Source organism: Panthera tigris, chromosome D3, assembly GCF_018350195.1.
Source record: "Panthera tigris isolate Pti1 chromosome D3, P.tigris_Pti1_mat1.1, whole genome shotgun sequence".
Lineage (NCBI taxonomy): Eukaryota > Metazoa > Chordata > Mammalia > Carnivora > Felidae > Panthera > Panthera tigris.
In genome coordinates, this window is record NC_056671.1 from 52,791,312 (window position 1) to 52,935,490 (window position 144,179).

At 36.9% G+C, this 144,179-nt stretch overlaps 2 protein-coding genes across 2 annotated transcripts in view; both read left to right on the top strand.

Annotated features, from left to right (window-relative positions):
- The first annotated feature begins 32,541 nt into the window (after window positions 1-32,541).
- DSG1 (desmoglein 1) lies at window positions 32,542-91,586 on the top strand. Its single transcript, XM_042961569.1, has 16 exons — window positions 32,542-32,662; window positions 33,503-33,651; window positions 66,196-66,231; window positions 66,487-66,618; window positions 68,049-68,204; window positions 70,291-70,435; window positions 72,288-72,454; window positions 74,651-74,785; window positions 75,091-75,276; window positions 77,817-78,076; window positions 79,395-79,534; window positions 82,663-83,010; window positions 84,644-84,777; window positions 85,108-85,180; window positions 88,294-88,502; window positions 90,494-91,586. The coding sequence occupies exons 1-16, from the start codon at window positions 32,542-32,544 to the stop codon at window positions 91,538-91,540; spliced, it is 3,438 nt and encodes a 1,145-aa protein (XP_042817503.1). The 3' UTR covers window positions 91,541-91,586.
- A 25,176-nt stretch (window positions 91,587-116,762) lies between these two features.
- Window positions 116,763-144,179, top strand: part of DSG4 (desmoglein 4) — a 35,240-nt gene continuing 7,823 nt past the window's right edge. The window contains 13 exon segments of the mRNA XM_042961570.1: window positions 116,763-116,775; window positions 122,155-122,303; window positions 122,996-123,031; window positions 124,578-124,709; window positions 126,375-126,530; window positions 126,832-126,976; window positions 129,160-129,326; window positions 129,596-129,730; window positions 130,761-130,946; window positions 136,921-137,192; window positions 138,405-138,544; window positions 140,417-140,635; window positions 143,922-144,179. The exon segment at window positions 143,922-144,179 is cut by the window's right edge and continues 48 nt beyond it. Coding sequence (XP_042817504.1) covers window positions 116,763-116,775; window positions 122,155-122,303; window positions 122,996-123,031; window positions 124,578-124,709; window positions 126,375-126,530; window positions 126,832-126,976; window positions 129,160-129,326; window positions 129,596-129,730; window positions 130,761-130,946; window positions 136,921-137,192; window positions 138,405-138,544; window positions 140,417-140,635; window positions 143,922-144,179 — 2,008 coding nt within the window.

Consider the following 144,179-nt stretch of genomic DNA (forward strand, 5'->3'; position numbering starts at 1 on the left):
ATGAAAATGTAAGAGCAATCTACAGATAATCTTAAAATAAATATGATGAGGATACTCAAAAAGATAAAAGAAAAAATTCCTGGTAGAGTAAGAAATCATGAAACCAAACGTGGCAAAAATAAAACAAGAACAGAAGTATACAAAAAAGAACAAATTAGAGATTCTAAAAATCAAAATATACTCAATGATGAAATTTTTGAAAATGTAACAGATGATAAATCTCTGGACACAAAGGCTGGACACAAAGACAGAGTTTAGCAAATTAAAATATGGGACTGCATGTCTCTACCTGAATGCAACCCAGAGAGATAAAAGAGTTTCAAGATACAAGACAGAACAGTTAAGAATCAAGGAGAATAGTCTGAGAGGCTCCAGTGTTAATTAATAGGAATTCTGGATGAAGAAACAGCTAAGAATTTTTCAGAACCAGAAGAAAATGTGAATTCCTCAGATTGCTGGTGCTTAACTGAATAAATGAAAATAAATCTACATATTCATTCTTAATTTCTAGTTTGTTTTTATTTATTTTTATTTTATTTCAGGGTAAGAGAGAGAGTGTGTGAGCAGGGGAGAGGGACAGAGGGAGAGAGAAAGAATTTCAAGCTGGCTTAGAGATCATTCCCATGACCCTGGAATCATGACCCGAGCCAAAATCAAGAGTCAGACATTCAACTGAGTGAGCCACTCAAGGGTCCCTATTTTTATTCTTTTTTATATCATCAAACTAACTATTTCAAATCACCTTTCAAAATACCATTTTTGTTGTTGATGTTAACTGTTTTAATGGAAGAGATAATTGATTTTGCCTCTGTGAATTTGGCTTCCTAGCCCTGATTTTAGAAATCTGGACTAGTTCTCAGCAATTTCAAATAAGAATTTGTTTTTGAAAATAAAATATGCTTTAACAAAGGCAAGTGTACATTTGAGAGTCTGACATTAAGTAAATAGAGCATGTCTTGAAAAGTATTTATCAGTTTAACCATAGCTGTCCCATGGAATCATTTAAAGTAAGTTTATTTTCCTTGTCATCTTTTATCAAACCCTAATTCATTCCTAAAAAAACAAACAAATGACAAGCAAAACATAGAGTCAATTCTATAAATTGATTTATGGTATTTCTGATTTTACATTTTTACATTAAAATGTGTAGAATTATAGCATCAAATTATTTCTTTTCAGATATTTGAATTTATTATTCAAAATTCAATTCATGTTGTACATGAAATAACATGCATTATGTAGTGGACATAAATGGTAGTTCCATTAAAATGTTTAATTATTGTTTAAGAAGTAAGCATTAATATTTATAAATGAAATATAATACTTATTAATAATATAATGTTGATTCTTGACAATCTCAGATACTATTTTACATAACAAATGCTATGTGATTATACTGTGATCTTATCATGGATAGTTGCATAAATCATATTCATTTCTTCTGTCTTGAAACATGATTTCTTTTCATAACAACACTATAGATTAATTATTTTTTTTTAACATCTATTCATTTTTGAGAGAGAAAGTGCAAGCCGGGAGGGGCAGAGATAGAAGGGGACAGAGGATCCAAAGCAGGCTTAGCACTGATGCAGAGAGCCCCACATGGGGCTCAAACTCACAAGCGATGAGATACTTAACCAATTGAGCCACTCAGGCACCCCTAGATTAATTATTAAGAGCACAGGCTTTGGAGACTCTGAATCTTCAGTTAGAATTTATAGTTGATATCTGAATCTATCCTTATAAAGTCAGGAAACATAAACCACTTTAAGTCTCTTAAATAAAGGACATTAAATAAGAAAGTTGGTTACTCAAATAGGAGTAATGGAAGAGCTGAGATGTTCAATCTACAAGGCTACTGAGAGATTAGCAACAATAGGAAGGAGTTCCCTCCCCCATAACTGGGGGACTGTGGGGAGGTGATGGTGTTTCGAAGGACCCAGAAGCCCGTGGGAGCCAGAACCATGGAAGCTATGCCTGGTAGAGCTGGGATCTTGGAACGAGGCCTTCTGGTGGCAGCCAGAACCGAGGAGAAAAAGAAGTTCTTCCTGCAGATGCCCCAGGAAGCACAAATACAAGAGGAGAAATATCCTAACTACACTCCTTCCCCTAACCTCTAACATTCCACAAAGCCTTCCATTGGCTATACTCCCTAGAAGTCAGACAGCAGAGAAACCTGGGAAATGTAGCCCAAGGAAAGGGCAGGAAATACAGATTTGAGGGAAAACAGGCTACTTAACATCACTGAATGTTTCATTTTTTTCACTTTTGAAATGAATTTTTTTTAATATTTATTTTTGAGAGAGACAGAGAGAGACAGAGTGTGAGATGGGGAGGGGCAGAGAGAGAGGGAGACACAGAATCCAAAGCAGGCTCCAGGCTCTGAGCTGTCAGCACAGAGCCCGACAGAGGGCTCGAACTCACAGACAGCGAGATCATGACCTGAACAGAAGTCAGACACTTAACTGACTGAGCCACCCAGGTGCCCCTCAAAATAAAACATTTTAAATGACCACATTTTAAATAGGCATTGTAATCTAGGGTTACAAACATTAAATTATACATTTAAAGCACTGAGTGGTGGATCTGCCATATTACAAGCTCTCAATAAATGGTAAGTATTCTAATGATAGATTTTAAGTCCCCATATTATTTAAAATGTTAATCTGATCTTTACTATGTTTGGGTTTTTATTTATGCCCTCCTAAATTATGGCTTCATACTCCAGAAGTAGTCTTCAGGGCTACCTCTTTCTAGCAAACATGACTTTCTTTTCTTCAATTCCAAAATCTTTATCAAAATAGTGTTAAAAATTTCATAGGTCAAAAGATATTTAGAATTTATGTATGGATTTGAGAAATAATCTAAAACACAGGCATGTAAGACTTGTCTGATAGCTACAGTTTCTTGATTGTCTATGATATGCCACATTTGAGACTTTAAATACTTAATCTTATTTAACCCTTATCGTGAACTACTTCATATCTGATATAAGTGTTATTATCACCACTTAAGAGATAAGAAGGCAAATGGTCAGAGGTAAAATAGCTTGGAGTCATAATCTAACCAAACCTGGTGTTAAAATCCTTGTTTGCTCAACATGAAGGCCCATAGTTTGGCCACTATGATACATAGTATCTGCTACTACATCGAGCCATTATTGTCTTCTCAGTTTCCATATGCTAAATTATCCTGAGAATCTGGCTGTCATTTAAAATGACACCTACTTCAAAAAGATTCATGCATCCCTATGTTTATTGAAGCATTATCTCCAATAGCCAATATGTGAAAGCAATCCAAGTGTCTATCCGTAACTAAATGGATAAAGAAGATGTGGGATGGGGCACCTGGGTGGCTCAGTCAGTTGAGCATCCGACTTCAGCTCAGTTCATGATCCCATGGTTCATGAGTTTGAGCCCTGCATTGGGCCCACTGCAGTCAGTTTGCCAGGGGGATCTTGTCCCCACCCCCCTGACCCGTCCCCTTCTTGCTCTCTCTCTCTCTCTCAAAAATAAATAAATTAATTAATTAAATTAAAAAAAAAAAAAACAAGATGTGGGAAATGTAGAATATTACTCAGCCATAAAAAGAATGAGATCTTCCCATTTGCTACAACATGGATGGACCTACAGAGTATTACACTAAGTTACATAAGTCAGACAGTAAAAGACAAATACTATACAATTTCATTTATAGATGAAATATAAAAAAACAAAACAGACAACAACAATAACAGCAGAAACAGATCCATAAATATAGAGAGCAAACTGGATGCTGCCAGAGGAGAGGGGCCCAGGAAGAGAGGCAAAATGAGTGAAGGGGAATAAGAGGTACAGACTTCTAGTTATGGCATGAATAGGAACAGCATAAGGAATATAGTCAATGGTATTGTAATGTGTTGTGTGGTGACAGGTGGTAGCTACCCTTGCTGTCGAATCACTATGTTGCACCCCTGAAACTAATGCAACATTGTGTATCAATTATACTTCAATTAAACAGAAATTGGTTTTTTTTTAACGTTTAGTAATCTAATTGTTTTCATTTATTCCCTCAACAAATACTTCTGAAACACTCCGTGGCAGGCACCCTTCCGGACACTGGAGTTTACAATCTGGCTGGAGAGAGATAATACACTGATGTATTTGCTTTTTTCGCTGTCTAACAAATTACCATTAACTTAGCAACTCAAGAGGACACACATTTATTATCTCATAGTGTCTGTGGATCAGAAGTCCAAACAATGGATGCTCTGATTAGGGTGTCCCAAGGCTACAATCAAAGTATAAACCAGGCCTCAGTTCTCATCTGAGGCTCAGGATTTCTCCCAAGCTCGCGTGGCTGTTGGCAGCATTTAGTTCTTGTAAATATAGAACTATCAGCCTCAAAGTTTTGTTTAGCTTCGAGAAGCTACCTGCAGTTCCTTGTCATATGGCTTTCTCCCCGAGGGGCCCTCAAAACTTTATAGCTGGCTTCTCCAAAGCCAGCAAAGGAGAAAGTCTCTACAGCAAGTCTGCTAATGAAATGGAGACTTTTTACAATGTACCTTAATCACACTGATGACATCCCTTCACCTCTGCAATGAAATATAACCTAATTCTAGCCATGACATCCTATCACCTTTGCTGTGTTCTACGGTTTAGAAGCAAGTCAGCGGTCCCGCTGAAACCCAAGGGGAGGAGGTTGTGCAAAGGCATAAATACCAGGAGATAGGGACGATGTGGACTACCGTGAAGTCTTCCTGCCACACCTGTAAATAAATATACAAGGATAATACCAGATGGAAATGAGTACTCTTCAGAGATTCTCGGTGTCTCATGAATTAATGGTCAGAGAAAGCTTCTTTGAGGAGGTGGCATCTGAACTGAGATCCCAGTGATGAGAGGAAGCCAGCTAGCCTGGCTGTAGCAACAGTGAGAGTAGCTGCAGAGAAATGGATGACAAAAGTGATAGGAAATGAAGTCAGACTGAACTTGCAAACATACATATTTCTTCTCCGCGCTATTATTAGAAGTTTTTAAATAGTGTAAGGGTGAGATCTGATGCTGTATTTTATTTTGAGCGTCAACTCCAATTGCATTAATGAAAATAAATCATTGGGATTTAACAGCAGCAGCAAGGAGACGAGCAGAAGGCTACCAGTAGTCCAGGGTTAAGAAGTGGGAGCTTAGCCTGGGGTGAGAGTGCTAGAGATGGAGAGGGGTGACAGGCCTGAGAAATGGTTAAGAGCAATCAGACTTGCTGACATATCAGGTATGGGATATGAGCAATAGAGAAATCCAGGGAAAGTTCCTTGTTCTTTGTTCTCCCTGCCTTGATAAAAACAATTTTCTGCAATCCTGCTTTTCTTCCAGAATATGTTCGCTTTATGTCCTAATAATCACCTCCTTGTGTCAACGGTTGTCGCACAGAGTTCTTTCATCTATTTCTGGGGATGTTGCTTTATTAAGGAGCATCCTCAGATTCCACTGGCCCATATCCAACCTCACTATGTTAGGCAACTCTTAGATAAGAACAGATGTTACCCTCCATAATGTGTAGGGACACTTTCTTATACACATTGCTTATAAATTTAGAAAATGTGTAAAATACAAATTTCAAACAATGCTACATAGTGTGGGAGACTGAATAACTTTTTAAAAAAATTTTTAATGTTCATTTATTTTTGAGAGAATGAGGAGGGGGAGGGGCAGAAAGAGAGAGGGGAAACACAGAATCTGAAGCAAGCTCCAGGCTCTGAGCTGTCAGCACACAGCCCAACACGGGGCTTGATCTCACGAACCGCAAGATCATGACCTGAGCTGAAGTCAGATGCTTAACCGACTGAGCCACCCAGGCACCCCTGAATAATTTTCTCAATTACGATTTCTTGTTAAACTAAATTATTTTAGTTTATTGCCTTAAGGTGAGTCAAAGGACCATGTAGAGGAAAACGAATTAACAGAGTTTTAGTCTGTTTTGTGGTTTAATCAAAATAGGAGTTTAGTTTTCCGTCTCCCACCACCCTTTCAAAATGTATTCATTGGCTGTAATCTTGCCCTGCCTCTAGATAAAGCTGGAGTGGTTCCCAGGAACGTTCTGTTTATTTCTAGATGAGTGGAACTGTAAGTCACAAGGCCGCAAAATGCATAGTTCTAATTCAGAAATCAAAATGTCCAGAAGAAAGTATATACACGGCAAATAGGAGAATAAATTCTTCAATATTCATTCAAAGGTAAAGTCTTCTCCCCTTTCCAGGCTAAGTCTTCTCTAGTTGGCCGAGTAGATGCTGCTGGCTTCTGCTCTGACATCCTTCATCCATCCCTCATTTTCTGCAGGATGTTTTCACCCCCATCAGAGATGAAGCGGAGGAAAAGAGCGATGAGAACTTGAACTTGGTTGGGTTGGTTGAACTGGGGGTTCCCACAGTCCCCTTTCACTATGATACTGAGGACACAAGCAAAAGCCTGTTTTCATGGGTGGCACACCCACCCAGGCACACATTGCTGGTGCCCTCCCCTCTCCCAGGGGCTTCAGCCCAATTACCACACATGTTGTTCTTCACAGGAAACACGCAGGCAATCTTGGGCAGGACACCTCTGAACTGCTACAGCCCAGCTGACCTGGCTATTCAACCAAGCAGTTAGTGTTTCTCTGCCCTCCAGTGTCCTAGGTGAACGTCAGACCCCAGACCCCAGGACTGGCACTGAAGAGCAACACAAATACATCACTTAAGAAGTATAAATCATCTATGGGGCGCCTGGGTGGTTCAGTAGGTTAAGTGTACAGCTCTTGGTTTCAACTCAGGTAACGATCTCATGGTTTGTGAGTTCGAGCCTCACATGGGGCTCTGTGATGACCACGGAGCCTGATTGGGATTCTCTCTCTCTCTCTCTCTCTCTCTCTCTCTCTCTCTCTCTCTTTCTCTCTCCCCCTCGCCTATTCACTCTCTTTCTCTCTCAAAATAAATAAATGAACTTGAAAAAAAATTTTTTAAGTATAAATCACCCTTATTATTAACTTGTCCAAAAAATTTCTCCCTGCTATTAGTAATCCAAAATTATAAATATTTTGATATAAATGAGGACATATGCACCTAAATTAAATTAAAGACTCTCTTTCTTTTTCTCTCTCCCTCCCTCTCCTCACCTCCCTCTCTCTCTCCCCACACTGTTTGAATCAGAGTTGCTACAGAGTTAAGGCTCACAGCAACAACAGGTAGGATCTTGTCTTTAGCCTAAGGGCAACCACATTCCTTGTGTTGCCAGCACCACTGATTAAAAGTGGAACCCCCAGATTAAAGTCAGAAAACACTCTCAGCTATTAAAAACATCAAAATGAGCAATGGAATGTTCTTTTAGTCATTGCTTTCTTAAATCAAAATGAATTTCTGTTCTTTTTCTCTCTGATTTCTAAAAAATACATAAATATTTTTATCAAGAAGGACAATGGAAATATGTAGCCAACAGAAATATATATAAAATATAAAATGCAACTTACCATGCACCATTTACAGACAGAGAAGTGAAGGTGCCAACCCCCACCCACCACCTGTAGCCCATGTTCACTATTTCACAACTGTGTTCTCCAGAACTTGTCTATACTTGCTGATTACATTTTCAGGGGATGGTCCATTTCTTATAGTTTTCACTTCTTGTCATATTGCTTTAAGAAGTCGGTAGAATTCTAGTTATACTATTCTCAGATAATGTACAAAATTATTTCCCTCCTTTTCCCAGATTTGTATAAACGACAAATACCTCCAAATACGGAGAAGAAGGGGAAGAAGCAGATTACCTGCCATGGATAGAACTCCAAAGAGACTGAACTGACATTGACCCTAGAGTATACTTTTTACCCTTTAACCGTGTTAGTAATCATGTTTATTGGGATTTGCTCACTCAGGTGTGAGGGGAACATACCACACATCTTCAGAGCTTGCAGTTCAGATTCTGAGATTCGCCCAAGGAGAAGAATATAATTTATTTCATTAGTCATCCTGAGTTCTACTGCACAAATGACTTCTCTTTAATTGTGTGAAGCCCCCAAAGGTTTAAAAATAATTTTTATTATTTTTTTAATTTTAAGAGAGGGGCTCCTGGGTGGCTCAGTCACGTAAGTGTCCAACTCTTGATTTTGTCTTGGGTCCTGATCTCACAGTTCATGAGATTGAGCCCCACATTGGGTTCTGTGTTGACAGTGCTTGGGATTCTCTCTCTCTCTCTTTCTCTCTCTCTCTCTCTCTCTCTCTGCCTCTCCCTGCTCGGGCTCCTTCTCTTTCTCAAAATGAGTAAATAAACGACCACCCACCCTAAGCGGACAGAACATAGATCATAAAGTCTAAACAACGGAAAACCATGGACTGTTTCCTTTAAAGCTTGACTACACTTTTAAGCTCATATGAACAATTTCCAACTTTGTTATGTTCAAATTTAAGCCAGCTTGCCATTAGATAACATTATACACAGTCAACACTAATACATGTTTTATACACAAAGTTTGAAGTTTGTGCCACTTCGTGCCTTGTGTTTTTCTCTGCTTGTTTATTTGCTTGCTTAGATTTGTATGTACCTATCACGCCCAAAATCTCTAGGAGAAATGCAAATCATTCAAACATATCAGCAGTCTACAATTCTTTCTTAGAGACAAATCGCCCGGAGTCTTTGTTCTCCTCTGATTTGTATAGTTGCTCTCTAGGCAGGACTCAGTTATCATACTGGGTCTTTCTTTCACCAGTATCCTGAGCATTTTTTATCTCTTATCTATTGGATTTTCTGATTTCTGATCCATGTCATCCTCTTTCTTAGATTAAGTTTTCATTTTAATGAATAATATCCTCTACTAGCTTTGAAAGGGCACATGAGAGAAAAAGTTTAAGACATTGAATATCTGAAGATTTCTTTATTTTTTAAATTTTTTCTTTATTTTTGAGAGAGAGAAAGACAGAGCATGAGCAGGGAAGGAGTACAGGGAGTTGGAGACACAGAATCTGAAGCAGGCTCCAGGCTCTGAGCTGTCAACACAGAGTCTGAGGTGGGGCTCGAACTCGTGAATGGTGCGATCATGACCTGAGCAGAAGTCGGACACTTAATTGAATGGCTAAGTTTGATGTCATTCATATTTAAGAACAAGGCAATGAGAAACTGAATAGAAGTTCAGTGTGCATGGATAGTATTTATCATTTAAAGACATTGTTACAGGATAATCTCTTTAGTAAATTAAGTTTGAGTACTGACCCTCAATGTCTGTAAGTCTTTGGAGAGGGGATAGAGCTTGTAAATTTCCAGAGAGGAATTTTCTTCCATTTTCCTACCCTGGAGAAATAATCCTGGCAGTCAACATCTCTGAGCTAATGGAGGAAAGAAGTTAGGATCTTACCATTCAAAATGTAGAAATTTAAGCCCTATTTCATCACAGGGGTGGCTGTAAGTCCAGAGTCTCTCTACTTGACCTCTCCAGAGAGTAACCTTCTAATCTTCTACTTGAGTAAAGGAGGGACTTCCAACAGCTGTGCAAGATTTGGAAGGTGGAGTATTAACTACTCTGAATACTGACCCTTCACTTTGTTTTCCTCTCCATCTGTATCTGTCTCCAGTCCATGAGGCCTCTGGTCTTGAGGCATGAATCCATCTATTTCTAGTTTCAACTCTCAAAGATCTACTGATTCAAATACCACATACCCATCTGATATCTCTGTTTTAAAGCATAGTTGCAAATGTCTGCTTACTCTCTATCTTTATCCCTGGGCATTAACAGTTGTTTTAATTCCACTGGGTTGATAAAACAGTTGGCTTAATCATTTAGATTTGATTTTTGGTGTATTTAACCTATAGTATCTAACTAGAAACTCTCCTGAATTGTTTTTCCCTACAATCCAATTACTTTCCCCAACGAATGTCTTGTAAGTTGAATTTTCTTCATCTCATCTCATCATTGTGCAAAGTAAATGAAAATTATGAAAAGAAAAGTGCTAATACTAGAGATAAGGAGCCTAAGTTTTATAAACTTAATACATTAGAGATAAAGATGGAGATAGATAGGCCTACCAGAAGCTGTATCTCTTTAAGTTCAATCTGATACTTATTGTATTGAAGTCAGTTGAATATGTGAACAGATAATAAGGTATAAGAATAAACCTAAAGAGTTTGTTTGTTTGTTTTATTTATTTATTTATTTATTTATTTATTTATTTATTTATAAATGTTTCTTTATTTTGAGAGAGACAGAGCCTGTGCATGAGCAGGGGAGGGGCAGAGAAAGAGTGGGAGGGAGGATCGTAAGCAGGCTCCGAGCTGTCAGCGCAGAGCCTGACATAGGGCTCAAACTCCTGATGAGATCATGACCTGAGCCAAAATCAAGAATCGGTCACTTAACCCACTGGGCCACTGAGGCTCCCCAAGGATATGCTTTAAATGCTGAAAATATATTACTAAAAATGGGTGTTTCACAGGTAAAATGTAATTAAGGAATTTACAAGGGAAACCTTTCTATAATAATAAGTCTATCACTAGTCTTCAGGGAATTTGAATTCCAAAAATTCCAGTACCATAGGCACAAAACTATAGAACACTCCAAACAATGTTTAGGTTACCATCTTAAATTTAAGAGCCATAAAGAAATAAATAACTATTCAATTAGAAAGGTAATGGGGCGCCTGGGTGGCTCAGTCGGTTGAGCGTCCGACTTCGGCTCAGGTCACGATCTCGTGGTCCGTGAGTTCGAGCCCCGCGTCGGGCTCTGGGCTGATAGCTCAGAGCCTGAAGCCTGCTTCCGATTCTGTGTCTCCCTCTCTCTCTGCCCCTCCCCCGTTCATGCTCTGTCTCTCTCTGTCCCAAAAATAAATAAACATTAAAAAAAAAAAAAAAGAAAGGTAATAAAGTCCTTGGTAATTGCAGAGTTCTCTGATATTTTCTGGTACTGTCTTGACCTATTTACTTTCTTTTTTAACTGTAGTATGACTCCTTTCTATCAAAGCTTGTTCTTATTTTTTCTTAAATTATTATTCATGTTATACCTCACTGAAAGCACAAATCAGTGCTCTATCTCCTGACCTTTTTGAAAACCAGTCGGATGTATATGACACAAGCAGATGGCTGTATGTGCCCAAAGCAAGGAGGACCAGAGGTTACACTCCCTTCTAGTGCAGTGTGTACTAAGGACAGAAGAGTGTGATTTCTTCTTAATTCGAATTTATATCAGTGTATCTAACAAATGTTTTTACAAAAATTTTAAAACCTTTTTTCACACTTTAAAAGACTGAATATACTTGTCTATTTAACTCTTCTTAAAGCTAGTACTTTTGGAAATTTGCATATAAATTAAATAGAAGTAGAAGGTTGTTTGAAGTAAATGGTGACTGGCATTGTGTTTGAGCTATCTGTTTTTCTGTGTCTCACCACAGTTGCTATTTACAAAGCAAACTGCACCTCCTTAACATTTCTCACTCTGAGAACCAGATCCACATTTTTCTCTTATCAGCGGCTGGTCCCCTGCCCTCAACTTAATGTTCAACTAAAGCAACTCAGACTCATTTCACTCATTTAATATGCTTTCCTTCTCTGAGGAAAGAATTTGTATATTGAGCTGTGCTGAATACAGATTTTATTTAGCTGTGTATAGATGTTTTATATTTATAAACACATGTAATTACAGACTGTCTCCAGCCTATTTGAATTACCTACAAATGGATATAGCAATTGCCTGCATATCACCTTACAGTTTTAAAGTAAGTAATCTCCTATTAACTCAAGTTACCAAAAAGATATATATTATATATCATATATATATATATATTTACTTATTATATATATATAATAAGTAAATATATATATATAATAAGTCCTAAATTTTAAAAGTATTAATTGAATCTTTTATTCTCATTAGCACCTTGATACTGGGCAAGATTTAAAATGAAAAGAGCTCAACTCCTGTTATCCCAATGGAGGTGATCATTTTCTCTCTTCAGCTGGTTATTGGGTTTTTAATTATCTAAAATTTTAATGTAAACCTTTGGCTGTAGTGGCCTACAAAAGTTTCATGTTTAGATTTAGGGCTGTTACTCCTGGTCTGTCAAGGGTAGAGTTCTGAGCCAAATGCAACTATGTGGAGGCCTGTAATGTAAATCTTTAGTCATTAATTCGATTATCTCCCCATACCAAAAATAAAATGAAATGAAATGAAAAATGAAAGTGTTTTTATTCTGAGGTAGAATTTACATAGAGAAGAATGTACAAAGCTTAGTTGTATATACATCAGTGAGTTCTGACATATGTATATACCACTGTAACCCATACCCACATCAAGGTATAGAACATATCTATCCTTCTAGAAAATTTCTCCATGTCTCTTTCCAATAAGAAGCCCTCTTTTACCCCAGAACTAATTGCTTTTCTGACTTCTATCACCAAAATTCGTTTTCCATACTCTTGGCATGAATTTGATGCAAATAAAATTATAAAGTCTATATTCTTTGATACCTGGCTTGTTTTGATCAATATAACACTTTTGAGAGAAACATACAGCCTGACGTTTGGAAAAGGGGAAGTAAAAATGGACTTTCTTTAAAGATGGTATAATTCTGTATGTAAAAATCTTGAGGCATGAGGTAAAAATGCCTATAACTACTAAAAAATTGAGCAAGTTTAAGGGCTGCAAAGCCACTATATGAAAATGGTTGTGTGGTTTTTTTTAAACCAGTATTTTATTTTACTAAGTAATCTCTTTGCCCAATGTGGGGCAAAAATTCACAACCCCCAAGATCAAGAATCACATGCTCCAATAAGCCAGCCAGGCATTCCCTAAAAATCACTGTGTCTTACTATGCCTTTTGAATAACTTTACAGGTGATTGATTAAGAAATTGTTGCTGGAATGGAAGTATTCTTGAGCAAATACAGGTCCAGAGACACACACAAACATAACTCCAAAACAAACATAATCAATGAAGTGAAAAAAAGACCTAAAATATCCCTAAAACCTAGCAAACAATCAAGATTTTAAAAAAAGAAAAGAAAAGAAACTACTAGGCAATACATAAGAGAAAAGCATTAGCTTTTGTGCTCATCATTTGTCCTTCCCTTAGGGAACTTCTCATTTGTATAAATCCTTATTTCTCTGGGAATACAGTTTTTAAAAATCTTGTTGCAAAGTATCTTGCAAAGTACAACCAACTGGAAATGGGACTTTGTGCTTCTGTTATATATGAAAACATTTAGGGATGCCGGGCTGGCTCAGTCAGAAGAGCGCGAGACTCTTAATCTCAGGGTCATGAGTTCGAGCCCCATGTTGGGTGTGGAGATTGTTTAAATAAATAAAAAACTTTTTTGAATTTTTAAAAAATAAATAAATGAAAACATTTAAATTGCCTTAACAAAACCTGAGCTACCTCTGCATACTCTGTGAGTGTATGTGCGTGCACGTACGCACATGTTCTATGTCTTTAGAAAGCATTAACGCTTACAAAGAATAGCTGGCCAAATAAAGAAGGGCAGGCTTTAAATAGATGTAATCAATTAAGTAAAGTTTAAAGGCTGGTTGTAGACCGTTGTACCAAACAAGGTTACCAGACAATTTGCTCATCTACACCTAAGTGAATGAAAGTAGAAGATGATTGCAAACATGTTTATTTTGAGATTTCCATATTCTAGACACTGTGCTAAAGACTTCACATTCCTTGTCTCATTAAACTCCACAAAAAGTGAAGCAGGTAATATTTTCCCCATTTTATAGATGAGAAATCAAGGTTTAGAGTTTAGATAACTTCCCCAAGGTTACACAATAAGTTAAGAAACCAAGATTCAAACCAAGAGCTCACATCCATGCCCTGACACCCCTTTGCTTTTTCCTATATGTAAGCCAATATTCTCTACTTCCTTTCTGATCATCCCCTAAGTGCAAGGATAAATTGTTATATATAAGAAAAGTTCTTAAGTATCTTAATTGCAATTAAATGCTCCAACCATGTAAGAGCAGTGTGAGGTAGAAACTAAATTTTCTTTAAAAATGTATACATGCAGGGCACCTGGGTGGCTCAGTTGGTTAAGCATCTGACTTCCGCTCAGGTCATGATCTCACAGTCTGTGAGTTCGAGCCCCGTGTAGGGCTCTGTGCTGACAGCTCAGAACCTGGAGCCCGTTTCAGATTCTGTGTCTCCCTCTCTCTGACCATCCCCCATTCATGCTCTGTCTCTCTCTGTCTCAAAAAGAAATAAACATTAAAAAAATGTTTTTAATGTATACATGCATGCGTACATAATGTGTGTGTGCACAGGTGTATGTGTGTGTAGCTGTGTGTATTATGTTTCTGTAGGTACTACTATACAGAAAGATACTTAAAAGAGAGGTAGGGGTTTAGAGGTGGAGTGGAAAACAATGACTAACTCTATGTAATTATTGTGTAATTTCAGTGAGTACGGTAAATGTTTATTCTTTTTGTTTAAAAAAAAATCTAATAAACATGAGGTGCCTGGGTGGTTCAGTCAGTTGAGCCTCTGACTCTTGGTTTCATCTTAGGTCATGATCTCACGATTCATGGGTTCAAGCCCCTCGTCGGGCTCCATGCTGACAGAGTGGGGCCTGCTTAGGATTCTCTCTCCCTCTCTCTCTGCCCCTCTCCTGCTCATGCTCTCTCTCTCTCAAAAACAAATAAATAAACTTAAAAAAAAAAAGTCTAATAAGCTAAAACCTTTTACATTGGCATGTATGTTTTGGAATGTTACTTCCACAGAAACATAAATATAAATGTTCTTGCACACAGAAATATGTTTAAAGAAATGCTTTTTAATTATTATTCATCTGTGATTTTATTCTTCAGGACATGATAAGAATTGAGGAAATTTGAGGAATTTATTGTCAATTGAAAAATTCTACAAATCCTTAGTTTTAGGTAGATTTACACTTGTAATGAGCTATGACCTTGGGCAAACTTCAAAATAATTAGCAATATTTCAACCCAATATGGTGTGAAAGATGATTTTTTTATAAACAGAAGCGTAAGTTCCTTCAGTATGTCTTATAGAATTAATGAAGAATGACTGTATTAGTCACATAATTAAAAGGCCTAAGAAGTTGTAAGTGAATTGCTTTATCATTTAATACCTCTTAAAAAGGAATAATATTTAGTTATTTATCCCACCACTTGTAGTGATGTATGTATTTTGCTAAGTCAGAGATAATATTTTAAATATAAAATTCACATCATATCTCCATTAATAAAAATGATGTTCTTTTTCTTAATGGAATAACACAACCCATTTTAAATGCTTTCCAAAATAGAATTTTAAAAATATCAACAGTGCCATTCAACTCTCTGTTATTGGGTAAAAGAAAATCATAATTTGAGTACAGGGAATTTTAATGCTTTCTAAACAGAAATGGATTCTCCAAAACAACAGATAAAAATTATCATAAAATAAAGTTTCCTGAAGGTGGCAGCATCCTAAGCAAATCTTTTCTCAACATTTGTAGTCAGCTGTACTCACTCATGAAGTATTACTAAATTCCGTGGTGAAGATGGCTAGGAATGTTACAAACCATCATTCATTATGAAAACAATGTAACTATCATCATCACAATGATGTGATCTCTAAGGGATTCCTACCTAAAGTGTAGCCTATGCTTTCAAATACATTTTATACTCAATACAAAAATCTTTGTGAAGGCTTTTTATATGTATAAAGATTTCTGTTTCTTGATTCATTATATTATTTTTTTTACTAATAAATGTCAGCAGAGTGACAGGGCGACAGATACATTTCAAAAGTCCAATTTCCAACTTTGGGTCATTTTCTTATCAGAAAAAAAGCATTTTTAATTCCAATTCTTTTTTTGCATTTCTTGAAGTAGAAGCAAATAATCATGATGAATATTATGACAATGATTCTTGAAACTAAGCATGGCTGCATACATCAGGAGGGAAATTCTAATTTAAACACTGGGTTTTAAGGTACTTGTTCAATTCGATTGAGTTTTAAATGAAAACCCATAAAGTTTTTTTGCCTGCCAATAAAATATAATTTGATGACATACTTTTGAAGCTATAATGTTTTCTCTACACAGATGGTTATGGCTGTTATCGTTATTATTAAAATGCCAGTTTCCTGACCAAACTTTGTGATTAGAGACTCTTCTAGGAAGAGATAGTTCATTATCATGACCAATCATGCCATCCCTGATTAAATACCCCATCAAAGATCAAAGTCCCCTCAAGGGGAAGGTTAGCCTGTAGGAAAAGCTGAAAGATACAGTTCATTAATAAGAATCACATAATATCTGGATCTTTCCATTTACCCCAGTCAGGTGCACCTAAATTCTTCCACACTCATGCAATACTGAAAAGGACCCCGGGTGGCTCAGTCATTTAAGTGTCTGACTCCAATTCGGCTCAGGTCCTGATCTCACGGTTTGAGCCCTGCACCAGTCTCCATGCTGACAGCGTGGAGCCTACTTGGGATTCCCTCTCACTCTCTCTCTCTCTGCCCCTCCCCTACTTGTGCTATCTCTGTCTCTTTCAAAATAAATTTTAAAAAAAGAAAGAAAAAGAGGGAACAAGCATTTTCTCAGTACTGAAAGCTATTAATCTTTTGCCATATCATTCATCAACAGAGTTTCTCTGGATAGATATAGGTATTTTTCCTTCAAAATGAGATGTGTTTCTCCATTCCTAAAAATTTATTGGTTGATTTCCAGTCACTTGGTATTCCATATCTAAACATGTGGATAAATGTTCAAATTCTACAGTGTTTGTCAGTCACCTGCTATCTAAAATTTAATGCCCGTTTACCATGTTTCCTAAATTAGATTACCATATAATCAAATGTTATTTTAGCAAACTAGTGAAGCCTTGTGTGTCACAGGTACAAAGATGTGGTGTTTCTTTGCAAATCGTAATTTGCAAGCCAGCTGACCCATATGGAACTACATGATTCAGCAAAGAGAAAGTTCCTGGCAGTCCCATACAACCTCAGCAACTTTCCTTCTTTAGACCTTCCCCAACCAGAGTTTCCCGCTCTGCCCCTGTTGCATTTTCACACCTTCCTTCATCTTGTTTCTTTCCTTTATTCTCCTGCATATCATTGTTCTTTCTTCCATTTTTTTTTTCTTTCTTCATCTTTGTTCCTTCCCTCTTCATTTTCAGAGTCTTTGAGCCTGTGGATATTAGGGATTTTCCTGAGGTATTTCCCAAAGGTTGAGGAAAAGCACCAGAACTGGACTTAAAGTCACACAAGCAACAATAGCAAGACCCTGGGTGCTGACGGGCCATGGTTGGAGTGATGATTTATCTGGATGTTATTGAGTACAGGACAAATAGAAAATGGAGACAAAGAAGGGTCTATGCAGTCTACTTATAAATTGAAAGCCAAAAATTTCCAACATATTCATCCTATAAATCTGATTTTTTTGTGTATTTAAGACTAGCAAGTTAAAAATTCTTGGAAGATTTGGTCTAAATGTCTCGCTAGTATTATACACTATAACACCCAGCAAGCACATTATACATATAGATGAAGAAATATAGAGAGAAAAACTGGGCTCCTTTATTTCACACTTTGCTAAATAGGCTTGAAAACGAAAATTTACGAACAAGAATGGGAAAGCCATTTTAACTGAAATTGGATCACTTAAGCATGAGTGATGTAATAGAAGATAGAAAGAGGTATATAGAAGAGAAAATGGCATGATCGTATCATGGGGAACTTGAAAGAAATAGGAAAAAACCTAAAGTTGAAATATTAAGAAACAATAGAAGTGTTCATCTACGCAATTCACAACGGCCTTGGAAGGCCTTTGGAGGACAGAGGCAAGAAAAATAATAATAGTCAGGATTATAAGGTTTGGCAATAACAGAGAGAAAGAGAAATGATGTAGAGGCCAGAAAAAAATTGCATTGATCAAAGTAGTAAAAGAGAAAATAAATTTGGAAAGTCACATAGAGGAAGAAGCAGTAAGATTTGGCCATGAATAAAAAAAGAGCTGGTCACATCATGTGTCAGGTAGAGAAGATTTGGACATTTGGGAAGGACAAAAGAAGTTCAGTAACTGTTTTGTGAGGAGTCAGTCTTGCCACAAACCAAGTAGAGTTAAAACACTGGTTCTAGCCAACAAGCTGATTTCACACTTGCATAAAAGGGCAGCCAATACATAATTTAATTGTCACTGAAAGCAGAGATGACACTAATTGTATTTTAAACTCTTCCTAATCTCATGGAATGTGATAGTAAGTGAACTGTGGACAGCATCAAGCTCATTTCTGGCACTCAACTGAAGTCATACAATTAAAAAACAAAGTTAGTAGGAAGGAATGTGTGTTATTATTCCACATTAGCTACCTAGAAATTTTAGGTACTCTGCATCTGAGACACACTTGTCTCCTGATCCCTCCTGCAGAATAAAAGTATATATGCAGTTCTTTGCCAAAGTGAACAAGGAAAAGAAGAGGCAGGACAGAGTCACTCTACAAAAGTACTTCCCTCCTCCTTTGCCCATGGGTAGAACAGGCTAATCACACCAAAGATGCAGCACCCATACCCCCATCTAGTTTCAAATTTCCCATTAAAAATTGACTTTCCTCTATGGACTTTCAGTACAAGGAAATTAGAACCCAAAAATATAACATAAACTCTTAGTTTCTGTGATTGATGAATAATAGTTAGTGTTAATTATTATTTATGGAGCCAGGATGCTTGACTTCTTCAGGTATAGCTGTGGTGCCAGAGGAATTCCATTTACATAAAGGCCCCTATGTTTTTAGATAGGGGGGGTAAACATCGGAGCTTATTGCCAGGTTTTCCTGTGGCTGAGTCAGAAGATAAGGGAAGGGGGTGGGTATTTTTGTGTGCTTTTTTTGTTTGTTTTTCCCTTGAAACTCTAGAAAAGCAGTATTAGGGTTATCCTTCTAGACAGAGAAGAGTAATGTAGATGCCTCTGGACACACAAAAGTGGAGTCTTGGCTTTAGGAGATGGACTTTGCAGTGTGTTTTGCTTTCCTGCTTCCCTTAGGCAGGACCCAAAAGTTCTTTATAAAAGCAAATTTATAAGAAGCTCTGTTCAGATTCATAGGGAAAGTTCAATTACTTTTTAAATTAACATATAATATAAATATGGTGTAGCTATGATACCTGTGAAAAGTACATCTATCATGGGCACATGGCTCAATGAATTTTTTACAGGTGGCTATATCCGTGTCACTAGCTCTCTCTGATCTAGAACATGAAGGCCCTTCATCACTTACTTCAAATGAAACTACTAGCTTGAATTCTAACAGCATGGTTTTTTGTCTGCCTTTTGTTTTTAAGATTTTGTCTTTTTACTTCATTTTTATTTTTTCAAAAAATTCTTAATGTGTGAGAGAGAGAGAAAGAAAGAGAGAGCATGAGAAGGGGAGGGGCAGAGAGACAGAGGGAGACACAGAATCTGAAACAGGTTCCAGGCTCTGAGCTGTCAGGACAGAGCCCGACTCGGGGCTCAGACTCGGGAATGTGAGATCATGACCAGAGCCCAAGTCGGACACTTAACAGGTTGAGCCACCCAGGCACCTCTGTCTTTATACTTTAAATAAATGAAATAATGCTGTATGTTCTTTTCTGTACAGGCTACTTCCACCCAATACTATGTTTGTATGATTCATTCATGTATTTGGGAGTGTTATTGATCAGTTATCCTCACTGCAGTATAGTACTTAATTTATATGAATACACTGTAATATATTACCCATTCTATTGATGGACTTTTGAGCCATTTCTAGCTTGGGCCTATTATGCATAGCACTTCTTCCACAAACATTCCCATATGTCTTGCAGTGCATATATTCATTCATTTATGACAGGCATATATCAAGCAGGTGGAATCACTAAACCATAGGGTAGGTACATATTCATTTGTTTTAGTGGATAGCACCAATTTCCAAAGTGTTTCTACCAATTCATATTCCAACCACAACATGTGAAAATTCCAATTGCTCTATATTTTTGACAACCCTCAGTATTTTCTGTCTTTTTATTTTATCCTTTCTGATGGGTGACCATGGAGTTTAGAGCTGCACTCTAATGCCGGTTGAGGAGACTGGGACAAGATCTTGCTACTTAGGGTTGTAATGGGTCTTATAACCCACCTTGGTATATACCATCTGTTTGGTAACTGAAAATAAATAGATTTCTGGGGCGTCTGGGTGGCTTAGTCAGTTGAGCATCCGACTCTTGGTTTCGGCTCAGGTCATGATCTCACAATTTCGTGAGTTCGAGCCCCGCTTCAGGCTCCGCACTGGTGACATGGAGCCTGCTTGGAATACTCTCTCTGCCCTTCCCCCATTCAGCCTGTCTCTGTCTCTCTCAAATAAAATAAAATAAAACTTTTAAAAAATTAAAAAAAAAGAAAGATACAGATTTCTTTAGAAATCTACCAAGCAAGCCAAATTTACCCATCAGCCAAGGATCTGAAAAAGTTGAGGGGTCAATTCTTTAATTCAATCACACTGAATAAACTTGAGGTTTCTTTTTTCTTTTCTTTTTTTTTTTTTTTGATTATTTCCTCCTCTTTATTTTTTTTTATTTTTTAACACTTATTTATTTTTTTTCAATATATGAAATTTATTGTCAAATTGGTTTCCATACAACACCCAGTGCTCATCCCAAAAGGTGCCCTCCTCAATACCCATCACCCACCCTCCCTTCCCTCCCACCCCCCATCAACCTTCTAAACTTGAGGTTTCAAGGATATATATTTTTTCAAGCAATTTCATTTTTCTACCTAATTGTTTTACTTTTAATCAGTCTAATTATTTGCTTTTTTAGAGATTTATCCAAAATGCTTTGGTGATTTTCAAAGCTGAAAAATGACCGATTAAAAAACTTGTTCTAGATTAAAATGTTACTCATTATTACTACCTGATATTCACTGTGATAATTATCAGCAAGGCAAAAACTAATAAAATAGAGTACTTTTTCCAGCAATTCACAAACTAAAGAGAAAGATAGATAGCAATAGCTAATATTCTTTTAGTGCATGTACTTCACACATATCTCATTTCATCCTTACAACAAACATTGGAGTAGGTTCTAGCACTGTTGTAGACGAGGAAACTGAGGCACAAAGATGTGAACAAACTTCCTGAGATAGCAGTGATACAGAAATGGGACCAAACCCAAGAAGTCTGACTCCAGAGTATTCTTCAAACCATTACACCATCCTATAACAAAAGACAGAATAGGATATGTGCTTAAAAATAGGGCTAACAACAAAGTTATCTGACAGATACAAGTGGGAGGGATAAATTCTGACTGTGAGTGTTGGGAACTTCAGCAAAATGGCATCGAATGACCTGGGTTTTTAAGATTAGGTAGTATTTTTAAGGGAAAAACGTGAGAAGAAATGGAACTTTCTGTAGCAAGAAAAACACAGATTCTAAATTCCTTGGAGAAAGGAAATGTGTTATGTTACTGTAACCTAATAGCCTAGAAAAGGGTCTGTAAACTAACAATGTTGAATGAATGCAAAAATTTAGGGTAACCAGTTACTGTATACATCCTGTAGTCCTGTTTAAGTGGCCAATGGATGATAAAGTGACAAACACATAAATGAATGGAAGAGCACATTCAGGAGAGCCGTACTTTTGGGTCAGCGTAATGAATGTATAGCAACTCAGCCTAAGATTTAAAATTTATCACGTCATGCAATTTATTTTCTACCATAATGTTGGGATCTTTCATTGAAGGAACTTCTTTCAAAATTCTGGGAGTGGTTTTGTTAATGGATCATTAATTTTAACTGCATATAAACTAGGCCAAATTTTAAATCCCTTTCAATAGTGTTATCTTCACATAATAATTTTAAAAATTATTTTCTTTAAAATGATTAAGAAATCATTGATCTAAAATATTACTTTAGGGGACTTCTGGGTGGCTCAGTACTTTAAGTGTCTGACTTCGGCTCAGGGGGTGATCTCGTGGTTCATGAGTTCAAGCCTCGTTTATTTTCTGGGTCAAAAAGAGCTCAGAGCCTGGACCCTGCTTCGGATTCTGTGTCTCCCTCTCTCTCTACCCTTCCCCCATTCATGCTCTGTCTCTCTCTCTCTCTCTCAAAAATAAATAAACATTAAAAAAAATTTTTTTTAAAAGAAGCTAATATATTAATTGAGGTCAGACTTGGGGGAAACAATAAAATACTACCTTTTAGTTTAATAATGGCTTCTATAAAGTATAGTACAGGTCAGGGAAAGAGAAAGCTAAATATGGATTATCCTAAGGAAAGCATTTGAAACAGCAAAGAGAAATTCATGGAGATGTAATGGAACACTTATAATAACAATAACAAAATTAAAGGGGAAAAAAGGTCAAAAACCCAAAATATATCGGTTTAATGAAACAGGTTAGAGAATTCTGATAAAACAAGATAGACTATGGTAGTACCTTCAAAAATACAAAGTCATATTCACTGATAATATTATGATGTAAACAATGTATACAATATGGTTATGATGTATAAGAATACATAGAAATATAAGATAATGGATAAAAATGATCAGCTCAACTAAAATAGCATTTTAATTAAAAATAGTACCTTATGTTATAATTTCTTTCTAATAAAAGGTAAACTACTTGATACTTTCAGCAAAATTGAAGAGAAAAACTCTTCAGATTATAGAATTAGGGAGATTCTTCCTAAATATTAAAGCAAAACTCTCATGTGTTAAATTACAGAATGTTATGGCAACTTAAAATTGTCTTTTGCACCATATCTTCCAAGTTCAAAATTCTTCTCAGTTGTGATCACTATAAACAAAATATTCCTGTTAAATAAGTGGATGTTGGTTGTGGCTATCTCCATATTTTTCAGGTGAGAAAAACAAAACCGATTACTTCAGTGACGTGTTATTTGCCGGATACTGGAGCAGGGCCTCTTTATCTTGAGTCAATAACGATTTCCAATGGTCTCACTAGTCTCTAATCAAAACTGTTAAATGTAACTTTTCCTTTATCTGCCCAACTTTGAACATGAAGCACTGTTTTTTCCAGGACAGATTATTTTAGAGCACTCTAAAGCCACTCTGGAAGTCTAACTATGACTCTGTTTTGTAGAAAGTGGAAGGATACAAAATTCTGAAAATAAATTTGAGCCAGTAAGTCTTCTCAATAAGACAAAAATCCCATGAGATTTTATTTTCGATCCATATGCACACAACATATTTTCATTATCAAAGCAAGTTAACTCTCAGAATTAAGGTATAATAGGATCAACTTTTCAGCATTGACCTCTGCTGTTATTAGCCAGAATAATACACTAAGACCTGACAAAATTATGCCTGAAAATGTTTGCAACTAATTGCACTTGTGAATTAAATAATGATGTTTGGGTGGTGCCTTTTTTTTCCTCCAAAGCTATTTGTACTTGTACCAACACACTTGATGGGTCCAACTTGACCTCTTACTCATAACTTTGAAAGCAAATGTCCCATGCACATGTTAGGCAACTATTTATAACAATTATGTTGTCCTCCACTCTTAAGCAAATATTGTATACAAGAAAGTTAATACATACTGTAATGTTTCCATAAAAAATCTTTAACTCTGTAAAATTTGGAAAAGAAAGTTCTATTTTCAAATAAGCACTATTTTTCATTTCTCAAAGAAAACTACCTCACGTGGTTAGTAACTTGACTTTGTATAGTCCTATCAAAAACTGAAACAAATCTTTTTATTTAAAAAGAATTATGAATTCTAAGTATTGAGAATATCTAATTTTTAAGAATTATATCTATCTATGCTTTCATAAAACCAAATTTGTGAGATAGAAATTCTAACACTAATACTTTTCTCATTCTTTAAAAATAATGACTAATAAAAAAAGTAATGATGGTACTAATTATATTTCTTATTAGTGTTCATTCTTATGATCTCAGAATATTTAAATATTTAGTTGCCCCTGACTGTCTTTTTCCCTGTTCACTTGTTTACCCACTCCCAAGTCTATGTTTTAATTAATTTTAATCAGGGCAGATTAATAAATCCCAGCTTGTTCATGGGAACCAACTGATTCAGAATGAGTCTTTCCTAATTGTTTTGTGTTCACATGGGTGTTCACTTTGGCTCCCCTTCAAGCTTCCTGCCAAGGGGGAAAATTACCTTTCCACGCCCAACTAAAAACAGAGTCAAAGAATAATTCCTTTGGTGAGCAGCGTCACTGAATAAGCAGTTTTAGCGTGATGTGTGTGTGTGTGTGTGTGTGTGAGTGTGTGTTTAATGAAGATCTGTGTGTAGATTGTCTACAAAGTAGTTTTCATATAGAAGAATACCAGATATGTTGTTGCTTTTTTTTTTTTTTTTTTTTTTTAGAAATCACATTCTGAAATTTATAATCTTTATTACTAAGTTTTTTAAATCCCAAAGAACATGTTTTCCTCCTGGATGAAACAGTTTTCTTACAAAAAACTGGAATACTTTTCCCAGCCCATGTTTTGTGTCTTTCATCTCTAACCTTTCCAAAATAACATTTTCTTTTGATATCAGCCTCTTTGATGCTGTTCTAAATGAAAATGTTTTTGAGTTCATTTTTTTCAGAAGGTAAATATTAGTCAGTTAAAAAACAAATCCTGACTGTATTATGACACAGAACTTCTTACATAATTTCTTGCCCTTCTCATAACAGAAGTCCAGAATCAGTACTCGTCTGGTTTGACCTGGGAAATGTATCCAAACCCTCCAGGGAGGCCCAAGCTTCCTATGTCAGGGATCGCTTTGCTTTAGGAAACCAACACAGATTGAGTGCCCACAAAGAAGAAAAGAAAAAGATCCCTATGAGCTGAATTGATATATTAGAGGAGGACAAAGAAGTTTTCACAGAATAATGAGGACATGTTGGTGAGGTTTTAGAGCCTCAGGTTTCTCTCCAAACCCACCTCCAGAAGTAGCACCGCCTCCCTCTTTCCAAGGTGATGAATCACAATCCTCTCAACTCGGGAGTGGCCTCCAGAGTGATGGCTGTCAAAACACTCCACTTGAGGGCTGATAAACACTTCTTGAAAATGGCGGTGATGACAGACTGGGTAGGTTTTTGAGATATAGTTTATGAGAGTAGGATTTTAGATGCAGGATTTTTAATGAATGCCCCTCCGAGAAGAGCTGAAGAAAATCAATATCGTGTGTGGATGTAGGCATACAAACAATTTTTTTTTATTTTTTTAATGTTTATTTATTTTTGAGACAGAGAGAGACAGAGCATGAACGGGGGAGGGGCAGAGAGAGAGGGAGACACAGAATCCGAAGCAGGCTCCAGGCTCCCAGCTGTCAGCACAGAGCCCGACTCGGGGCTCAAACTCACAAACCGTGAGATGACCTGAGCCAGTCGGACGCTTAGCAGACTGAGCCACCCAGGCGCCCCAAACAGAAATTTTAAAACAGTTCTCTCTTCCACAAGGTCATTAGAATTTGCTTTTGACCCAGAAAATAAACGATTTCCTTTCATATTAATTCTGACTTAACATAAACATATAAACATCAGATAAGTATGTGATTATATTCTTTCAGAGCTTGGAGGAGATGCATAATTCTGCAACATAAATGTTGCGGTGGCATTTACCAACTGGTCTCTGGTTTGGAAAAATATAAAATTGGTCCAACTCCTTATTTTCTGAGAATTCCTCCATTTTATAATGTTAGCTATCTAAGAAAACTGGGTCTCTTTAACTTTCTTTAGGCTATGCCAAGACCTCAATCAAACTAGGTAGGCTTCTGTTTTATTTTTCAACATACAATAAGTGCAGGCTTGCATGTGCAAGGTTGCAGAATCTACACTGCGGCATGAATGAATCTCAGGGAACATTTTAAAAACAGCAGATTACATCTCTCCATTTTCCTTCACCACATTTTTTCTTCCCTTATCTCATGTCCTTTTACAGCATATTCTTTATTAAAAGAGAGACACAAAAATATTCTATCCTACTACTCCAAATTCAAGGGTATATAAATGGTGCCTTCTAATTGCATTTTTCAGTACATCATACACTTTGTGCCCAAATATCTCTGCCTGCCTTCCTTCCTTTTTTTCTTCCTTTCACGCTTACTTGTTTTCTTTCCTTTATTTAGGAAAACCATCCACAAGCATTAACTAAGCACTTCCCATTCATTTACTCTCCATTATTAACTTCTTCCTACTTTGAAGACATATTACGTTACAATATGAAAGACTCTGTGAAAGACAAGTAAGCCCCCATCTTTTTCTTCTAAGGAAAGAAGACGCATATTTGAGAGAGAATGTGTGTGTGTGTGTGTAAGAGAGGGATGAGTACGTATGGGGAAATGTGTAAACAGTCAACTGCAATTCAGGTCAGAATGAAATCAGCCATAGAGGTATTTTAGATGTGTTCTTCTGATTTTAAGATATATCCAAAAAGTCAATGGAAGGAGGCAGCCTCTGTGCCTGGAGGTGGAAGCCAGGTGCTAAAGTGATGGGCAGAGGATGAGGATGAGGCATTCTTTGCTGAGGCAGCAACACTAGGGAAGGCTGGGAGGTGGCCAGTGCCTATTAGGGAGCTGAGTTGCCCCTCAGTAACTTAGCACATTCCCATTTGCTTTTATCTTTAGAGAACTGAATGTCTCCAAGAGATGACCTTGCTGGCCACGGATAATGTCGAGTTAATCCATGTACCCATTAGTCCTGAGTGAATTGGATTTCATTTGTCTCAGAAAGTAACCTCTCATCCAAGCTGTTTCCTTTTGTAGTTTAAAGTTTCGCATTTAGTTTAGACTTTGAGAAGATAATGTTTTGGAAATGGTTGGAGCTTTTAATTTCATGTACTTTTAAATCCTTATTTAAAAAAAAAGAAAAATGGGCACCTGGGTGGCTCAGTAAGATAAGCATCCAACTTCGGCTCAGGTCATGATCTCAGTTTGTGAGTTCAAGTCCCACATCGGGCTTTCTGCTGTCAGCACAGAGCCCACTTCAGATCCTCTATTCCCCTCTCTCTTTAACCCTCCCCACCTCCTCAAAAATAAACATTAAAAAAAAAAAAAACTCAGTCAAAGCTAAAAGTGTTTAATAATAAATGGAGAAAATTTCAAGTGGATTTCCCAGGATTACTTTTGGGGGATCTGAAAGAGATTTCCATGAACCTCTGTGGATTCCCAGCATCACTTTCTCCATATTATCTTCCTTATTCTTTGATCATGTTTTTTTCTGAAAGGATTAAAAATCATTTATTTCACTGCTTTACTCATTTACACAGCATTTATGAATGCATACTGTGTTCTGAGCACTGTGTGAAAACTCAAGGAATTTGAAGAGTTTTGTTGTTTTATTGTTGTTTTGTATTGTTTTTCTTTTTTAGGGAAAACTAAAGCCTAAAACCTAAGAGGGATAAATGCTCTGTTAGAAGTTCTGGAATACTACTCAGCAATGAAAAAGAATGAAATCTTGCCATTTGCAACGACATTGATGGAATGGGAGGGTATTATGCTAAGCGAAATTGGTCAGAGAAAGAAGATATCATATGTTCTCACTCACATGTGGGATCTGAGAAACTTAACAGAAGACCAAGGGGGAAGGGAAAGAAAAAATACATATAGTTACAAACTGAGAGAGAGTCCAACCATAAGAGACTCTTAAATACAGAGAACAAACTGAGGGTTGATGAGGGGGGAGGGGAAAATGGAAGATGGGCATTGAGGAGGTCACTTGTTGGGATAAGCACTGGGTATTGTATGGAAGCAATTAATCATAGGCATCTACTCCCAAAGCCAAGAGCACACTGATACTTTATATGTTACCTAACTTGAAAATAATTATATATAAAACAGAAATTAAACAGAAATTTGTAATATTAAAAAAAAAAAGTCCAGAGCACTCTAGGAGCCTGTAGAAAGAGTATTTACTGCCTGTTTAGAGAGTCAGAAAGGATTCCAGAGCTCAGCCCCAGGTGACTCTTTGAAGATGAGAAGTAGTCAGGCAGAGGGAGTGAAAGGTAAAAGCATATAAACTTGAGAGAGAATATTAAAAACTATGAGAAACTGAAGATGAAAAAATTCAACCATTTTTAAATAATAAATGTTTGTTGACTGAATAGACGTAAAAATGACTACCCTTTCCAAGCTTTAGCTACCTAGAATGAATACAAACATTTTATTCTATCAAGCCTACTTTCCAACATCAATAATTTTTATGATTCTATTCTGCATTTTCTCAATATTCTTAGACTATTTGTCCATGTTATGCATCCAGTGGAACTCAATACTGCAATAAAGTCTGTATCGTTTGAGAGTAGAAGAATATTCACACTGAAATTCTCCAAACATTCTTGCAAATTTGTCATGCGCTTGCCAAGTGATTTCTGATGTTATTCCAGAAATTAGGAACAAATTTATCCTAGACGAAGACACAATAAACCCGAGCTTTTATTCAATGACTAATATGCCTGACCTCTGATGACCATATGATGTGGGCAGCAGATTATCTGCTCAGTGGTATATCATCTCCCTCACCTCCCTCTAGACTCTTTCTGCTAAGCTATGAAATCGTCTGCTTTCATAGACTATAAAACCTTAAGTAATTATCTACTGGTTTCATGTACCATTCCACATTAGTAGAATCTGTGATTGTAAGAGGACAGGTGACTCTTTCCTTTGGTCTTTTCTTGTACCCAGCAATGGCTGGATTACTCTAGAAGATTTACAAGGGTCTTATATGTTATTTGAAAGTAAGTATAATCCAGTGTTAAAGAACTGAATGTGACCAAACTATAGAGTTAACATGAGCTAACAAACAAAATGCATCCCTGAATCTAGCATGACTTTTACATTGAAGCCAAATTAACATCATTGTCTATCAAAGTTTTTAAAACGTGGGTTTTTTATTTGGTGAACAGATGGGTAGAGTTTGTGGCAAGGTTTGTTTCTTGTTTTGTTTTGGTGTTTTGATGTATTGTAGAGCTAGGTGCCTTAGCAGGGGAAATTTGACAAAGTTCTGTTTACCTGGTTTAAGGTACATATTAGTCTTTCTGTTAAGATTTTACAAATGATCGGGGAGCCTATGTGGCTCAGTCGGTTAAGCATCTGACTTCAGCTCAGGTCTGATCTCACTGTTGGTGAGTTTGAGCCCCACATTGGTCTCTGCGCTGACAGCTCAGAGCCTGGAGCCTGCTTCAGATTCTGTGTCTCCCTCTCTCTCTGCCCCTCCCCCACTTGCACTCTGTGTCTTTCTCTCTCAAAATAAACACTGAAAAAAAATTAAAAAAAATAAAAAAGATTTTACAAACGATCTTTTCAGAGATAGGAGCTAAAGCACAACTCCTTTCATGATCAGTTAGCTCTGTTCACACCAGAGCCTGGGAGTCAATAGGTCATCCTGGAATCAACATGGGCTTTGTAGTCACTTGGCATTTTATTTGAATACCATCTGTCTCATTTCACTCATTCAGCAGGTATCTAGTGAGTATCCATTTTATGCCGATTCTCATTTGGATGCTGGGTACAGATAGTTTGAAAAGAACACAAGTCCTGTTCTCATGGAGCTTAAACCCTGCAATTTTAACCTCTCTGTTTCAACAGAACAGAGTGATTGGAAGTTTAATTAAGATATGTTTCATATAGAACTGAAACAACTTATGTCAAGTGCGTAGATAGTACTTCAGTTTCTACATGCCCTATCTAACATGTTGGTGATGCCCAACAACAATTTCACAAAGCAATTTCAATGTGGTGTTCACTCCTTGAGAGTCTTATCAGAGGCTATGTTGATAAATTGTTGATCTTTATGACATCAGCTTCAAAGATTAGGGGCTTACACACAGAGCTGGTTTACCTGAAAAACGCCTCATTATTAATTTGTTATTAATGTATTTATTTAAGCATTTTTGTAATAAGCTAAGTGTCTAGCCACACATCAGCCCATGGAGGTAATTTCCTTTTGAAGGGCTCTGTTGTATAATGAATAAGCTTGGCACAATCCCAAATTTGGGGGAGAAAATGGGCCAGTCACTTCGATTGTCTGGGTCCACCTCATAGAGAGGATAAGAGAATAGCACCTATTGAATGACACCAAAGTTCCTTTATATTTGCAAGACTTTATGGTTCTACTTCCGTTAACTTTCTAAAACATGCTTTTTAAGCTGCGAAGAATATCCCTCACTTGGAATGCTATACTCATTCATATATTTTACAATTTTATAAATTTATGTTTTTTAAATTGACTGCTTTTAAATAAATGGACAAAAATTTAGAGAGTTCTTTACTTCGGTTTCCTATTGTCATAATTTCTTCCATTCCGTGTATCTGTGTACATACATGTCAGTGTATGTATATGTGTGTGGCAGCAAGTACAGGCTCAGTTGAAAATTTTTAAGGGAAATTTGTGTGGGAAAGACACAGTAGTAAGAGAAAACTATTATTGTTCTTTTTTCTTGCTCTCTGATCCCAAGGAAAATTTCCATCTCTTCATATATTTACTGTCAGTCTTCAGACTATACGATTCCTGACTCTCATCTCCATCTTGAACTCCTAAACCTAAATAGGTACAAAAACTTTGGTTCTGCTACAACTCAAATTAGTTCAAATGCAACTCAAATTACTTAAGCCAATTTTATTGGCTCATAAAATGCTAAAACATATAGGAGTTGATTCGTCTTGGATCCAGGGACTCCAGTGACACCACCAGTGCTCTGTTAACCCCTTTCTTCTCTTTTCTTTTCCTTTCCCTTCCCTTCCCTTTATCCCCTTCTTATCACCCCCCCCCACCTTTTTTCTGCGTTGTCCTGCTGTTAGCGTCATTTTCAAGCAAGCACTTCCCATGTAGCCCCACACTGAACCAGGAAGATGGGAAGCCCCATCTGAACAACATGTGCAACAAATACAGAACGAGCAGATCTTCTAGAAGATGTCTGGAAAGAAAAAAATAAAACTCTTCATTATTCTAATTCCCTAAACCATTTACTTACAATCCTTTTGTAGACACATTTGATAAGAGAAAGCAAAATGTTAGCTGAAAAGACTCATGCCCTACTCCCTAAAGAGATAAATACATCATTTCAGAAAAAATATATATAATTTATATTTACGCATTTAGCCAAGAATCTATTTTCAATAGACTGTTCCTCAAAGGTTTGGAATTACAAAGCAGAGAAGAAATCCCCTTCTTTAAAAAAAAATCACCATTTGAAATAAAAATGCTTAATCAGATTTTTCTGTCAAATCATCTCAGTCCCAAAATGAAATGTTATAAAAACAAACAAACACACAACAATAACAAAAACCAGGCAGGATTTAAAGAATACAGATCTTCAAATTATTATATTTCTTATTTCAATTGGTCAATAAGTCATTGAATATTCATGAGCTTTATTAGCCTATCTCTCTGCTAGTCACCATTCTATGTGAATAGAATACAGACCTTGCGTTTATGAGTTAACATGGAAACAAACAGATTAACAGGTAATTACATAACAGAATGTGTTATACACAGAAATGGGTATTGGAACACTAGCTCTTCCTAGGAAGTCAGGAAAGTCTGCAAAGAGAAACCATTTGAGATGCATTTTAAAGAATAAGAAAGAATATTTCAGGCTGAGGAGACAGGGGCTAAGGGAAGATGTCCCAAGAAGATAAAGCCATTTGAGCAAAATAGCATGAGCAAAAGGGCCTAGCATTTGGAGAAAGGATAAGTACTTCAGTGGAGTACACACTGGAAACTGGAAGTGATGAGAGCTGAAAGGAAGGTTTCAATCAGATCTGAAGACTTTAAGATTTTATTTTAATTCCAGTATAGTTAACATACAGTGTTATATTAGTTTCAGGTGGACAATATACTGATTCAACAGCTCCACACATCACCCAATGCTCATCAGGACAAGTGCACTCCTTACTCCCCATCACCTATTTCACCCTCCCCCGGCTCACTTCCTCTCTGGTAACCACCAGTCTGTTCTCTATCATCATGAGTCTGTTTCTTGCAGATCTGAAGACTTTAGACAGTAAATGAAGAAGAGTATTCTCCTAGCTAGGAATCTTCCCTTCACTATTTTAGAGAAATGCAGCCTCACTTAAGCATGCATATAGGCAGCACACTGGGCACTCTACTAAAGATTAAAATCCCTAGTTGTCACTCTTGACTCATTTTTCTCAGGGTAGAAGAGCAGGACAGCCTAGAAGGGGTTTTGGTGCAGATGTCATCACTAGCTCTGTCATACAGGGACCCTATGTCTGTCTTCATAGAAAACCATCTTTCTCAGTCATACTATGTATTCTTTCTTATAGATGGACGTGTGGTTTTAGTTGACGTACAGAACACATTTAAACCCTATTCAACTAATCTAATAGAGTAAATGGCCTGAGCATTCCTGTACACAATTTTTGGTGTACTTGTTTTGTTGGTTCTTTTTTCCCAGCTGTTGTGAGAGGACCTCACGTACTACAAAATCTATCCTGTATCCCAGCTATGTCTAGACCAAGCAGAAACCGCAGGATGTCTCTTGCATGCTCATGAACATCTTCCCTCAAACATTTCATGTCATCTGCCATTTGCTTCCTCTCCTCAATTCTGGTGATATTTGCTCCAATGGGCTGCACTGCTCAGAGATGAGCTGCTTTTACATGATGAGGGTTATCATCATCATCGGCCACACACCACCATCTCCTCCTGGAATCCTCAAAACACTACAAAGAAGGGTTATTAGACCTTTTATTTCCAGTTGGGAACCATGTATCAGTGCTGCTGGTAATCAGTGTTTGTAGGCTTTAGTGAAAAGAAAGAAAGAAAAATATCATTTCAGTTTTACATGAGCACCTCTTTTTCCAATGTAATCAGGCATACGTTGAAGACAAGAGACTAATTGATACGATGGGCAAAATGGTGTAGTCATGACTGAGCCTTCCCTTCTGACAATCATATTTTGTTTCCTGGACAAGACTTTCCTTTCAGGTGACATTCTCTCCTAGGCTGCTTGCCAATCCCTCATTATAACTCATTTTCAGGAGGGCCTAACTTATACATACTGAACCCAGGGGCACACAGGTGAACGAGAGAAAGCAAGTCTTTCTTGCTCTTCAGTTCATGCTTTCCATGTGTTGGCAGCCCTTGACTTTTGGGAAGAGCCACAGAAACAAAGGACATATTTTATGTAGCTATATATTCACTGCAATGACCAAATGCTTAAAGTGCTATATGAAAAAAAAATGCTTTAGAGGCTCTAAAATGAGAAAAACAATTATTTATTATTATTATTATCCTGTGAAACTTTTTAAAAATAATCAAGGAAAGTTATTAACAAAAGGTTACACTGATAATCAATAGGGGGTGAGGAGGGAGGCAGAGACTTCATGTACTTGAAAAAAACAAGGATAGTTTGGCCCAGGAGCAAAGCCTTGGTTCTGGTGGAGTGAAACACCACTGAGAACAGTATGGTATGTGTCACTCAGAATTCCTCCTGGCCTGCCCATGCCTGAGATTTAGGAAGACAGTGATACAAAAATCCTCATGTTTGAAAGATACAGGGCATCATTAGTTTGATACCCCCTGTAAATGAAAGAGAATGACATTGCCTTTTGTTCTCCCTAGATGGCTGTGTTGTGGGATCCAGCTCTTCCCAGTGGGAGAGTGGGCATTGTCTGGGCAAGGGCAGTGGTACACCCAGCATCACCAGATCTGCTTATGAACACTTTGATGAAATCCTCCAAGAAACCTCAGAAATGCTTGGGAGTTGGGAGGTTAGTCTTTTTTGTGACCTAGGTGCATGAATTATCCAGTAGGAGATCAATTACCATGAAAAAACCCCCACAACTATGTATCCACTCCCTTTCCCCACAGACTGTCCTTATTGACTATCTACAGTTGGCTTACCCGTGTTAGTGTACATCTATAACCTCTGGCTCATTCCTTTGGTGGTTCACTACCTCCTTAGAAAAATCCCTATGTAGATCACACCGAAAACCACACCATCACCCTTTGCGCTTCTTAAATTCATGATGAATTTGACAATTAGACAAAACTCCTCATCAGCTACAGAAACCAAATTTCGGATTTCACTGATGCAGCAACAGCTCTTTATTCTCACGCACTGCGTCCGGTACAATCTTTGAGTCTCATTGTGCGATTCAGCTCTTAATTGGCCTAAGAGCACTAAGCTGTCACCTTGAGTCATAAGGAGTCCCATGAGATGAGATTCTCACTCAACCGCCTCCATCCTTTCCTTATCTCTTCCTCCCAACTTCTTTCACTGCCTTACCCCCTGCCCCATCTATCCCTCTCTCTTCTCCCTGCCAAGTTTTCAATAGTGCTGTGCTCCTCAGAACTGTATCTCGTGCCACGCAGCTGTGAGCATACTGAAACCTCTTCTCTCCCTTCTCCCAACCTGCATCCTGTCCTTTCAAGGACCAGCATGTCTCATCTCAGCAGAGCTCTCCACCCCTCACAGCCCAGCCCAGAGTCTGAGCACAGGTTGTTGCATGCTCTGGGGCTTCTCCACCTCCACCCTGTTCTACCTCTCCACCCACCTCCTCCATCCCTGCCCAGTCTACACCTGGAGGCAATTGCCTGCTCTCCCAAGCTACTTAGACCTTTATCTTCACTCCCCATCCCTAGAGCCAGTTTTACTGCTATTCACCTGCAGGGAGGGGAGAAAAAAAAAACAACAACAACAAAACAGAATGGAGGCAGCACTCCCATAGCTTTCAGGAGGCAGCTGCAGAGGAATTCAGATGCTCCAGAATGATGACTTTCAATCCCCCCCTTTGTTTAACCATAACCCCTCACAAGAAATCCACTTTACACTCTGACCCAGAGTATACACATATTAACTGAAGAAAATATAAATTAATACAACACACTAGAGGAAAGAACAGGATGTACTGACTATGTCATGCACAGAACTAACACACATGAACAGCCACACATTTAAAAAGAACTGTAAACTTCTGTGGTATGCATGAACTCTTTATTATATTATGTACATTCCTATGTTACAATGATAATAGGTAACAGTGATGGGGCACTTGCTCTGTGCTTGGCACATATATTAAGTCATTCAATTCCCCCAACACTATAGGTAGGCCCTTTATCAACCCTATTTTACCAATAAGGAAACTGAGGCATGGAGAAGTGAACTAACTTTCCCAAGGTCACATGGATAGGAAATGACTGGACCAGAATTTGAATCCAGGCTGCCATACTCTGGCACAACTACTCTCCTCAGCCCCATTAGATGTGTAACTTAAATCACTACATAGGCTTCACAAATCAAAGTATATTGCTATTTATGGGTAACTTAATGGTTTTCAAAGGTTATCATTAATGTGATTCTGGTTCCATTCACTTACTTTATAATCTTACCTCCTGCAAGACGAAATTAACAGTAAATACATTTGACAGACTCATTTTTTCAGGTTTTAGAGATGGGTATCTTAAGCAACAAGTTAATGTTAAGAATTAATATAGTATTTCTTGTTAAATATAAAACACTTTTAATAAATTACATATCTAGGTCTCAGGACAGATTGATATCATGTATTTTGATATTATGAACAAAATACAAAAGCCTTTCAGTAGTAATTTAAAAATGCGTCTTTCCATTATTCCATTATTCTTTTAAACGAAAAGGGGGAAACATGAACATTAATGCTATCTCTATAAACTGAATAAAAGCTAAAAAAATAAAACCCACTCCTACAAAATTGTAACCATGTGCTAGTGATGAAACAATCGTAAAATCACATACATTGGAAAACTGAGCAGAATACCATTTTGTTCACTTAAAAGAAAAAACAATACCAAAATTTGGGACCTATATTTCAATTATTGATCCTATTTTTTGATTATTGACTTAAGTTTCCATTGTTTCCATTCCATTCTAGATAAAACAACTCTTTTTAGGTTCCTTTGTTTCTAGGAGTGCCTGGGTAGTATGTTGATTTATCATCTTGATTGTCATGTTAGGTTAGAGGAATTTCAATCTTATATCTGAATGCTATTTATCTGTCAATACGAATGGCTGCATTTATGAAATCTCACATTGGAAAGCTAAGCAAATGTGGAAGAAAGCTCTACAGAAAGCTGTCAGAAGACCTGAGCTGACCTTAAACAAGTCCTTTTTGCCTGATTTGATTATTCTAAAATATACTTGAGCACACACCATATGGTAAGTTCTAGGGCATTAAAAGTAGTAATCAGCAATCATATTGGATAGAAAAGTTCACCACACAAAAATCATCGAAGAATTAATTATTCATTATAAGAATTAACTGTGCAGTTTTACTTAACACAAATCCAAAGTTTTCTTTCTCTTAAGTTTATAACAAAATGTATTTATTACAAAATACTTATTTCCCAGAATCACAAACTATAGAAGCAGGGAGCCTTATTATTTCATTTACCAGAACATTTCCACTTCATGGAAAAAAGCTCTGAGATCCAGAGATATGGCAACTGAGCTCAGGTATAATTTACTTAAAAATGTATGGCAGGGAAGGCTTTAAAAACATTAACCACAACTTTCCTTGTATACTGCCAAGAAAAACTAATTTTTAAGGCCACAAATTTTAAAATGACCCTTTAAAAAATCAGTTGATCTTCTTAATGTTTCCATGTCTTTGAAGTATTTAAAATGCTTTGTCTTCAAACTAAGTTCTATGTGAGTTGGTACAGAGAAATAACAAGGACGGCTGTGAAGTTACCCTAATGGGTCACGCCTACTCAGACCAAAGGGGGGAAAAAAACAAGTTTAACAAGTTCTTGCTAAGAACATACATTTACTAGACCTATTAATTTAGCAAAATAATAGTAATGTTATTATAAAGCAACTGTAGTAGGTGGTAAGATAGTGAGATAGCAGTGGCCATGGGACACTGGTCAAATCTCTCCCATGTTTGACAAGTTTGATTCCAACACAAGCATGTATGTGCACCATACGCTGAGTATGAGGTAACTTTTCTGGTTATGGTTCTATCTGGGAGGTATCTCTAAATGAACAGCTACATCATTAGGCAGTAAAAGTCCATTCAGCTTCCAGGAGTGTCTCTAATTTCAAAATCATTTTGAAATTAGGGGTTTACCATTTAAATCAAATATTCACCTCAACTTAGAGAATCTGGCAACCATACATCGCCACTTGTCCTAATACCGCTTTCAGGTGGGAGTCTGGGAAACTCTAGCGTGTATCAACCTCACAATTTATCAACCGTCAAAGTGCAGGAAGGTCACTACCTGACTAGATGCCACAAATTCCATCTTGATGGGTTAATAGCCCCTAGTAAGCAACAGTCTCTTAATTAAGTATACGCGGGGTTAAGTTGAGAAGACGGATAAAGCGTCACCACCTATCTACTCATCTGTTCATTGCTGTCAAATATTGGCCAGTTCTAGACATAACCCAGACCACTGAAGCATCCACTTATCTTTCAGCAAGTTTTGATAATCTTTAGTTTTAAGTGCCACAACTTCCTATAAATTCAAGGACAATAAACTACATATAAGATTCTTAAATATAAAGGTGTTTCAAAAGATGGTGAGTGATGCATTTCATAATGTCTGCAAAAGAAATGAAGGTTTCATTTAAAATACACTTTACGTTTAGGAATGAAGGAAGTGTTCAAGTACTTTCATTAACTCCGACACTCTTTGCTCTTCCACCACTGTTGCAGTAAAATGTGCAGGGCAGATAACCACACTACCAGAATTCCTGAGTTTATATTTGCTTTTCTTTTTCAGTATTTATTCTATTACTAATAGTGAATATGAAACAGTACTATTAGGAATTATCTCATTACATTTAACAACTTTTGAACTTTGGAATGTTTAAAACTAACAATTTCACATCAAACATGTGATGTAAGAGAGTAATTCAAGCATCAAGTCAGACAGCCAATTAGAGGAAATCTAATCTTTCCAATTTTTATAGTAAAAAAACATTTTGGCTGCATTCATTTTTTTCCCTGTATTCATGCTTGAAGACCATATTTTTATTGGAGTCAAAAACATTTTATTTGAAGCATTAACAACTTTATGTAAAAATTAATAAAAGTAGATTCATTGAAGAGAAATAAATTTATCCATATATTTTATTAAATGGTTAATCTCACAAATATGTTTAAGATTTTAATGCAATATTCTCTAGTAGGTACAGCATCTAGTTGTAGGCACTCAATAAATACTAGTGGAATAAATGAAAGAATAATTTTCAGTCTCAAAAACTCTTGGAACACTCCTTGTGGGTAGAAAAAAAACATTAATGAATTACTCATTATTTGTTTCAAGATAAATATGTCTTAGGCTCATTCATGTTAATAGTTTAAATGGTCAGTGATACTCAGGTAATTCTTATTTTTAAAGTACTGGATTCTCCTTTTAAACATTCAGGTACTTTGTATTTATATAAAAAGTTTTTACTAGATTATACTACTAGCTTAGACTACTAATATCTGTCAAAAAATACTCAGTGACTAAAGTAACAATAAATCAATTTAATTTATATTCTATTACTTTTATTTTATTTTTCAAGAGAATGTTTTTATAAATATTTGAAAAACTTAATAAATATTTGGAAATATTACTTATTATTTAACTAGTAAATAGAGAACATATAAATTTGGATCTATCAATTATTTAGTCTACACACAATGATGGGTAAATGTAAGATATCAGAGGCTCCTTGCAATAATTTTAACTTCCCAAGTTCCTGGCTTACAGGTTGGGCTGCACTGATCTGAAGAAAATAAATAATATAAACATAAGTACAAAATAATACTGTCATTTTCTCCACAAGGGCATTATCCTCTCTGAACTATGACTTCCTTATGGATATCTTGGATCTCTGACACCTAACAGCATCTGACACATAAGAGCTCAATCCACATTTATTGCATGAACAAATAATCTATTGAATTTCACTAATTGGCAAGTTTCTATAAATTTATCATTGCCACTTTTTCTAAGTATACCCCCCGAAAGGATCTTTTGTTGTTTTAATAATCGGTGGGTATTCTTAAAGTTGTGTGTGTGTGTGTGTGTGTGTGTGTGTTGAGAGAGACAGAGACAGATGGAGAGAGCATGATTGGGGGAGGGGCAGAGAGAGAGGGAGAGAGAGCGAATCCCAAGCTGGCTCCACGCTGTCAGTGCATAGAGCCCGACGTGGGGCTTGAACCCACGAAACCGCGAAATCATGACTTGACTGAAAATCAAGAATCCAGGGGCTCCTGGGTGGCTCAGTCTGTAAGCCTCTGACTTCGGCTCAGGTCATGATCTCGCAGTTCGTGAGTTTGAGCCCTGCATCGGGCTCTGTGCTGACAGCTCTGAACCTGGAGCCAGCTTCAGATTCTGTGTCTCCCTCTCTTTGCCCCTCCCCCAGTCACACTCTGTCTCTCTCTCACACAAATAAATAAACATTAAAAAAAATTTTTTTTAAAAAGAATCCAATGCTCAACTGACTGAGCTACCCAGGAGCCCCAATAATCGATGGCTATTCTTAAACCAAATGAGTGTTTGTTGGGATCTGAGTGAGGATGAAGAAGGGGGCATTTTGAGGAGCAAGTGGAATTCCTGCTGCAGGGTGGAACATATTATGACAGGAGTGTGGTCCTATTTGTACTTCCTGCCTCAAAACAAAGAAGACCTCTGGGAAATGCTCTCTTTAAAGAGTGATCGACTGCTAGAGATAGAACTGCTTTTCACAAAGAATCCTGGTGTGGAGGAATCTTGTGGAGGAATCCTGGCCCAAGAAAAGCTTTACATATAATATCTTATTCAATGCCAAAAAGCCCCTATTTCTAGAATTAGGGATAAAGGCAAGTGGAGATTTTACTATGGGATATTTAGCCCCAATTCCAAAAGTCTTGATGATAAACAAAAGGCAATGAGAGGATATTCTTTAGTAGACTGTGAGGGGTTTACAGAAAAGACCTACAAACTGACACACACAAACGAAGACACACACACACACACACACACACACACACACACACACACAGAGGGACTGAGGTCATCCCCTGGAAAGAAGATACATAACAAATAAGCAACAGCAATAAATTGCTAGACAAATGTTTGGAGAGGAATACCTAGCACTTAAGAGAGTCGTTTGGATTTAATCATATACATAAAATGAACACGAAACTTTCCCATCAGGAGTCTCATTGTCCACTTGTGCTGAAGAGAAGCAGCTTATCATGGGGCATCTTAGGATGCTTTGCAGATGAGTAACATAAGCCAACTGTTGAACAAACACCAGGAAAGTAGTACTTGGCTCTCAGAAAAGTAATTCTGATGTGGGCTGATGGAAGCAAGCAAGTGATGGTTGCAAAGACACCTTGCTAGGGAGTGTCCTGAGGAGGACACAGTTAAGGAAAGAGAGACTGGCATGACATCCCTGTAAGGCCCTTTGCAACCTACTTAACAACAGGAAAAGAAAATTCACTTGCATCTCCTCTTGGATTAAAATAAAGCATGGCCAGTTACAACAGAGCAAACCCCAAAAACGATCCTATCAGATCCTTTCTCTTTCAACTCTACAGGTTTGGGCTTATTGTGGCTTTGGTATACTTTCCCTTTAGTACAACACACTTTCCCTGCTCACATCCTTCTTCATCTCCAGACATCCTCCATATTCCATTAGGATCCATCTCTACGGAGACTCCTCTCACTCTTTGAAGCATATTGGTGTTTTCTCTATAGAATTTTCTTCTATTTCTATTACAGAAGCTGTGGTGTAACATTTTAATTTATTTTTTACCTGCATATAAAAAAATCACACACATACCTCACATATATTCATGTGCTCAAATCCTAGCCCAATATGTGCTCAATAATTCTTGTTGATGCTTCAGTACCAGTGAGCGTGACTCCCCCTGACTCTCTGGCAGCCTCCGCTGAGAGTGCCCAAGTTGTCACTGGTAACCCTGCTTGCTGGCCAGGAGATTAGCACTACCTCTTTCCCCGCCATGTTCTCAAGGATTCTTGAAGCAACATCCGTATCTATGGTCTTCAGTATTCTTAGATAGTGAGGCCTGGGTTCAGTGGAGCTGAGATTGCTCAGGGAGAGAGGGAGAAGAACTACTTGGGTATCTCTAATAAAATAAACACCATGAGACCACACGGATGGACCATAGGATTTGAAAAACTATTATCCTCAGGCTCAAATGACTCCTATGGCTATGAGACCATTCGTAACTTGGTTCCTGCTGAATCCTCTGGTTTCTCCCCTCATATTCCCCTTCTCATGGTTCACTTCTGTTGAACTACTTGAAGACCCACCAACTCACCATGATTTTTCGGCCCCTCATTTGTCCCGCAAACTCTTGCCTATTAAACAGATAGCATCATCTCCATTTCTCAAATGAGAAAACTGAAACTCATGGGCATTGATTGATTCACCCAAGGTCACACAGTGGAAGATGTGGATTTGATCTCAATTTGTCTGACTCCAAACTTTATCTTCTCTCCTTTAGGTCAAGCAATTTCTCCTAATTAACAGAAGCATTCAGGTTGTTCTCCATTGCTGGTAATATCACGAAAAGTATAAAAATAGAACACTCTCTAGATCACTGTATCTCTGTAATTTGTGTAACATTTGTGATACACATGCCAAGGCAATTTAGAAATAGAATCTTAGTAAGTTTCTCTGTCCAAAGTTCTCTAATTTTAAGATACATCTAATCCACTCTGGGCACTAAGTAAATATATAGTCTTTGGCCAAGATCTCACTCTAAAATTGTGGATTTAGTAAATGTAAAATAAGACCTAAGAATTAACATTAAGAGCTTTTTGAAAAATAATTTTCCAAATGCTTTTTTGTGTGCAAGACATTTATTACCATGAAACTTCATACCTCCGAATGGAAGTAAATATGTTTGATGGCAAAAACTTATACTAAGATTCTGTAGTTACTTGATATTAGTCTGAGATGAGTTGATGATATAATATCAACACAAGATTGCTGATAGAATGGGGTGTTTCTTTTATACTTCTCAATCAATATCTCTGAATATATGCAGATGTCCCTGGGTGTTCTTCTCACTGACTCTAAATCCACAATTCTGTGACTCACGATATACAAGTTTGACTGCTTGGATGTGCAGTTCCAGAGGTTAGTCATCAGCATTTCATGATACCTAGTAGATTATATCATGGAATTTTGATGATGTTTGCAGTTGCTAGAGCTGAAAAACCTTCCCAAGAATCAGAAACATGTTTTAAAAACCTGTTCCCAGGTTTCTTGTTGTAACTCTGTCATAATTGCCAAAACATATGCACCACTCACTGACTACAAACTGAAAACTTATTCTTAAAATCCCCAATAGTAGAATTAAAAAAAAAAAAAAAAAAACATTGCTTGAGATGAAGTGATGAGGAAGTAGATACAACAAATACTGATTATTTTTCAAGAAGGTGCAATGAAATAGAATTTATATGGAATTAACTGTAAGACATCAAGTCTAAACAAGGCTGTAAAAATTAAGGTGGTAAAATTTCTGAAAAATGGGGCTTTAAGTAAGTTTAATGTAAAATATTTATTGAGCATATATGGGCTCTTAGGCAATGCTAGGAAAGCAGAGGGCAGACGTGCTCCCCTATTTTATTTTATTTACTTATAATTTACATCCAAGTTAGTTGGCATATAGTGCAATAATGATTTCAGGAGTAGATTCCAGTGATTCATCCCCTATGTATAACACCCAGTGCTCATCCCAACAAGTGTCTTCTTTAATGCCCCTTACCCTTATAGCCCTTCCCCCACCCACAACCCCTCCAGCAATCCTCAGTTTGTTCTCCATATTTAAGAGTCTCTTATGTTTTGTCCCCTCCCTGTTTTTATATTCTTTTTGCTTCCCTTCCTTATGTTCATCTGTTTTGTATCTTAAATTCCTCATATGAGTGAAGTCATATGATAATTGTCTTTCTCTGACTGACTAGTTTCACTTAGCATAATACCCTCTAGTTCCATCCATGTGGTTGCAAATGGCAAGATTTCATTCTTTTTAATTGCCAAGTAATATGCCATTGTATAAATATACCACATCTTCTTTATCCATTCATCCGTCGATGGACATTTCATGCTCCCTAGTTTTAAACAGCTTTTTCTCAGGAAACTCTAGAGTACCATTCATACAAGTTCTTATGGCCACACCCAAGTTCCTATGGACTCACTCTTTTGCTTCTAATACATAGGTCTTTGACCTTAGTAAGACCTCTAGATTCCTATACCCTGCTTTTCTTCAGAATTAATCATTTAGGGGATCTACTCCTCACTTCCTTCCCTTCCCAGAACATACTCCATAGTCTATTTCTTTGGATACTCTTGACAATATTCACCTTCATGTTATTCACAAATTTACCAAGAATCATCGATTTTCAAATTTGTTGACTTTTCAGTATTTACCATCATCCTTTTAGATCTGTTGACAAAGTTTGAGACACACGCTTTTCCTCTTAAACAACTCCCTTTTGTTTTCATTCATTTATTACTTAAAAAATATTTACTGAGCATTATCACGTACCAGATTCCAGAAATACAATTTTGATGTAAAGAACAGCATGGTTCCTCTTCCCATGAATATAACAGTCTAGTGGTGAGGACAGAGAATAACAATCACAAAAACACATGTAACCTTGCAACTATGATAACTGCAAAGGAGACGGATAAGGTCTTGACATTTGTTCCCCTTTACTCTAAAAGCCATTGAAAGTTTTTAAAAGAGATTGTTATGTTTAGGCTTGCTCTTGGAAATACCTTTTTTCCAGCAATAGTGTAGTAAACAGATTAGAGGTTAGCCGGAATGGGATGTGGATCCGTTAGAAAGTTACAATAGTAATCCGGGTGAGGCACCATAATCGCTTGGCTGGGACAGTGGTAGAGTCAAGATGGAGAGAAGAGAATGAATCTGAGAGATATTTCCGTAGTAAAACCAGTAGAACTTGGTGATAGATTGGAAATGGAAGGGTAAGAAGAAAAAGTTGCTGATACCTCTCAGGCTTCTGTCTTGTACAACCAGATAGATGGTGGTTTTACTGGCTGGTCAGAGTGAAGGGACCCTGCAAACTGGTGCAGCCACTGTGAGAAACATTATGAAGATTCCTCAAAAAAATTAAAAATAGAACTACCCGAATCATACTACTGGGTGTTTACCCCCAAAATACGAAAATACTAATTCAAACGGACATATGTACCCCTATGTTTATTACAGCATTATTTATAATAGCCAAATTATGGAAGCAGCCCAAGTGTCCATCAATAGATGAATGGATAAAGAGGTGATATACATATGTATATATACATATGTACACACAGTGGAATATTATTCAGCCGTAAAAGAATGAAAGCTTGCCATTTGCAGTAACATGGATGGATCTAGACAGTATAATGCTAAGTGAAATAAGTCAGTCAGAAAAAGACAAATACTACATGATTTCACTCATAAGTGGAATTTAAGCAACAAACCAAGTGAACAAAGGGACAAAAAAGAGACAAAAAAAAGACTCTGAAACACAGAAAACAAACAGAGAGTTACCAGAGGGGAGAAGAGGTGGAGGGGGGAAGGGGTGCAACAGGTGAAGGGGATTAAGAGTACACTTGATGAACACTGAGTAATATATGGAATTGTTGAATCACTATATTGTACACCTGAAACTAATATAACACTGCATGTTAACTATACTGGAATTAAAACAAAACAAAACAAAGTGAAGGGACACTTTCTGAGAGGGAGAATGTAAGTTTTCAACACTCTGAGCTGTATCTGAAATTTCCAAAGGAAATGTCAAGTAGGCATTTGGATATATAGGTCTGGAGTTGAAGAATAAAGGTCTAGACTGAATAAGTCTATGGGTAGATTTATTGCATAAAACCAATCTATGGGAAGAGGGATACAAGACCAAGCTTCATGAAATAATGCATCGAATGGGTCATTGGAGAAGAATATGCCTGCAAACAAACAGAAAAGCAAGAACTAGAGAGTTGGGAGATCAATCAGGAAAATGTTGGTGCTCTATTTTTCTCTTGTCTTCAGCATTGTTCTGGAAACTACTCATCTTAAAATTCTTCCTGTGATTTAAATTACATTGGATTGAACCAGTTTGACCACTTCTTTGAAGCACCTTTTCTATCTCTTTGCTAACTCTTCTTCCCCTTTACCAAGCAAAGAAAGTTTTCTCTTCAGATATTTTCATATCATTCTCTTCATCCTCTCCCTAAGTGATTCTACCACTTACACAATTTTGTTGTCATCTTGAAACTGACAACTTTCACATGTATCTCTCTAAACCTTATCTGTCCATCTGCCTTCAAATGGACACTTAATATTGTCTCTTCTATTTCCAAAAGGTCAATTACAAAGCTTCAAATATCTTCACCTTTTATTATAAAATAAGGCCTACTGATGATAAAATATAGAAATGGATCAGAAGAGTATAAAATTCAGCATGCAATTTCTTCTCTAATAAACAGATTTTTGTAATTACAGACGATTTCTATGCATATAAAGACATGAATATACACAACGCATATTTTTACACAAGAGGTGTGCACAGTGTTCTGCATCTTGGTTTTTAAATTTATTGTAACTTAGATCTCTTTTCATATCAGTATATTTAAATTGGTCTCATTTTTTAAAATTCCACTATATAAATGTACCCTAATTCATTTAACAAACTGTGCCCTGATAGACATTAATGTTGTTACCAGTTTTTCACTATTACAATAATGCAATGAACATCCTTGTATGGGTATTTTTTATCAGTGTATCTGGGGCTAATTTCTGAGAATGGAAATGGTTGCATCAAACTGTATGTATAAATTTTTGTTATTGTCAAATTACCTTCCTAAAACATTCTACCAACTTGCACTTCCACTTTCGGTCAAGACGATGATTTCATATTTTTCTACTTCCTCTCCAATAATGGGTATTATCCAATTTTTTGTTATCAAATTCTAATCTGATTGGTGAAATAGTTTTCTCTTTTTTTGTTGTTATTGTTATTTATATATCCAAATTTTTTTAAGTAGATTTCATGCCCACTGCAGAGCCCAACTCAGGACTTGAACTCAACCACCCTGAAATCAAGACCTGAGCTGAGGCCAAGAGTCAGAGATGCTTAACCACCTGAGCCACTCAGGGAGTCCCTATATATTCAGTTCTGACTAAAGTTGGGCGTCTGTTTTTCGGCCTATTAATTTTGTAGAATTGTCAAATTCTACAAAAAAAGAAATTTGGGGTTTCATTATCATAGGCGTCTTTCTGTAAAAAACAAGGTATATCTTTGTATTGATTCATGTTCCTTATGAAATCTTTAATATTTTTATCATGCAGGTTCTATATATTTCTGTTCTGCTTCATGATGAGGTAGTTTACATTTATGCTCACTACTACAAACTATTAGATTTCTTTTATTATATTTCCTAGTTGATAATTATTTAGATTACCCATTTATATTTCTTTCATTATAATCCCTAACTCAAATTATTTACATTACTGAATTTTATTAATTAGGTGCTCAGCCAACTTAATAAATTTTCAAGTTGTTTGCAATATATTTTTAACTGATATTCTTGGAATTCTCATGTGAATGAGAATTTATGATATGTGAATAATCATAATTTTAAGTTGTATCCAATATTTTTATTTGACCATTCATTCCAGAAATAAGTCATATAATAGTGGGATCCTTTTCCTGAATTTAATAAAAATGTGCTTACCATTTTGACACTGAGCAGAGTGGTAGATTTTTGGATGATATATAATTTTTATCAAATTAGTGACTGTTTTCTTTCTTCATATTCATTCTTTCATTTAAAAAGAAGTGATGAATTAAATCAAGCTTTTTAAAGCATCTGTAGGAGCTTTTTTTTTTTAATTTGAGCTATTACAATGGTTAGACACTGCCATAGGTCTGTCTAATATTGAACTACCTTATATCTCTAGGGAGACTTTCAACCAGTCACAATTTTTTAACCTGCTCCCCAAATCCATTTGTCAATATATCATTTCCAACTTCAGCAATTGTATTAATGAATAAGATTGTTCCCTTTGGTTTGTTATTATTATTGCTTTTTGTTTTTGTTGTCTTTGTCTGATTTATTTTCAGAATTATATCTTTATAATCTGCCAATGACTAACGTTATAAATGAAAATCTCTTAGTTCTATTTCCCCTGCCTTTTTTCCCTTAGAGCATGCTATGCTATTTTGACTTGATTAAAAAAGGTTCTTGACAATGACTGAATTTTCATGACAAATATTCTTCATGATATTTAATTATTGTTTTTTTAAATTGTGTCAATTAAACTATATTTCATCAAAAATTTATAACGCTATTCCTAATTTTTTGTTTTGTATACACTGGTGGTAAAACTATTTATAAAAATAGACATCAGGGGCACTGGGTGGCTTACTCAGCGCAACTTCAGCTCAGGTCATGATCTCGTGATTCGTGACTTCGGCCCCGTTTCAGGTTCTGTGCTGACAGCTTGGAGTCTGGAGCCTGCTTTGGATCCTGTCTCTCCCTCTCTTCTGCCCTTCCCTCACTCATGCGTTGTCTCTTTCTCTCTCCCTCTCTCTCTCTCTCTCTCTCTCAAAAAAATAAGAAAATAATAAAATAAAATAAAATAAAATAAAATAAAATAAAATAAAATAAAATAAAATAAAATAAAATAAAACATTTAAAAAATAGACCTTAAAAACATTATAATTTCTAGGGTTAAAATGCCCAAATCAAAATTTTTCAATTGTCCCATAAAAAAGTTCTTTATTGCTAATCTTCATTATCATTGAACATTCTATGATTCAGAACAAAGAATCAAAAATTATGTTTAGTTTATGTCACCTTATAATCTGATACAAGCCAGCATTATATTTTGTATATCATAACTGACATTTTTAAAGGTTCCAGGCCATTTTATTATAGAACATTCCCAAACTGACATTTTTCTGATTGGTTTCTCATTTAATGATTCAGGTTAAATATGTTGGACAAGAATACTATATAGGTGACATTATATATAGTTTTTATAGCATCATGCAAGGAGGCACACATTGTCAGTTTGTCCCATTACTGGAAATGATTAATTTGATCAGTTGGTGAAATGGTATGATATTTTGAGATCATGTAAATGCCCAGTTTCCCAACAAATTTCCATTCAACAGTATTAACATTCATTGATGATCTTCACCTGAATCAGTTATTATTTTGCTGGGCACACTATTAAAATAATCTAATTCTACTTTATCCCCCCTATATTTATTAGCTGGCAATCTTTCTAAAGAAGAACTTGCTGTCCACCCCACTACCCTTTTGAGGAACACTATGGGCTCACGTATTCTTTTTTATTCAGAGCTCATTTGTAGCATTATTCTTTTTGATCCTTTTTGCATCAAAGGCACAAACTATGGTTACATAGCAGAGGAATTTGTTGTTAGTAGATATATATAGTCATGGTATTGTGTCATGATATACACAACTTACTTCCAAATTATTCAAAGCATATAAATACACAAACTATACAAAATATACCTTCCAAAATGTATGTGTGTATGAACAGAGAGCTAATGTGAAAAAAGCATTAGCAAATTTCAAATTTGGATGAAGGTTGAATTTTTTTAAGCAGAAAAGGAACAGAACAAGACAGACAAAATGTTAAAAACTGCTTAGTTCTTACATCAAAACGTCAGGTTCCTTTTTCTTCCATTTCACCTAATATGAGAAGGAAGTGTTTCCCTCCAGTCCCCATCACCCTATTGCTTCACCATCATCCAACCTGTCTGCTGGTTTATTTTACTTTTGTCACACTTCTATATCCTTTTCCTTTCCTACTGAAACCAAACTATTTCAGGTTCATCACTTAAACTATTATGGTGGCCTCCAAATTCATCTTTCTCTGGTGTCTCTTCTCTATCCATTCCAACAGTTCCAGGACAAATTCCCAAAGCAGGTATGACTTTGGTCCATACCTTGCTCAAAGCCCACAGTAGTTCTTTGCCATAGAAGATCATCCAAATACCTGAGCAGGGCATTTAAAGTCTTCCACATTCTGTTAACACATCAGCCCTGCTACCTCTCACAAGTAGTCCACATAGGTCCAATTTTATTCCATTTTGGCTGGAAAAATGCATGTTCCCCTCTACTTTCTTTCCCAGCTACATTTCCATTTATTGAGAATGTATTCAACCGAAAATTTCAAATTATACCTCTTCCATGACGAGTTCTCCAATTCCCTTAATGTAGAAATTATCTCCTTTTTTTCAGGGCTCATAAAATGTTACAGACCTTTCCTATAGCACATACATCAATGTGTCTCATCATAGAGACAAGACAAGCCCCATCACTCCTTTTGAGATCCAGTCAAAGTTATAGCCTTCTTAAAGATAGAAAGTTCTATTACCTATTTTCATCTCTCCTGACAGCCAGCATAGTACCTAGTAGACCTCAAGAAATATTGGTAGAATTGAATTTTGAAAACTACAGTCACCAAAAGTTTCTGAAAATGACAAAGTAAACTTTTAATGTACTCATAGACTGTATACACACCCCTAAATGGAAAATACTCTAGACAAATTTCAATCAGTATATTATCCTGAAACATATTAATACCACTATCATCAAAAGCAGGGTCTTCAAAAATGAAAAGCAATGGTGGAAAATGTTAAGAATGTGCAGAGTGACTGTACTTTGTTTACACCAAAAATAATAAATAACCTGGAGACATAAATTTGCTGCCAAGGGGTTCCAATATGAAGACATTTTTATCTGGAAGGAAATATGAATTTATGAGAGTTTTTGAAAAGAGGTGTGACATAAGGAGAACAATGTTTCAGAAACACTATTCTGGAAAATGAATGCAGTATGTATTAAAAGGGCAAGTGCAGACATACCATTAGAAGTGTGGCACAGAATGCCACGTGAAGAGGGCCTGGAGAGGGTCTACAGCGGAAATGAAGACAGAAAGGCAACATTGAATCAAAAGGAGATATAAATTTGAAAATATAACATGAATTGAAAAGAAGAAATCAAGAATTTTAAAAATCAACTTTAGGGGCGCCTGGGTGGCTCAGTCGGTTAAGCATCTGACTTCGGCTCAGGTCATGATCTCACAGTCCGTGAACCCCGCGTCGGGCTCTGTGCTGACAGCTCAGAGTCTGGAGCCCACTTCACATTCTGTGTCTCCCTCTCTCTGACCCTCCCCCGTTCATGCTCTTTCTCTATCTCAAAAATAAATAAAAATTTTAAAAAATAAATAATAAAATAATAAAATAAATAAAAATCAGCTTTATTATGTCTTACAGGTGTAGTCTTTAACATTGTAAGATTTCTCCAACATCATCTTCAACAAAACAGGGCTAAGGGTTCCCAATGTACCCCATGTTTGTTTCTATTTAGCAAGTCGGGGGAAAATCTGTTGTCTTTCCCATTCCAGCTAGCCTGGAGCCATGTGAGGGCAAGAACCATTGGATATTCATCTTTGTAACCCCAGTTCCTAGTATAGTCAAAGCATGTAGTAGGAAAAAAAAAAAAAAAATATATATATATATATATATATATATATATATATGCGTGTGTGTATATATGCATATGTGTGTGTGTGTGTGTGTGTGTGTGTGTGTGTCGTAGAACTGTACTGATGATAATTTACTGTAAGTAAAATGAAGGACTGAACTTGCACATGAAATCCAAATAGTCCACAGGGGTGGTAGCCAATATATACAGGTAAGTGAGTAAGAAAGCCTTCCAGAAGAGAATAACAATAGTTCTATTTCAGTATGTTTGCAGCTACAGAGTAACCTCTGTAAGGGAAAGTTCAAAATGATTTTGAATGTTCTACAATGCCTAGCATAGCAATGAAAATGAAGTGGATGCACAATTAAAATTATTTTTTTAATTTTTTAATAATAGCTTAGTCTCTAACCACTGTTATTTTATCATAAAATATTTAAGTTTTAAGATACATCCCAAGGACCTCAAAATCATCTGATATTTTTTTCCCTGTTCATGAACATTCTTTCTATATAGAGAAAAATACGTTAAGATGTGATGCTATCAAATTCTTATTCTAGAATTGACTAGAAAAAAATAAAATTAAGATTTTCCTTAAATCGGGTTTAAAAGAAAGGCAGAAGAGTTGGGCCATAGATTGTTCTAGGCAATTAAACAGTCTTTCTGAAAACATAAAACTAAAAATATATTTATATTATAAAGATGTATCTTTTCCTCGGTGATTAACTGCATTAACGTTGGTGGTTACTTCCAGTCAGGATTTCTGCTCATACACTTTGAATCAACTTTGTGGATTCTCCTAAGACAACTAATTTACTAATGAGTCATATTTTGTATTACAAATTATAATCTGTTCACCTAGTGCAGGGGTCAGAAAACTTGTGTAAAAAGCCAGATAAGTAGTTATTTTAGGGTTTGCAGGCCACTCTGTCCTAACTACTCAATTCTGCTGCAACAGAGGAAAAGTAGCCACAGACAATACATAAGCAAGTAAGCAATTTTTTTCAATAAAATAAGAAAAAAGGCAGTGGGACCAATTTGGCCCATGGCTATAATTTGTCAACACCTACTTCAAACCATTATTTTATTTTATTTTATTTTTTTTCAACGTTTTTTATTTATTTTTGGGACAGAGAGAGACAGAGCATGAACGGGGGAGGGGTAGAGAGAGAGGGAGACACAGAATCGGAAACAGGCTCCAGGCTCCGAGCCATCAGCCCAGAGCCCGACGCGGGGCTCGAACTCACGGACCGCGAGATCGTGACCTGGCTGAAGTCGGACGCTTAACCGACTGCGCCACCCAGGCGCCCCGTCAAACCATTATTTTAAATGTCACTATGAAATTTTTCAAATATACAGAAAATCAAAGAGAAAACCATATACTATTATTTAGATTTAACAATTAACTTTTTGCCACATTCACCCTATGTTATTGCTAAATTACCATAAGGAAAATTTCTTTTCTTTTTAAGTTTATGTATTCATTTTGTGTGTGTGAGAGAGAGAGTGCACAAGCTGTGGAGGGGCAGAGAGAGAGGGAGAGAAAATCCCAAGCAGGCTCTGCACTGATAGCGTGGAGCCCAACTCGGGGCTGGAACTCACGAACCATGGGATCATGACCTGAGGCGAAATCCAGGGTTAGACGCTTAACCAACTGTGCCACCTAGGCACCTGTACCATAAGGAAAATTTTTGTCACCAGTTTTGCCCATGCATAATTTAGCAGTGTCTTTAAAAATAAAGACATATTACTACATAACCTAATAAAATTTATAATAATTCCCTGTCTATATTTAAATTTTGCCAAATATCTCCAAAGTTATTTCTATAGCTGTTTTGTTCAAATCAGGGATCTAATGAAGGGTCAGACATTATATTTGGTTGTTACATATTAAAAGAAAAGTATCTTTTAATCTAAACAGCAGCCTCCAAGGGCACCTGGGTGGCTCAGTCAGTTAAGCATCCGACTCTTGGTTTCAGCTCAGGGCATAATCTCACAGTTCATGGGTTCAAGCCCCACGTCGGGCTCTGAGCTGACAGTGCCGAGCCTGCTTGGGATTCTATGTCTTCCTCTTTCTCTGTTGCACGCTTGTTCTCTTAAAAATAAATAGCTTTGGGGCGCCTGGGTGGCTCAGTCGGTTGAGCATCCGACTTCGGCTCAGGTCACGATCTCACGGTCCATGAGTTCGAGCCCCGCGTCGGGCTCTGTGCTGACAGCTCAGAGCCTGGAGCCTGTTTCTGATTCTGTGTCTCCCTCTCTCTCTGCCCCTCCCCTGTTCATGCTCTGTCTCTCTCTGTCTCAAAAATAAATAAAACGTTAAAAAAAATAAAAATAAAAATAAATAAATAGCTTTAAATTTTTTAAACGTTAAAAAAAAAATAAAAATAAAAATAAATAAATAGCTTTAAATTTTTTTTTAAAACGTTAAAAAAAAATAAAAATAAAAATAAATAAGTAGCTTTAAATTTTTTTTTTAACGTTTATTTATTTTTGAGACAGAGAGAGACAGAGCATGAACAGGGGAGGGGCAGAGAGAGAGGGAGACACAGAATCAGAAACAGGCTCCAGGCTCTGAGCTGTCAGCACAGAGCCCGACGCGGGGCTCGAACTCATGGACCGTGAGATCGTGACCTGAGCCGAAGTCAGACGCTCAACCGACTGAGCCACCCAGGTGCCCCTAAATAGCTTTAAAAAAATAATAGCAGCCTCCATGCCCCCAGACTTTCCTGTGACTTACTGAGAAATACTGTGATTTTAAAAAATGTGAACAAGATCTGAAATCAATACATCTCAAAGGAACATTAATCTAGAGACAAATACAAACATTTTTGTTTATATTATCCTTAATATAGTTACCTCAATTTCTCTATTTTTAAGATTTATTTTATTTCCCTTATTTTTTTAAACAATTTGTGGAGCTGATTAGGGCAATTTGACACATATGAAAGCAGAGTTCCACATATGACATCAAAGCATATTTCATAGGGTTTCTCTGAAATATATGAATCCATGCTATGGATATTATGTATATGAAGGGAGATAGAATGGTCAGTTACTTTAATTAGGCTTAAGACATTCTAGATTCATAGAATCCATCACCTTTAGTGAAAGATGCTGATTATTTTGTCTTTCAAGAAGGTATTACAGTATCTCAAACTGTGAACAAATATAGAAAGTAGGCACTTAAGAAGACATTCTAGAGTTTGCAGTGCCTCATGAGAGAGAGGAAAATCCCTTCCCAGGAGAACTTTGATCCCTGTCAGAAAAATCTGTCAGCTTCTTGGGGAAATTCCAAATACAGAAATTACCCCAAATTTCATAAAATTTCTAGAAACAAGAACTGTTGGTATATATGTGGTAACTCCCACACTAACCAATATCAGATAGAAACAGGGTCTGGTGAGACCAGAAACCAACTTGTGTAGCAATGTTATGTGACAGTGTGATATGAAATCACAGATAAAGTGGCTGGAAGAAATAATTGAGAAAATGTGAATATAGAAATGGGAGGGGTTTGTGTTGACTGTGTTTTAGAGTATCTTAACTCATTGTCATCAAGAAATAGGATCACTAAGGAGGAAAAGGGACTGGGTAAACTCACATAACAAGAGTTCATAAAGGAAAGGGAAGCAAAAGGCATTAAATGGAAACTCAGAAAGCTAGAAGTCTCCCATATGAGAAAAGGAATATAGCAGATTTAATTAAAGGGAGTTAAATTTCTAAAGAACAAGCATTAAGGTTTAGGACGAGACAGAAGATAATAAAAGCAATGATGCTCTCACCTCTCTACACTGTGCAATATGTTAACCACTGGCCACATGTGGTTATTTAAACTTAAATTAGCTATTAAATGGAGTTAAAAATTCAGTCATATTAGCTACATCTCAAATGCTCAGTAGCCACAGATGGGTAGTGACTACTGCACTGGATAGCACAGATAGAGAACACTTCCTTCCACGTTTCAGAAAGTTCCATTAGACAACACCGTTCTAAGGAGATGAAGATAGTAGGAAAGAGGAAAAGGCAGGGAAAGAAGTGAAGGGGGAGGAATGATGATTCATAAACTCCCTTTCCTACTTGTGCTTAATGTCACTCGTTCTCATGGGACAATCAGGAGAGCCACTGCTCTGCAACATTAAGGTTCTGTCACACCTCCTCTCCAGAGAGCTGCTGGAGAGATCACTGCCGACAAAGGCTCTAGGTGCCTGGGACTCTGGGAGTAGGGCTTTGAGTTAGGGGTGGAGCCAGGGTTGGGCCAGGGGAAAGGGCATTCAATGGATGAAGAGGGCCTGTGCATAGCCTAGCACCATGCCCAAAATTCAAGGTGGATAAAACATTCACTTGCCACTGAAAAGGTGAAAGAGAAGATCCTCTCATCTCTGGTGCTCAGTGAGTTTTCAGTCATTCACAGTCATACAATCCTACTACTAATATCTTGCTCAGACTAAGTCATAGGTCAACACTCACATTCTATCTTACTCCCCTAAGAGAAATTTGGCCTGAGACTATTCCTCTTATTTCATTTATTCATAACGATCAATTCTTATCAGTAGCATTCTTATTCACTGAAACTACATACAGGCATTGCATTTCCTTCTCTCTAAGCTCCATGAGGAATGGCATGAAATTTCAAACCACCATTGAGGGACCTTCTTTGCCACACATCTGTAATGAAATGACTGCATTTGGTAGAGCCTCGGACCCTCAGAGATATCCTCTCTTTCTGAGATATGCTTTGTGTCTTTTTGACCATAATCAACATCTTCTCAGCTGGATCTCTTGTTCCACACTGCCATTTCAAGATTTCCCACCACTCACGATATGTATACTATACGCTGCCAGGTGAAGAGAGCATAACCCAAGAACACTTTCAGTGTTGCCCTGTGAGAGTCACTATTTTCATAAATTCCAGGGCTGCCTTCAGTCTCCCATTTGCATGTGTGGGCAGCCATTTCTTCAGTGTATTCCCCATGTTCTAATTGGCTCGCTATCCAGATTCTTGGCTCTGTGCTTGGGACTCGTCATTGACTTTTCACCCACCTCACCTGCAGAGCAGCTCTCTCTGGATTTTCATTAGCATTTCAGGCAGTGATCTTCATTTGTAAAACTATTGACAAGATTTTAATTGGTGGTCTTGATTTTTACATTTAATCTGGCTTAGAGATATTTTAAATTTTGTTTTGCTACATTTGATAAGGGCAGAACCTTAAAAAGGGAAAAGTACTTGAGGAGAGAAGACACTCGGTTAGAGAGAAAAGAGAGGCTTCCTGGACTCCAGCTGTCTGCTTAAAGGGAACTGTGACATATGCAGAGGACCTTATAACAGTAAGTATCATAGTTTTGCTTGTTTGGATTAACACTTTTTAAAAAAATCCTCACTCTTAACATCAGCAAATTTTCTGTTTCTTTTACAATAACTTAAAAAAATGACTGAATATTTTCTAACATCCACTGAAATGGAAAGTTTATGATTTTTGACTCTGACCTGAAGGTTCTTACTATTATTAGTCTGAACCAGATAATCCTTTTTGAATAATATCAGCATCCAGACTACACTTGCCTGTTTAAGAGAGAAGCTTAAGCAGCTTATAAATAAAGCACAGGGAAAGCCCCTATCAAGTGTATAACTCTCCATACGTCTGATCATTTTAGATGCTTGACAGTGAAAGCCTTCATTAAAGAAGTGAATCTTCCAGCCCCACAGAGAGCTGCCTTTCAACTGGAAGAAGGGTGTGTCCCTAAGCTTTTACCTGGGAGCAATGATGATCTTGTCAAGCATTTCAGTGAGACCAGCCCAAGTTTTTAGGGTGGGGATCTAGACTGGTTATACGTACCTTCAGTTCTTCTCCCAGAGAAGGCAGAAACACCTCAAAGCCTGCATGTAAGAACATCTACTGAGAAATTATTTTAATCAGACACCAGCTGAGTGGGGGAAAGAAAAAGAACAGAGAAGAACAAACAAAACTCCCTTGGTCTTGGATGTAAGAGAACCCAGCTGCAATGGACTGGCACTTTGTTAGAACAGCTGCAGTGCTGTTCATTTTTCTGGTAAGTGGATTCTGTTAAAAAAACCCTCATAATCATGCTCATTGTGAACAAGTGAGAACTTTTTTAGAAAGTGTTATTTAGTGTTATTTCTAACCTAAACCCATTAAAAGTTTATGTTAATGACAAGGTGATTTTATGAACTAGATTTTTAAATAGTGTTTCTCTCCTTAATTGAAGACTCGAGCATATTAATGCATCAGTGTCAACTCACCCTATCACATCTCTGATACTGAAGTCAGTGCTAAGTCATGCCGGGAAAATACTGACTTTGGGGAGGTCTTATCGCTGCTCGATAGCATTTGGTTGTTCAAATTCCTTTTTGCAGGGGGGCTCTTAAACTAATATCACAGGTGTGTCCTGATTTTTACCCTAAACATTTTTCCATTCTTTGGGTAACTCTGCTGGCAAATTCACTATAAAAATAGGATACATATAAATTAAAAAGCATAGCAATTTGCGACTGGCCTCACAATCCAAACTGTCTCATTGGTTCCAGATATGTTTGGGATTCATAACACTAATATCAAAAGCCCCACACTGCTAAGCTATGATTTATTTAAAACATTTTTTAATGTCAAAAACCATGACAATCTGGGAGATTTGTAAATGATATAATAAGTGAAGGAATAGCTATAATTAAGGAGTGAGTATAATTATTATGATACTGGTTCTTACTACTGGAAAATCAGCAATGACTGATATGAAAGTTGTGTTTGATGGTCAGACAAATGTAATGAGATGTTTTATCACCGTCTCCTTCACACGTCATTAATTTTCTCTTTTTAGAGATAATAAAGATAACACTGAGTTGCTGCATCAAATTTCACTTCTGTTGGGAATTTTAAAATCAGAGTCTTTCTCACAGGAAGGTTAATGTTATCCAAAGAGGCAAGTGCCAGGCAAATCACCCTCCAATTTGGCAGCATATAGTCCTGTGGGTCATATTTGTTTCTACTTGCTTAAGTTTTGAACTGGATTGTTGGGTTTCTACAATAACAGGTCAGACCTTTGATTCAAACATGCTGGTTGGTCTGAATTCAGTTTATTAAGTAAAAGTGGTCATAGCAGTGGATTTGTTACGAATAAGCATCAATAAGCTGGTAGCTTTAGTTCCAAGCTGCCTTTAGAAGACTAGCCCTATTCCATGGAATTTTTAATGGATTTTTAGGATCAGTTAATATAATTTGGGATGAGTAAGGATTAATGAGCACTTGTATAGGAGCATCTGTGTATTGCCGAGTAATCAAATGTTTTTATTTTTTGTTTATTTTTAAATTTTTGCTGGCGACTATTCATTTTTGAGAGACAGCGTGAGTGGGGGAGGGGCAGAGAGAGAGAGGGAGGCACAGAATCCGAAACAGGCTCCAGGCTCTGAGCTATCAGCACAGAGCCCAATGTGGGGCTCAAACTCATGAACTCCGAGATCATGACCTGAGCCGAACTAAAATGCTTAACTGACTGATCCACTCAGGCGCCCCTCAAATATTTTTATTTTTAATTTCATTTAAATCTGATCCATTAAGGCCTATTACAGTTTAATTTGATTAGTTTATTCAGATGCTTATGTGCTTTCATTTAATGCATAATATACCTTATTTCTTTATTTTTATGATTATTTCTAATTAATTACATCCTATGAAACTCCTTTAAACAGTCATTGTCTAATTAGTCATTCTTCAGTAAAATGTATCATTTTATCAAAATCATGTATCCTCATTGACCTTTCTTCTTTGTAGAGACGTTTCTGGACATTTGTGCTTTATTTTCTGAATTTGGAAAGTTTTGGTTTTTTCTTTGTGGATTGTTTGTTTGTTGCTATATTTTACCTTGGAATCAGTTACAAATTTCTCATTTGTCTTATGAGATGTATTTCTCAAAGAACTTACTGCATAATGAATTAAAACATTTCTTTTTCCTGTTATTGTAACTTTTCTGGTAAAACATTTTGCTTTCTAGGGTTTGAAAAATCATAATTTATTCTTACGGCAGATTTTACCAGATGATCTGGATAAATATCCTTTGTAGTTATATAATCTATTTCTGCTACAAAATACTTTTGTTTTCCCCTGAAAATTAACTACCTTGATAGCAAATTCTTCTACTTAGCTTATGGCTAGCCTCACTATGAATGTATGCTCTCACCAGAAAAAAAAAAGAAAAAAAAAAAAGAAAGGAAAAAAATCTATGTGAAGTCTTTATTCTTCTCCATTCAAAGTCTAGAATAAGTAAAAATCTACAGTAGAGAGCATACTTAGGCAATTTTAAAAAGCTTTAAGACATTTTTTAATGTTTATTTATTTTTGAGAGAGACAGACTATGAGTGGGGGAGGGGCAGAGAGAGAGGGAGACAGAATCCAAAGCAGGCTCCAGGCTCTGAGCTGTCAGTACAAAGCGCAATGCAGGACTCGAACTCACAAACAGAGATCAGGACCCAAGCCAAAGTTGGACGCTTAACTGACTGAGCCACCCAGGTGCCCCAAAACCTTTAAGACATTTAAACAGGCAATATATTTAATGCAAATCCATTTGTGAGCTGAGCAACCATCTGTTTATGTGTATTTTGTGTAGTCTGTTTAATATACCTTTTAGACCTTGTTCAGATTAGTGGGTTACATCAGGGAGAAGAAAGCTGAAGAATCTGCTCTTACAACAAGCAAGACTGCCACACCACTATTCCATTATTTAGACAAGCCGCCTAGACAGGCAATGGCTTATACCTGTTAACATTCTGCAAGCCAAAGAAATGCTATTGACCCCTCATTTATTGTTCTTTCTTTTCTGTTTCCATGAAGTTAGTGCATTGTTGGGGGGCGGGGGGAGGAGGAGGTATATGGAATATATTCTAGGCTAGAGAACAATGTTGCCTATGTACCAAATACAAGAGATCTCTGTGAATGGTTGTGACAATAAGAAAATGTATGGCAGGGCCACTGTAGGAAAGTAAAATAGAACCAGTAGACTTTCTATAGTTCTAATGATTTCTGAAAATTACTTGCAACTTTGCCAGATTCAATTAGTCAACACAAATCAATACAAATCTCAAGGCGTCAAATTCTATAGAGGCAAAACTTCTGCAACTCACACTCAAAGAACAAATACGCCTATCTTTATCAATTACCAAGAATAACCCAATTTGCACAGCTTATAATACCAGCCTGGCTGCTGCTCTTTCCATGGTTACTATTTCCTTTCAAAAGAAAACCTCTGACCACCTGATAACCCTGCTCCACAATTTGAACTTAGCTGAAATCATTTGGAATATAAGCAGGAGTTTTTCAGAGTATTTCTCAGCACAGGCTAAAATACACAGAAAACAATACATATTTTATTACATAGTTCATCAACTTATTTGAACTGGACATCTTCAATTCCCGTAATTGTGTTCACTGATGCATAAAGCAAGAGAAGGATTAACAAACTAGTACAGACCAAACAGAAGACAAGCAAAAGAGAGGATTCTTCATGCTTTCTTGTGCATATAGTGATTTACAGTGATATATATTATGGATAATTGTACATCAGTAAAATATTTTATAGAAAATGGAAATATTTCTGTTCACCTGCTCAGTAAGATTTACAAATTCTATTTAAGGAAAATAATTTCCATTTACACAGTGTTCTTGACTGTGGATTTAGGATCAGAGTCTTCTTGCACCTTTGTGAAAACAGGGACTGCAAGTTTATCATCATTTAATTAGTTTGAGTTGCCAAAGAGGATAAACATTTTGCCATGCCTGATTTAGGTAACAGAAGAACCTGAAGCACCGAGAATGCTATCTCAATAAATTTGAAGGTTTGGCCCGCAAGGGACAAGATTCACCTATTTAATAAGTCTTATGAATATAGAAAAAAACACTCTTGTGTATACCCAGAGTACTTAGTTTCTGATAACTCTGTCCACTCTACATTCTTCAAGGACATTGGTGCTGAGTATTCCCATGTCCAAACATGCATTGCCTAACGAAAAGGCAGAAAGTATGCTCATCACTGTAGTTATTTATTATGCTTCCATCAGTGAGGGAACGCCCTTGCAGAGTGCTGGGACAGGCCACTCTTGTTGGTTATGCTTGCTATGCAAATTCCTTTAATGGATTTAGGCAGGTTGAATTAGTTTAAGTGCCATTGGCTGCTGATTTATATTCTCAATTGGTCTACGAGAATAGGGTGCAGCCTTTTATACTTGCCTAATGAAAAACCACATCTCCACAAAATAATGGTTGTCTGTTGCTCATAAAACTACTTGACTGTAAGTTATTTGAGGGCAGATTCTGTGTCTGATTTACTTTTGGATCCTTCATAATGCCCTTGCACCATAATGCAAGATTGCTCAATAGATGTTCAATTACACAAAGCAAGAGCATCCAAAGGCATTTGTGGGATAATTGATATTTTTCTTTCCCTACACATTCCAAAAAAATCAAGAAATTAAACATGGAAACAATCAGGTTGAATTTCCCCCAACACTTAGTTCTATGGTGTTTTATTACATTTACTTTACATTTCACCTAAAGTTTACTATCGTATTTTTAGAGCTTATGCCCTTTAAAAGACTTAATCCAGCCTTGGATCCCCATAATACACATTTGATACAAATCTATCAAATAAATAAATAAACCAATGAACAAATAAGAGAAATCAACCTATGAAGGTGTTGTCAACTCCAAACTGATAGTAATACAAAGACACAAGAGGAGGTTTATCGAAAGAAGCAAATTATTATATTTTAGCTTTGTCTCAGGTTCATCCTTGGGATGTAATATACAGTTATCCGATACATTAGCAGTTCATGCTTAATGACTAACAAGTGGCTATGGAAGACAACCTCCCAATTATTATATATGAGAGGTTTCCTTGTAGAAATCACTTAATACTTTCAAGACCATTTTATTATTTGCAAAGAAATGTAAACCTCACTATCAAAAGAAGAAAACTAAAAATGTATTCATTTCTAAGTGAATTTCCATCACAAGCCTCCACAGCACATATTTCCAATTTATTTAGGAATCCAAAGTACTCTGACAGAAAACCACCTTATCCTTACTGTATGGACACGGTCTAGATCAATCAGACGATTTTCTTCAACTTCCTCTCATAGTCTATTGACTTTAATCTCTGATCTTTTCTCTTCCTTCGTCTCTTCCTTCGTCTGCGTTCAGAGCCCTTTTTTTTTTGCCTATTCCCTCCTGCTCTCTCCATTACACTTCTACCAACTAATTTCTTTTTGAACCTCTCTCTCAAATCAAAATCTATTTTCTTCACCTTCAAAAATCCATTTCTCCCTCTCCCAGAATATTTCCTTGGACACCACATCTAATTCTATGATACCATTTTTGTTTCCTTTTATAAACAAATCACCCAGGAAAGTGGCCATCTTTACGTTCTCTTCCCCTCCATCTTATTCCCTAATCCTTTCAGTCAGGAGGGACCTGTTCCATCCAGCCGGAAGGATTCTCCTGAAGGTCACAGGCATTCTCAGGATTCACTTTGCTCAAGTCTTTTATGCCACCTGACACTTGTTCACATCCGATCTCTCCTTCATTTCTCTCTTCCTTTGACATCTGTGACACTGCATTATATTTTCTTCCCATTTCTTTGGCTATTTCTCTTCTCTTTTTCTTTGTCACTTGTTTCTGTCACTGTTCCCTATTCCATCAATGTAGGAATTCCCCTAGTTTCACGCTCAGCCACAGGCTGTTTCTTTGTTGTATTTCCTCTTTTGGGTCTTCAAATTCTCCCATGATTTAAACTGCCCTACCCAAGCAGATGTCCCTCAAATCTGTGTATGTGGCCTGAACTACTGTTCATGGTGCTGATACGTATATCAAATTGCTAAGCACCTTCACCCGACCATTTCTCTAGCATCTCAAAATCAATGTATTCTAACCTGATCAATTCTGCAACTGCCTTGCCCCTCATCTCTTGGTTTAAAATGGCCATCATTTGGGTGGAGGGGCGGTGCCTGGTGGCTCTGTCAGTTGAGTGTCCAACTTCAGCTCAGGCCATGGTCTTGCAGTTCGTGAGTTCGAGCCCCGTGTCAGGCTCTGTGCTAACAAACAGCTCAGAGCCTGGAGCCTGCTTCAGATTCTGTATCTCTCTCTCTCTCTCCCCCTCCCCTGCTCATGCTCTGCCTCTCTCTGTCTCTTAAAATAAATAAATGTTAAAAAAAAAATTTTTTTTTAAATGGCCATCATTTCAGCTTCTTCCTTCTCTTGACTCTCAGACCTTGTCATATTCAACCATGTGGAATCTCTCTCTTGATCTTTCTGGTCCGTTACCACTGCCACTGCTCCTATTCGGCTTCGGCTCTTCCTCATCTCTGGCCTGATTTGATGTGGAACACTCCACTGCTTGTGGCCTATAATCCTGTCTCTTGCCACCACCTGTGGTCAGAGTAATCTTTTAAACCCACAATTTTATCATGCCTTTTCCGTGATCAAAAAACTTTGATATTTTCCAACTGCACACAGAGATTTAGTGTTAGAACTGGAAAGGTAACCATATATAATTTAGTCTACCCCTGTCATTTTGAAAATGAGAAAACTAAGGCTTAGAGAATTTGGGAAGTACATTGAAAGCGTTCTGACTCTACCAAGTGCTCTTTTTATCTCATTATTTTGCCTTTGAACATCCAGTAGTGACTTCGTTTCAGCATTTATTCTAGACACTGAGCAAAAGACAATAAGGCTATGTCAACACAACATATTTTTAAGCAGACTTGGCAGTTTTTAATTACTGATTCAATTGAGAGGCTGACACTATGGTGAAACTTACTTGGTCTTCTGCCTAAATTGCCTCTCATGGGAAAAAGAATGACCCAGCTTCATAAAGCTGGAAGGTTTGTTAGTCATCTGGCATAGTTCTCCAAAACAAACAGTAGGCTCTGACACTGCAGTGTGGTCAGGGAAGTGCAAGACAGATAACAGATGCCTACACACTTCTGTAGCTATGAAGAAACGGCTTCCAAATAGACAAATAAGGCATCTCCACACCCCCATTCCACACCCACAAATGAGAGAGAAAAGAGTGCCCATGAGTTCACAGGTAGCAAAAAGTAACATCATCTTAATTCTGCACCCGCAAGGGACTCTATACTAACTTTTCAGTTACTTGTCCAAACCATTTGGGCCATCTACTTTTTTCTGCCCAGAATCACTATTATTATTGTTATTATTATACATAAATATTCCTAATCATAAGGCTAATATGAGATTAGATTAAAATCAGAATGTTTTGACTTCTCAAAGTTGTAACGTCAATTCATTGCAGTATGTTGTATTTAGTAATTTAGTTGGAACAGGCTATCTTATATTTTATTGTAAAACCCACACCTCAAGCACAAATTTACGCTGAATTGTTGTGGAGGGTATTTAGCCATAAATTAATGTCCAAAACTCAATTTCCTCACCTGTAAAATAGAGATAATTAAATTATAGTATTGACCACATGTTATTTCTGAAGATTGAACGCATGGATTTCTCTAAATATGTTGTCTAGTAATTAGTCACCATTCAGTGAATTGTAACAGTGATAATAATAATCAACATTAAAAATAATACACAATGAATATATCAGTCCTATAAAAAAATTATCTCTTTACACTACTCTTATTAACCAAAAAATACATATTTTCCTGAAGTATCATTTATAATAATTTTTAACAACAGGTACTTAGAAAGCAAAATTTTATTTTTATCTAGTGGTGAGACTGAAACTATAAAAAGTAATTTACTATATTTTAAAATTACTACTATTAGTATATTATAATGGAGCTATAATTTCTTTTATCAATGATACAGATGAAATCTAATCATAATAATAATTTTCATACTTTGCAATTCTGAAAAAATTGAAATAGAAGTTGAAAATTTCTTATTTAGAGAGAAATAAACACAAGGGTTTACACCAACTTTAATGATTCTAAGTGCAAGTTAAAACTTAATAAATGCAACTAGCCTTCAAATACACTAAGTTTTTAGATAGGTATTTTACTATGTCTTAAGTATATTGATATTTTTTTTAACATTTATTTATTTTTGAGACAGGGAGAGACAGCATGAACGGGGGAGGGTCAGAGAGAGGGAGACACAGAATCTGAAACAGGCTCCAGGCTCTGAGCTGTCAGCACAGAGCCTGACGCGGGGCTCGAACTCACAGACTGCGAGATCATGACCTGAGCCGAAGTCGGATGCTTAACCGACTGAGCCACCCAGACGCCCCAAGTATATTGATATATTAAACTTAACATATAAGTGTCTGTCTTTTTAGAAATGTTTTAGGGTTTTAGAGAAAAGTAATTTAAATTATCCTGATCTTTCACTTACAAATCATATGTAACGAGGGGCGCCTGGGTGGCGCAGTCGGTTAAGCGTCCGACTTCAGCCAGGTCACGATCTCGCGGTCCGTGAGTTCGAGCCCCGCGTCAGGCTCTGGGCTGATGGCTCGGAGCCTGGAGCCTGTTTCCGATTCTGTGTCTCCCTCTCTCTCTGCCCCTCCCCCGTTCATGCTCTGTCTCTCTCTGTCCCAAAAATAAATAAAAAAAAAAACGTTGAAAAAAAAAAAATTAAAAAAAAAAAACAAAAAACAAATCATATGTAACGATTGAGGCCAGAGCCAAAACGAGGCAGAGCTCTGCCTAAGTAGTTGTTTGTTGGACAGGGAAATTACTTAAATCTGAAGAAGAGACTAATGGAAACTGCTACCCACTAATTTGTCCCTAAATGCCTGCAATTTCTTCTTGCTATGGGAAGATGCATTTATATCACTTTTTTTTTTTTTTTTTTTTTTTTTAGTGTTAGCATGAAACATCAAACAGGAACTCATTTTACAGAGGAAAGAAATTCTTTGCTTTTATCGTAGGCCTATTTATTCTCATATCTCAAAGCAAATATACCATCTTAAGACTTTCAAAAACACTTGAGGGGCACCTGGGTGGCTCAGTCGGTTAAGCTTCCTTGGCTCAGGTCATGATCTCACTGTCTGTGAGTTCGAGCCCCACGTTGGGCTCTGTGCTGACAACTCAGAGCCTGGAGCCCGCTTCAGATTCTCTGTCTCCCTCTCTCTCTGCCCCTCCCCTGCTCATGCGCTCTCTCTCTCTCTCTCTCTCTCTCTCTCTGTCTCTCCCAAAAATAAATAAAGATTTTTTAAAAAATAAAAAATAAATAAAAATAAAAACACTTGAAAATCTCCCATTTAGGATTAGAATGTGAAGGAGCAAATATTCTGAAACTTTTCAGATACTTCCTGTTTCATATCCTTTCCTCACTCCAAAACATTTTATTTTCTATTCCATCTATGACTAGTCAGATCCTGAAACTATAGTCAAAAGTTTAAGTATCATACCTTACTGTTGAATATCACTGAACAGCATTAGAGTATCTCTAGCTTTTCAGGCACAAGATTTACTAAGAAAGCCTAAATTTCCAACGCTCACTCCTCCTGGGTTCAATGTCCTAGCTCATATGATAATGAGTATCTGCGTAGGTGAAGAATGAAAAAGAGGTTAAAAAATAAAAGAAATTAAAAAGAAGAAAAGCATAACCAAAAAGTAAAAACAAAATGAAAAGGAATCCACAGTATCATCACAAGACCTGAGAGTTAAGAAAGATCCATCTGCTATCCAGAATGATAAAATAATTCTAATGACTCACAAGACTTGTTTGATTTTTTTTAAATGATTGGATAACATGAATTATAAAGCACTTAATTAAAAATTAACTGTTGTGATTATATTGTTTTCTTATAGGTGGTGGTGGAAGTTAACAGTGAATTTCGAATCCAGGTAATATACAGCAAATCTATTTTTTTCCAAATTAAAAATTGAGAAAATGGTTTGGGAGTCACAACATATTTTCCAAAGAAAATTCACCCGTATAAGTAAAATGAATGTTATGCTAAAATTAATAGATTATCAAAAATTTTTCCCAATTAAACATCCTCTCTGACATTACAATACCCTCTCCTCCAAAACCTTCAGTGGAGTGAGAATTCTGAATAAAAGTTAATAGATACTACTACTTTATCCTGCCCATTCAAGGTAAGAGATTACAACACCAAAAATGGCACCATCAAGTGGCATTCAATCAGGAGGCAAAAACGTGAATGGATCAAGTTCGCTGCAGCCTGTCGTGAAGGTGAAGACAATTCAAAGAGGAACCCAATTGCCAAAGTAAGTATCCACCCCAAAGCATAGAATCGAAAGTCAGAATGGATGGGGTGGTTAAAGCTCAAAAGAAAATGCCTTTTAAATATTTTATGAGTATAAATCACCAAGAAGTTATAACACAAAACAGAATTATAGTCACTTAGATTATGAAAACTGAACCACTAAAAGGATAAATTAAGAAATTTAGGCACATGGGTAAACAAACATTGACTAACCTCATTGGTAAAATAAATACAAGTGACCATATGTTACCCAAATTCTAGGTAGAAAAATATAGTGATTTAAATTTTTTTTTAACATTTTTTATTTATTTTGAGAGGCAGAGAGAGACAGAGCACGAGCAGGGGTGGGGCAGAGAGAGGGAGACACAGAATCGGAAGCAGACTCCAGGCTCTGAGTTGTAAGCACAGAGTCCCAAATGGGGTTTAAACCCATGAACCATGAGATCATGACCTGAGCCAAAATCAGTCACTTAACTGACTGAGCCACAATGCGCCCCCAAAAATATAGTGATTTAAATAATGAATTTAACACTCAGCATACTCAGAGGGACTATTTCAATGTGTATTCTTTCTGCCTTGATTGATTAGAATTGAATACCTACTTTTGGCTTTTTAAGTAAGAATTCACAATGCACTCTCTTTCATATTCTCTTGTATATCTTCCTTTGTACAAAGACACACACACACACACACACACTCATAAATACATCCCCACACACAGATTCACAGACAAAAATATATATACATACATAAACACATATACAAATATACACACATTCAGATAGATGTACAGACTCCCCAGTTAGAGTTGCATAGAGTCCTATAATATTTTATTTCAAAGAAAGAATCCCAGTTTCTACAAGTCATTTATTTGGGATGATCTCCTTACTTTTCTGATATCACATCCTCCCCATTTTCAGAATTAAGAACTTCTACAAAGCGTCAGATAACTCTTGTTACCTACATAAATCTACTTCAAATTCTCTTCTGAAACTTTACATTTAAAAAACATTTTGAATCAGGAGACCAAAGTTATATGATGACAACATTGCTAAACTCCTTGAGAGGGCAAGGAGTTCCCTACTCTAGAGCCAGTGCTAGCACAGAACCTGAAAATAACACAGACAATTGTAAATGTTGAATGAATGAATGAATGAATGAATGAATGGTGACTGCATAGTCCTGCATTTATTAAGGTGATATTTTATTATTTTCTTATTTGGTAGAAATGGAATTGAATTTCTTTTATTACACTGCCAGTTATTATGGAAAATACTACAGCTATAACTAGAAAAATATCTATTTCCAGCATTTCCCAAAAGAAAACAGGTACTCACATTGAATAGTTCTTGGGAAAGATGGCTGTTGTTTATCAAACATAACACTTTCTATTTGCTCTCTGTAATATTTTCACCTGTGCTCTCTCTGCAGATTCACTCAGATTGTGCTGCAAACCAGCAAGTTACATACCGCATCTCTGGAGTAGGAATTGATCAGCCACCTTATGGAATCTTCATTATTAATCAAAAAACTGGTGAAATTAATATAACATCCATAGTTGATCGAGAGGTCACCCCTTTTTTCATTGTAAGTGGGCTCCATGTAATACATATGTTCAGGCTCAAATTATTTTTGGAATACCTTAAGCTCAGATCATTTGATTTGATTTCAGGAATCCCAATATGAGACATTTTTGATTGTCTCAATTCATGAGCATCTCATGACCCAACAGAACCAAAGTAAGATTAGGAGAAATGCCTTTATAAAATGCCTTACCAAAAATGTTAGCCTCTGGTCTGTCTCCAGTGGCAAGCTAGAATATTTGTTTGGGAGGGCAAGTACCTAACTCTTACTCCTTTTTTTTAAATATTTTTTTAATATTTTTATTTATTCTTGAGAGAGAGCAAGACAGAATGAGAGCAGGGGAGGGACAGAGAGAGAGGGAGACACAGAATCCGAAGCAGGCTCCAGGCTCTGGGCTGTCAGCACAGAGCCCGACGCGGAATTGAACTCACAAACCATGAGATCATGACCTGAGCCTGAGTCAGACGCTTAACTGACCGAGCCACCCAGGTGCCCCCTTATTTCTTTTTCTTTAATTCAGTTGAGAATAATTGCTTCTCTTTAACTCTAATCCTGAGAGATTATTTTTGAGTTACTAAGGGAGCCTTTTCTGAATAAACATACTTTATTATAAATTCACATTGCTCAGTCTCACCTGAGCTCAGAACGTGCTTTGGAAATACTCTAATCCATCCTTAACTGAATCACACTTCCATTCTTGAGAGTGGCTGGGACAAAAGTCCAAACCCTCAGCTTCATTTGCACTTTAAGCAGCTGACCTGATGACCAACTTCGCTAAAAATTGTGAAGCCTTCTGTCAAACATTCCCACAATTAATTCTCTCTCCCCCAGCTCAGAAATGTTCTGCATTAAATCCAAAAATAAAATTAATTTTCTGCTTTTTCCCCAGAGTTTATCCCCAAGATATCCATTGTTCCATAATTATCTGTTTCTTCAAGAACCTTATTCTATCAACTTTGTTTTCATCTCTCTTCTGCTTTCTCCATTGGCTGCTTCCATGTCCATTTATCATCATGATCAACACTTGTTAATACTTAAAATGAAAAGGAAATAAAGAAAACCTTCCTTGATCTTGTAAGCTCACTCGGTTAAAGCCCCTTCAATCCAGGGGTGCCTGGGGTCCAACTTGATTTCTGCTCAGGTCATGATCTCACGGCTTGTGAGATCGAGACCCACAAGGGGCTCTGTGCTGTCAGTTCTGAGACTGCTTGGGATTCTCTCTCTCCCTCTGTCTGCCCCTCCCCCACTCGTGCTCCCTTGCACTCTGTCTCTCTCTCAAAATAAATAAATAAACATGAAAAAATCCCCATCAACCCATGTGCCCAAACACCTTCAAACAGTAATGGATGTTTGTGCTTTCAGTCACACTGCCTGTTTGTACTCCTTAGGCTACTTCAATTCCTTAGCCTTCTATTCCAAATCTATACTCCTGCCTTACCTCTGACAATGTTTACTCACAAAACCTCTGAGTCACCATGCCAACCTATTAGCTTTTCTTGAAGCACAATGCATTTTTATATGATATACCACATGGGTAAAATAGCATCCATTATACTTATGTACACTTCATATATGAATAATAACAATAACAGCAGCTACAATAATAATACAGACACCCACATAGTCACCACTTAAGCTTACCAAATACTCCCTTTCTTTGATGCCTCCTTTACCCCATCCTCCAAGCCAATAGCCCTGACTCCTAATTTCAAATAATGCATTTTCATTACTCTGCTTCTTTCCTCCATAAAACCCTTTGCTTGGAACATCTTGCCAATTCCCAGTTCCACTTGCTGAAATTCTCCTTCAAGATCTCTCTCAATAATTACATCCCCCTATAATGTTACAGTATGTTAAATCTTCTTCTAAATAACTTATCATGTTACCTTTTCTCAAATGGTATTTTGAGTTTGTGTTTGCCTCCCCTTATTGATTCTAAGTACTGCTTGCATCTACCTTCTGTAGCAAATAATAGGTCTTATTTTTTTTTTTTTTTGGTTACCCACAACACCTAGCATAGTGTCCAAACAAAATAAAAACTTAGTAAGTATCTGTTGCACCAAATAATTATTCTTATCTTCTCCCCTAGATCTATTGCCGGGCTCTGAATTCCATGGGTCAAGATTTAGAGAGGCCTCTCGAGCTCAGAGTCAGGGTTTTGGATATAAATGACAACCCTCCAGTATTTTCTATGTCTACTTTTCTGGGACAAATAGAAGAAAATTCTAATGCAAGTAAGTAATTCATTTTATGAAGTAAACAAGAATATACTGACTTCCAGATCACTCTTCACAGCCAAGCAACGAGAGGCCAACCTATGTGAAGGTACTACGTCATCATGAATGTAAAAGATTAAGTATAGAAAAGCAACCAGAACAGAAAAGCACGAGAAGTCTCCATAATGGCTTCCCTTTAACTATGGAAGTAGCTCCAATCTGGCACACACAAGAAACAACTCCAAAGAAATGAGAAGGGTCTTCTCATGTAACTCATGCACCAGCTCAATTGTAGACCCCTTGGGAGAAATCCCAAAAGTACTTTGTACGGTGGTGGCAAGGGCACTGGGAGAATTTAGCCTCCCAGCCCAGCTGTTCTGAAGGGCAAATCTCATCCATTTCTGTTCATGCTGCCTTTTTTTTTTTTGTTAACCTACTTTCAAGTCGTTAGTAGAAATCACTTCCAGGCCATCTATTTTGTGACCACAATCTTCAAGAGTTTTTGTTGACAGTAAATAAACACAAAGCAAAACTTGTTTTCCCTTTTTATATATGATGTCATAAATATAGGTTTTCCTTGCTTTTTACTCAAATTACTTATTTTATGTATTTGGAATGTACTATAACCTTAACCTTGTTTGGCCCCTTCATGCATAGTGAAAGCTGATGGTCCCAAGTGGTTAGTTACGGGGCACCAGAAAACCTATAAACTTGGTAGAGCATTTATTTGTAAGAGTTTTGACTATCTGAAGGTATAATGTCCTCCTCATGGATTACTGTAAATGGCAACATTTTAACTGCCAAATATTGAGTCACTTGGGAAAACTAACTGTCTAGCACACCAGGGAAGATTGTCCTAAATATATTTAAAACAGCAGTGATGATTTCTCATTTAAATTCAAAACTTCAACTCACCATAGTTACTTTTGATCTTTGAGTGGTATAATTTACTATAAATTCCAAAAATCCTTACAGTGTACTTTTATTTATTAAAATACTAAACGTATACTTTGAATAGGTATCCCTTGTAAAATATCACTCTAAAAATGTTTGCTGTAAAAATTCACACAATATAGAAAAGAAAAATGGAATAGAAATCCACTGTTTGTTTTCCTTAGTACCATTCTTGAGAGGCAAGTGCGTGTGTGTGCACACAGTGAGAAGGGAGATATCTCTTGCATTTGTGTTTACAGACAAGGCACTTGTGCTAAAAAAGACTGAATGTAAAGAAGAATTCTAGCTCATGAACACTGGCAGCTTTTCCTTCTCTAGTGTCCTTCATCAAAACTGTTTATAAGATTCACGGAAAAGATAAGGGATAAGACAAAGTATGTAGTTAAGCATCTCTTTAAACCTATTTGTTACCTACCGCTTCACTAAGGACCATGCAAAACAGAACTCAGCCAATGGGAACTTCCTATAATTTTTTCTCATTAAACTGTTTAATTCTCTCATGAGCTCAATGAACACAGTACTATTATCTTCCCCATTTGTAGGGGTGGACACTGAAGCCAAGATTATATAGCTAGTAAGTTCTATAGTTGGGAAAAAGTTGGTCTGGCCTTGATATCATTTGTTTCACCACAGTAGGCTTTAAAAAAAGGATAATACTAAAACATGAAAAGGAAACACAGAATAAAACATATCTTTGTTTTCTAACTGTCAGAAATGTGTAAGTTCCTGGGAAAATGTGATCTTTTTGTATAGGCAAAAGTTTAGAAAGGAGCTAAGCTGTTGAAGTAGACAGGGAAAATGGTAGAGCATACCTTATACGGACCAACCAACTTTAACACTTGTTAAAAAAGCAATATACTGTATTATAACAAAAATGCAAACTGTCCATTTCCAACCAATTTTTCTTGATTTCTAGATACACTGGTGATGAGACTCAATGCTACTGATGCAGATGAACCAAATAATTTGAACTCAAAAATAGCCTTCAAGATCATAAGACAGGAACCTTCTGATTCACCAATGTTTATTATCAATAGAAACACTGGAGAAATTCGAACAATGAATAATTTTCTAGACAGAGAGGTAATATTCTTTTTCTTTGATTGGTTTGTTAGTTTCCAAGGAAGTGACTCTAAAAGCAAGAGTATCTAAGAAAGAAAAAGAAAGCAATATGTTTAAATTTTCACGTAATGGTAATGGTATAACAAATATCTTCAAAATGAAAAAAATGAGAATTCCGCAAATACATTTTAAACTGTCACTTTTCATTCAATCCTACCTAAGAATTACCTCAATTTAAGACAACTAGATTCTGAAAGCACATGAGAATATCCATAAGGCAGAGGCAAAGTCTCTATTTTTTTCTATTTTTTAATGTTTATTTATTTTTGAGGGACAGAGCATGAGTGGGGGAGGGGCAGAGAGAGAGGGAGACACAGAATCCAAAGCAGGCTCCAGGCTCTGAGCTGTCAGCACGAAGCCTGACACGGGGCTCGAACTCACAAACTGCGAAATCATGACCTGAGCCAAAGTCAGATGCTTAATCGACTGAGTCATCCAGGCACCCCTAAAAGCTCTATTTTTTTAATGTGTTCTATAATGAAATAGATTTAAGAAACAGTTGCTATTACATCCCCCATCTTGGCGAGTCACAGTGCATGAACATGGTAGAAGCTCTAAGAATTCCTACAAGCTAAGAAACTTGTTTATCTTTCTTTTAGCCCAGAATATCCTAAGCTCATCTGACAACAGAACTCTTCTTTTTCCTTCCTATATTTCACCTACTGACAGACCACTGATTACTTTGGGAAATGAATCACAGAATCAGTATGATGGAAAGGAATTGAGTAACATCCAGACCAACCTTCTCATTTACAAATAAGAAAATAATGAGTGATTGTTAGCAAGTTAGAATCAAGTTAGAATCTATTAATGCCATGTGGTCCCATTATTTAATATAAAAGTATCAACATTTTCATCTTTTAAAAAATATTGATAGGATTTACCAGGTCTGTATGTATTTGGGGGATATAAATGAAGAAGTTTTATTTTTGAATGGATAGTTAATTAAATTTTAGTTTAATTATTATAGTTATTTTGAAATGATGATTCCCCTATTAATGACTCCTACATTTAGGATAAATGAGATTATTTTCACACTGTTTAATGATCCCAAAACTATCAGTTCCTAAGTCACCTGTATCTCCTTTTTCACTTGTTTGAAAACAACCATCAGAAGAAATTAACTATTAACATTTTCTCTCTTAAACTTCCTTAAAGAGCCCAATGGAATTCCTTTCATGTCACAAGACTTTTAGTGGTGAAGATCCCTAAATATTAAAGGAACTCTGCAGTCACTGGCAGGCCACCAGAGCAGATATTTTTAATGTAGAGACCACGGAGAGCCCTCATGATGTCTCTAACTATGAATCCTATAAAATGATATCCACAATCTTGAATGAGGATGTGTGTATGCATGTGTCTGGAAAAGGCTTCATGATTTTTTCTAGCTTGTAAAAATGTAAGCACCATTGAGTAGAATCAAGAAGATGGATCATCAATAACGCCACTGCTTCCACCTACCACTCCCACCTCCCAGAAATGCAAATCATTTCTTATGTCTTTATTCTTCTTGCACATTCCATGGCTGATTATTTACGGTTTGGAATTTTCATGCCATTAATTCTTGGTAAACCTTAATCTCTCTCCTCCTGACCATTTTGGTCATTTTATAAACTTTTGGTCACTTTATAAACTTTTTCAACCCTGGACATATAATAAGGAATGAGGCCTTTAAAAGTGTTGTTTCTTTTAAATGACGCTGGATAAGCATTGCTGGAAATAGAAGTACCAACTGCTTGGGGCGCCTGGGTGGCTCAGTCAGTTGAGTGTCTGACTTCGGCTCAGGTCATGATCTCACAGTCCTGGAGTTTGAGCCCCGCGTCGGGCTCTGTGCTGACAGCTCAGAGCCTGGAGCCTGCTTTGGATTCTGTGTCTCCCTCTCTCTCTGCCCCTCCCCTGCTCATGCTCTGTCTCTCTCTGTCTCAAAGATAAGAAAGAAAGAAAGAAAGAAAGAAAGAAAGAAAGAAAGAAAGAAAGAACCAACTGCTATATTGATTCATTGAGATCTGTGGATTTTCAATATTCTCTGTTACCCTGTCTTAATCATAGATTTACGTTGAACTAACATTCTAAAAGAACTTTGCATGAGGCAGAATCAGGACTGTCTAGATCAACTGTGATATGCTTTGTAATGGGTTTTGATATGTGTGCTTTTAGCAATACAGCCAGTATTCCCTTGCTGTGAGAGGCTCAGACCGAGACGGTGGGGCAGATGGCATGTCAGCAGAGTGTGAATGCAACATTAAAATCCTTGACGTTAATGATAACATCCCGTACTTGGAACAGTCTTCAGTAAGTGTTTGTCCTTGGAATTAATAACTTTAATTCTAAAATTTGTTCAAATGATTCTATTCATAGGGACACGTGATAGTTTTAGTCACATAAAACCCAAATGTAAACAAACATGTACATTGTCTTGTGTTTGTGTACATAATACCTGGGCAAAATATGTGTATTTGGACAACGAAGCATGAGACTATAAACACAGATCTCTTTTCTAAATAATGAATGACCATAAACATTCTCTGAAAATCTGGTATAGTTCTTCTCTCGCTCACACAGTTGGTGTTAAAATTTTTTTTTCCTTCTTCTTTCAGTATTCTGTTAGTATTGAAGAAAATGCTCTGCATTCAAATTTGGCCCAGATTAGAGTAATTGACTTGGACGAAGAGTACTCAGCTAACTGGATAGCAGTCATTTTCTTTATCTCTGGAAATGAAGGAGGTTGGTTTGACATAGAAATGAATGAAAGAACAAATGTGGGAATTTTAAAGGTTGTTAAGGTATGGTATAATTACCCTAAATAATTTAGTTTTTTAGTCTTTTTCAAAATGTTAATCTTAAAATGTTAACATCTCACAAAATTGAGTAAAAGAATAAAATACAGTGTTTTAAAATGATATATGACATAGAGCTTTTTTACCATTTTTCCGCTTACATCACTTTATGAAGCCAGGCATTAAACTTGAACTTGACAGTCTCTTCTATTAATACACTATGCCTTCACAGATCATATAAATTAAGAGAATTCTAAAAATGAATCTTATTGTACACTCACAACAAAGTATGAGTAACCCTTAAGGTTCAGTTTCAGACCTTTGAAGAATATTTTTAAGCAGATTGAACATGGCCTTCTAAAAATGTGTCTGTGTCAATAATGTACATTAATTAATATGCACTAAGAATATTTATCATGTAATTAAAAGTTTAGTTCTCCAGTGTGTTTTTATAAAATTAAAATTAAATTACTGTCATTATAGAATTATCACAGTCCCATCTCCCTGTGGCTGCTGACCAAGCCTTATTACGAACACAAATATGCTAGAGATTTGGTCCAAGCAACAAAGATTTGGTCCAAGTCAACAGAATTCTCCTATGTCCCCCCTACATTGATGACCCACCACATGTACCAGAGGTAGAATTTCCTCTAAGATGTGAGAAAAAGAGAATGTGACTCCTGGGGAGCTGATAGTGAAGGTTTCAGCCTGTGCTAGAAGATGGATTGTATGCATTCTTTATGGCAAAACATAGTCATTTTTAAAACTATTTCCTTCTTTCAGAATAGTCCTGGGAAACAGACTTCTAAGAATTCTGTCCCCATAAGAATGTGTGATCATTTATCTCATGTCTTCATAAAGTGTCACTATGCCTATAGCTTCTATTTCCTGACGTAGGATGCAGATGTTTTAGTTTATTCCTCACAGCATCCCTGCAAATTAGGTTATATGCCCATATTGCAGATAAATACACTGAGGTTCAGAGACAGTATGTAACCTGTTCGAGTTCTGATAGCTAGTAAGTGGTACGGCTGACATTCAAACATAGGTTTCTCTAGCTATAAGTTCATATTGTCTCCTCTGTTCTATATAGGATTCCATACTGGGGAAAATGAGTCCTAATCTTTTTCATCCCAAATAACTACATTACTTTTAAAAATTAGTCTATTTATCTTCAATATCTCTATCCATAAAATAGGAATAATGTTGATTTTTCTTCCAGGCATGACATCCTATATTAATTCCTTTATTATAATTATGTGTAATATATATGTATACATGATATTATAGACTTTCTTGGAATTACAGATGAAGCCAACATTATAGCAAGGATCAAAAATTGTACTAAATGGAGGGGTGCCTGGGTGGCTCAGTTGGCTAAGCATCCCACTTCAGCCTAAGTCATGATCTCACTGTTCCCTAGTTTGAGCCCCATGTCAGGCTGTGCTGACAGCTCAGAACCTGGAGCCTGTTTCAGATTCTGTGCCTCCCTCTCTCTCTGCCCCTCCCCCACTCATTCTCTCTCTCTCTGTCTCTCTCTCTCTCTCTCTCTCTCAAAAATAAATAAACATTAAACAAATTCAAAAAAATGTACTAAGTGGAGAGTTTGATGTATGAATCGATGGTCATCTATACTCTCACATGAAAATTTAGAAAAATACACTTGGAACTTATGGGCATAATGCATAGTTGTTTGTGAATTTCATAAGTGGTGAATTGACACCAACTTTCATAATGAAAATGACTACTTGATTATTTTATAATATGAAATAAATTTTTTCCAGAATATACTGAAGAAAATAAGGATTTTTATTATTTTTATACTCTGATTACTAGACTTATTGAAAGAAGTCACATTTACAGAAGTAAAATTTCTTCTAAATAGTACTTTATGGGTAAAAAGTGAAATGATTGAATGCACTATATATTTGGTCCGTACTTTGTAATAAATAAGGCTACTTTAAAAAAAATGTTTATTTTTGAGAGAGAGAGTATGTATGCATAAGAAGGAGAGAGGCAAAGAAAGGGGGAGAGAGAATCCCAAACAGACTCTGTGAAGTCACAGCAGAGCCCCATGTGGGGTTCGCAGGGCTCAATTCCACAAACCATGTGATCATGACCTGAGCTGAAATCAAGAGTTGAACACTTAACCAACTCAGCCACCCAGGTGCCCCTAGATCTACTTTTTGAGAAAAATGAAATGATAGAAGCTAACATAAACTGTCTTTTTGCTACAAAATGCAAAAGACAAAAGACAAAATGCATCTATATATTTTAAGTTTTTAATTTGCTTGATGTATAATTAAAATTCATGTCATATATTACCAACTGTTTTGACAAAGGACCTAGGACAATTGGATTTTTTTCTTGCTATATTTTCATGTGTTTGTATTGAATTAAAGAAAGAATAGAGCATGTATGTATATGTATTTATATTTAATTAAAGAAAGAGATGTAAGAGTTTTCTGGCCTATTACCAAAGGATTTGCCTTTCTTCCAAAATGTTTTCTTCTTAGAGTAAAACTATTTCACTCTGTCATTTCTAGCCCCTAGATTATGAAGATATGAAGAATCTGCAACTTAGTATTGGTGTCAGAAATAAAGCTGAATTTCATCATTCAGTTATGTCTCAATACAAACTCACAGCAACCGCCATCTCTGTGACTGTGTTAAATGTAATTGAAGGCGCAGTGTTCCGTCCAGGTTCAAAGACATATGTAGTGACTAGCAACATGGGACAAAATTATAAAGTGGGAGACTTTATAGCTACTGACCTTGACACAGGTGTAGCTTCAACAACTGTTAGGTAAGACTGATATTCTCCAAATAACTTTTACCATATATTGAACTTAAATACAGTGTGTTCTCTTTAGAAATTTTAAGTATCCAAATTAAAATACTTTTCTCTATTTTTGAAGCCGTCATTCAATCATGAAAAGTACCAACTACTGAATTGTTGTTTAATTTAGAGCTTTTAACTTAAGAAAACATAAAAAATTGTGCAAATGTAAGATGTAAAAAAAGTAAAGGTGTAAAATGTGGAAAATATTGGAAGTTTGACATTTCTGTGTTTATGCATTTTATTGACCAATTAGCTGATTACCACATATCATGGTTATTCTCCCAGAAGATCTGATGGACTGATTTTCCCATTGCAGATCTGCCCAGACTGAAATCAATTAGATTTAGTTAGCTCATTTCAGCTACTCTCTTCATTTTATAATCAGCATTGAATAATGATACACTCTCTTTGTACTCCACAGATGTGAGTTCATTGAGGGCGGACCATCCCTCCCCATCCCCTCCCATCTAGTCTTTGAGTTTCACAGTGCCTGAGACAGTTATCTAAGCAATGTTTAACAAATATGTAAATGAGAAGGAAATTCAACAGAAGCCCTATAAAGTCATTGTGAATATGAGAAGGGGGAGTAAAAATTGGGAGAGAATGAAACCACAAACTGATGGAGAAGTAACTTAACTTCTTAGAGAAGAGAACAGTTTAGAATTAGAAGCAGCCCAGGGAGTTCCAGGATCTGGGTCTTCCAGGATAGTTCTGATGCTACCAAAACCAAATGAAAATGAGACTTCGAGCATCAAAGATGATTCTGACATCCAAGTGGGCATAAGAGATATTCCATTAGAAATGGCTGCCAGCAATTTATTTTTCTTAAATTTAAACCTTTCCTATTTATTTTTTAAAAAAATTTTTTAGAGAGAGAGAGAGTGGGGGAGAAGAGCAGGGGGGAAGAAAAAGAGAGAGAGAGAGAGAGAGAGAGAGAGAGAGAGAGAGAGAGAGAGAGAGAGAGAGAGAATCTTAAACAGGCTCCACACTCAGCAAGGAGCCTGACTCGGGGCTTGATCTCACACCACCCTGGGTTCATGACCCGAGCCAAAATCAAGAGTTTGATGCTCAACTAGCTGAGCCACCCAGGCACCCCAAACCTTTTCTATTTCTGAATGTGGCGGCAATTCCCTGATAAAAAATAAAGTCTCTAATAATCGAAAATAATATCCAGGGGTTATAACTACTGACTTGAAATATGTGTTTTATAATCAAAATCTCTGTCTCTCTGTTTCTCTTTTAGATAGCTAACATTAATTTGTACTGTTTTCTTCAAATACAGATATGTAATGGGAAATAATCCTGCTAACCTACTTGATATTGACTCAAGAACAGGCATAATTACTTTGAGAAATGCAGTTACCATGGAACAATATAAAATGCTTGGGGGGAAATACCAAGGAACAATTCTATCTATAGATGGTAAGAAATCAACTTAACTTTTTTTCCCTTCTAGAGGAAATTATATATACACTCAAATATTAAAATCTTAATTGTTATATTTTGAAATAATCCTTTCCCAACAGAAAAATCATACTGGCTATTATAGATTCAAATTTTTAATAATATGAGAAACAGTGTAACTCAGTGGCTAAGCCCATGAGCTCTGGAGTGAGACTGGATTGGTATCTTTCACCATCCCTTAGTAGCAATAAGATTTTAAAGAAGTTACTTAACCCATTTATTCCTCAGTCTTTTCTTCTGTAAAATGGGACTCTAACATTATGGATCTAGAGATATTAAAAGAATTATTAACATGTAAAGCACTTAGAAAAGTGCTGACATTCAATAGATATTAGTTCTTATTCATTTCAAATGAAAATTTTAACTTGCATTCTTAAATTACTTTCAAATAATTAGTCCAAAAGAAAAGTTGACATGACTTTACATAATTTTTTTGGAAAGGTGATATACAACTTCATGTGAACAATTTGGAAGTAGCATGCTTATATTACTTTGCCAAACCAACAGAATTAAAATTAGGTTGGCCACAAGAGGAGAGAAGTCCGAGACTAATTCCACTAAGCAATATTTGCTAATTCAGTTCCTCTTCTTGACTTTCTATTTCTCCCCTTTTCTCTCTCTCTTGTCTCTTTTGATTGTCCTAGACAGGGGTTGACAATTTCCACTTGCTTTACAGATTAAAAACAAATGAAATAGCATGTCTTTAAAGTCATTCAACAAGGTGGCCCAGTTGGTTAAGCATCTGTCTGCCTCTTGATCTCAGCTCAGGTCATGATCTCATAGTTTGTGAGATTGAGCAATGACAGCCTGGGGCCTGCTTGGGATTCTCTCTCTCCCCCTTTGTCTGCCCCTCCCCTGCTTGTGAGTTTGTGTACACTCTGTTGCGTGCACTCTCTCTCTCTTAAAATAAATAAACTTTGAAAAGAAACCATAAGTTTAAAGTCTTTCAACAATTCAGAAATTTACCAAATTATACTGGTTTTTTATCATAATTAGTCAAAATAAATGTAGTTTTAAGAAAATTTTTTATTTATTTATTTTGAGAGAGAGAGAGACAGAGAGAGAGCAGGAGCAGGGGAGGGGCAGAGGGAAAGAGAGAGAAAGAGAATTCCAAGCAGGCTCTGTGCTGTGAGTGCAGAGCTCTACATGGGTCTGGAACCCACGAACTTTGATATCATGACCTGAGCCAAGACCAAGAGTTGGATTCTTTTTTTTTTTTTTAACTTTTTTAATGTTTATTTATTTTTGAGAGAGAGAGAGAGAGAGAGAGAGCACAAGCGGGGGAGGGGCAGAAAGAGAGAGGGAGACACAGAATCCGAAGCAAGCTCCAGGCTCTGAGCTGTCAGCACAGAGCCTGTTGTGAGACTAGAACTCTAGGACTGCGAGATCATGACCTGAGCCAAAGTCAGACGCTCAACCGACTGAGCCACCCAGGCACGCTGCCGCCCCCCCCCCCCAACCGCCCCAAGAGTCAGATTCTTAACTGACTGAGCCACTCAGGCACACCAAAAATAAATGTGGTTTTAAAAATATACATTACAAATAGAAATGCTGATTTAATCTATAGATAAAACTTGTTTTGATTCAGTGCTGAAATTATCTTAAGCAATTGCTACTTTACTCCTTTTGCAGACAGCCAACATCAAGCTTAATTAGATACATGAAGAAACTGGAACTTCTGCTTATGAAATTATTAGACTTATGGAAAATAGAGAGCATTCCTTTTGTCTTCAAAAAATGCAAACTTATAAGTAGTGTATGCAATGATAATGATAAAAATAACAACAAAAACAACAGCAATAGCAGAATCAGCACAGCTGAGCTGAAAGGGCATGGGCTTTGATATTGGATAGACTAAATTTAAACTTGTCTCTGTTATGTTTCTTCATTTATTCAAAAACTATATATTGAATCCTGATGAAATGCCAGCCATTGTGCCAGGTTCTAGGGTTATATCAATGAACAAAGTCTGACACAGAGTTCACATTTCTGTCATAGAGATAAAAAACAATGACTTCAAACAAAATCATTCCTATGTGTTTACCTAATTTTAATAATCTTAGAAGTCCTAACTATAAAAGTCTGAATGTACAGAGATGTTAATTATAGCATTATCTATAATAATTAACAGGTAATATGTGTAGGTAAACTATGGTCCACTTGATGTGAAATTATGTAGCCATAAAAAAACTATATAATGAAAAGTTTATTGACGTATGGAAGAATTCTCACAATGCAAATTAAAAAAATATAAAATGGAATGAGCCATATGATCTGTCAATATAACATAAACAAGTAACAAATTTTAGGCATTATAATTAAGGTTAAAAGATAATACAACAGTGCCCAGGTGACTTAGTCGGTTAAGCATCTGACTTCAGCTCAGGTCATGATCTCATGTTCAGGAGTTCAAGTCCCACATGGTGTGTAGAGAATACTTAAATAAAAACTTAAAAAAAAAAAAAAATGAAAGACCATTAAACAACAAATAAAATCTAGGTCTAAAATATCGAGAAGTGTGTAAAACATTGTCTAAAAATGCCTCCACTGTGGCTTATCACACACCACTGGCAAATACATAACATGGCATTTATTGTTTATGCTTCTCAACGTATGGGACAGTTTTTTCAGGAGAGCACTAATATTCACCTTGGTCTCGGGTTGTCCTGGGTGGCTCAGTCAGTTAAGTGTCCGACTTTGGCTTAGGTCGTGATCTCACAGCTCATGAATTCCTGCCCCATGTGGGGGTCTGTGCTGACAGCTCAGAGCCTGGAGCCTGCTTCAGATTCTGTGTCTCCCTCTCTCTCTGCCCCTCCCCTACTCGAGCTCTCTCTCTCTCTCTCTCTCTCTTTCTCTCTTTCTCTCTCTCAAAAGTAAGTAAACATTTAAAAAAAATTTGTTTTAAATATTCATCTTTGTCTTATTTAAAAACTCAGTCACAAACAAGAGACGATTTGGGAAGTTACTGAATTGATGAGAAGAAAAACACTGAAATAAGTTATTGATTCAAAAAATGGCTTTGTGTTGTTCGACAATTATTACAGTATGTGTATTAGATATTTCTTCCATTTTAAATCTTGTTACAGATACTCTTCAAAGAACTTGTACTGGAACAATTAATATTAACCTCGACGGTTCCGGCTGGGAAGATGATGATAAAAGTAATCAGGGAACCACTAGTGAAGGCAATGGAAATGACGGCGGTGGAAGTGCCACTGGAGGTGCCACTGGAGGTGACACCGGAGGTGACACCGGAGGTGACACCAGTACTAACACAGCCGACAAAACTTCCACTGATTACGGCGGTGGTACCAATACAGACGGCAACACCTATGACCAACCAGGTGGTGGTTACCAGAGAAATCTCTTAGATAATGTCCATTTTGGTCCTGCTGGCATTGGACTACTCATCATGGGATTCTTGGTCCTAGGATGTAAGTACTTTTAACAATCTTATTCATAGGCATCCCCCTCCCCTGAAATTATGGGGAGGAGATAAGCTTTCTGATCCTTTGATGAAAGGTACTTTCCAAATTCTTATTTTGTGCACGTATCAAGAAATGCCTGTTTGCTGTTGGGTTAATAAGATAAGAAAGTCAAAGTGCAATGGAGGACAAAAAGTTCCTTGCATTCAATCTCAGTGCAATGGGAAAGTGCCATAACAGGCAGGTTCAGACTGCTATTTGAGTGAAGACGACAATCAGAAAAGATCCGAACAATCAGAAAAGGCTACACGGAAAAAGCAAACTTGCAGAATGTAACATAAAATTTATGAGAAGAGCTAATTCTCTAATTTCACTTTTTTAGCCATAGTAATTATTAACCAACATTTTAAAACTTTAAAATTAAGTATTTTATAATGCTTCTTTATTTATTTATTGAGAGACAGAGAGACAGAGACAGAGTATGAGCAGGGGAGGGGCAGAGAGATGAGGGAGACACAGAATCCAAAGCAGGCTCCAGGCTCTGAACTGTCCCCATAGAGCCCAACGGGGTTCGAACTCACGAATTGTGAGATCATGACCTAAGTCGAAATCGGACGCTTTACCAACTGAGCCACCCAGGCACCCCTAAAATTAGGTACTTTATAAAAGTAACTTAATTACTCAGGCATTGTTTATCTCTACTGCAAGTAATAGATGACTTTCACTTTGAGCTTGTTTTTTATATTGTTGATTACCTTTGGGTAGTGTAGTTGGTAACAGATTTAAAAATTATGCATGGGCTTTGGGGCCAAATACCCCTAGATACAAAGCTATCTCTAAACCCAGCAAATTTTCAAGAAAGCTAAATATACAGGATTCTTTCCCTCCTTTCTTTCTTTTTCCCCTCTCTTACTATCCCTCCCCTTATTACTATCCTTACTATGTTCCTTCCTCTCTACCTTGCTTATTGTTTCTTTCCATCCTTTGTCATATTTTCGACTTACATAGCCTTTACTTCATCCATCCGTTCATTCCAAATCATTTATCAAGATTATATTATATAAAAAACTCCGTGCTAGAAACTTATTTAAATGAATAAGAAAACCCAAATGATTACCAGAAAGACCTTGTTAGGTAGCATAATATTCTCTATTTGTGTGTGAATAAATTCAAGAAAAAATTCCATGTGGGGGAAGTCTTTAGGGAATAATTACTTGAAGCATGGGTAAGATTTTACTGCTGAAATAAAAAAAGCATGCATGTGTGAAAGGAAAAAAATAAAGGCATGGAGGAGGGAACACAAAGACTCAAACACATTGTCTGTCCTCTGCAGCTCTCCTTTTTGTCTCCTTTAATATTTTCCTGAGTAATGACAGCAAAAAGACTCATCTGTTTTCATGGTGTAACAATATCTATAATTTGAATACTAGATAACAAATTAAAAAGTTGATCACAGTCTAGAATACTGAAGCTCGCACCGATTTTGGTAACTGACCATCAGTTTGTTTTCTGAAGCTTTCATAGTAATTTTAAAATCAAGTGCCATTCTATTAGAGGTTCAAATTTAATCATAAAAAGCAAGTTGTTTTATTTTAATGTGGCTCTGCGGCTGATTCCAATATTCCTATCCTTTCCCCATCAGTGGTCCCGTTTTTGTTGATCTGTTGTGACTGCGGCGGCGCCCCTCGTGGGGGCGCTGGCTTTGAGCCTGTCCCCGAATGTTCAGATGGAGCAATTCACTCATGGGCAGTAGAAGGACCACAGCCGCCTCCCATAGTAAGTGCTAACTTGTAAGAAATGGCCTTTGGCAGTCACCGACACTCACCCTCATGCACTGGAGCCAAGACGCTGGCCATCACTTGTGGTCGGTGCTGTTCTTCGCTCTGGGACAGCCAATGTGGAAAATGAAGAGAAATCAAAGGTACATCGAAATCAGATGGAAGTAACCAGGAAAGGCTTTCGAAATGAGGTTCAGGTTTTAAATGGATTTCAGAAGTTTCATAAATAGTGTTCTTTTAGAACCTGAGGTAACTTGAGAACAAACCCAAAGTATAATGATAGAAGCAAAAGAGCCATTAAAATGGGGAAATGTTTCTTGTCTTTTAGAGTGGACCCACTGTCTGTGTACCACCGGTACTACCTAGTAATGGAAATCTGATTGAATGCATTGACACCTCAGGTAAGAAGTTTTTTGGGTTTTGTTTTGTTTTTTTAATTTTAACAGCTCAAATGACGTAAGAAGGAATTCTGTTTTGTCTTTGCATACCATATCAGTTCTCAATTATCTTATTAATATTTAAAATTATTTCTATCGTTCACTTTTAAATGACTAATTTGCAGATTCAATGGTAAGGAAAAGCCTATAGTAATTATTATTTTTATATGTTGAATTTTTAAAATCTTCCTCAATGATTAGAGAGCACTTATGAGACGACTTTATTAGGACCTCTACAAACAGGAGAGAAGAACTGAAATGTAGCCACAAGTCAAGTTTGGTCCAGGTCCAAAAAACTACAGTTGACCCCTGAACAACACAGCGTTAGAGATGTCGACCCCTGTGCAGTCAAAAATACAAGTATTGGGGCGCCTGGGTGGCGCAGTCGGTTAAGCGTCCGACTTCAGCCAGGTCGCGATCTCGCGGTCAGTGAGTTCGAGCCCCGCGTCAGGCTCTGGGCTGATGGCTCGGAGCCTGGAGCCTGTTTCCGATTCTGTGTCTCCCTCTCTCTCTGCCCCTCCCCCGTTCATGCTCTGTCTCTCTCTGTCCCAAAAATAAATAAAAAACGTTGAAAAAAATATTAAAAAAAAAAAAAAATACAAGTATTAACTTTTGGCTCCCCCAAAACTTAACTACTAATAGTCTGCTGCTGACCAGAAGCCTTACTGCTAGCATAAACAGTTAATTAACACACAGTTTGCATTATATATATATATATATCCATATATATATATATATGGATATATATATATAATATATATATAATACTGTATTCTTACAATAAAGTGAGCTAGAGAAATAGTTTTTAAGAAATCATAAGAAAGAAATAATACATTTACATTACTGAACTTATTCATTAAAAAAATCTGCATTCCAAGCCCATGAAGGGTCAACTGTACTAATTAGAATTAACATACAACCCAATGTTTTTAAGTTTATTTATTTTGAGAGTGAGAAAGAGAGCACAAGTGGGGGAGGGGCAGAGGGAGAGAGGGAGAGAGAGAATCCCAAGCAGGTTCCATGCTGTCAGTGCAGAGCTCAACGCTGGGCTCGATGTGAGGCTCAATCCCATGAACCATGAAATCATGACCTCAATCAAGAGCCGAAATCAAGGGTCAGGCACCTAACCAACTGAGCCACCCAAACTCCCCAATGTATGACCCAATTAAAATAGATCTGTGCTCATTTCTTGAGGCTAAAATCTACCTTCACAATTCATGAATGATTCAAAACTACTCTGACTTAGCCGCTATCTTGACAAAGAAAAAAATTGCATCCATTCTCAGCATGAGCATAAAGGTTGACCTAAAAAGACTTGTCTGGTTTCTTAAACTGAAAGTAAGTGGATGAAACACCATCAGAATCTTTCCACATTCTCAGCTGAGGCTGTGTACAGGTGATGGGAGTTTTTCCTTGCACACCGTTAACCAAAATTATAACTATGACACGCCTTAAACCAGGGGTGTAGACCAGTTCACAGGCAGAAATGAGGGAACAATTAGAATTTTACAGCAAAGGGATAGCTACCATGTTAGTAAAAACAAAGGTTTTTTTTTTTAATTTTTCATAACTTTGAAAACACTTGTACCATCTTGCCTTTTCTCAAAGTAAACAAAGTTAGTGATTCTCTTATTTTTCCTCTCAGTCTTTTTCAAACTTGTTATCGTTACTTTCCTACTTAGAACTCTCTTTCTTTTCAAATGTGTATTTATTTTTAAGAGAGAGAGAGAAACAGAGTGTGAACTGGGGAGGGGCAGAGAGGAGAGGGAGACACGGAATCCAAAGCAGGCTCCAGGCTCCAAGCTATCAGGACAGAGCTGGACATGGGGCTCGAACCCATGAACCATGAGATCATGACCTGAGCCGAAGTTGGACGCTTAACTGACTGAACCACCCAGGCGCCCCCCTACTTTGAACTCTTTAAAACGGGAGAGGCACAGGAATGCTCACAGCTTGTAGAAATGTACCTTACCCAAAGTACTAGACACACTAGCCTTTAAACCTATCTCTCCTCCCAATGTCTCCATTTTTGTTAATGACACCAACATCCCCTCACCTCAAAAGCAGAAGCTGGTTGACTCTTCTATCTTTTTATTCTTTTTTTTTTAAGTTTATTTATTTATTTGGGGGGCAGGGCACACATGCAGGCCAGGGAGGGGCAGAGAGAAAGGAAGAGAGAGGATCCCAAGCAGGGTCCCCACTGCCAGTGCAGAGCCTGATGTGGAGCTTGAAACCATGAACCACAAGATCATGACTGGAGCTGAAATCACGAATCAGAAGCTCAGTCGACTGAGTCACCCAGGCATCCCTCTATCTCCCTATCCTTGACACCCACTCTGTTCTCAAGACTTGTCAAATCATCAGTCTATCAGGATTTACTTACACATTTATCCCTTCATTACATCTATAAACCTTTACACAAATCTAGAACAAAGCACAATGAGAGGCACCAGAGTCATAAAAGTATAAAAAACACACTGTCCCTAAAATCAAGATCTTTAAAATATTAAAGCCATGAGGCATTTATCCCACAGTCAACACTTTCCCTCTTCTCCATGGCTCTTCTATAGTCTGACCCATGATTTTATCTAACTTACCTTGAATATTGTAACAAGCTTCTATCCACCCATCATATCCAAGTGAAAGCCAAGGTTCTCCAAGTAAACCTTTCCTCAGCCATGGCCTCTCCTCTGAAGCCAGTGGTTCTTGGGCGTTCTTCTGGACACCCTGTGCTTCTAACATGTTGGAGTATTCTTATACTATTTAACTTTTAGAATTTCGGTATTTCCCCCCCAGACTTCCTCAATTTGAAATCAAACTCTCTAAAGCATATGTTTTTATAACCTCTATGCACCACTTCCAGCACGACACAATTACCACAAATAGTTAACATCAAACAATTAACAAATTAACAAACTGATTAATAATATTATTTTGAACTCAATATCATAGTTACAGCTCTTTATGTTTTGTCTTTATTTGATTTAAATGAAGAAACCATACATTATAGAAAGTTATTAATTTTTAGTCTACAAGACACTAGAGAAATTAAGCTTGATTTTATCAACAACCTTTAGGGGTTTACACAAATGAGTATGGCGGCAGAGAAATGCAAGATCTAGGAGGAGGAGAAAGAACAACAGGATTTGAACTAACAGAAGGAGTTAAAACACCAGGAGTACCTGAGATATGTCAAGAATATTCTGGAACATTAAGAAGAAATTCTATGAGAGAATGTAGAGAAGGAGGTCTGAATATGAACTTCATGGAAAGTTACTTCTGTCAGGTAAGGTCTTTAGTCCCATGCCTTCCTTTCCATCCTGTGCCCCCGGCTCTACTCCAGGCTGCCACTAGTCCCCAGCAGGGCTCTAGCAGTTTCCCAGCCTCTAGTCTATGCCTGACAATCATACTGCTGCTGGATAAAATTTCCGTAATTCTGAACTGATCACTTTACTGCTCTCCTTAAAAACAGCCAGTGGCTCCCAGCTCCATTTGTCCAAGGCATGAAGTCCAAACTCCTTAACATGACAATTAAGATTATTCATAAATTGACCCCTTCCCTCATCTCCAATTACTCCTTACCACCAATCCCACATACCACATGTCTTTGCCTCATTCACACTGGTCTATTCCCCTCCATGCCTTTGCCTACGCTGTGCCCCTCGTGGGATGATTTTATCCATTATCTCATACTCATCTTTTAAGACTCAACTCAAATAACACTGCCTCTCTGAAGTATTTACTGTTAACCCTCACGTCTAAAACAAAATTGATGTTTATCTATATTTCTGTAGTGCTCTGTGTATACACCTTATAGAATATACCATTTATATTGGTAAAATATGTTTATATGTCTACCACAGTTTTTAGTGCCCTGTCCATATGTTCTCTACATCATGTTACCAGTACCTAACTCAGTTCCAGGCACATAGTAAACGTTCAGTAAGTGTGAGTTCAAGAGCCACAGACCCTTGCATAACATTCTAAGAACAAGCAGGAATTAATTTTGCCATCCCCAGGTAGAGACTGTCTGTAACTACTTAAACTTTTAGGGATTTCCTATCTCTGAAACTGTCTTATCTCTGACAGATTTACATCCTTCTACATCCTGGCCTAAAATATTTTCTTTAACTCTCCTATTGGCTTAGAGGGTGGCTGATATCTTGAAAGAAAACACTGATAAAGCCTTTCAAATAGCAGTAGATAATAATAAGAGAACTGTTGTTGAAACCCACAGGAATACTTCCTATCCATGTCCCTACAAATGAATGTTATTTTCATGAAAAGTATATTTCTGCCTCAAAACTTGTGCATCTTACCACTCCTCCTGCCCAGGACACACTGTGTGCTTTATTTACCCCCACTGCTTTATTCTAACCTCTGATCAAATATCATTTTCTGAGATGCTGCCCTTGGCTATTCTGTCACTCTATCCCTTGGCCCTGCACTTACCACCTCCTGATAAATACCTTATATGTTGTCTGTCTCATCCTAGTACAAGGTAAGCCTAATGAGAGAGAGACTTCAAGTGTTTTTGTTCACTGCTGTATTGCCAAGTTCCTAATAGAGGGTCTGGCAAATGGTAAGGACTAAAAAATATTTTTGAATGAAATGGCACAACGATTTGGTTTGCTAAGAAAAGCACTTCTGATACTTAGCCTGAAAGTTTGCGGTCCAATATTACAAATGATAAAAAATGAAATAAAGGTGCACATGTCTGTGGGCTTTCACTTTGAATTGAAGGAGATCCGATTTCTAAAAACCTTCAGTTTTAAATCCCCAAATGGCATGGAGCCAGAGTCAAATGTTCCTGTTGTTTTGCTGAAAAAGCCACATTCAAATAAATCTTCACTGAACCTCCAAATTCACTCCATTAAGGAAGGAAAGCACAGTCCTGGATGAACCTGAAACAACTATGAACTACCTTCTTTTCTACAAACCAAGGGAAAAGATTGGTGTACTTCAAATTCAGGACTTTTAAGTACCTTCTTCTAACTTGGTTACAAAATAATTTATGCAATATTTTATTTGTGCTTTTGTATCTAAAGTGCACCTACGATGATTTTAAAAGTCGAAATGTATTATCAGAATAACAGCTAAAATAATTTCTAGCCAAATTCTTTCAAGCAATTATATAATGATTTTTAAAACATCTTGGAATTTTGTTTTATATATTCTTCTTTGGGTAGTGCCCTGGAAGAAAAAAAGGGATAAAGATTTCTATTATTGCTAAATATGTATCCATAATTTCATTTTCTCTTCCCTCTGCAAATCCAGAAAGCATATGCTTATGCAGATGAAGACGAAGGACGCCCATCCAATGACTGTTTGCTCATATATGATATTGAAGGTGTAGGTTCCCCTGCTGGCTCCGTGGGCTGTTGTAGCTTCATCGGAGAAGACGTGGACGACAGCTTTTTGGACACACTGGGGCCTAAATTTAAGAAGCTGGCAGATATCAGCCTGGGAAAAGAAGCTGAACCATATCCAGACCCTGATCCCTCTTGGCCACCTGAGAGCACCGAACCGATCTGCCCTCAGCAGGGAACAGAGCCCGTCATTGGTGGACACCCACCCATCTCCCCACATTTCGGCACTACAACTGTCATCTCTGAGAGCACCTACCCCTCAGGACCTGGTGTACAGCATCCTATGCCTATTCCTGATCCTCTGGGCTATGGTAATGTCACTGTGACAGAATCTTACACCACCTCTGGCACTCTGAAGCCCTCTGTCCATGTTCATGATAACCGACATGCAGCAAACGTAGTGGTGACCGAGAGGGTGGTTGGCCCAATCTCTGGCACTGATCTGCATGGAATGTTAGAGATGCCTGACTTGAGAGATGGGTCAAATGTTATAGTGACAGAAAGGGTAATAGCACCAAGTTCAAGTCTACCCACCTCTTTGACCATGCCTGATCCTAGAGAGTCATCAAATGTGGTAGTGACAGAAAGGGTCATCCGACCGGTTTCTGGCATGATGGGCAATCTAAGTATACACCCTGAGTTATCAAATGCCCAAAATGTGATTGTGACAGAGAGGGTTGTTTCCGGCTCTGGCATAAGCGGAATTAGTGGCCCCGCTGGGATAAGTGGAGGCAGTGGCCTGGTTGGCAGTGCAGCTGGAGTAAGTGGCAGTGGCATTGGGCAGAGCAGCCTGGGAGGAGGTGGGGGCCTGAGTAGCAGCATGGGGGGGACAGCCACCATTGGCCACGTGAGGAGCTCCTCTGACCATCACTTTAGCCAGACCCTTGGATCTGCCTCCCCTAGTACAGCCCGAAGTCGAATCACAAAATACAGTACAGTACAATATACGAAGTAGCCAGGATCCCAGCACACTTGTTCTCAGTAATGGTGATTCAGATCCAGTTCCCACCACCAAAAAACTAACGATGTGATTTGTGATGCACAACTCGGTGCTAAGAAACCGTGGAGCAAAGTGAGAAACCACAATGGGAAAAATAGATGGAAACAGTGCTGTTGGGCAAGAGCTCTCCTGAGCATTTGTAAACTTTTTTCTTACATTAATACTAATGGGATCGCGACAGTGAACTAAAACTTGAGACAGCATCTTCTTTGTGCCTATATGGCCTGTAGGGTCTTCTTTGCTTCTGTGTGGCCTGTCATGTATCTCCAGCACATGGAATAAATTAAGCTGAGTCACGCAAAGCACTGGCCTTAAGACAGCAATTGGCACAATTCTCCTTGCCCTGTTTTGACTTGCCATGTAGCTCAGGCAATATTGAAAAAGGACTAAACATGCAATATGTGCTCATGTATGTAGGAAGAATTTGAAATACGTGTCAGGCACCCTGTCAATTTCACAGATAATAGATATAAAAATCCAACCATACATTCAGACCATGATTAACCGTTAAAGAAAAAAGTCTGACTACACAACCAAATTCACAAGCCGCCACGCTTAATAACTGCACTAGATAAAATAAACCTCATATTAGGAAACGTTTCCTGGGAGGAAATTTCCGTAAGAGAAACCTTACTTCCGTAAGGCAACCGGGTAAGATTCATTTGGGGAAAACTGGCAATGTCTAAACCTGAATCTTGCGATGGGGCTTCAGCTGAAATTCCCATGGAGACAGGTTTTCTGACTCTAGTTTGTGTTTAGTGGAAGGTGCAAGATTTACAAATATTGCATGCTGGTGAGGTTGCAGGATATCGCACCCCTTCTTATAACTGTGGCTGACCTAATAACGGAAAACTTGCCGAGTGTACTTCTCTGACCAAAGCAAGTAACACCTGACATGGTTGTCATCCTTAGTGGTAAATTGCCTTCCAAGGAAGCAGATGGAAACCACATTGTATTTTCAGATGTGTGTTTTATAAGTGTTACTCATCCACATCAGCTCTTTATTATACATCTCCTAAGTTAAAATAATTTACTTAAGCTGAGCTGTGGAAAAAAAAAAAGCCTGCAGTATGGTTAAGCTTTGGGGGAAATTTTTTTAAGGGGATCTAAAAGAAGTTTTTAGAACATGTAAAATGTTTAATGGGAAAAGTTAGAATTGTTGCGTAAAAGTAACACCACTAATAGTTTTAATTTACTTTTTTAAATAACCCTCTGCTGCTATTTTGAAGGGGTCAATTAAAAACTTTTAACAGAGTTGATGATATTGTGTTAATACAAATGAAATTGTTCTCAACCACCCCATTTCGTTAGTCTATCTCACTCCCTAACTAAATGTTCTCACTAGAGTAAATGTTATATCCCTGATTTGATTTGTCAATAAGCTCTTGGTTGATATATGCTCCAGTTTATAGGTAGTTCCCAAATTATGCAGTATGATATATTTTTCTAGCCTCAAAATTTAATAATGTATTATTTATGGTATGTCATTCTATGTGTTTGCTATATAGTGTTACCTGGTTTAAAAATCTCTAAATAGAATCAAAGCATTCTTAGACAGGGGTAAATTTACTGTAGCAAGTTAGAGGAATTTTTTTCTCTTTTCTAAATTCAGTGTTAATGTGAGCTCACTAAAGTGAAACTTGACAGGACAAAATTTTTTAAGGATCATTCCCGCCAATGACCCAAATTTCCCAGGGTATTACAAGATCAAAGAACAGTCACTCAACTTCCAACACTTGTCAAAGGGGGCGAGGGAGTGAACTATTTTATTAGAGCTATTTTTCTCAGTGTTATAGCAGATGGTGTCAATACTTTCAAAGCCAAAAGATACATCCTATTCCATACGTAGACTATGTGAAATGTTGATAATGTGTAGCATGCCCAAATACAGAGGTGTAAATAAAGTCATTCACAGGGACTCTTCTTTTATTTCTTTCTCCCATTTGGGGGGTCTTCCATTAATGATGGAATCTTTCCAGAAATAAAGTCAAAAGGCATTTATTGAGATAAGCTGGGTCCAGGAGTTTGAAGGAAAATAATTGCTAGTTATTAGTTAATTAATAAAAAAAGAATCAATAAAAAAGAATTTGATTTGACATATCATCAGAAGTGTTTTTAAAGATTCCTGATATCTTCCAAGAAAGTTTTTTAGGTTGTCTAACGAATGCTAGATTGACCATCTTTAATAACTGCTGTTATTAAGATCCATTAGTTACATAAAACCATGGGAGATATAAAAAATGACAGTATTAGTTGTCGATCTTTCTAGGAAGCCACTTTCAAATAAATTTTTTTCAGGATTACACACTGATGTTCTAACTCTTTATTCTTAAGTCTTAAAATTATCTTTTTAAAGATACCATTCTAACAATCATTTAAAGGCACGTCATTTTTTCAATAAAGAACCTTGGGGGAGAAATTAGTTCTACTCTGTACATGCTTTACTCTAACTCATGGACCATAGGTCATTCTACAGACCTAAGATATGGAAGTTATTTTATAAGTGAATCGTTATAATTCAAATCTATATTGCAAGCTGAATACCAGATCAACATGCTCTCAACAAAAGAGAAAAGGAAGAAACAGCAATTTAGAGATTATGTGTATATAATTTGAAAACAGTGTGTTTAATGTTTATAAAACATCTGACTTTCTAAAGAGGTGGTACTTAGGGTCAAAAATTATTGGATCATAAATACTTTATAATTTAATATCAACCGAAACGCCATCTTTAGCTAATTTTGACACTGAATCCCAGTTATATCTGCTATATATTATTAGCTTCTATGTATATTACCTGATGTAATTGTGTACACACCAAAAATTTACGGAAAAATTATCTATTTGGGGAGACTTTTAGGCCTTCATCTGGACACCTATTCTACATTTGCATATAGTTTTTAGCCTTATAATCTCCACTCAATGTAGTTCCTTAACAGAATTTTAACTATATAGCTCCAAAACGTACATATTCACACTCCAACTGGATGTTTTTAGTTACATACCCAATTAATTTCTGAATTTATACCAACCTCTGAATGTCAACCAGGGTATAACACATATGATACCCTTTGACTTGGGTAAAGGTTTTATAATCATTGGCTAAAATAGTCATGGCTGTATAAGAAAGACACTCGAAACCCAAAACAAACTTTTAGAAGTATTAGCCACGTTTTCCCATGCCTATTTAATAAATTGCAACCTTTTGTAAGATTTCTGGTATTTTTAAGATTTACTTCATTTTGCACTGCAGTACACAGTCCACAGAGATTACTAGCCCCCATTAAATAGAATCCGCCTTCCAGTTCTAGATTGTTCAATTTATGTTAGGACAAACGCATGAATGTATCAACCTATTATCTATCAAAGAATTTTAAAACAAGGAATAATCTACTGTTTGTCTATATTCCTTCCATTTGATTATATTTGAATTACTAAACACTTTATCATCAAGCTGTACCTAGTCTAACTTATTTTTCTTTTGCTATTTTACAAGTATTTTTAAACTCTAATATTCATCTTTGGTGATGTTTAAAACAAGGTGCTTTCAGGTTTCAATATAAAAGTTCTTGGTTTATTTTGGTGCTAGTTCCTTGCTTGGTCCTCCGTTGGCTATTACAAGTCGGTTTGTAATTTCCAAAGACATACTTACAGCAATAAAATGATTGGTATGCCTCCATGATCTTTTCTGAATTGTATAGGTGGGGAGGTTGAGACTGTAAGGAATAACTAGAGGTTATCAAGTCTAATGACTATTTTCAACCCATATGAGGGAAAAAATATTTTATTTTCACACTTTAAAACTTATTTTCCTTTTCCATTTTCTAGCTCTTTTTTTTCTTCTGTGTTTACTAAGAAGCCTCCTCTCCAGAGTGCTTTTCAGCAGATCAGAGCATAGGCTTGAGCCGCCTCGCACAAATACATTAAGTGATAAATAGTTGGCCTTTTAAACTTCCTTCTGATACTTTTGGCATCTTCATACTATTCTTTCTCTCTTTCATACTCTAATTTTTATTTTTGCTTGCACTAGCATTATATTTCTTTTAAAATGGATTTTCTTCTTCTTTGCCTTTAAAATCATGCCCTTCCATCTTTATTGGGAGTACTTTTTGCCTCCACCTAATGCCACTTTCAGAACACTATCACCTTCATCTTACATGAAACCTTACCCTTTTCAGACTCGTATGATCTGCTTGTATCCCTCTCCCTCTCTTCCGCTTGTGTCATTCACGGAACGCCCAACAATATCCTCGCTTTTACTGAAGACTCATATTCTGGCCCACAGTCTGCTGTAAACTTTCTAACTCCTGTGAGGATTCACAGTAACTTAAGCGACCACCTGGATGACACCCAACACCTGAAATTCTCAGTTCTTAGACCCCCATTTTCCCCATCCCACTTTAGCCACATGCAGCCTTGTCATAACCGAGCAGGGCACTTCTGTGGATGCCTGTTCCAGCCTTCACAGCCTCTGACCACTTCCTCCTGACTCTTCCAGCTTATGTGCTGAAGTATTCTGATTGTGCAATTTCTCCACTTCAATCAAAGCTGCCATGTTTTGACTCCTCCTACTTTCCCCTATCTGCCACCCCATGTTCCTCGTTGTCTAATCAAGCTTCATGAGTTCAACCACACTGCCTCTTGGGGAATGCCTTCAAACTCCTTGCCCTGCTCTCCCCTTTCATATCCCAAATCTTTCACCCTCCATCTCTGTCCTCACACAAACAGCTAAACAAGTGATTCAAGTAAGCTGACTTTTTTTTTTCATTTTTAATACTCAATCTCAAATCTCAGATTAATATCAAATGCTTCTCTACAATCTTACCTGCTTCTCTGATAGACTTCCCATCTCATTATACTAGATTACTACTCCATACCTTCTCTGTCTTCAAAACTTCCACACCTCTTCTTTCCTCCTCATTCTTAGTTGATGACCTAATCCTATTGTTCACCAGGCCTACACATCCACCTGTACTTGGACTCTTCCCCCCTGCCTTATTACAATGGAGTTAGTGTCCTATTTATATAAAAAGACAATCCCCCACTTGTGCTCAAGGACTTTGCTCCTTCCTTAATAGTCTCTTTTTTGAAATCATCTCTCTCTCTCTCTCTCTCTCTCTCTGTTTTGATCATTTTCATTAGCACCCTTCCCTGACTTATTTTTTGTTTGTTTTCACTAAACTTCTTAAGAGTCATGTACACATGCCTTCTTTTCTTTCACATGCCTTATCAAACTTCAACCCCATCCCATCAATCCACCAGAATGGCTCTTGTCAAGTTTGTCCAAGACCTATAGATTGCCAAACACATGGCCCAATCTTCTGTCCTCATCTTTTTTTTTTTTTTTTTTTTTTTTTTTTTTTTTTTTACATTTATTTATTTTGAGACAGAGAGAGACAGAGCATGAAGGGGGGAGGGGCAGAGAGAGAAGGAGACACAGAACCGGAAGCAGGCTCCAGGATCCGAGCCATCAGCCCAGAGCCTGACGCGGGGCTCGAACTCACGGAGCGCGAGATCGTGACCTGGCTGAAGTCGGATGCTTAACCGACTGAGCCACCCAGGCGCCCCTGTCCTCATCTTTTTTAACCTCTGGGAAGAATCTAAAAAAACTATTCTCTCTTCCTTGAAACACTTTTCTTTCTTGGCTTTTATACCATCCTTTAAGGATATAGCTTACATTTCATTGGCCTCTCTCTCTTATTCTGTTTTGTTTCTTCCCCATCTACCCAACTATTAAATGGTGATGTTCCCCTTAAAGTTTGGCCCCATGACCTCTGCTCTTAGCACTCTACAATGTCACTATGAGACCCCATCAAGTCCCCTTTTAAATTTTTTTTAAATATTTATTTATTTTTGAGAGAGGAGAGAGAGAGAGTATGAGCAGGGGAAGGAAAGAGAGAGAGACGGAGACACAGAATCTGAAGCAGGCTCCAGGCTCTGAGCTATCAGCACAGAGCCCAAAGTGGGGCTGGAACTCATGAACCGTGAGATCATGACCTGAGCCAAAGTCAGACACTTAATTGACTGAGCCACCCAGGCACCCCAAGGCCCCTTTTAAAATGTTCAAAATTAAACATACTTTTACTCTCCCAATATCCCCCATTCCAATAAATATGACCCCACTGATCCATTTCTCAGGACAGAAACTAAGTACTCCTCCTTGATTTCATCCCTTCCCTCATATCCCCCTCCTCCATTTCATCCATTGGTAAGTGCAAATGGCTTTGGCTGATTCTATAACCAAAATATATCTCAAGCTATCTAACAGCTTCCAACCCCATCTGCCCCACCCTACTTGAACTGTCTCTTCAATAGTCTCTCTACTTCCATACTGGCCTTCTTCAAACAATTTTCTACAGATGAGCCTATGTGGCCTCATAAAATGTAAGTTAGATTAAGCCAATCCCTTATTTTAAGAATTTTAATGGCTTTCCATTGCATGTCCTAGAATAGCCTATAGGAACCCACCTGACCTGGTATGAAAGATGATGGTGGAAAGATAATGGTGGTTTGGACTAGGATAGTTATAATGGAGAAGGTGCAAAAGAAATGGATTAAGGAAATGCTTTGGGCTTTGCAATTGGTATGCACTCTGTATGGCACATTTTCTCTTTATTTTCATATGGTTATATCCTTTGATCTTTTAGGTAGCAATTTAAGTACCATTTACCCAGAAATTCTTCTTGACCAAACCATTCATTCATTCATTCATCCGTTCATTCCACAGATAATTAATGAATGCCTAACACTTGTGCCAAGCAGCATTGATATGACAGGGAAAAAAACAGATAAGTTCCTTTTCCTGACCTTACATTCAGGATAGGGAGTGGGGTGAAGGAGGTCTAACAATAAACAAGAAAATATATAGTGTGCTGCATGGCAGTAATAGATGCCTATTGAGTAGACACCTGAAGAAGCTTAGGGAACAAATCATGTGGCTATCTGGGTCCAGGACATTTCGGGCAAAGGAAACTATAAAACTACAAAAATTCTGAGGTAGATACAGGCTTGGGTTACTGAAGGAGGAACAGGAGACCCATGTGACTGCAGAGAATGAAAGAAGGAAAGCATTAAGAAATGAAATCCGAGAAGTAACAAGGAATGAGACTAACTTTGACCTTTCAGACCATTGTAAGAATTCTGACTTAATCACAAGTGAAATAGAAAGCTGTCGGAAAGCCTGGGCAGAGCACTCCTCAAAAAAAAAAACAAAAAACAAAAAAACAACATTATTTTTAAAAGATAACCTATAGCTAGCTCTCTTCCTGCTACCTGGTTGGACCTTGTAGTTTGATAGCAAAACGAGCGACAAAAATAAAAGAAAACGCTAGACAGCTGAATAAAGCAACATTCAAAAAGAAATTTAAAAAGGACCTTGAGAAATAGATTAAATTCAAATCTCATTATAAAGTGTCTTGAAAAAACTCAGTCATAATAAACACAAGTGGGGATATAAAATTCGTCAAAAGGTTTGAAAATGAGCCAGGCATGTACTTAGTGACTAAGTTCAAATAAGACAAACTCTAAGTGACCCTTATTTTCCTAATTTTACAAACAAAACTTAATTATGAGAAACTTAGTATATATCTGTCTGTTCTGTGCCTAATGTGCTAATCCTTATAAAAAACGTAGGGTGAGGTGCCTGGGTGGCTCAGTCGGTTGAGCGTCCGACTTCAGCTCAGGTCACGATCTCGTGGTCCGTGAGTTCGAGCCCCGCGTCAGGCTCTGGGCTGATGGCTCAGAGCCTGGAGCCTGCTTCCGATTCTGTGTCTCCCTCTCTCTCTACCCCTCCCCCGTTCATGCTGTGTCTCTCTCTGTCTCAAAAATAAATAAATGTTAAAAAAAAAATTGAAAAAAATAAAAAACGTAGGGAGAAGAGCACACCACACAAAGAAATCTACAGATTCAATGCAATCCTTATAAAAAAACCAACAGTATTTTTCACAGAACTAGAACAAATAATCCTCAAAGTTGTACAGAACCACAAAAGATCCTGAATAGCCAAAGCGATCTTGAAAAGAAAAACAAAACCAGAGGTATGATAATCCCAGATCTCAAAATATACTACCAAGCTGGAGTCAAACAGTATTGTACTGGCACAAAAACAGACACACACATCAATGGAACAGAGAGCCCAGAAATAAATTCACAATTATATAGCCAATTAAACTTTGACAAAGGAGGCAAGAATATGCCATGGAAAAAAGACAATCTTTTCAACACAAGTGTTAGAAAAACTGGACAGCTCCATGCTAAAGAATGAGACTGGACCTCTTACACCATACACAAAAATAAACTCAAAATGGATTAAAGACCTAAATGTGAGATCTGAAGCCATACAACTCCATAAGAGAACGCAGTCAGTAATTTCTCTGACATTGGCTGTAGCAACATTTTTCCAGATATGTCTCCTGAGGCAGGGAAACAAGAGCAAAAATAAACTATTGGGACTACATCAAAATAAAAAGCTTCTGCACAGCAAAGGAAACAATCAACAAAACTAAAAGATAATCTACTAAATGGGAGAAGATATTTGCAAATAACATATCTGATAAAGGATTCGTATGCAAAATATAGAAATAATTTATGCAACTCAACACCAAAAAACCCACAAATAACACAATTTTAAAATGGTCAAAAAACATGAACAGACATTTCTCCAAAGAAGACATACAGGTTGTCCACAGATACATGAAAAGATGATTAACATCACTCATTGTCAGGGAAATGAAAATCAAAACCACAATGAGATATCACCTCATATCCATCAGAATAGCAAAAATCAAAAACACAAGAAACAACAAGCATTGGAAGGATGTGGAGAAAAAGCAACCTTCATGGACTGTTGGTGGGAATGCAAACTGGTACAACCACACTGGAAAACAGTATGGAGGCTTCTCAAAAAACTTGAAAATAGAATTACTATATGATCCAGTAATTGCACTACTGGGTATTTACCCAAAAAATATAAAAACACTAATTTGAAAAGATAGATAAGGATATAGATATAGATGTAGATATATTATATAAAAATATATAATATATATATTGTATATATTATATATACAATATATTCTATATATCTCTTTTCAAATTCAAATTTTCAAATATATATAATATATATTTAATTGCTATATTATATAATATATATAATGGAATATTACTAAGCCATAATTGCAACAATACAGAAGGATCTAGAGGGTATAATGCTAAGTGAAATGTCAGTCAGAGAAAGACAAATACCATAATTTCACTCATATGTGGAGTTTAAGAAACAAAACAAACAAAGAAAAAGGAGACAAACAAACAAAAATGGACTCTTAAATATAGAAAACAAACTGGTGGTTGCCAGAAGGGAGGCAAGTGGGGGATGGGTGAGATAGGAGTGATGAGAGTACACTTACAATGATGAGCACGGAGTTATGTACAGAATCGTTGAATCACTATATTGAATGCCTGAAACTAATACAACACCTATGTTAATTATACTGGAATTAAAACAAAATAAAAATAAACACACTGAATAAAATCTAGGGGGAAGAGCCCTTACCTCAAAACCTTTCTCACAACTGCTCAAAATGTCAGGCTCTAATCCTTGTCAAAGGTCATATCTGGTTGGAGCCAGAATGTAATTTGTCATATCTTTCAGTGGAAAATACTTGCTGTATTCAAATTAATAGCTATCTTTTTCAAACTGTATGCGTTTCTACTCGATAAATTACTGACCTGGGCTTCTCAATTTGTTTTGATCACATCTGAGATTGGGTTTACCTAGAATTAGACGCTGAGAGACAGGACTTGTGGGCAATCTAGGGAGGAAGGGGATGGATATAAAGGAACTACTGGTTAATAACTGGGAAATGAAATAGAGAAGGGAAAATAGCTAACAAAGGCCAGTTACCCCCATGGGCAAATGAAGGTCAGCTCTCCTGGAGAAAATGTTGGAAGTCGGTGTAGGGCATGCACTGCAGAGTTAAACCATCTCAGACATGAGGGAGATTGTATATTTAGACAACAGCTACCATCAGTTCATAGTTAGAGACTACCTGTGCCTGCTGCATGAGTTGGCAAAGTGGCTGTAACATCGGTGAGAATACACAATAGCTGGCAGTTAGAAATTGGGTGTGTGGGTACTGAGATATAAGGGCAAAGTATAGAGAGAGAGCACCGATGGCATCTGTTGCAACCGCTGGTATACTCAGCAGCACTCTGGTGAGATATGCTCTAAGAAACCTCAAATTTTTCTGATTTCACAGGCCTTCCCTACACATTCCACTGTAAATAAGAATGGATCATAAATTAATATATTGATAAAATAGATGACAAAACCATGTGGTGTAAAATAGGAAAGTCTTCAAGTCCCCCTTGGCGTTAATTTATACCTTTATGATATTATATGATTCATGTTAATTAGATGCCTGTCCCTGTAAAGTGTTTAGACATATAATCATTCTCCTATAAGAGATGACTTAGCTTTACTGTTACAAATTTAGGAGTGACCTTGATAGATAATTGGTTTTGATGTCTATTTACTACTAGAAAGAAGGGTCATGAGTCAATTAAAGTCATCATTTTTTGTATACACAGCCCAACATTTTAATAGCTTATTTCCAGCAACATGATGTTAACTCACTCAGTTTCTAAGACAGGTTCTTGCACCTAGCTTATTTAAAAAGGTACATCAAAAACTGTATGGTCACTATTTGGCTATGGAAGAAATTAAATAACACATTTAGAATTAATGTGTGATGGGGATTGAGGAGGGCACCTTTTGGGACGAGCACTGGGTGTTGTATGGAAACCAATTTGACAATAAACTTCATATATTGAAAAAAATATATGTTCCAAATGAAAAAAAAAGAATTAATGTGTGATACACAGAGGTCAGCACAGCAACAAGCAGAAACTCAATAATTATTTGTTGAATACATACATAAATGCAATGCATTCACTACTCAACTTTTCTAAAATCCATCCTTGCATTGATGGTCTATATAAGAACTGACAAAGCCCCCAATTCTATTATATTGCTTGTCAAATACCACCATTCCCAATAGAACTTCTCCTTTGAAATTATTCTTTGCCATGATGATTCCTCTTTAAAATGAGGGGCAATACAGTTTAAATTTGTTAGATTGCAAAATATATTTTGACCAATTATCTTAAATATGCTTTGGGAAAAGATAAGATATATAAAAAATTAGATCCTACTAGGATGTAGTGAGAATCAAAGTGTAAACTAAAGAAAAGTAGTTTATTTTCAAACATAACCAAACATTTTTTAAATGAAAAATATTTGGAAAACAGAGTCCTAAAACAATGAAATGGAACTTTTCTTCATATGACAAAGGTCATGGTGGCAGTAGAAAACTACTCCCAGAACTCTATGAGGCTGGCCAACCAACTAGTAGGAACTTCATAATTATTTGTGGGAGACATAAATAAATGCAATCCATTCACTACTCATGTTTTCTAAAATATATCACCTGGTAGATTAAATCAAATATATGTAAAAGTTCAGGCCTTTCCACATGCTATTCTCTGAGAGAATAAATAAAGGCATTTTCTCTCCTGGAGAAAGAATATTTTACTAGATAGCCCTGCAGCTTAGAGGAAAGGCATGTCAAAATATCTATCCACCTTTGCTTTCCATTCACACCCAATAAACATTTTTGAGCTAGTACCTGGATTGCTAGAGTAAGTGGAGGGCATTTAGAGACAAAATATGAACTTTATAGTTATCCTGCCATGGGAAACTCTCCCCAGTGAAAATTAATAAATATTTTACTTCATAAATCACCTTTTACAAAGATGATGACTGAGCATCAATCACCAGGAAAACTGATCTACTTTTTTTCTTTCTTTCTTTTTTTTAACATTTATTCATTTTTGAGAGACAGAGAGAGACAGAGCACAAGTGGGGGAGGGACAGAGAGAGAGACAGAATCTGAAGTAAGCTCCAGGCTCTGAGCTGTCAACACGAGCCCGATGCAGGACTCAAACATACGAACTGTGAGATCATGACTTGAGCCAAAGTTGGACACTTAACTGGTGAAGCCACCCAGGTGCCTGCTGATCTACTTCCAATATAAAGGCGAAAATAATGTGAGGTTAGAAAGCTTGTATGTAAAGCGTGAAATGGGGAACTCAATTCAAGTTAGGCAATTAATGGGTCCGATTTGGGTGCCTATCTGGCTGGATTTCTCTTTGCTCTTATTATTGACGACCTAAAAGCACTCCTTCTAAAACACTGTTATTTATGAAGTAAGGATAATGAGCCAGATTTTTCAAAAGATGTACAATGTATTCTAAAAATCATTAAAACCAAAACAAGGGGGCACCTTGGTGGCTCAGTCAGCTGAGCATCCGACTTTGGCTCAGGTCATGATCTCGTGGTTCACAGGTTTGAGCCCCACATCAGGATCTGTGCTGACCGCTCAGAGCCTAGAGACTGCTTCGTGGATTCTGTCTCCCTCTCTCTCTGTACCTCTCCCGCTCGTTCTCTCTCTCTCTCTCTCTCTCTCTCTCTCTCTCTCTCACTCTCTCTCTCTCAAAAATAAATAAAACATTAAAAAAATTTAAAAAATTAAAAACGAGAATTATAAACCAATTAAATAGGGTGCTTGGGTAGCTCAGTGGGTTGAGCATCCTACTTCAGCTCATGTCATGATCACACGGTTTGTGGGTTTCAGTCCCGTGTTGGACACTGTGCAGAAAGCTCAGAGCCTGGAGCCTGCTTCAGATTCTGTGTCTCCTCTCTCTCTCTGTCCCACCCCTTCTTGTGCTCTCTCTCTCTCAAAAATAAATAAATAAACTTAAAAAAAATTTTTGTAAGAAATAATTAGATTGAATAGCATTTCAAACACAGGTAAAAAACTGTCAAATCAAAATGCTATAAACTAGAGGAACAGGCAATAAAGAAAACCATATTTATTGACTGACTCGCTAAAAATTAAATATTAGTATATAGAAAAAAATAGCATATCTATACTTAATGCCATAGACTATAATCAATGGCAAGTCTGTTACAGACATATACACTCTAGAAATTATGAAGAAAGAATACTACTCAAAGAGAGTGTACTATGTGTTAGTTTCTCTCTATAAATGTATCTAATTTAACTCCCAGAATCTGCCAGGGAAGGAAATAGATGAGGTAATTGCAATTTACAAAGATAAATTAACTCACTCATAGAAACAAACTAAATGAGTGGAATTTCTGGAATTTGAGCCAGATCTGCATCTTTATCCATTTCAATATGCTACGCTGGCATTACACATTTACCTTAAATATAAATAGCTAAGTCTATAAGCATGACAAACTAGAAGCTATAATTAGGGATAAGCTACATAAATAAAATAAACTATGTAATAAAATTAACTTCTACATAATAAAAGCTAACAAATGTGATATAATGACACATTCTTTCAAGATCTAGTGCTGGAACCAGTTCCGCATCATTGGTCAAGAGGGGAGTTGAAGCTGAAAAGCAGATTCCTTAAAGATGTCACCTTTATTTTCTGTAACTAAGCTTCCTCTCCCATAGAGATCTTTGGATATGAGCAGGATGCAGAAGCACAAAGAGAGAGAACACAGTAGTACGTCCAAGGTAACTCAGGGACCAATCCCAACTAGATCTCATGAGTTAAACCCAACAGAAACAAGGGAAAGCCGAAAAAGACTTAAAAAAGACTTCATATATTAAAATCATCAGGGATTTACTATCAAACAATCTAATAAATCTAATAAAATTTATATACCTAGTAACACCTAGTATATAACTAGTAATACCTAGTATATACCTAGTAAGACTGATCAACACAAAAAGAGAATGCACAAATAATATCAAGAGTTCTTTAAAATAGGGTGTGACTGTAGATTTCACAGACATTAATGAAATAAGAGGAAATTACAAATAATTTGTGGCCAATTAAAGGATTTAGAGGAAGTAGACAAATTCATAGTAAAAAGTACCATTGACCCAAACTTTCAAGAGCCAAAGGCTCAAGAAAGAAATAATTTCCATCTTATACAACTGTTCTACATAAGAGAATAAGGCTTACAATCCTTAGCTCATTTTATAAGGCTAGCATAACTTTTTGACAAGTTCGACTAGATCAGCATAAGAAGGGAAAATTACATATTAATTCCATACATGAACACGGATGGAAATTCTGTTTGGGGCAGTGGGAGGTACAGGCTTCCAGATGCAATGAATCTAATGGGGATGCAAGATTCAGTATAGGGCATGCAATCGATGGTACTGGATTAGTGTTGGATGGTGACAGATGGTAGCTACGCTTGTGGTCGGCACATAACAACATATAGAGTTGTTGAATCGCTCTACTGTATTTGAAACTAATGTAACATTGTAGGTCAACTATACTTCAATCAGTCAATCAATAATGCAGGCTTAGCAAAATTGCTGGATACAAAAATCAAAAGGCCAAAATCAATTATACTCCTATATGTAAGAAAATAAATGTTAGAAACTGCAATTAAAGAAAATATATCATTTATACTAGTAAGACAATGAATTTGTGCTGTTTTCAGTCACTAAGTTTGTGATAGTTTATTACCACAGCAACAGGAAACTAATAGATAGCAGGACTGTTTAGAACAGCTTATTCCAAATAAAAACATAATCATTCTCAAATGCAAAAGAGAAAGAAAAATCCAAAACAAACTCAAAAGAGAAAAAAAAAAACAAAGTAAAAAAGTTTCAACACATTTAACAGAAGTTCATTTCCCTTAAATATGAAGAATATTTACAAATCCATACTAAAGGCATCAGTAACACAGTGGAGGGGAAAAAAGGAAGTAAACTTTTCACCTAAAAGGAAACACAAATAGTCAATACCAACCCCCATGAAGAGATGCTATTTTTATCATATTAGAAAAATATGTTTACCTGCTGCCATTTCTCCCCGCGCCAACCACAGGTCTAGGTTAATTACCCTGACTCAATAAACTCTTAACCTCTTAAAACCAGCATGCAACTCCAGAATTATGGGAAAAGCATGTTAAGAATAAATAATTCCAGGTGCCATGTCCAGACATTCAGATTCAGTAAGTCTGGAGCCAAGAAATCTGTATTTCCTATGTACTGGACCATATAATTTGGGTACATGCACAGCTTATCTCGAACTTCTTATCCCTGAATTTCTTCCTAAACAACCTAAGCCCACAGCCCATTTCAGAGTCTGCTAGATGCATGACTAATAGCACAAAAGGTAAACTATATACATGAAACAACTTTGCCAAAGAGGGGGTACTGCCAGTGCCATTGCAGTAGTCAGCATGACACTGAAGTAATTATCATAGTGCGGATGATGCCACTGTCATCATGATCAGGAGTCAGGGGACAGACTAAGATGACATTTTGAGGGGATAAGTATGCAGCAAATATGCAATAAACATGTAAGTACACGCTTTAATTAACACAGGGCGAGAAGCCACACTATTCTTTCTGCACTTACTTAGAAGACATCCCACACCAAGAACATGACATCACAGAGAGAATCAACAAGGCACCTCTGTCAGGATGTAAGTATGATTTTAGGGTGTAAACTAACATCATCCTATGGTAATAACATAACCCTTTAGGAAACTGACATTTAATCTATGTGATTTCCAACACCCATTAAATGACCTGGTTTGCAGGCACCATGGTTTCCATACATAAATTGGCTTTAACAAGGAAACAGGTCGTTTATCTTCAGTGCCATTAACTCAAGGTGGACAGTCAGAGGTGTGTTCACAGCACTGCTCTAGGTCAAAACCAAGACAAGTTTGTTTACATTTTGTTCATCCCCCCAGGCCCAGGCTAATGAAAACCCTTTTGCTTGAGTCAACTCTGAAACCTACTTGCCTACTGCATTTGACAAACATGGTTTAGGACCATAAATATTTTTAAAATTTCCTTTCCTCTAACACCTGCTATCAAGAAATAAAGCTGCCCTTGGATACTTAAGCAATATCCACCAGTAACCCTAAACTGATAACTTGATAGAAAAATGCTGCCTTACCATCATGTTCACAATATTTGCCCTGAACAGATTACATTTCTTTTTTCAAAAAGAATTTGTACTGGCATGCATTAAGTTATGCATTACTTTTAAAAAATGTAAGTGTTAAAATACTTGCTCTTTAAATGGACATGATGTATGGAATGAAAATGTCCCACTACTTTAAAAGCAGTATGAGACAATATTACAGAAGCACAGAACAATAATTAAATATCTAGAACATCCCTGAAATTCTATGTGCACTTTCATAATAGCAAATGAAATAGGATATCACACATAAACAAAAGGACAAACTTACTTTTCGAATCCTGCATGCAGAGCCAGCTGCTAAACCTAATAGTTCGGTAAACTCTAAACTATTTAAAGAGTTTTTGTAAAAGATAATAGGATTCAGCCATCACATCTTTTTTACATTTTGCTTTCATGTATCCAGCCAACACTGGATAGTGGCTTGGTAGTTATATAAATTGACTATAATCAGGAGGTAGAACTCTTGCCCAACTTTGGCACTTAAACTCTATAGTCTCTCAGGGTATACCTGTAACATGGATTGGAGAGAAGGGAGAAAGGAGAGATTGCATTAGATCATCTCTAGGGTATTTTTTTTTCCATTATTTTAGAGAGAGAGAGAGTGCAAGAGGGGCAGACACAGAGAGAGAATCTTAAGCTGAGCACGGGGCCCGACACGGGGCAGGATCCCACAACCCTGGGATCATGACCTGAGCCAAAATCAAGAGTTGGATGCCCAAACAACTGAGCTATCCAGGCGCCCCATCTCTAGGGTATTTTTAAGCATTAATGATTTCATGCTCCGTTTTAATGATGGCTGGTACCCCACAAGAGAAACAAAAGTAGCTGTTCTTTACCTAAGTCAAAATCATGACCTAAGTTTTGCCAAGAAAAGGATTTCACTAACTGAAATCCTTTCAGGATTCTATTTTGAGATCACTTCCATAATTCTCCCCAGAAGTAAGTACAAATGAGGTGATGGGACATCAACTGTCCACCTCTCAGTTATTGCAAAGTCTTTTAAATCAGCGTATAATCATAATCACCAGATTCAAATTCTGAATCACTGAGTTCAGGAGTTATAAATGGGGAAATCTGGAGGAATCACGTAAAAGACCTAGTACCTACTTCTACTGTTTGCTGTTTCTTTTCTTTTCCTTTCTTTTCTTTTCATTTTTCCTTTCTTTCTTTCTTTCTTTCTTTCTTTCTTTCTTTCTTTCTTTCCTTTCTTTCTTTCTTTCTTTCTTTCTTTCTTTCTTTCTTTCTTTCTTTCTTTCTTTTGTTTCTTTGTTTGTTTCTTTCTTTCTTTCTTTCCTTTCTTTCTTACTTTCTTTTCTTGAAACTCACCTTATGAATAGCAAGTCAGGTAAGTAGGAAATTTTACATTTCAGAAGAAATCAACCCGACATGATGTAAACAAAAGGTAGAAAGTCTTGCAAATATCTCTATCAGATATAGCCAGGGAAGAGTGTAATTTTCCCCTTGTGAAAAGCAAGAACACTCTAGATCTGTTTCATTAATTCTCTAATGCATATTAAATTATTCTAATTCAATATTAACTGAAATAAAACAAAAATGAATTTCTTTAGCTGGCTAAACAATAATCAACTTGCCCTACCTTGCATATTAATATAATGCACTGTTACATGTTGACTCAGAGCCTGCTTGGAAATAGTGATGGAAATAAAACCATCATGACAACCACTGACTTCTCCCTCATCCCTTAGTACTTTCTTAAGCTCTGACTGACCCATTGTTTATAGCCATAAATCTGCTAAAGAATCCTTACTGGCTTCTCCCATTCTCTACTGTTCTGCAGTGACTCCCATGGCAATAAAAGGTCCCTCAGATTTATTTCTGTTTGATGGCCCAGAGCATCATACTGAAAGCACTGAAATTATACATTCTTTTCTCTTCCCTCATACTCTCCATTGGATATGGACACCAAAAACAATTTTATGTACAGGGGCCATGGTAAACTGGGACGCAGTTTTTTTAAAGTCTAAAATTCCATTTATTTGAGATATTTTACATTCTCCTCTTACGTGTCTATAATTCAAATCTGAAGCAGCAGGGCACATTAAATTTCCACAAGACACAAACCATCTTCATAGCTGCTTATAGCGTATTTCTAGGGATAGAAATGCACACAGCCCAGGACTATCTCTACTCACTGATAAAGCACAAATTCTCATTGTTCTTCCTCCTTTATTCCGGAATAATTCAAATGCTTTGTACAAAAATAAAACCAAAGTCACAGCACAGTTATAATCAATGAAAAGGTCTTTGGTAGGCTGGCTGGGAAGGAAACAATTTCAACCACCCTGTCTCTTGGAACTCATTTCAGCAACAATGTCCGTTATACTTCACACATGTAGAAAAACACAGGGAAAATTCCACTGCATCCCCAAAGCCCAAAGCTCGCTGGCACTATTGATGGAGGATATATTTCAAGAGTAAAAGTATTTAATTCAATGCTGTTTTAACCTAGCTATAAAACAAAATTTTTCCATGGTGGATGCAATTGTCACATTTCAAACCTCTGAACAACAATTCATGAAAACAAAGAAGTATCAAAGCTCAGTTGCATGTAAAACAGTTGCAAAAGAATTTTTTTAACTAGGCTCCACACACTGCCATAGAGCCCAGTGTGGGGCTTGAATTCACAACCCTGAGATCAAGACCTAAGCTGATAACAAGAGTCAAATGCCTGGGGTGCCTGGGTGGCTCAGTGGGTTAAGCGTCGGACTTTGGCTCAGGCCATGATCTCATAGTCTGTGAGTTCAAGCCCCGCGTCGGGCTCTGTACTGACAGCTCAGAGCCTGGAGCCTGTTTCGGATTCTGTGTCTCCCTCTCTCTCTGACCTTCCCCCATTCATGCTCTGTCTCTCTGTCTCAAAGATAAACGTTAAAAAAAAAAAAAAGAGTCGAATGTTTAACCAACTGAGCCACCCAGATGCCTCGCAAAAGACCTTTTTTTAAAAAAAAATTTTTTTTAATGTTTGTTTTTAAGAGAGGGAGACATAGCACGAGCAAGGGAGGGACAGAGAGAGAGGGAGACACAGACTCCAAAGCTGTCAGCACAGAGCCTGACACGAGGCTTGAACCCACAGACCATGAGATCATGACCTAGGCCAAAGTCGGACACTCAACCGACTGAGCCACCCAGGCACCCCTAGATTTATAAAACTTATTTATTCAAGCATAGCTTTCCATAACTCTTGTTTTAAAGACATCTAACATACAATGAAATAGTAAATTAATATCTAGAAGACCACTTGATGTACTTTAAAACTTGATCTCACACATATGCTTTATTAGCTCAGCTTATACATTTTTGAATTATAAATATAGATATCCCCAAATATAATATTTGGCTTAGGCAGATATATCCAAATACTGCCTTTTTGTAACAATTCACTTCCGTATAATTTCCTGCTCTCTTTCTTAGAGATATTTTCAACATATAATTCATTTATCTTCATTTTAGGATACTATGCCAGTGCTCTAATTGCTTAGACTCTCTCCTATGCTCCAAAAAATGTCAAACTAAGATTCCCAAAGACTGAATGCTGTTTAGAATACATTCCATTCCTAGCAATAGAGCCCATCTTGTTTCTGAGATGCAGCAATGATGCAATCCCCCTTTCAAATTCTCCAACCAACGTATATTAGCAGTTAGAGAACATTCAACTACATTCTCTTTTTATATTTGTTGATGATGCTTGCCAACCTGCAATTTTTTTCACGGGGGAGCTACCAATTCTAAACCCACACTAACAAAGGATAAGAGAGAAATGAAAAAAGGGAAATGATATTCTGAAACATCCAGATACTGCTCTGGTCTTTTGCCCTTAAATTCTCAGGTTCCCCGTCTCAGCTTTTCTCAATAAATATTTATGAGGGTTTCAAATGTGTTACTCACTCATATTATGTACTTTTTTATCAGTGGATATGCCACGAAGAGTGAGCAAACTCTGTATTGCAGTTACCTTAAGACAGTTTAGTTAATGTCATATCATATATAACAGGCTCAACTGTATATGGAGGAAAGAATATGCTAAAATGTGCAAAAAAAAAAAAAACAAAACATACTAGTGTAATCAGAGTCTCTCTGTCCTAACCTTATTTTTCAGAACATCTTTAAACTTGAGGAATGCAGTTTGACCACAGGACTTCTTAAGGAGGGAAGCAGGAATCACCTTAATTAAGAGATGAGAGTTTCATTATTCTATCTCTCTCCCTACACCATCCTTTGGGCCTGATGCCTCTTCACAATGCCCTCTGCTCCAAGTGTCAGTCCTTGAAGTTGGTTCTGTAGTGTACATATGTGTGTGTGTTGTTAGTATATATAATTTTGCTTTTATGATGTTGGCAGAAGAAGAAGCCTACTAATTTTATTCAGCATGATGATAGGCCCTAACATCTTAATTATTTTTCATGTTGTGAGTAATTTATTATTCATTGGGTATCTTCCCTGTAAATCTTGTCCTCCCTCTGTAAGATTTTTCTTTGGTGTCCAACAAAGGGTTTCATTGCAATAAGAATCAAGGTGTGTCTATGTTCTTACCCAGAGCTCAAACAATGCCAGCCTTCCAGACCAGCCCAAGAGTTTGGGGTGGGGAAACAGAGTCATTATAGAACATCTTCATTCCTCTGCCCAGAAAGCACCAGAGTTATCACCCATGCCCTCCTAAAAGGGCATCTTGAAGCACATCTTGCTGCAGAGCCGAATTCAGAACCCAGAAGACTAGGACTAAAATCAAATTTCATCCGGGTTCGTGTGCGAGAAAGACCTGAAGGAATGGATTGGCTCCTTTTCAGGAACATCTGCCTTTTGATCATTTTAATGGTAAGTAGAATTTAAAGGCCTAGGGAAGGAAATGCAGCCTTAAGGCCTTATCTCTTCTGTCAGTTGTCAGAGTTTCTATAGGGATTTATTCCATTTTTAAACCTGTTCCTATAAAAAAGAGTTCTATGAGTTCAGCCCATGGTGACTTCAAAGGACTCTCCATGCTTGAGGGACCAAATGCCATAGAAAAGCAGGGTGAGAATTTGGCTGAACTAGACTTCCATGGAGTCACAGACATAATCTAATTCAGATTAAATGCCGTAACGATTCTAAAACTTATAATCAGAAACAAAATTATTTTCCATTTTCTTTTATTTATACTTAAACCAAAACCCTACATGTGTAGGGAAGTAAGTTGGTCAAGCCCATTTCTTTTATACAGTTATTTCCCTGTGAGTTTGTTTCAAGGTGAAGTAATGTTAGCTATCTCAAAATTACATTGTAACTAACCATGAAATATTTAAGTCATATGAGAATTTTTTCCTATCAGAAATGGCTAAAGAAAGTGAAGAAAACCAAGCCATCAAGATGAACCCTATCTGGGATTATTAAAGCATTCCCACAGTCCAGGAAGGAACTATTTAGATGATACGTTTATTTAAAATAAACATGGAATTTTGGTTATTATACTACTTTCCTCCTTTGGGTGCTCAAAGCATAAAGTGCTTTCCAGAGAGGTATCACGTATAGCAAGTGTCCTACCCTTGAAAAAGGTAAGGGAGCATCTAATTCCGGATTCCTAGAGGAACAGAGATCAGGTCGGTCAATTCACCAAACTATGCCAATTCAATTAGAAAAAAATCTATTTTTAAAAATCAATTAAGGGGTGCCTGGATAGCTCAGTCAGTTAAGAATCCAACTTTTGATCTCGGCTCATGTCATGATCTCATGGTTCATGGGATGGAGCCCCGTTTGGGATTCTCTCTCTCCCTCTCTCTCTCTGCCCCTCTTCCTGCACGCTCGCTCGCTCTCTCTCTCTCTTTATTTCTTTCTTTCCCTCTCTTTCTGAAAATAAACATTTAAAGAAAACTATATTACATTAGACATAAGTCTATTGAATGTCAAATGACAGAACAATTCAGTCAAAAGAGTTAAAAAAATAAAGGGAATGGTAAGAAGAGGGAATTATTAGGAAAATTGGACATTTTTTTCAAAGCAAACAAAGGCAAATACCCTATTTCTGGCTGCCTCTCAGTCTCCTAGGAATGTCCACAGTGATGCTATGACATGACCTCGGAAAATGATTTCCACCATATTCTCCAGCAAGTGGCTCTATATAGGATTTATCTTGAACATCAGTTCTAAAAGGCAGAGGGCAGCCAATGCTAGGGAGATAAGGGAACACATTGCTGTCCACTTGCCCTGGCAGGTGCCATTCTTCTGGAATTTACAATTCCATGAGCTTCCAAAGTGGCGCAGCAGCCTAACACTGCCAAAGGTCACACAGCCCAAACTTGGAAGGAAACAGCGGTAGAACATTCCGTTCTCTGAGCTTGGGAGACAGATTATTAAATAAGACCGTTTTTGAAAAATATTTGTCAACTGAAAAACTCCAAATAGAAGTGTGATGCCCTGTAATAATGATCATTATTTATTTGCATTACAAAAGGAAAGAATCTGATTCAATTTTTAATGGAAATTAAGAATCATCAGTCTAGACCTATTGCTGTATTTCTATGGGTTATCTCCATGCCTTTCAACTCAGACAAATCTTTTGGTTTTGTAAGGAAAACGCACTGCATGTATCAAGATTTTAAAGGGTATTTCTGAGCATTAAATTTTGCCTCCTATTCTCCGCACAGGCATGTTTTATGACCATTTAATTTTATTGAGTTCATTTTTCTTCTCCTTGATCTTAAAAGAGTATTATATTTCAGATTCTCAGCATCTCTCTTAGGTAGTATTGATTTATTATCCTTACTAATTTTCAGGTTTTTGATACTTAATTTCCCCCTATTCCCCACTGATACTAAAGTATTTGTGTTTTGCATTTCTTAGTAATTGTGATAGACTTAAGGTATTTTCTATTTCTAATAGATCCTTTAACGTATCACTTAATAACTTTTGCAATTAGGAAGTAGAAACTTCTAGAATGTTTCAAGATTAGAACAAGTTAAGGAAAGTCAATATATTATGGATGTTGTGGAAAATAGGCACACCTAGTTGTCTTTTGTTTCTTGAACTCTGTCCTTTTTTCATTAACTAAATCAAAGGCTATCTGGGCATCATTGCAGGTCACACTAATGAGGGTGTGGCAGCTTCTCAGAGATGGGTACTTTATGTCATCTATATCTCATCCACAAGGTACTTTAAACAAGATTTTGACTGGCATGATCTATAAGTGGTACCCAAAACTCAAGGCTACAATAGGGCGTCCCATTTTATCATGTAAGCCCTTTGGCATCGTCTTCCTAAGGATGTTCATCATGTTCTCCTGTAAAATGGATTGAGGTAGTCAGGTACAGTCAACACTGAACTGAGACTCAGAAACCTCAGGGTTGAGTCACAGCTTCCCCTCAAAGGGGCTGTGTACCTTTGGCCAAAGCACCCAACCTTTCAGGGCCTCATCGTGCCCCATGTCAGGAAACACTGTTAGACATGATGTCACTAAGCTCCTGCCAATGCAGAAACTCTGAGATTCTTTAGTTACCTCTACTGAAGAGTTATGTAGCAGAAGTTTGCATCTGGCTCACAAATACTATTTTCATAACTTTAGTCGAAGAATCTACAGATTTGGGTCATGCTATGGATTGTATAAGTTTTACTAAGAAAGAATCACTTAAGGCAGAACAGTTAATTAGCTGTAAGAGACCTGTATTCTATCCAGTAGATGGTATCATAAAAAAAAACAGCTAGGTAGTTTCTATCAGATAAGAATTTTTGGGTACATATGGTGATCATATGCTACCTATGAGATGTAAACATTTCAACTAAGTATTCTTGCTCTTGGAAAATAAAGCAGGTAGGTAGCTAAGCATATAAATATTATCTCACTGTAAGTTGAAAACAGACACCAAAATTTAAAAACATATTTAGAACTAACCCAGCCACTTATCAATTTAGTTCTCACATAAAACAATGTGATTCTGCCGTATAGAACAGTCATTTGTTTTTTATTTTATTGTCAGACAAATCTCTAGGTGTATAGACTTATGGGAACACCACCACTAACAACAACCGCAACAAAAACACATTATCTGATTTTGGTTTTTATTTGTGATAAATAAAATACCCTAAGTAGCATTAAGTGACTGGTTTTAATACTGCTTGTTACAAAAACCTTGACGTCCCAATTTGGCCAATGCTGTATCCTATCCATGCTTCTTTTACATTGTCTATTACATTCTAGTATCTGTTTTCACTTACCTGCTTTCCTCCCTCTTTCAACATGTAACACTAAAGGTTCCATGGAAGCAAATCTCACCTCTATTATTTTTGTTGTTGTCAATATAACTGACTAGAGAATTATAATATATACTTTAATCCCAGCAGGCAAATCTTTATTTTTGCCTTAAGATTCCTACAAACTTCACATTGGGCTACAAAAAAAATGTTATATCCCAGGAGATATCTATTATTATTACCATAACATGACCTGTGATTTTAATAGAGTCTTCTCAATAATATCTACCTTGTAGATATTATGTAGATGTAGTTGTAGGATAAAAATCCTGCCCTGAAAATATTTCATGGTTCTTGAGACTCAATGATGTTTTCCCTTTTTCAAAGATATTTTTCTTTTTTAGAGAACTTCTCAATCCTGAGTAGTAGCTGCCTCCTTTTTAGTCCCTAAGTATCCAGGCAGGAGTTCCTTACAAAGTAATGAAACTGCTGTTTGAGTTGCAGGGATACTTCCTTCCCTTTCCCAAGTGGGAGCTCAGCTGGAATGTTGGAATATTTCACACACAGAGAACACCTCTGATGACAGGGTTTCTGGAAGGAGTGACCTGAGTGAAACCTTCAGATATGACCTGCATGAGAAATATTTGCCTTTCCTTTCTACCTGGAAAATTACACAGCTTACAAACTAAAATGCCACTACTTGATATACCTTCAATTATAAACAAAAGTGGTATAATTAGGCTTGAACTTGGCATCTCTGACATATCCCTATGAGGATACCAATTGCTTTACTCAATTATTTTTATAAGTATTATTCAGGAGAGAACTGCTTATTAATAAGTTAGTCTGAGCTGTGCAAATGACTTCAAAAACTGACTTCAAAAAGGTAAGTCACAAAAATGAAAAACATCCTGGTTCAGTAGCTACTACTTTAAATACACTCAGCATGGAAAAGAATGGTATGTAGTCTAATATTGCAGTTAGTACACATAATGACTTAGATTCCAATATCTTGTATAAAATCACCATATTTTCTTTAGGAGAAAGTACTGACAAGGAAAAACAGGCCCAGAAAAACTTCAGTAATTTGCCAAAAGTTAGATGGCTACTGGATATTGTATATATAACCTATTATTCTCCCTAGAATGGGTACATCATAACAGGTTGGAACGTGTCTCCCACAGAAAAAAACAGTACCTGTCACATAATATGTATCAATGAAAAATTTTAAATGAATGAATGGATTTTGTTTCTAATGCATCTTTCTAACCAAGTCACTTCTCCATATTTCCCACTTATCAGCTAATAGGCAACTTTAATGTGGTTTAGTGAGCTATGAAGCCAGCTTGATGGTTTAAAACGGAGACAACCAAGGAGTTGGATCTCAGGGATTTGGTCTGGAACTGCATGCTCGTTTCACCCCCTTACACTACAAAACATTTTACAGTTAACAAAGTCATTTCACACGCATAACAAAAGTCCTAAAGGATAAGCAGAAGTAACCTCATTTCACAAATAAACTTTAGGACATAAATGATTCATAAATGTACCATAAGTGGTACAGTTGTAATTTGAACCGAATATTACACGTCCAAAACTTTATCCACTCTTCCTGATTTGACTCCTTCTCTCAACTGGGCCAATGCTGTATCCCATCCATGCTTCTTTTACAGGGTCTGTAACATTCCAGTATCTTTTTATATCTGCTTTCCTCTTTCTTTGAACGTGGGAGCCCTTTCTGGGCAGATACTCTATCTTAGTTTTCATTCTGGGAGACTAAGTAGCACGGGTGCGTATGTTTTAGCTTCTGAGGCACATTTATATTGCCAGAAAAAGGCCTATTCAGGTTACTTCAGTTAATTCAATTTATTGTAAGGACGTCCAAAGAAAAAAGGAATATGGGAAACCTTCTCATCAACTAGGCCAGAGAGAGCATAGCACACCCAGGATACCAAACATCTCTCTGGGTTATTTCTGCTCCCTCAACTGCAGGTGCCTCTAACTCCCTTTTTCATGTACTCCACCATCATGGTAACTGGTTCAACAGTCTCCATTTTGTGTGATGCCTTTTAGCCAGGCCCTCAGACCAAACCACACCTTTGAATGGTGCGTGACCTACATAGGTTCCAAAATGGCGACTTTTATAGGCAAGGAATTTCTGCAATTATCCAGGAGCCCATAACTATTCTGCACAGTTTAATTGATGTTCACACAGTTAGGCTACTGTGTGCAACTTAGGAAGACAATGTCATTTCATGTTTCTTCCAAAACACCCATTCCCAGGTATGGAAAGTGAGGAGCCTCCTGACGGGGCTCATGATTTCATAGGGCCTGAGAATAAAACCTGCAGAGTTCCTTCAAGAACACCTGTCCTTAAAGGGACAGGATTTGGAGAGCGTGGCGATTGGGACCCTCATCAGTAGAGCCAGCTGAGTAGGAAGCAGAAATACCAGAGGTGTACCACCTCCAACAGGCACGATATAAGTTCTCCTAGATAAGAACCCGGGATCTAACGTTGCAACCTCCCGAAATTAAAAAACAAAAAATGTCGGGGACAGCAAGAGGATGAAAAGGAGCTTCTACTCACAGATGCGCAGGGCAACCATGGATCATTGCTATCCTTCAGTTGAGCTGGGTTCTGTAAAGAGGACAAGAGCAAATAAAATGAACTCCAAACACTCCTTTTATCCCTTCAAACTGAGGACTAATCAGGTTGATGTGGCTAATTTCAAGTCTTTAAAAATGAGTGACTAGTACTTTTATATGACAGGGTGTGCTGTGAACATACCCTCTAAAGCACAGAAGAAAACTCTTTCACTTTTCTTCCTCTTTATGAACACACTGTGCACTTCCTGTGCCTATCACTTTCACACTTTTTATTCGTTTTAGATCAGAACCTGAAACAGAGAGAGGCTAGGAGATTTATCCAAGGTCACATAGCTGGCAAACAAAGTCAAGACACGTCCTCAGTTCTTCTGCCTCCAATGTGTCTAAACCACATTGCTTTTTATGAAGCTGAACTATAATTTAGTGCTACATATCCATTTGGAGACAGAAACTATTTGACTTAGAAATATACACAGATTTGGGGTGCCGGGGTGGCTCAGTCAGTTGAGTGTCTGACTCTTGATTTTGGCTCAGGTCATGATCTCACGGCTCATGAGTTCAAGCCCTGTGTCGGGCTCTGCACTGAGAGCATGGAGCCTGCTTGGGATTTTCTCTCTCCTCTTTCTGCCTCTTTCTCTCTCTCTCTTTCTCTCTCTTTCAAAAACAAATAAATAAATAATTGAAAAAAGAAATATACACAGATTTCAGAAACTTGATATCAGCCTAATTGCTGCTATAACAATAATCTTCATTTGGGGTACACATATCCCTGAGATACATGATCATGCTTCTCATGTATCCCTGAGATACATGATCATACTTATACAGAGGGTATAAGTACACAGATAGTTTTAAATGAATCATTCACTACATACTCAGCTTCCACGTATATATTCTTTCCTTAAGTCAACATGATGAACATGTACCTGAACCTGAAGTATCAAGTTGACCTCTCCCAAATCTCCCTTTAAAAAAAGTCACACCTCTCACACATGGCAAACATTGCTAGGTTGCACTGCAATGGATTGTAAAAGTATCCAGGGCACTGAGCCAAGCGATAATTCAAAATATCCATATCAGAACTGAGAAAGAATTGACTCTAAAACTCATAGTGTCCTCTTACAAGTCATATGATTTTCAATTATTTATTTTCAACAATATTAAAAGAGGACCCAATAGGGTTGCCAGTGTATAGGTCATTATAAATCATTTTTAACGATAGATGAAACATTATTAAACATTCTCAAAAATTCAAAATACTGTAAAAACGTTACTCTCCGTGGCAATGTCAATGTTCAAAATTGGCTGCTATTGCAAGATCACTTATAAGAACGCAATAAATCCAAAGATTTATTTTGGAAATATACAGAAAGAAGATGAAAGTAAAATTTTGTTCTCTTAAATTTTACACATATATTCTATTTCTTCAAAGATTTTAAAATATTTTTAAACACTAAAGCCTCTGGCAGATTCATGATTAGCAATAAATTCCAGATCATCACTCAGCAAAAGTAAAATATCTATTGTGTCCTCCTTTTAGATCAGAACAAGACTTTCACATACAACATATATCTCTGTGTAACTTCCCATACCTGCACAATTTGAAGCACAAAAGGCTCCATAATGATCGATCTTACATTTTTCATCTAGTCTGTATATGTGGTAGAACTAATTTTATGAACACAAAACATTAAATAAGAGACAGTGATAAATTACAAATATTATTTTGTCCTCCTTTTTTTTTTTGAAAATGTTCATTTTTTTTTAATGTTTATTTGGTTTTGAAGGAAAGAGACAGAGTGTGAGCGGGGGAGGGGCAGAGAGAGAGGGAGACACAGAATCCGAAGGAGGCTCCAGGCTCTGAGCTGTCAGCACAGAGCTGACGCAGGGCTCGAACCCACAAACTGCAAGATCATGATCTGAGCCAAAGTCGGACGCTTAACCGACTGAGCCACCCAGGCGCCCCATGTCAAGTTCTACTTTAAAAAAGGCTCAAAACTGGGGCGCCTGGGTGGCTCAGTCGGTTGAGCATCCGACTTTGGCTCAGGTCATGATCTTGCAGTCCATGAGTTCAAGCCCTGCATCGGGCTCTGTGCTGACAGCTCAGAGCCTGGAGCCTGCTTCTGGTTCTGTGTCTCCCTCTCTCTCTGCCCCTCCCCCGCTCATGCTCAGTCTCCCTCACTCTCAAAAATGAATAAATGTTAAAAAAAAAAAAAAAAGTTAAAAAAAAAAGGCTCAAAACAGATGGCCTGCACATCATATTCTTGCTTCCTCATCTCAGGTGGTCTTCAAACTCTTCATCAACTACAGACTAATAGTTGCTTGCCTCTGTTTCTAGCCTTCTGTGCTCAAGTGTTCCCTAACATTTATGGCATGAGTTGGCTCCCTGTCACTTTCCTTCACCCTTCCCAATTCTTCTCACTCCAACCCCACAAAATTGTGGAACAGGTATGTGCATAATTTTCCTCTAATTATGCCTCAAAATGATTTCTCTCTTCATTGAATTCTGATCTTTTGTATCAAAGGAAGAAACAATCTACCTCATTACCAAGTCTCTTTTATTCACATTTTGATCCAGCCATTCCTATTCTCTTTTAATCACAATTGTAACTGTTCCTTGATTTCTTTCCTCTCCCTTTCTCCTTTTTCCTCCTATCACTTTTTCTCCACAGCCCCCTTCTCCTCTGCCTTTAGATCGTATATTTGGTCATGATTTCCCAACATTAAAAAAATATGCCTTGATGTGGCTCAGTCAGTTAAGCATCCAACTCTTGATTTCAGCTCAGGTCATGATCTCTTGGTTCATGGGATCGAGCCTGCATTGGGCTCTGCGCTAACAGCTGACAGCGCAGATCCTGTTTGGGATTCTCTCTCTCCTTCTCTCTCTGCCCCTCCTCCTCCTCCTCCTCCTCCTCCTTCTTCTTCTTCTTCTCTCTCTCTCTCTCTTTCTCTCTCTCTCTCTCAAAATAAATAAACTTAAAAAAATATATCTTGATCTAATTAACCCCTCAAACTATATCTTACCTCCCACATTTCTTTTATCTCCTAACTGAAAGTGTAATCTACAATTACTATTTCCACTTTCTCAATAACTCATTCCCTGACTCCCATGATTTGGCATATGTCACCAGCAAAAGTTAGCAATGACCCATGACCTTCTCGGTTCCCATTCTCCTTCACCTTGCTATGCACATTAACCATCAAATATTCCCTCTTTGTCTAACCTCTTATCATTCCGCTCCAGAGATTCTGTTTCCTCTCTTGTTACTTGTCCACCTGCTTATCCAATGTCTCCTTTCTGAACTCAGCTTCCTCATCAACCCACCACAACCACCACAATCACCACCACTTTGTAGCATTCTGCAGAGCGGATTCTGACACCGAGAGAATCCGCTCTGCACCCACAGCCTGGTCCCCTGATTCTCTATTCCCTTGGGCTCTTGGAGCCCTATGCTTTTAGACTTCTTCTTTCTGTACCCTGCACAGATATGCGCATTTCCCATAAGATTCTGTTCCTTGCCTACTTCACTTACCTTACACCATTGCATGTAATAGCCTCGTTTCCTTTAACTTCAAATAACACTCGTGTTTGGATAAATTCTACTTCTTTAGCTTTTCTATCTATCTCAAATTTTAGAATCACATTAAAAATTTACAAAAATAAAACGAACATCAGACACCCTCTCACTGCAGTGACATTCTCCTGCTGAATTTTCTGTTTCTATGACTAGCACTCCAATTGTCTGTGAAAGCCAAGCTTACACCATCTGACCTTTCCCCTCCTGGCATCCCATGGTCCATAAGCCCTACCAGTTCTTTGGGAATGTTTCTATCTTCTCTCCTTTCCAGTGCCACTTCAACACTGATGTTGGTGTTCTAAGTATGCCTTACCTTAGCAATTGCTAACTCCTACATGTCTTGACTTCAAGTGCTTTTCCTTTACATTCCACCCTTTGTATTGATGCTGTGTATTACATACACTACTTTTGTCACTCTTACTCTCTTATCCAATGAAGTTCAAACTCCTTAATCTGCTACATAAAGCACTTCATGATATGTCTCCAAACTGAGATTCCAAATCTTGTTTCCCATGTGTCCTTACTACTACTTTCCAGCTAATAATATTATTTATCATTTCTGGAACATCCAAAAGTGCCCTGTGTTCATGTTTTACTCTGGCTGAAATTTTCCTTTTTATCAATTCTTCTTATCAAAGCAGCTTCATCCTTGAGAGCCTTTTCAGTCCCTAGTCTCCTACAAGTCCTTACCAAAATTCACTTCGATCACTTGAGTTGTCTGCTATACCCATCCATCAAGCCCATCAGTGCCTCCATTAAAGCATATATCCTAACCTGTCTTGCTGTAATTATGTGTTTTGTCTTCCCTAAAAGTGTAAAAGCCTTTGGAGGGCAAAGAGCCTGTATTATTCATTTTGTATTACCCATGCTTATTCTATATTATTAACAAAATGTGGATTTAAGAAATGAATTAACAAAAGAAGATTGTCAATGGTTTTATGACAGTTTCCTTTAAATTATGCACTTTTTGCTAATGTTGTACCTTCTATAACAGGTGGTGTTAGAAGTAAACAGCGAATTTATTGTTGAGGTAATGTATATTAAAACTGTTTTCTCAATTTAAATTGAAAGAAAAATGGAATTTTGTAATGCATCGTATATCGAAAATCAGAATACTGAAATCATAATCACTTAGTAAAAGGTAAGAGAAAGAACCTCTGCCAAACCAAAATAGCAATGGCAAACCCATACTTCTAAATATCCATGTTTTCAGGCATAGTTTGTAACAACTCAATGTCATAGTAACTCCTACTTTTCAAACTGTATTAGTAGTTTATTCATACATTTCTCAACTTAAAGAAGCACAGTAATACATTAGAATGAGAAGAAGATTTTTAGACAGTTACACCATTAAGAAAGATAACCAATGGTCAATTTCCTCCTTTCAGCAAGGGAAAGATATAAATATCTATCTATATCTATCTATATATCTATATATCTATATATATATATGTCATCACAACTCAATAGAACAACAGAGAATCCAGTGCCATTAAGAGTGGGACTCAGGAAATAAAGTCCTCGATCTCTGGGAGGGCTTTATTTTCTTACAGTAATTAAACTTTCATCATGATCAATCTCAAATCATTGAAGAAAATAAAATTACTTTTCTAATCTCTGTTGATGAAGAGATCTCTGGTACATTTCAGGAAGTTGTATCAAAATGGGGGGAAAGTGTACGTGCTTTGGTTCTTGAAAGGATAAGCTCCATTCACAGGGAACGTTTCCTTCCCCAAAGTGGTAATTAAATGAAGCATTAGCTTCAACAAACATTACGATCATTTAGGCCTCAATAAGTATATTAGGAGTCACTTAAAAATTTATTTATATTTATATATAAATGCATACATTTATGCATGTATACAAATATGTTTATGCATGTAGTAACATTTCTAAACTCTTCAATACTTTAAAATTCTTAGACTTCCTCCAACAATAGTAACATAAGACGACAAAGAGAAAAACATATAGCAAGCAGGGATAAATATGGACAACATTGAGAAGACACGTAGTTATCCATGGGATTATTGCAAGTACCATCAATTCAGTTAAAATATTCTTCTAATCCTACAATAATATATTTGGATGCTTAGCCAGAGTGATGTCCTTACCAAAAGAAAAGAAAAATCCCTTCCCTCTTTTAGGTGACCATACCCATCAGCACAATTTTCCTTTTGCATAGGATGAACTCAACGGAACACCAGCAATCTTTTAAACTCTGGAGATCAGAAAGCCTGGTCAGAGCCCAAAGAGGGGTGAGGAAAGATTGAAAAAAAAAGAAAGAAAGAAAAAAACACAACAAATTATCCAATATAACACATTATGAGCACGACACATAGCTAATGAAATTTGTTTCACTAGAATCATATAGTTACAAGTGAGATGATTCCAAAAGAAGAAGGTAGGCAAGTGACCAGGCTACACCCACCAAGGGTTTTGAATTAGTGAACACTTTCTTTGTTCCTCAAATTCAATACCTTTGCTTCTTCTGGGTGCACCTTACAATGTTGAATAAATGTCCTTACTAAGTAAAACTGTCCTAACACTGTATAAAATGTGAACTATTTTTGCATAAGGTGAAAGAATTAGACGTTGAAAATGGCACTACAAAATGGCAGACGGTCAGAAGACAAAAGCGGGAGTGGATCAAGTTTGCTGCTGCCTGTCGAGAAGGAGAGGACAACTCCAAGAGGAATCCGATTGCCAGAGTAAGTGAGGAAATGAACAGGAGTATGCGGTGCTGATAACACATGATTTGCAGGGCAGGAAAGCCCTCAGACATTTCGGGGATTTTCAGCCTTCACTACTCCAAAGTGACTTAGGAAGAGGGGTGACAGGTAGTCATTTGCTCATGTTGCTGAGGCACTGTTTTGAATATTACCTTGTGGGAACTGATACAGAGCAGAGAGTCTTCGAGTGATCCTAGAAGAGAAACCTGGATCTCCAGTACAACTGGGCTTTATCTGTTCATTTGTGTCCTGCTTATCTGTCACAGGTACATGTTATAGAAAATTTATGCATGTAGTAATAATCTTCCGGCTATCCCTCCCCCAGATCAAAGGTTTACAGTATTGATTAATTCTCTCCAAGAAAGGAAAGAAGGGAAGTGTCAAAAGTTCCCACTAGATTCCTATATCCAGAATTAGGAGAGTCTTAAAAAGTATTCCAAATAATGGTAATTAAAAAGGAAGGAGAATGAAGGGAAGAAACTGTACTAAATTGATCCAAGAAGGATGGGATCCACGTTAGCAGTTTCACTAGGTCTTGGGAAGGGGCATCTTGGCCTTGCCCCACTAGTGAAACAGCAGAGCAGTCAACCAGAATTCTCTCCTTACAGCTTTACATTTATACATTGTTTGCATGTTTATATGAAGTTTTACCTATGTATAGTAAGCATCAGCAGTGAGTGATATTACAGATACAACCTCCACTCAAGAAGACATTATTCTCTGTCAGAGGAGTATTCTGATTTTTGGAAATTTTTGGAAAGATTTAAATTGTTATTGTTTGCTTTCAACTCACAGTTATAGCTTTATGTTACTTCACTGTATGGCATATTCTTTTCTTTTTATTTGCATTCGGGGATTTCCTGGATTTTCATCCAGATAAATAAGATCTCTGGATTAGAGTGGAGCTACTCCAAGTTGTGTTTCCAGTTGTCTTTATTTAATTGTGGGTATTGGGTAACAAATCTTAGTATTTTACCGAACGTTCTCATCTTTGGTATACAGGTGAGATTCCAAAATTTAAACTATCTTTGTTCAAATTTATGAGCAATAGATATAAAACTATTAAAACAAAACTTACGTGGCAGAATATTTGCCATAAACTCTATTTGGCAGATGAGCGATATGGTAGGTTTCAATTCATAAAATTATTCCCAGTATCTCAAAACACTGTATTTCTCTTGTGGTTTTCTTAAGTTATCTATAATTTTGATTAAATCTCTAAAGTCTAGTCAGGGTACATATCAATATAACACGATCCTTCAATGAGTACTAAAGATGGTGATTTCTTCTGTCAAACTCTTTATATGCAAAGAAAATCAGAGAATTGAACAATGTACCATTAATAATAGCAAATCTCCCATCAAGCATGTATGTGCCTTATGCCAGGCATCGGGGTGTGGTGTATATATGTTACCTCATACAATCCCCACAACAAACTTAGGATGTAAGTGGTATTATCCCATTATAAGCTGGTGCTTGGCAAAGTTAAGTGAATTTTCCAAGGTCACACAGGCCTAAATCATGGTGCCTTGTTTGAATCCAAAGCCCATCTGGCTACAAAGCTATTCCCTTCTCATTCTATTACACGCCACGGTTCATTATCTGCTTTAAATAAGATCACAATCCTAACCATTTTCCTCATAGATCCGATCAGACTGTGAAGCGAACCAGAAGATTACATACCGCATCTCTGGGGTAGGAATTGATCGACCACCTTACGGAGTGTTCACCATTAATCCTCGGACTGGGGAAATTAACATCACTTCAGTGGTGGACAGAGAGATAACCCCACTTTTCTTGGTAAGTCACAGTAGTGTTTTAACTTATGCATATTATTTTCTTCCCTATTTAAAACACAGTAAAGCTGAAGCCAAACAAAGGGACCAAAGCAATGAAAAGAGTATGAAAACATAAGTTTATAGTTCAAGAGTGTTATATAGATATGCCATCAAATGTCTTGATAATGTTTAAATTAATAAACTTTAATCTGTCTGAATTCACTAAGCAAATTGTTTCTTTGCATATTTCCTGAAATAGTTTTGATCATGTTACTTAATTTCCTTTGATAGAAAGAGACAGTTTTTCCCTCAACTCTCCACAGATCTATTGCCGGGCTCTGAATTCACGGGGTGAAGACTTAGAAAGACCTCTTGAGCTTAGAGTCAAAGTTATGGACATAAATGATAACCCTCCAGTTTTTACCCAAAATGTGTACACAGCCAGCATTGAAGAAAACAGTGATGCAAGTAAGTGGGTGACACTACTTCTCCGCATTATTATCACGTCGATTTCTCTTGCTCAAAAGCTGTAGGAGACTGACACACAGGTAATTTAAAGATCAGAAAAAGTCAAACTTGTATTTTGAATAAGCCCCACAAGTTCTAACTTAAAACTGACCTAGAAAAAAAAACATATCTAAAATGCTACATATCCTCTTGTTTGTTTGTGGAGGATCCTTGTACATGTCATTTAGCAGGAGCTTAGCGCCTTCCTTAAAGATTATTACTGGTTCATGATTAACTTAAACCAAATGAGTTAACTGAAAAAGAAACCATGGATGCTTTCCATGCATGGAAAAGGTCTCTGTGCTGATCTATCCCTCAAATTGTGGGCTGAAGCGCATCAGAGAGTGACGGAGGGTGCATCTCTGACGGTAGCCATCAGGTCGCTCACAAAGGGTAATCTCTGGTTCTTCACAGTCTACACGGCAAGCCACATTACATTCTCTCTCTCTTTTTTTTTTTTTCACTTTTTCCATCCTGTTTAATTCCATCTCCAGCTCCAATACTCTCTTCTCCTTCTTTCTATCCCTTCTCCTGAATGTCTTTCCTTTCTATGTTTTTCCTATGTTGGTACTTTCCTTTGTTCTCCCCTCCCTTGCCTTCTGACCCTTGCTTTCCCCAATCCTCTAATATTCCTTTTTCTTTCATATCTATGTCTGCACGTGTATCTCGAAATTAAATTTGAAAAAGGGAATATAAAAAAGGAATTTCAGAAAGAAAGACATATAGAAAGCAAACTAGAGGTACTAATGGACAGTCAAAGAAAGAAGGATGGAGAAGTTTGGAGGAAAAGAAGAAAGAGGCAAGAAGTACTGGAGGAGAGAAAGAAGAGGTAAAAAGGCAGGAGTCAAGAGGGGGTGTCTGGAGAACTTCTTCAGAGTCCCCAAAAGAATGATGTTGAAAATAAGAAACACAAAATGTTTTATAGCATAGGAGAAGAGGACATACAGAAGCAAAGTGAAGGTTTTGCCCCAGAGGGTCTCCAAAGCCCATCATTGTTTCGTCACTAACATACTTCAGCATAACTTGGTGAAGGGAGGAAAGGTGAAGCCCGCTCCAAACCGACACCCAAGTCCACGTCTACGTCCACGTCCACTTGGTGGCTGATTAGCAGTTTTATTAATGCTCCCTCAAGTGAGGAGAGTGAACCACAGGGCCAGGGCATATTTTCATAGACTATGAAGTCCATGAAACCTGGCTTTTTTATTCAAGGGGTCCCTGGTTCTCTGTACTAGTTTTTCACTTTGAAAACTGGCTGGGAAGCAGAAAAACATCAGGGACCAGCCAGCTCTGGAAAATCTGTCCTAGGGGCTAATGTCCTTGGGGATTGTCTAGGATGCTGGCTCTTTGTTCCTATGAATAATCAACAACTTTTTGTATTCCTGTGGACAAATCTTCTTTTCAATAGTTATGTCTTCTTGACTATTCAGTAAAGTGCTATCATCCTCCAAGGCAACCAATAATAATTCTCCATTTTCTGGATGAATAAAAATAAAAATATAGGTGATCAATTAATAATCTTAACATTGAATTTAATTAAGCTATAATCTTTCTGTTTTTTAAGTTTATTTATTTATTTTGAGAGACACAGAGTCAGTGGGGGAGGGGCAGAAAGAAAGGGAGAGAAAAAATCCCAAGGCTCCACATTGTCAGCACGGAGCCCAATCTGGGACTCAAACCCACAAACTGTGATATCATGACCTGAGCTGAAATCAAGAGTCAAATGCTTAACTGACTGAGACACCCAGGTGCCCCAAGCTATAATCTTTCTTACTTAAGCATTTTAAATTAATGTCACAAGACCACTGTAAACACAAATTGACAAAATTGGTTTTTCAGATTTATGATAAAGGCTATGGAACTTCTTTTTCATACATTAACAATTACTCTAGTTTGCTCCTGATTTACCATTTAGTCACTTAAGGAGTGTAAGTACTTTATATACTAAAGGATTTTATAGAGCAAACCGCCATTCCATTATTTTTACAATTAGTGGTGTAGTTTGAAATTATGGTAATACATTCTTGTGGAAAACTAAAACAGAAAATTCAGGGAAGGCCAACCACTCTTTCTTCCTATGCCTGATGATTTGCTGAACTGATCCCAGCAGAGTCCCAAACATTCTCCACCTCCATCTTCATTTCTAGACACACTGGTTGTAAAGTTAAGTGCCACAGATGCAGACGAAGACAATCATCTGAATTCTAAAATAGCCTATAAGATCATCTCTCAAGAGCCAGCAGGGGCACCAATGTTCATCCTGAACAGGTACACTGGAGAAGTCCGCACGATGTCCAGTTTCCTTGACAGAGAGGTAAAGCCTTCTATAAATGAATGATAAGAAATAAAGAACTCAATTTTCAAAAGGCAAAGATGAAATGATCCAAGTATGCCTTTCCTCCAGTGTAAAGGAGGGAAGGAAAGATAATCTAACCATGACTTTTGAATGAAAATTATAAGAAGAAAAAAATTATATTAAAATACTACATAAAATTATAAAAGGAAATTAGGGGAACAATTTCAGAATGTGTCGTGTTTCATTCAACACGTGGTCTAAGGCTTACAATTCTTTTTCATTTTAAGCAACACAGTATGTATAATCTTGTGGTAAGGGGCTCAGATCGAGACGGAGCGGCAGATGGACTGTCTTCTGAGTGCGACTGTAGAATCAAGGTTTTAGATGTCAATGATAACTTCCCCACTTTGGAGAAAACTTCCGTAAGTTGTTATTTTTATAATCCTTTTCCCCTAAGTGTCAGTAACTGATTTGCTTTCCTGCTAGTTTGTGAGCCTGGTTCTGTTACGTGTGTGGATGGACTCAGCTTTGCTGTGTAAACCTTGGAACTTATTAAGTATAATAATAATATACCTCATACAGTCAATAATATTGTACTCACGTTGTATGGTGACAGATGGTAACTAGACTTATTATGGTGATCATGTCACATTATATATAGACATGGATTTACTATGTTGTATGCCAAACGAAAATGATACTGTATCTCAATCGTATTTCATTACAAAATAGTAATACACCTTAATAGTGCATGCTTGCCTTTGAGTCACTATTCTGTACAACCTGCATCTATGAAAGCAGCAGACCAACTCCTCCATACTCTCTACTCAAAGAAATGTGGGATTTTATTAACCTGATGCTGGGAATCATGTAACAATATTGATGTATCTTTATAGGCCTGATGTTTGCTGAATTAATTCTACAGGAGTCCCAAACATTTCCCACTTTCATCTTCATTTTAGGCACAAAGAAGCATAACATTGAAAATAGCAAAGCCAAATCTGGCTCGCCACCTATTTTGGTTAAAAAAAAAATGTTTTATCGGACCGCAACTTGACTCATCCCTTTATATGCTGTCTGCGGCTTCTTTGATCTTACAGCAGCGGAGGTGACTAGTTGTAGCTGAACTCTCTGGCCCACAAAGCCTAAGATATTGTCATCTGACCCCTCACAGGAAAAGGAGGGACTAACTTACGGAAAATTAAAAATAAGCAAGGAAAATAAAATAAAGTGCCAGTTTGACCTTGACTTCACACATAGCACAAGAAAATCAGTTTTATTATCTTATATTCCTATTCTTATATTTCTAATTGAAATGTGTGGCTTTTAATAATGGTGCAAAAATTATTGACGTAGTTTGTTGTTAGTATCTTAAGTGATAATAATGTATTAGTAAATATCTTTCCTCCTTTGAAACTTTATTGATTATAAAATTGATCCATGTCTTTTCAGTACTCAGCAAGTATTGAAGAGAATTGTCTAAATTCAGAGCTGATACGATTACAAGCAATTGATCTTGATGAAGAAGGCACCGATAATTGGCTGGCAAAATATTTAATTCTCTCCGGAAATGATGGGAATTGGTTCGATATTCAAACAGACCCACGAACCAATGAGGGCATTTTGAAAGTCGTCAAGGTACAGTTTGGGACCTGCAGTATTTTCTTCTTTTTTTAAAGTTTATTTAGTTATTTTGAGGTGGGGTGGAGCAGAGAGACACAGGAGAGAGAGAATCCCAAGCAGGCTTCATGCTGCCAGCATGAACTCCACAAGGGGTCTGATCCCACCAATCGTGAGATCAAGAGTCAGATGTTAACTAACTGAGCCACCCAGGCGCCCCTGCAGTATTTTCTTCTAAAGAAGTTTTAATTTCCTCTTCCAGACAGAATCTTGCTACCAAAAAAACATTCTATAACCTTGAATACTACTTACGTGACTAGTGCCCTAAGTTAGCTCACTATGTCGGTCTGAGCCTTCCAGCTCAGCAACACGCTCTTTGTTACCAAGAGAAGTAAGAATTAAGGAGGCTGTTTTGTTCTCACAGTGCCCAATATCTTGTTAAGAAAACAAGGCATGTACTCCTGAATTAGATAATAAGACGAGTTAAAAACAAAGAAGTGCTTGTACAGATGTTATAATGTTAAACATAATTAATGGCCGAAAGGGTGAAACATGAAATAATTTCTAAGAGGTGAGGTCTTTCTGAGTTGGGTTTGTCTGAAAAGGTTTCATGTAGAGAAGACGGTGTAAGCAAGACCTTACAACTGAGATTGCTAATGTGAGAGCTGAAATGAGCAAACAAGTTGAGGGGAGGAAAAGGAAAGCATGCTCAGGACACCACGAGCAATTTGGGGGGCTGTATCAGATGTTCATGGAGGAAAACAATGAGATGCAAGAGCGAAGATGATGATTAGAGTTGGGTCTGCTGAGAACCTTGAATACTGGAATGTAGGGCTTGACTTTTTCCTACCGATTAATTTTTCTTAAACTACTTTATGATTTATGGAGCAATAAATCTAATCTGTCTTACGGACAGCAATAAAATCTAAAACTACAAATAAGAAACAACTAAAACTACAAACCAATAAGATTTAAATTAACATTGATGTGATCAGGGAACTTAATTTTTTCCTTCAGCAAAATCAGTACAAACAACATAAACAGAACTCATAGTTATGAAAGTATATACTGATAGACACATGCACACATTTAATTTGGTACATAGTGACCTGTAATTATTTCATTCCGTTATTACTTTTCCTTATTCCATTTGCCGTATATCAGGAAGCCATTTAGCCTCCCTCTAATGCAAACATATCATTTCTCTATACAGTCCTTCTGTTCTGTTTGCAGTTTTCTAGAGCAACTGAAGTATTACTACTTTACCACAAAACACTAGCACTGAAATCATGCAGTGTATTAATTTATGAGGTTGTAATCAAAATTATGGAAAATGTCTATGTATACTTTCTAAGATTGTCATTCCAATGAACCCACAAAATTTCAAAATTTCTTAAGAGAACACAAGGATTCGAAGAATATACCAGAGCTTTCCTGTTTGAGAAACATTGCTTGAGGCCATAGGTCAGCAGACTATAGCCCATGGGCTATAGTCGCTTTTTGCACATAAAATGTTATTAAAAAACAACCACACTCATTCATTCATTCACTATTTTCTATGGCTGTTTCCACACTCCAATGGCTGAGTTGAACGTTTAAGACAAAAACTGCATATGACCTCCAAAGCCTAAACTATTTACTCTCTGCTCTTAACCAAAAAAACTTCACTAATCCCTACTTATAGGCCAAGAAAAGTTTTGGGATTTTTTTTCAATAGCAGTCACACTATGAGCTCAACTCTGGAAAGAATAAAATTAAGAAAATAATTATTATATTAATTGAGTCCTAAGGTAATAAGAACCTGATTTAAGACAATAGCAGTAAAAATGGAAATGAGGGAACAAGAAAAACAGTCATTGCCAAATTAACATAGATAAGGAAAAGAGAGACAAAAGGTCACTTACCATCTTATCAAATTCTGAATATTTAGTCAAGTTTGTTTTCAGGGATAGAATTTGTTCAACCTTGCATCTCAGTTAAAAATCAAGATCTAGACATGTCAGATAATTCTTACCCATCTTCTTACCATCTTAATCATTGACTTAGCTTCTTATCTTATAGCATGTCCCTGTTCTTTGCTTTTGGTCTGTCTCTGAAACTACTAAAAGACATAGTAAGAGCTTTGAATATAAACAACTTGATCTAAATACCTTTCCATTCCTAGCATCCAGCCCAGTGTTCAGAAGATAGTAGAAACTCACAAAAAATTGCGGATGGTGAGGCTCTCACCCAAATGCGAGTCACCAAGCTTGACTGTATAATTCATAATTTCTAAAAAATTATAAAACTGAAAAAGAAGACATGTTCAGAATGCGGGCAATGCACTATTACTTACGTAATGTGTCTTCTGTGAGAGCTAAAAGGTTTTGGGTTTCTTAAATATACTCAGTTCATCACATACACACACACACACACAACTATGGGAAATTCAAGTTCATGAAAAATTGGTCAAGACAGTATTAGATGTTATGCAGTGTCTATCTTTCTTTCCTGGATGATAACTTCTCAAGTCCATTAAAGAAAGCAGAAGGGCACCTGGGTGACTCAGTCTGTTCAGCGTCTGACTTCAGCTTAGGTCATGATCTCACAGTTTGTGAGCTTGAGCCCAGCGTCGGGCTCCGTGCTAACAGCTCAGAACCTGGAGCCTGCTTCAGATTCTGTGTCTGCCTCTATCTCTGCCCCTCCCCACAGCTCCCACTCTGTCTCTCTCTCTCAAAAAATAAATTAACATTAAAAAATAATTTTAAAAAAAGAAAGCAGGAAAAGTATGTTTAAAAACATCAAAATAATATGGAAAGGCTAATTAAAATGATATTTAAAGCCTCAGTATGTATTTCAGGACTTAGCCACAACTATGTATTTAGAGAACATATGTGTCGAGTTCCAGAATTTGGCATTTGGAACAAGGTCACTAATGTCCTGTACCCTCTCCATTTTCACTCAAGCTGCTATTTAACCTCATGGAAACTGGCCTCTTAGTCATGGGCTTTTGACTGAGCTTTCTATAACCCTTTTCTTAGTCTAAGGATTGAGAACTGCTATGTGCTAGAGATATGAAGGTGACTAAGACATGGTCCTTGTTCTCAAGGAACTTGTAGTTTAACAAGAGAAAATCTTTAAGAAGGTAAAAAAAAATCTCTCTTGTCAATAATAACTTCTTTTCACTATTTATCAATACATGTATACAGAAATACTAACAAATAATATGTGTGTGTGTGTGTGTATACACATTCACTTCAACACTGAGAAGACAAGCAAAATATTACAATTGGAATTCTAACAAAGAAATATTGCTTCTCTATTTTTATAATAATTTTAATTAATGTTTATTAAGCAGTCACTAAACACCAGCTAGTCAGTCATACTGTGTATACAGAGGTTTTAAAACCGTCACAACTCTAGGAGAAAAATATTTTGATTCTTTTTTTATAGAAAGTGAAACAAAATCAAAAGAGGAAAACTAACTTGCCTTAAGTTCAACCAGGTGGCAAATGACAAAAACAAGATCCAACCAGAGCTCTCTGATTCCAAAGTCATACTTAACTGCCCCCTCCGTGCCTCCCCATGTAATCCGGGGCCAGTCAAACAAGTTTGAAGCAAGAACTAGTACCTTCAGACATCTCCCTCTGTTCACCTCTGTGCCCCTTCCCAACTGCATGTGCCCTGCTCATGTCGTCCAGACACATTTCCACCAGAAAATGTCAATTCCTAGAGAGGAGAACATACACACCCTGGCAGATATTTAACAATTCCCTCATGGGGAATTGCCATGGAAAAACTGCCTGTTTTGTATACACACTGCTGATCCACCTTTTTCCATACTTAATTCTAAAATGAACCAGCATCCCCTCTGAGAAATAGCAGGGTCATGTTGACCTAAACCAAAACCAAAACCAAACATACAAAATTGCATGGGAGACTCTAACAGCTTAACTTCTTTGGGGCGCCTGGGTGGCTCAGTCGGTTGAGCGTCCAACTTCGGCTCAGGTCATGACCTCATGGTCCGTGGGTTCGAGCCGCATCGGACTCTGTGCTGACAGCTCGGAGCCTGGAGCCTGCTTCGGATTCTGTGTCTCCCTCTCTCTGCCCCTCCCCAACTCATGCTCTGTCTCTCTCTCTCTGTCAAAAATAAATAAGCATTTAAAAATTTTAAATTTTAAAAATTAAAAATTTTTTTTAAATAGCAAAAAAACCTGCCAGAAGCCAAATCTATTTCTGGATGGGTCATCTTCATTCTGAGCCCTTCCTGAGCCCCCTGTAGACTCTCTAAGACTAGCTCCACCCTTTTAACACATATCAGCATATCCTTTATGAGTATTCTTCAGTCAGGTCTTCAACCACAGAAACTTGATTCGTTCCAGCCTCTCTCTTCTAACTCCAAGCAGAGACTCGTAGTTGTTTTTATTGCCTTTTGCACAACCCTGACCTCTGCACAATCGCAAAACTCTTGATAAAAGATCCCATTTGCAAAAAATACTAGAGAGGCTTTCTGTCTTTCCTCTGCTTTTTATCTTCCTTACTGGAGGGAAGATTAGCCCCCCAACCAATTTCCTCACACCATATTCTGTGAACATCTGTAATTGACACAACATTTTACACATATTAATATTCTCCCCCACCCTCTATTCAAAAGGGAGAGAACTATTCTAACAAAGAGCACATACGTGTGTATGCACCAAAAACTCCAAGAGATTTCTCTACCTGAAAAAAAGAATCCCAGATTTTTCATTTGTTTAAAGACAGTGTGGAATTCTAGAAAATAAAAACTGAGTTGTAGAAGACAGGTCTCTTCCGGTTGAAAATCTATTTTTGAGAACACCATTCATAGTCAGCTCTGTGCTAGGCATTGTGTGGACCTGGGAGGGGACAGATGTACAGAAGACTCAAAATCCCAAAACTGAAGGATTTGAGCTGAAATGTAAGTAAATCATACTAAGCCAGTCCCAAATAAGGACCTAACTGAATTCCTGTGACTATTTCCATCTTATTAGCTCTTGTGAAGAAATTAACTAAAATTTACTGAGAAAATATTTATGATGTCATAGAATTTCCTTGAGAAGCAGAGATTTACCTCAGGGTCTGATTGATGGCATTGTTATGTCAACTACTGTTGTTGGCAAATGTGATAGAAGGGATGCTACGTTATCTTCCGGAACACTTCTAAACAGTCTTTGTCCAGGACTCCCTTTTTCACAACTGCTTTTTCACTTGTTGTATAAGAGGGAACTCTTCCAACTGAAAATCCATTTTTTAGTACACAATTCACAGTCAGCTTTATGCTGAATTGTTGGTGGTGACTTTTCATGTCACCACATCAATCATTCGGGATCAAAAGATTCCATTCACCTTTTATTCAAACAACCCATTTTAAAGGTGACTTTTCTCTGGGAAAGCTATTTGCTTATTTGAATGTGCCCTGTGAAGAAATCTTCTTGTCCACCAGACCCAGCACAATTAAATTATAGTTTAGGGCTGCATATAATAATCATGAATTCTCCTTTAGAAGTTGTTTGCCTCATTTTTTTTTAAATTACATGTTCAACTATACTAATAAAGCTCCCTTATTCTGCTGATTTCAAGAGCTTCTTAGATGTGAATTCTACAAAGAAAACCTGGGTCCTATTTATTCATTTACCAGTTGTGAACATTTTTTTATTTCATTCTAAGTTTATTTTTCATTTTTCTCATTTGGAAAGAAATCATTTTTGACTTCAGGGTTTTTATATAAGAAGTCTGAGTCCAACCTAAGTCACAGGCCCAAATGACCTGTGTAGGTATAAATGACCTATATACCTGCTTATGCCAATAGATAAAGGGAATAACATGTCTGAAGTGTCTAATGCAGTAATTAATAAAGTTTTATCAATTCAAAATCTGAATAACATAACTCCTGGAATTCACTCTAGCATGTTGCTTTCTTATCATGGCTACTTATTCTACCAAAAGAGAGCTCTTTTGTCTTTTCAGAGTTTTTTATTTTCTATCATTTCAGATGCTGGATTATGAACAAATGCCTAATATTCATCTTAGTATTGGAGTTAAAAACCAAGCTGAATTTCACCACTCAGTTGCTTCTCAATTCCGAATGCACTCAACCCCTGTGAGAATTCAGGTTGTTAATGTGAGAGAAGGACCCACATTTCATCCAAATTCCATGACCTTCAGCATTCGAGAAGGAATAAAAGGAAATTCCTTATTGAATTATGTGCTTGGCACATATACAGCTATAGATATGGACACGGGGAATCCTGCAACAAATGTCAGGTACCACAAATACTGTGCTCATATCAAAGTGGTAAAATGTGGTTTTGTCCAGTGTTAGTTCATATAGAATGTACTAGTGTATGTGGGTTGAAATACGTCTTGAGTTTTGCAATATGGACTCCAAAAGGTTAGAATGGTAATTGTGTACAGGGAGCAACCATAAGGTCAAAGAACTACTAGGAGATTCTGACTCCCTGAGTCTCTCTGATCTTTTTGTGGCCAGTTGTTACCACCCTGGCCCCAGGCTGAGTAAGCCATTTTGTAAACTATAAGACCTCATAAAAGATGAGTCACTGCTTGTTTCCTTAAAACCTGTTATCTAATGACTCTGGGACTAATTTCAACCACCAGCTTAAAAGGAAGAAAAAAGATAATAGAAACTAAAACACAGGTGTTTCAGAAATTTGATGAGTATAAACTCAGAACTGGAGAAGTAGAAAGGTAGGCATTAGAGGCACTAGGTACACAGATTATACATGAATTAGATCTATACAAGATATTCTGGAAGATGACTATTGAAATATGTAAGTGTATTCTCCTTCCTTGTCTCTCTTCTTTCCTCCTCCTAATATTTTTGGAGTCAACAGTTTATTGATTTGTAAATTACTTTGATATTAACAATTTGATTACTTAATAGGTTAACAAATAGATAGACAACAAAAATTATGAAGTCTATCAGTATGGGATAGAGAAAAAGGATGTGAGAAATAAGTGCCTTGGACACTTGAAATTGTACCTGGTACAGAGGCCAGATCTTCTTTCAATAAGGTCGAGCATTTTGAATACATTATATTATTATATTATATTATTTATATAATACTAAAACCCATAACAGGCCAACAGCGAAGTACCCTAAAACTAATACACCTTAAAATCTAGGAAAAACGAAGGGCACCACATGTAAAAATGAATAAAGTATATTCCCTCAGTAGATATTGCTACAATAAACAAACCTGAAAGAGACTCATACATTTTACTAACAATTATATTAAGAGCTAGAAGAGTAAGAATTGAAATTTTAAAACTCTGTTGTGAACCTGTGTATTAATATGTTCAACACTAAAATTTTATTGATATATATACATTTTATAAACCAAGGCAATTATCACTGTAAAACATACGAACACTATATTTAAGTTTAATGCATTGCATGTGACTTAAAATCATTAACTTTCACATAAGCAAATGATGAACTTATTTATTTAAAAACAGGTATATCATAGGACATGATGCAGGCAGCTGGTTAAAAGTAGATTCAAGGACTGGTGAGCTACAATTGTCTAGGGAATTTGATAAGAAGTCAAAATATATTACCAATGGGATATACACAGCAGAGATCCTGGCTGTAGATGGTAAGAAAATGTATTTTCAATATTTCAATAAAATTATTATTATTCCATTAAATATAAATGTAATTCTAGTATTTATACTAGATTGACTCAAATAACATATTTAGTGTGTCTGCAAGACTTACAGAGAGTTCTAAATACCTTAGATCAAGAACTGAATTCAGTCCACCCATACCATAATTTACATTTAAGCATAATTTATTTTACCTACTTCCAAAAAAGAACAGTATGTGGCTTACAGCAGAAAGCATAAAAGTTTAAGTCTATAAATAAAATTCAATTTCTGCTTCTGGCCTCATTTCTTGAGACGCTTCATCCAACTTTCAGAGTATGTTAGGAATGTTTACGTAAAGGAAGCACTACAAGGTGTATGCAAAGTTCATTTGGGAATGACCTAGGAGAAAGTCAGTGTCCCAGAGTATAGTTATTTTAGAACCACTAAAACTGAGCTACAATGAGAGGCCTGTGTAAGTGCTGCTTGAGTAGACATGTCCAAAGTAAGATGTTAAAGCACAAGATTATTCCAAATATAAGAGCCAAATTAAAAGTCATAAGAGCAGATGCACTGAACTAACTTGTAACTGAGCTGCTTCTCACGGGAAAAGCTATTAAGCATTCCTTTTTGGTGATAGCAACAGGAGTTTATTTATTTACCAACAGTTAATCATTCTCTGAACAGTGCCTAGGAAACCAGCTACTACAGAACAAAACAGAAAAAGGTCAGTAACTAGAAAAGAAGAGAGAAAATAGGTGTTCTAGATATACACCTAATAGAAGATAGATACTGTAGGTTTGCACTGTTTATGTCTGAGCTCTACAGTAGCCAAAGAAAAAGATAAATGGGCAGTAAAAGATTTTAAAAGAAACCGTGATAATCCCCAAGTCATTATAGTCCGTACATTTTGGTCTTCATTCTGTGTCACTTCTAACACCTGCGTCAGTTATAGAAATATTACAGTCTTATTTGTTATCAGCATACTAGAAAGCCACTTCCTTAAAAGGACTCTAACCATGTTGATCACAGCCTATCTTTGCATGTTGGTCATATGTGAATATCTTCAAAAACTAGAATAAAAATTAGTCATCAAGTGATAAAGAGGGAGAAAAAAACTATCAAAATGTATCAACAGAAAACTAAAACAAGGGCTATTGTTTACTTGCCTAAGCAGAGTATCTGCATAGGCACAAGCCATCCAGATGGAAAAGTGAACTAAAAGTCCAGATTCAAATTTCTTGCTCTTCTGCCCTTCTAATAAACTATATTGACCCAAAATTTGTTTTGAATGGGTGAGGGAAAAAAACCTCATAGATTTATATTTGTTTTCAGAAGTGCCATTTCAGAGAGAAATAGCATCTAATGGATGGAATTAAAATAAATAGTAAAACAGAAAGAAAAAGCATACAGACAATTCTTTAATTTCAATTGTGGTTATTTTCCTACAAATACAGAAATCAATAAGCATCCTGAATGGAAGGCTCTAGACTGGACTGGGAGTCTTGTTTATGGGGACAACATAAGACTAGAAACTGTAAGCCTGTTTTGAAGGACATTTAATTTTGCATCTTGGGATGTGTAGGAGTTGGCTGAATGAAATGGAGGTGAAAAACATTTTGGGAAGAATGAATAGAATGCACAAGAGTCCTGGGTTAGGAAGAAATATGTTTCAAGAATTAAAAAGAAACCAGTGTGGCTGGAAGGTAGTGAGCAAAGACAAGAGTGGCTTCAGGTCATTGAAGTACGCAGGAACCCATCATGCACCACTTCAGGAGTCATTCATGCTATTCCTCTATGTTGTGGCATCATCATAGAATATAAGAAAGGATTTTCTCCCTGACACCATTTACCCCAATACTCATGATGCTTTGCTATTTCAGATGGCTCTGGGAAAACAGCAACAGGAACCATATGTATCGAAGTTCCTGATGTTCATGATTACTGTCCAGTCATTTCTGCTGAAAGTAAATACATCTGCATTGCCTCTCCATCAATCCTTATCTCTGTTTATGATCATTCTTATGGGGCTCCCTTTACCTTCTGTGTGGCTGATCAGCCACCAGGGACAGCTGACTTATGGGATATCAGATCAATAAATGGTAAGTGGAATCCAAACTTGCTCAAACTTTAAGACCAAAAGCAAAAACAATTACCAAATAATTAGGCAAGTTATGTAATACTTTCTATCTCTGTTTCTAAGATTCTTGCCATATTCATATTAAATGAGAAAATCTTTCATATTCATACTTAGGATATTTGGAAAAATTTTAAACTGAAATAAAAGTAAACATGTTTTATCAATACTGCAATTACAAATATTAGTATGTAAATAATCAGTTTATTTGCCATTTTATATGGTGTGCTAAACCAATATTTGAACAGTTTGAAATAGAGTCCTTCACTAACTCACCATATGTCGTAATTCCCTAAGCTAAATTATTTCGGGCAAATCACTTAAAAGTTTCTGCAACTCAAGTATTCCATAGATACAATTACATATTTTCTAATATCATAAGATCAACGCACATAAGTTCAATGAATTTTTTTCTAGAAATAATGATGAGCTCAGACTCTTTGTAAAGGTAAAAATTTAAATCCGAATTGCTCAATATGAGAAGAATGGTTAAGCAAACAGTAGTACATATATATTATTAAGGTGTAGTACACACGGAATTAAAATTAGAATTATGGGAGAATTAGGGTGCCTGGGTGGCTCAGTTGGTTAAGTGTCTGACTTCAGCTCAGGTCATGATCTCATGGTTTTTGAGCTCAAGCTCCGCGTTCGGCTCCGTGCTGACAGCTCAGAGCCTGGAGCCTGCTTTGGATTCTGGTGTGCGTGTCTCTCTCTCTGCCCTTTCCCCACTCATCCTCTTGTCTCTCTCTGTCTCAAAAATAAGCATTAAAAACAATTTTTTTAAAAAAGACAAAACTTAAAAAAATAAAAAATTTGCAAATTAAAAAAAAAAAAATTATGTGAGAATTTAGATACAAGGAAATACATAAACCAAAGTACTTAAAGAGTAAAGATACCCAAGTAATATGTATGTTTGTGCTAACTGTTGCTATGTAAAAATAAATGCCTGAAATTTATTTTTAAAATGAAAGTAAATTTCAGAGAAGATAACGTTTTACATACCTTAGGTTCTATTTCCCTGAGATGTTAAATATACATAGAAATGAAATGCTATTAAGAGGACCTCATTTGGGCTACAATAGCTCCCTAATCTCATATTCATTTGAGGCAACAGTTAAAGATTTTTAGAGGGGTCAGTCCTCAGAGAGGAAACACTTCCCATCTCCCGAGGCCACTAAGCTTTTCCATTCGTAGAATGGAGAAACCCTAAGATGATGCCAGAAAACAGACCACCATTAAGCACTTAGTCAAAAGAGGAAATTAGGCAACTTGTTTCCATAATAAAACCTTTTGGCTCTTTTCCACAAAATCATTTCAATATTTTAAAAAGTTAAGCACATTAAAATAACCCCATTAAAAATCAAGACAACTTTTGGCGAGGATGTGGAGAAAGAGGATCTCTTTTGCATTGTTGGTGGGAATGCAAGCTGGTGCAGCCACTCTGGAAAACGGTATGGAGGGTCCTCAAAAAAATAAAAATAAAACTACCCTATGACCCAGCAACTGCACTACTAGGCATTTATCCAAGGGATACAGGTGTGCTGTTTCGAAGGGACACATACACCCCCATGTTTATGGCAGCACTATCAACAATAGCCAAAGTAGGGAAAGAGCCCAAATGTCCATCGATGGATGAATGGATAAAGAAGATGTGATATATATATATATATATATATATATATATATATATATATACACACAATGGAGTATTACTGGGCAATCAAAAAGAATGAAATCTTGCCATTTGCAACTATGTGGATGGAACTGGAGGGTATTATGCTAAGTGAAATTGTCAGAGAAAGACAGAAATCATATGACTTCATTCATATGAGGACTTTAAGAGATAAAACAGATGAGCATAAGGGAAGGGAAACAAAAATAATATAAAAACAGGGAAGGGGACAAAACAGAAGAGACTCATAAATATGGAGAACAAACTGAGGGTTGCTGGAGCATGGCGGGAGGGGGGATGGGCTAAATGGGTAAGGGGCACTAAGGAATCTACTCCTAAAATTATTGCTTCACTATATGCTAACTAATTTGGATGTAAATTTTAAAAAAGAAAAAATAAAGTTTTAAAAAAAAAAGAAACAAAAATCAAGACAACTTTGAATTCACCCTTCCTATGAAGTCCAATATGAAGTAAATAACTATGAAGTAAATAACAAGTACTAACCACTTTTTCCTCATTAAGATCCTAGATATTATGAGTAAAAATATAAGAAAAAAAAGGTTCTATGTGGAGGTTTGTAAAGGTATTCAAATTATATAATAGATTTGCCAGTAAAAAATATAATCACATTGGAGAGAATATTCTTAGAGTCCTGTTTCAATGTTGGTGTTAAAGAAAGGAATAAACTTTCACTTAATGTGCTATGGCATCACCTCATTCAACTCTTTGTGCATAGGCTATATTTTGGTAGACAGAGCTGGCTTATCATATAGCTAAATGAAATTAATAAATAATAATACCTATAATTATTGCATGTTATGGATTAATCAATTAATATTCATAATTTAGGTGTACACTTAATCATCTCTAAGCCCTCCTTGGGTTGATAAATAAATTTCAACCTATGTTTTAAACAATAGTTTCTATACAAATTGATAGGCAATGGTAACTAAGAATTAGGAAAATAGTTATTGGAATAATTTAAATTTAAATGATAGGACAGCGATTTTGAATAAGAGATAAACAATAGTCTTCAGGAGGGTATTTGCAAACAGTAATCCTAAATAGAACACTTCCAATATTTCCTTTCAACTCAATATTCTTCATTCACTGGACAAATATTTATTGAGTACATATAATATGACAAATATTGTTGTTTTGGAAATAAGCAACAGGATCCCAGCCTGCTTCATAGAAATAACAATTCAGGGATGCCTGGGTGGCTCAGTCAGTTAAGTGTCCAACTCTTGACTTTGGCTCGGGTCATGATCTCACGGTCGTAGCGTTGAGCCCCCGTGCCTGGTTCTCTGCTGACAGTGTGGAGCCTGCTTGGAATTCTCTCTATCCCTCCCTCTCTGCTTTTCCCTCTCTCTCTCAAAATAAACTTAAAAAAAAAAGAAGAAATAATTAAGCAGCAAAAAGTATTGAACAATTCATTATAAATGTTTAAAAATTAAGTATAGGATGCCATATGACTAAGAGAGTATGAAAAACTCAGGCCCTGGGTTAGTCTTGGGTATTAGGAAGCATTATTCCAAGGAATTCCAATTTATTTTCTTTTTCCTCTCTTTCTTTTCAGCTACTTCTGCAATCCTGACGGCTGAGCAGCTTTTATACGCCACAGTTTACCAAATCCCAATCATCGTGAAGGACAGCTTTAACAGAGCATGTGAATTGCCACAGATCGTGGAGTTAGAGGCCTGTGATTGTGACTACAACCACATATGTTTGTACTCTAGTACCACAGGCATCAACACAGGGGATGGCAGCTTGGTTACCAGTGATATAGATGGGACCATCACTGAAGACCAAATTGAGGGTTCAAATGTTGGTCTTG

What these genes read in the sequence shown, in the direction of transcription:
- DSG1 (XM_042961569.1), top strand. Translation starts at nt 32,542, where the DNA reads ATGAGGGTTATCATCATCATCGGCCACACACCACCATCTCCTCCTGGA. An exon ending in AAATGCTTGGGAGTTGGGAG is followed by an intron (nt 33,652 to 66,195) that starts GTTAGTCTTTTT and finishes GTTTTCTTATAG; the next exon opens with GTGGTGGTGGAAGTTAACAG. An exon ending in ACAGTGAATTTCGAATCCAG is followed by an intron (nt 66,232 to 66,486) that starts GTAATATACAGC and finishes TGCCCATTCAAG; the next exon opens with GTAAGAGATTACAACACCAA.